Genomic DNA, 138,396 nt, shown 5'->3' on the forward strand with positions numbered 1-138,396 from the left:
GTTACTTTTACCTTTTAAAGGAATGTGTGCATCCAGTTTGCTGCTGGGCATGGCTCCTGTGTTGGGTTAAGCCCTGAATACACCCCAGGAATTGCTTGGGGGGAGCTGTGGCCAAGTTTGTGTCTAGGGCTGTCCTACCAAGATGAGCGTGCAGACAGCTGGGCACCAGTGCCTGGACACTGCATTCACACAGATGGGGCCTTTGTGTCCCTCTTTGGGACCAGGCATGCTGCCACCATGCAAGAATCTTCTCTGGCAGCTCAGGGTCAAGGATTTGCCTTTGTGGAAATTCAAGTGGGAAAGTTTCTCACTTTCATTTCTCCATGGCTTTTATCTTCATAAATGAAAACACTCAGACATAGAGGAAATAAATAGAGAAGTGGAGGTAGTGGGAGGAAGGGCAGCAGGGTTTAAAAAGAAACAACAAAACATTGATAACAGGGTTGTAGTACCAGTTTAAAGTGAGGTTCCAGCTGAGGAATGCTCTGCACAGGCAGAACAATGTGTGTCCCTTGGGGATGGAAGGGCTTTGAAGGGGCTCAGCATGGACAAAGGGGGGTCTTTTCAGCCCAGATCCAACGAAGTGACCAAGCCATTCACAGGCAACCTCCTTCAAGTCAGCTCCAATCCCCCGAGGAAAATTTTTCTGTGCCTCTTCAGTGTAGACATGGTGCCATCCCCTGCCTAAGCAACTTCAGGGACCTTTTTTAATCATACCCTGTGTGGTGAGGGAGAGAACAAAAACCACTGTTACAGTGTAGTACAGGATTCCTGAAGGGCAGAGGAGTCCAGGCAGGCTGGTCATTCCTCAGGGAGGAAATCCTAGAAGTGCAGGAGCATGCTGTCCCCATGTGACACAAGATGAGCTGGTGGAGGAGAGGACTTGGCCTGGCTGAAAAGATAGCTTTGGCTGGAACTCAGGATAAATAAATGAGTTTACCAGCTTTGGAAGAAGGGGCAGGCAACTCAGGAGGACTACAAGGATGTTGTGGGATTATGCAGGGAGAAAATTAAAAGAGCCAAAGCCCAACTAGAAATTAATCTGGCTACTGCCGTAATGTACAATACAGAATGTTTCTATAAAGTTATTCACAACAAAAAGAGGGCTAAGGAGAATCTCTGTCTTTTACTGGATGCAAGGGACACATAGTGACAAAGGCTGAGGTACTTAATGCCTTATTTACCTCAATATTTAAGTCTTTTAAGACGAGTTGTTCTCCAGACAGCTAGGCCCGTGAGCTGGAAAACAGAGATGAGGACAAAATGAAGTCCCCCAAATCCAAGGGGAAATGGTCAGTGACCTGCTACACCACTTGGACAAACAGGAGCCTATGGGGGTGGATGGGGTCACTACCCCTGGAGGTATTTAAAAGATGTGTAGATGTGGTGCTTGGAGACAATGGTTTAGTGTGGGCTTGGCAGTGCTGGGATAAAGGTTGGGCTTGAGGACCTTAAGGGTTTTTTCCAACCTAAATGATTCTATGATTCTAATTTTAGAGAACAAGCTCAGTTTTTTTAGATAACAGATAAAGCTGCAGCCCCTTTTACCAGCCTGGACGCTACTGTGTAGGTAAAAATCTGTTTATATGATTTAAACCACTCAGGCATTTGCCACTCTTGACAAATCTTCCTGATATCCCCATAGCAATCTGCTCTAGCTGGAAAGGTTGCACTTTTCCCTGACTGTTCCAAGCCTGTGCTGTTCCATAAGAGTGCTTTTGGCTTGCATCCCCAACATAAACGTGTTCTCTATGATACTCAATTTTTGATTTTGCACGGTCACAGCAGACAAATGCCAGTAAATTGAGTTGCCAGATAGGAAAAAAAGCCAAGCAGGTTGGACCTCTAGAGGCTTCCAGCATTAGGCATGGGAAGAGATGCTACAAGGCTCTGTTCTGAGCTGTATTTTCTGCAGTGCGGTGGATGGCAGCTGCTGCCTTCACCTGCTCGGTGCCTGAGGGTGCACTGTGGCCAGCTGCGGTGCCTCCAGCGCTTTCGGGGATGCGATGCCGCTGTGGAAATGCAGCGGAGGTGCCCGGGATGCTGCGGGCAGCAGGGCAGGGCTGTCGGAGCTGCTGAGCTGAGGTTCCCACCCAGAGAGTGCCAGCAGCGCTCAGCCAAAGCTGGGATGGGCAGTGATGGATGACTCCGTGCTCACCCTGGGCTGGACCTCCGGAGCCAGCAGGGTGGGATGGGCGTCAGTTAAAAAAGAATAAAGTCGGGTTGGGAAAAATGACAGAGAAAACAGTGGCTAGACAAAGCCCGTGGGTTTTTGCAGGTTTTGGGGCACCTCAATATTTCCCCAGGCAGGAAACAGGACCTGCAGCAGCGCCCGCAGCCGGGCTGCCTCCCGCCCCTCCTGAGCCCCAGCCCCGCTACAGCTCCGTGGTTATCCCGGCAGCGCCACGGCGTGCAGAGCCATCTACTGACAGAGGGATGCAGCACAAGGAGCCAATTTTATTTTTTTTTCCTCTCCTGTAGGTTTTTTTCAACTTTGTCCACGCAGTTGAAGGGCTTTTTTGGCAATACAGCCCATCGGCAGTACAGACGGTGTGGTCTGGCTCCTACACACAACTCAGCACAGGAATTACTCTGCCAGCCTGATACCTGCTCTTCTCTATAAGAAATGTTCCAACATTGCCCCATCTTTAGCTATGGATCTGTCGTGCAAGACAAAGAAGGAAGAAATGAAATATTCTTTGAAGTATCCTTGGAAGCCAGGAGACAAACCCTTCCCTACTCAAGCAGGAGCTCTGCCTGGAATCACAGCACTGTGAAATAATAAATAATGTGGACACAGGCCTGGAAGTTGCTCGAGGACGCAGCAGCATCTGGAGCAAGAGGGACAGGCTGAGCAAAGCTGTGCTGAGGCCACAGGGCTGCAGTCCCTGAGTTACCAATGAGGCAGGGGCACATCTGCTCTAACAAAGTTTCTTTCCATGCCTTTTCTCGGGGCAGTTTTTTATCTGCTGTAAATGTACACAGGCCCCAGCACTTTCATTTTGCATCAGCTGATACGGATCGCTTCCTTCTCTCCAAGAGCAGCACAAACAAACCTCTTCTGCCTGACCTGGGTCTGCAAAACAGATTGTGTATTTATTCCACCACTATAACCACTTCTTTATTTGTGTGCAAACAGCAGGCTTCAGAAGGAGCATGATTCTCCCTTGCAAAGTGCTCTGTGCCTTTAGGGTAGAAACTCACCTTTCCTTTAAAGCTATAAACAGATTCTGTGATTCTTGGGTTTGCAGGGTGGCTGCTTCACAGAAAGCAGAGATTACAGCAGGCTAGATAGAGCTGCTTTCATAGCAAAATGTGGACATTAGGATGGAGTTTGAGAGGATCATAGAATGTTCTGGGTTGGAGGGAATCTTTAAAAATCATTTGACTCCAACCTCCCCGCCATGAAGTTTTTCCTTAGATCTGGTTGCTCAAGCTGACCTTAGGGTGACTGTTGCTCTCATGACTGCTGTAGTTGGTGCTCATCTTGTTCCAGGTGAACACCTATGGGTGGCTCATCTCCCCTCTGCTCCCACCCTGGCTCGCACTGTTGGTTCCAGCTGTTTGTGATACCAATCCACTGCCACTATCTCCATCTGAGAGCCTCTTTTGCAGCAGGAGCTGGGCTTGCTTTTGCAGTTTGGAGGACCCCTGGCGACTCAGTTTGTGATACTTTGGCAGTGGTGAAATGAAATCAGAAATGAAGATGAAAAAAAAAATAACCAGGCTCAAAAAGTCATAATAGCCATTCCCCTAGGAAAAACAGGGGGGGAAGAAGAAAGCTTTTAAAAGGAAGGTGAGAGAGCAGAGTCTTTGTGCTATTTTTGGCTTGCCCAGAGTGGTACAGGGTGGAAGGCTGCTGCTGGCTAATTAGAATATGCAGAAAAGGTGAAACTGGATCATGCTACTCCTGACACAAAGACTCTCCCCATGGCGCAGAGCACATGTCTGGCCTCTTTTCCCTGAGCCTGGCTTTCATGCTGGCATATCTACACTTTTGTGGACAGGGACTGATGTGCATTGAACAAATATTTCAGTTCTGTGTCTGCACAGAATACTGATAGGAATGGGCAGGTTCTATGTATTGCATAAATAATAAACGCCTTGATTCTCTCCAAAAAAACAACTATGTGTGAAATAGCATGTTACATACTGCAAAAAAGCCTAAACTTTACCCATTATATTGAAATGCACCCTCCTTGTGTGTGTCATCAGTGCATTTTAAGACCAAAGTGTGAAAAATGCCCTTTATGTATTTGTTATTTACTTATAACATTTTATTTCTTTGATTTTAAGGATTTTTTTATGACCCCATAGCAAGCCTGGGCTGAAACATGGTATTTCTGGAGTATTTTCATTAAGGCAGCTGTCACTGAAGTGCTTTATTTGCCTCATTGATGTGACGTATCTGTCTTTTGCACCACATTCCCTCTAAGGTTTTATTGTCTTATTTGGTGTTACATTAAAGAATATTTGCAAGTCAGAGACATCGTTCAGTGCCATCTAACAACAGTGTGGCAGTGCTGCTCTCACTGCTGCCAGTGTGAGACACCCAAAGGGACACGGTGCTGCAGGGGGGCAGGTGCCCTTCTTTGCTGGATGATGAGAACAGTCCTTCATTCCCTTCTGGGAAGGTCTGTATGGCTTCAGAGAAGGTGGAGCTGGTAACAAATTAGGATCGCAAAAGTAATGGAGCAAATCAGACAGCAGATCATAGAATCATTTAGGTTGGAAAAGACTCTTGAGATCTAATCCAACCACTGACCTAACACACCAAGCCCACTAATGAATCATGTCCCTGAGTGCCATGTTCTACACATCCTCTAAATACCTCCAGGAATGGTGGCTCCACTACTTCCCTGCTCTGAGCTGGGCCAGTCATCTTCATCTACTTTGCACCACCTTGGTCTGAATTGTCAATACAGACTTGTTTTCTGTTTTCACTTGACATCTTTCCCAGAACTGCTGCATGCCAAATACATCAGGTGACAAACACTTGGCAGGGCCACCTGCTTCCCTCCAGCCCTGCTGAGACCTCCCTGCATTCCCAGGAAAACATCTCAGGAAAACATCTCTGAAATATCCCCAGGGAGCATTGGAGGCTGGGTCACCACAGGCTGCAGTGGCATTTGCAGCCTCCTGTCACTGCTTTGTCCCTGACAGAATGCAGTGGAGAGCACCAAGATCACATGAAGGTGGCATTGCTCAGTGTGGGAAGTACAGGACATCTCTACAAACAACCTCCCACACATTTGTTTGCAGCCAGCCCTGCTCAGTTTTCCTCTTAGATCCATCTGGTTAGGGAGCTCTCCGTTTTCCTGCTGAATTTCACTCAGTTTGCCTTGATTAGGCTGCAGCACTTCAAGACAACAATCAACAATATCAGATTCCTTTTGGCCTGACTCACTGCCCCACACAAATCAGCTGGTGATTTGTGGCTGGTGATGGTCTCCACAGAGCTGTGTGTGAGGGTCTTGGCCAAATTGGACAGCTCTGCATGGTAGGAAAACTCAGGTTTGCAGGGCCAGCTTGAGGCAGGTGGGTTTTGATAACACACAGATACATCCTGAGTGTAAAATCATCACATTGCTTAGGTTGGAAAAGATCTTTAAAACCATTAAGCCCAACCTTTAATCCAGAGGTTGAGGGATGAACCTGCTGCCTGTGGCTCCAGCAGGAGCACCATGGGGTGGTGAAGGTGGTCTCTCCTCATCTCTGGGGATATCTTGCATGAGCAGAGCGTTTGTGGGAGGCCACAGTGCCCACCCAACCAAAAGGGCTGTGGGACTGGCAGTGTGCAGATCTCAAGCAGAACTCAGCTGTGGGGATGCTCTCCTGCTGGGTTCACAGTATTGACAGGCTGAGGGAGGATGAAATAGGTAAAGGCTTTTTGTGGCTACCTCTCCATGCTCAGGAGCTACAGTGAATCTTAGTGTAATATATACCACTCCTTTGATCTTTCTAATAATTTTGTTTCAGGCAATTTCTCCATCTAAAATTCTTTTTGAATGAGTGCCATGACCAAGACACCAAGGAAAAATATGGAGGTTTTTTGCCAAATGCTCCCTTCCTCAGGGGACTTCTTGTGAGATCCTAAATTTGATGTGGTTTTGGATGGGTTTTTTTAAGTAATGTGACATTGTTTAAGGCAATGAACAAACTGAATTTTGTGGACCAGCCCCCCTGCTGGATGTGCAAAAATGGCCAAGTGCCCTCTTAAGTGGGGTTGTGATCACATTGAAAGAATTTTGGCATAAGGCTAACTCTGTGCCTCTAGTTTTGCTTGGAGAGCTTTCCCAATATTTACACCTAGGAAAGGATGCACAGAGATAAACACATCCCTCTAGAGAGCAATGCTGGAAGGCAAATTATTCATGCATTTACTTAACACAGGATCTTTCCTACATTACAGTAACTTTAATATTCTGTCCTGGGGTGACTTTACAAAAAAAAATTTACCCAAGAAATTTCCTACAAGAAATTTCCCATTAAGAACATCAGGTTCTGTAAAAACTCCATGGTTAATTAAGGGTTGTGCATGCCAGCATTAATTATACTTTGCTAGATTATAGTTAAAAGGGTTTAATTTCAAAAATTATGTAATTAGTGCAATTTAATCTTTGGCGTGACTTCATTAAATCATTATGAATAGTAAAAGTATTTTAAAATTAACAAATAATAATATTCTTAATGCTCTTTTGAGGTTCATTGGCCTCCAGTTTTACTTGACTTTGTTATACCAGAACATATATGTTAGAAAGAAGATTTCAAAAATCCATAAAAGAAGGGGCTGTATGGTGGGAATGGATCAAGCTTTGCCTGTGATTAACAGAACTCCAGGCTTGGAAAATGCTAAAATTTTTATGTTCTGGGTCAAGCTTTATTCTGAAAAGCACAGGGATTTATTTCTGCCAAGTGATGAAAAACTGGCAGTTAAAGGGTTAGCATGAACACCTCTAAGATGTTTCATGACAGAGCTGCCAAGCAGTTGGGAAATGACCCCGGGTTAGCAGTGAATCCTGCAAGCAGAGATGAGGAATCTCTTTTCTTGGCTCAGCCCACGCAGAGGTGCTACAGATCTAGGAACAGAGCAATTCACCCCCAAGAAGAGACAGACCATATGCAGAGACCCAGCACCACAAGTTATTAGCTGTTTTTAGCCGGTTTTTTTTTGGTTGGTTGGTTTTGTTTTGTTGTTGTTGTTGTTGGTTTTAGGGTTTTTTTGTTTGGCTGGGCTTTTTTTGTGAAACATTAGAATACTTTATCTTTTCCCATATTTATTTAGTAATGATGTATTCAAAAAGGAAAGGAAGTATCAGCTGGTGTTCTTCAGCTCAAACAATATATTTCTTTTAAAACTTCGCAAGCAATTCATATCTGATTGAAGCTGGGCAAAACACTTTTTTCCCCTAACTTCAGAACTGCCTTTCTATTATGCTTCTCATGAAGGAAAATGTTTGTTGTGAACAATAAAAGGAAAGTCCCACTTTCCTGTGAATAGCTGTAACATCAAACCTCAGGCTTTCATATAATGGGCTCCTATTCTCTCCCTGTACTGAAGGGCAGCCTAAGTGAAACATTCCCAAAAAGAGATGTGGAAAAAAATCCCCTAGAAACAATAAAAAAAATTTCCAAAAAACCAATCTCTCTGCTTTGCTATTTACCTGATTGTCTGGCAACAAATGCACAGATTATTCCAGAGCAAGACAGGATCCTTTTCCCTTACCAGAGCTTTCACAGGGAAAGTAGAGACCAAGAAGGTGGGAAAAAAAAGAAGTAGAATTTCTTTGTAAAAAGCAAGAGGACAAAGATGTGCAATATAGACGTGAAAGAGATGGATGACTAAAAGGGAAGATGCAGCCATTTTTACCATCATGTAAAGATTAATTAAGTCATGTTCTGAATGGGGGCACGGATGGGGACTCTCTCTGTGCCTCTTCAACTCACTGCCCCATTTTATCTCTTCCTGACAGGCAGGAAGAAAGGACTTTACTTGCATTGCTGAGCTGTGAGAGATCAGTTAATGATTGAAGAGGATTTTAAAGATGGGAAGTGTGCAGCAATACAACTGGTAAATACCAGGTGGCTCAAGCTTTGCCCTCAGCTCATGAAGGCAATCAAGCATCTGGACTCATATTTTCATTCATTTTGGAACATGTTTAGTTTGTGCTTTCAATCATGCTTGGAGAAATGTTGCAAAAAACTACTGTCAAAACTCTCAATTATGTTTAAATAAAATCATATTAAACAGTAGAAATAAGAAATATCCGAGAAAAACAGTATTATGGAAGCAGTTCAGAACTGTCAAAATACTGTTTCCTGGCTAGTGTGGGAAACATTCAGAAAATACTCAGAAAATATTTGAGTTTGGGTTTATCCAACCTTTGCTAGAGCAGCTGTTTAATCATACAGTTAGATTTCAGGTATTCCAAAGAATAAAATGTGCTTTCAGTGGTCAAGTTGTTCATCTCTTGCGTGTCTATTTATAAAAATGAAAAAATACCATTGCAAAAAAATCTGTGGTATTTTAGTTAAAATGTATTTGCTTAATGTTATCTGTCAGAGAAAAGCTAAGCTGCTGCTGCCCTGTGTGACAGAAGTCCTGAATCAAATAGTTTGGGCATGATGAATTCCTATGATTACTAGAACCATAGGGACAAATATGAAGAGCAGAATAAGATACAACCAGAAAATGGAATGAAAAATACCATGAGGACATTCTCCAAAGATATGAAAGATAAGTTAGTCCAACATATGATGGGAAAGGAGAAATAATAATAGGTGACAGGTTTAAGGCCTTTTTTCCTTCAGTAGTCACTTAAAAAAAGGAAGTTTATTTAAAATGGTTAAGTAGCTGTTGCAAGCAGGATGAGATGTTAGTGATCCTCCCTGAGAACAGCGTGGTGAGGACAGATGAGGTTCCAGGGCACTGGAGAAGAACAATCAGGGTGACTGTTTTCACAAATGAAGGAAGGGAGGTGTGTCAGAATTGTCACTAATCAACCTGATTGCATTTCCTGAAAAAAGAACAAAATAGTATTTGTAAGATGTAGGAAACGTCTCATTAAGAAAAGTCAAGGCAGGTTTGTAGACAATCAGTTGGTTCCACCAGTAAGATGCTGAAATATCCTTGCCAGTCTAGATAGCATTGACAAGGCTGCAGATGGAATACATGTCCTTGGTTTGGGGAAAACACTTCAGCAAAGATATAGCCAACTAATCCATTTCTAGAAACTTCTAGACATTTCTGGAAAAGAGAGCAGCTGGAAAAAATTTTAACAACGCTTATACACAAAAAGACTCCTGAAAAGAAGAAAAGAATTATTCTTGTACACTGTGAAGGGAGATAGAATAATCAAATTACAGAAATTACACTTGCACTGATGTTTTGAAGTCCCAAGTGACTGAGCTGTTCCAGCTTGCGTTTGCTGCAGTAAATTCTGTCCTCTCTTGCACTGCAAACCAATCCTGCTCCACAGTAAGTTATTTGTTTACACTAAATGCTCTCCTTTGTGGGAAGTTGGTCTGGCAAAAATCATTGTTGTATCTCAAACAGTGAGTCACTGAGCTTCCTCTGTAGCAGGACAAATGAAACACTTTTCACTATCAACCAAATAATTCCTGCGGATCATGAGTTCTGATTGTTGGATATCCTTGCAGACAATCATTATAAAATTTCCTTCCTCTGTACAGAGGCTCCTTCTGAATAATAGAGTGCAAGGGAACCAGGATAACCATATGGTGCTGCTCCTGGTCAAAGAATATCTTCCTATGACTTTTTCCTTTGAATCTATGCACAAGAGCTTGGAAGATGGCAGAAACAGAGGCAGTAGCCTGGAAATCTGAAGATCTTTGCTTCCTTTCCACAGAAGGTTCCTGAGACAGACCTGCAAGGCAAATGGTACAACAGACAGTTCAGAAGAAGAATTCACAAAGCCCAAATTCTCTGTGGGCTGAATGGGGAAGTTTCCAGACCACCAGCAAGATGCTTCCAAGGCTAGGAGCTTTCTTTGCTTTTTGTCAAATTTTGGCTTTACAGATCCACATAAAAAATCCAGCAGGCAATACCCTAAGGGGCTCCAGCCCCAAATAAACACCTCCCGAGACAGAAAAAGGGCTGCATGCCATGGATGTTTTGCTCATAGGGGCCTTCCCTTAACAGAGGTGGAGTCTTTGCTGAGACAATCCTGTTAATTAAAGTACAGTACAGTGGGGATTCAAAGTATTTCAGAAAAAACTGCAGCTGTAATATGAAGTCTTCCTCCTGGGCAAGAGATCTGAACAGTGGGGTTCCTGCAAAAGATAAGCATTGCTCCTGGCTGTGTATGGGGGATCACAACATTGGTGTGCATGTTACACAACTGGAGTGAACCAGGCCTGTGAGAGTTGCCCAGCTTCTAAATTCTAAGTAACCCTTGGCTAAAAATTAAGTCCAGAGAGGTTTAATCCAGACCAGTCTTTACTGTAAAACATGTGAGTAACCCTGGGATTCACAGGTACCACGTTCCCACTGAAAATGCTAGAAGCTCCAAAGCAGGCTGTGTGCTTCAAATGCCCTCAGTGCTAGTGAGGCTCTTGATTTTTTAAGCATCATAATTTTAACTGAGCTTGCTGTGGTATGGAGGCCCTGACAGTTAATTTTAGGTTGTGCCCCTGTGAACAGAATTGTGCCATTCTGATGCGGCATGTGTGCAGTGTAGATATGGGGCATTTTATTGCTGTGGCCTGCTGCCATATCACCTTATTATTATCTCTTGAGAAGGAAACAATGTAGATTTATGTTTTTCTTGAGCTCTTTATTTTGGTTGTTTTTTCCTGCATGGTTATTTTTAGTGCAAAATTGTTCCAAATTATGTCAAGGACAGGAGAAATTGAACTACAACCATGATCGAAAGTGCTGCTGTCTGTGAGGGATGTTTCTGTGAACAACAAAAGCCAGAGATATGTTCTATTGCACAACTCTAAAGAAATCTGTAAAAAGTGAAGTGCTGCCTCTGTTATCTCCAGACAGCCCCCATTCCAGCCCATCCTGGTAGGAAGAAGCTGGCTGTCAATTTTAGCATCTGCAGGATCACATTCTCTGATGTGAAACAGCCACTTTCAAGAAAAAACACATCTGTATAAGGACATGAGCTAGCTCGCACAGTCCCTCCCCTTCCATTGCTTTTGAAGAATACACAATATTCAAACCCTGAAACCACTTGCAGGTTTACATCCTCTGCTCAAGACATTTAACATCTCCCTGGGCTATTTGCTTTCGGAGACAGACCCATGGCGTTTCCCAGAAATTAATGAACAAATTCACAACCTCTTTTGCTGGCTTGGGAAACAGCAGCATGGATGCATGCTCCATGGATAAGGTTTTAATGTTGGGTTGTCAGAGGTACAGGTACCTGACAGCTCTTGAAGATTAATTATGGAGCACAGCTTTCTCTGTTCCTGTCTGCCTGCTCCGAAGAGACAACTGTGTTTCCTTCCCTTTAATGAATGTGTGCTGTAATAACAGCTTGCAAATATTTTACCTCTGGAAGCAATTACTGAGTTTGTTTTAAAAGCTGAGCTAACACTGAAGACATGTTTACTCTCCAAGTAGACACCCTGTATTTGAGCTATTACATTTGTTACTATTTTTAAACCAGTGTTGTGAATGCAAGTTGCTTCATCTGCTACAGCAAACACCCTAATTTGTTAATAAATTAGCAAAAGGGGAATCGAGGGAGAGGTTTCAAGAGCAAAACAATATGTTGGGAAATCACCTCAATTCCAATTTAAATTAGAAGTGTGTGATGCTGCCAGCCGTTGTGGAAGCCATAATGAGCTGTGTAATGCTTGAACCCCCTCTGCTCCCCTCCCTCTGAATACTTCTCCATTCAAGATCCTGTTCAAGACATTTTACACTTCCTGGGCTCTTTGCTTGGGTCCATTGCTTTCTGTCTCCTGTGGGAAAACAGTGGCAGCAGCCAGGGACAAGGCAGGGACAATGCTGGCCTCCACTGGCACTTTCTAAATCCTTTCTGTAGCACTGTAAACCTTAATCTCAAACAATCTGTACAGATTAGGGCCAATCTCCATTAGTCTGCTCTTGGGAGTAGCCTCAGACAGTTTGCCTTCTCAATTAATAATTGCCACTGGCTCTTATGTCAGGGATTACTGATTTAGTGGAGACCACCTTTGGAAGTGACCCCTGGCAGGCATCTGTGTCACAGACAGAGTCAAATTCAAGGGAAGTTGTTATTTTCTGAATTTGAGGGAGTTTAGGAAGGTGCAAGCTGGACAGATGAAGTTATTTCCATTTTTTTCTGTGTTATTTTTCCTTCCTTTCCTGGGGGGAATCTTGCTGTCAAAATTCTTCTCTAGCAATTAGGAAATGTAGGCAGAGTATCACACATCTTGTGTTCATGGCTCTGTGCATAAGAACAAATAACACACCTTTGAGAAGAAGGAGGAAGCATTATATCCACAATGGGTGACATTGGATTTTGGGAAGTTGTATCCCATTTCCCCTCAAAAATGGCATCAGAGGCATCAGAGTCACCTCCTGTCTACCACCACCATGGCACATCCAATGTCAGGTTGAATGGGGCTTTCAGCAATCTGATGTAGTTCAGGATGTCCCTGCTCATTGCAGAGGCCATGGACTTCAAAGCTCCCTTACAACCTAAACCCTTATAAGATTTTATAGTGCTCTTTCAATTCAGTACAGCCCTCTGCTCCCACCCTTCCTTTGCTCCTCCCCCTTGAACCTCCACTGATCCTTTTTGCTCCATTGCTTGTCTCTTTTTGACATTTTGATGAAGAGAGGAAAAAGGACAACAGGTGGAAAATAGGGGGCAGCTCTCCTCCTGTCCTTGAGAGCAGAAAGCCAGTGCAATACAGCCCTGGTTCTCTTTCCTTTCTACATGGGGGAATTTAGGATTCCATCACACAGTAAAAATACAAAACTGCCTCATTGTCCTAAAAAGCCATGTAAGAATCTGAAGTAATTTTTTTTTGCACAATCAAAGTTGATCAGAGGTCTTCCCACCAAATTCACAAGCAGCAGGACCAAGTCTGTACAATTAAAATGGGAGCTCCAACATCAAAGGCTGGCAAGGAAAGGGCACAGCATGAGCTCATGAGATTGTTTACTATGCAACTGTGCTCTCTACATTTTTAAACCTTTTGCTTGGTTTAAAAATGGTTGGTTTTTTCCTTTGAACTCCAGGCAACGTGCATGTTTAGGCCCACTAAAATAAATGATGTTTTCTAACAAACTACAATGCAGATTAGATCAATTCTTTAATCACATGTTTTCCTCTTGGACACTGCAATCAACCATTTTATGCTCAGTTGGATATAAAATTAACCCAGGTACTATAGCTTTATTTCAGAATGTTCTGTATTCTAAACTGTCTAATTTTGCTGGGAATATGCCCGGGTCTTCTCATCCATAAAGGTGAACATAGCCCAGATCCAAACAGAAGGTGCACAGCTACTTTACTGTAGTAAATACAGCTGTAATACTGTAGCTGAAAATACTGGGTGAGGTAGAACCACACAACATTTTGATGGATATTAAAGAGAGGCCACAATCACAGGCACTTTTTTTCCAGGGAAAATGAACAACATGAAGTATGCTGGTGAATTTGCATAAATAACTTCTGAAGAAAAAGCAGCTCAAGAAAATATTTTAAAGATCTAAAAATCCCAACAACAAGACCACCACTGACAATGTGAACCATTTGCAGTTACTGCTCCAGCTACTGTCTGCCAGTGACTGTCTCCTACAGGCAAGTGTTTTCCTTGAGCACATGGATAGTGTATGGTAACAGTCAGAGAGCTCTTCTTTCTGTAAGAAAAGGTCTGAAAAGTACTGGGAAGCTTGTGATATCGCAAGGTCCGTGTGATACTGAGAGACGGACCTTTATGTAATTTACAGGAAGTGCTTTTAGCAACTTTATGACTACAATTTCTATAAATATCTGTTGTAGAAAAAACATAAGGACAAAGGAAGCTTTCTCAGAAAAACAATAAACTGTCATAGGCTGATTGCACTTTGTAAAAACTATACTCAGAAGCTTTGGTTTATATTTTGAAGAAGTAACCTGCAGCCTTCCACTCCTTCTGGGCTAAACTCTGTTTTTCTAAAATCTGCCTGTTGCTGGATTCCTCTTCTTCCATTAAGTCCTTTTGATTCTCCTCCTGGGCTGGACTAGTGCTGTTTTCTTGTACTTCTTGGAATAAAGTTTGATCCTGGGCAGAATTGTGGCCTGTGTAATTTCCCACATGGGGGGGACTTTTGGGAGCAGGTTTTTTGGGGACAGGTGTTTTACAGTGCTTAATGCAGCTGCAGCCTTTTTCCAACACCCAAGTAAACCATAAAAGTGCTCACAGCTTTTCTATAATATTTCTGGAGGGCCCTGGATGGCAGCCATAAGGGCTGGCTTTGATTATCTGTGAAAGACTGTTGTGAAAATTGCTTTGAGCCCCAGCCCAGACACCTGAGAAAATTTCCTTTCCCATCACACTAATGAATCACCGTGTTAAATATGACACCAACTTGTTAAAGGTGGAGAAGATAAAAAAAAATAGCATGTAATGATCAGGAGCACTTCTCCCAAAGTTAAGCAATAAACAAAATAGAACTATTTGAAGTCTCCTTCTGTAATATCAGGGTTTGTGTCTCCAGTACTAACACCCCACAGGGCAGACTCTGAGCCCTGTCTCTCCTCCCAGGATAAAAAAAAGCTGATGACTCCATTCTGAACAACCTTTCAGCCAATGCAAGCTCCTTCTCTCTTCTGGCTCCTCTAGTAAGCAGCCCCTTTTTGACCATTATTCCTCTTCTTCAATCATCTCTACCCCAAGACCCAATTTCTCCCTAAGACCCTCCTTACTGTGATTCCTTCTCTCTCTTGTTTAATATGTACTTTCATGCCCTAAAGCTGCAAGCTGTGAAAGATCAGACCACTCACTCCAGGCCTGTTTTGGCTTGGTGAATTGGCTCAGGTTTTTCTTGTGTTATAGTAATTGTGTAATTTCCTCTCCTTTCTCATGTCTTTTTACTTTCTTTTTTTTTTTTTTGACAGAAATTCTCCAAGTATGAAGAACTTAAATGAAAATCCAACATCTTCCAGATGGCTTCCTCAAACACAAAAATTAATCAATTTCCCTAGGTGAAAGGCTTTGGTCTCCAAGGCTCAGCTCAGATCTATCTGATACAAAGCTCTTCTGTGAGGTAAGTTTCCTCTCCAACACTTGTGCTCATTTCCTGGAGAAGGCCTTTATTTCCCTGGTCTGTGTTTGCTGTGTGGGCTACAACTCCTTATCAGTCTTTTCCTCCCTCTGACCTCCTGTCTTTTCAGCTTCTCTGGTTTGCATCTGTGTCTGGAGCTCCTTTGCCTTCCCAGATCACGGATTTTCTATTCTCCTGCTCTGGTACTGCCCCACTGGTGCTGGGATCAAGCTGTGCTCCCACACGCAGAGGTTACTTTATGAAAACCAGGTGACTTATAAAATTAGACAGTCAAAATTATAGGCAGTTATAACACATTTGTGACTGTTACAACTTCTTTGGGGACTGACTTGAGAGGGTTTTTAAGGCAGCAGGTGAATAGCTGGTACTTCAAAGACAAGTATCATCCTGAAGCTCATTACAAAAATTATCAGCATTTCCTACAAATGGCAAGATACATAGAACAGACGTGTGGATTAGATACCAACTCTTTTGTAAACGGTTTTACAGAAAGAAATAAAAATGGATACACAATTTAAACAAAAATGAATAGTGGAGATGGAATTGAGGACAAGGAGCAAAATTGAATGGGCAAAGGGAGATTAAGCTGTTGAAAAAACCCCAAATACACATGAAAGGCAACACAGCAGAGCAATAGGAGACTGAGGACTGTGAAGGGCAGTGCTGTTGTACTGACAAAAATAAGTAAGTAGAAGGAACAAAAATCCCATTTTCTAAGAAAAGAAGTCACCGTGTAAAAATGACATAATGGCTCTTGTTTTTTTTCTCCCTCCCTCTCTGCAAATGCAGTCTAGGAGAATGTGGTTACTACATCACATGCGTCACATATTCTCATGGAAGTTACAATGCTGTTACCAGATACTGCCATGACACTCATCCCACTATGACTTTCTTCAAGGACCTCGTAGAGCAAAACTCCAGAGTGTAGTAAAATTAGGCATATTTTGTGTCTCTTTCTTGTCTTTGGTAGGGGTGAAATTCAACCCTGTGCATATTTTATGTGTCTCGTAATAACACCCACTCATTCACCGCAGAAGAGGCATTCTATTGTCCTCCTGTGACACTTGCTTGGGATTGCAGCTGGAAGATGTGTCACTGGGACTTCCCTTTGTTCCCTGGCTCTGAGCTAGACATTTGTGGCAGGTGCTAGATTGGCACCTCACAGAAACAGATACTCTAGGTCACAGCTTGCACAAGTGGAGACAGTTTAAGTGTCTGGCTTGTGTATGGCACTATCACTGCTGCTTGAGCACAGGGGGTAATCAGCAGCTGTCAAACAGCACTGTTCCAGCGCTCCTGGGCTGGGGTTGTATCTCAGTATTGTGGAACACCGCCAAAGCTGAGAGAAGATTTCAGCCTGTTTTTTTTTTTTAACCTTTTAGAGCAGGAGATAATTTAGTCATTACTGCAGGTCTGTGCCTCTACCTGCCCCTTTTCAAGGATTTCCTTCTGGCAATCTGAAGAATGTCCTTCCTGGGAAAAAGAAACAGAGGGAAAGTGGGACTGTGATAACCCATGAATAAACCCAGTCTGATGAAGAGCAGCTGAGGGAGCTTGGGGTGTTCAGCCTGGAAAGAGGGAGGCTCAGGGGGAATCTTCTCACTCTACATCTCCTGACAGGAGGTTTTACCAAGTGTGGGGTGCTTTGTCCTCTCAAGCAGAAAGTGATAGGAATAAAAGAAATGGCCTTAGGTTGCACTGGGGAGGTTTAGATTGGATATTATGAAAAAAACCCATTCTTCCCAAAAAGGTTGTCAAACATTGGACCAGGCTGCCCAGGGGAGGGGTTGTGTCACCATCCCTGGGGATATTTAAAAGATGAGTAAATGTGGCCCTTGCAGACATGGTTTATTGGTTCCGTGAACTTGGCAGTGCTGGGTGAAATGTTGGACTTGATGATCTCAGAGGTCTTTTCCAACCTAAACAATTCCATCCTTCCATGCTATGACTTCAGACTGCAGACTGGCCAGCTCACTGAGATCTTTTCCATGACTGCTGTCACCAGGACTCACATTTGGCACTGCTAAGCTTGCTCTGGCACCTGTGTGCTGTGTTGGAGTTGCTCCTGCGTGTTTGGACGTCAAAGGCAAAACAGGAATAGTGAAAGCCACACTGTACATGGTTTCAGCCCGTGAAGGTACACAGATGCCTGGGCCCTTTGTTTTCCATGGACTGGTAAGAACGTGACCCTTGTGCACAGGACTTCTACAAGATGAATAAAGAGCTGTATACATACAGCACACACACACACATACAAACATACATTCGATATGTGTGTATGTTAATACATGGACTTAGCCTTTTTCCTGCTACCAAAGCAAATAATTGAATAATAATCCATTAGACAGAAGGAACAAGCTTCATTCCTGAGAACCATTACTGTCACTTCTTTCCAAACTCCTCTATGAATGTTGTTGCAGAATATCATGGCAGTGCTCTGCCATAATATCTCTTTTCTATTTTCCCGTCTAAGCACATCCACCACCATTTTGTGTCTATTGATTCTGAGCAGTGCTGCTTGTAAGCTTTAGTCATGAGCTAAATCTAACTCTGCATTGTTGATTTTGTTTGCAAGCAAAACAGAAGTTTAGCAGAACCTAAAGGCAAAACTAACACAGAGATGCTGCAAAATGAATTTGTATGATGGCATTTGCTTTATCCAACTTTAGTCAAGTCTAAGGTGGTTGTGTGTTTTCCCTCCACAATCATCAGAAAGATGCTGGCACTTCTCATGGGTTTTTATCACTCAGGCACTTATTTGAGGATCTGAAGAACTATTTCCCATCAGTGCCTGCTTCTTCCTTTCCACAGATTGTCAAGTGAACCTGCATCAGCAGAGTAGCTGAAGCATCCACCTAAAAGCAGATGAAATGAGCCTCTCCTCACTGTTTATCTTAAAATCCAAAAGAATATTCCAGTCAATGACACTTGGAGTTTTTGCTCTTGAGAAGAAAAGGGATCACAGAGAAGTCACCTGGGATGTCAGAGAACTGTTTTAAAAGAATTAAACTCCCTAAATCTGTTCTTTATCAACAAGTCATGAGACAAACATAAACACTGAAAGAAAAACATGGAATGTTTAAACCATTTTTCTTTCCCCAGAAGCAAGTGGCTTTTAGAATATTCATCCCACTAATTGCTTTAATTACAAATTGGAACAAGAATAAGTTTTGGAATTCTAATTTCACATTACAGAGCTCTGATTCTATGGTGAAAAAACTGCTGAAACAGGAAATTTCCTTCCTTCAATAATGTGTTGCTCTCTGCCCTTATATCATACCAATTCTATCTTCTAGGAGCTCACTCTGAAAAAAATATGATCTTTTAGCAGACCACTGTGTTTAAACAAAACTATTGTTCTCCCTCTTGTTTGTGACAAAAGGTATTGAATGGAGACTGGGAGTTCCTGAATACAGCAGGAGTTCTGGAATAACTATTAACATGAATTTCTGAAAAAGAAGGAATTTGATGTGAAGGGCCAAAGCATACGGACAAATTAGATAGAAGAAGATATGCTGATTTTCCAGTCTGGGCTGGAAATAACACCGGTAGAGAAGTGAAAAAGAATAGGAAACATTGTGTCTGCAAACTGTTCTCTCAGTGGGTGTTTTTGGGAGAGTGTCAGCTAAAGGCTTCAACTTTTAGTAGGATAAGTATGTGTTACCCATGCCCAAATTTGTGGGTAATCAACTCACAAATCAGCTGATGAGTTAGTTCAATGTTGCTTCCTTAGAAAAAAACACTCAGGTTTGCAAATACCTTTGATGCCAAATACTTTTGGCAACTCAGGGGCATGCTGGAGCACATCCCCTTCTCTGTCACACATTCCCCTCTGCACTTCCTCATGGGCAAATGCAAGTCCAAAAATGCAACAAACTATTTTGTATTAATTTCTTTGTGGTGTTTTTATCTGCAAACAAAAAACTTACAGTTCTTTGCACATTTATCAGGAGAAGCTGCAATAATCTCAATTCCCCATCCCACTTAGAATGGGAATTCAGAAACATTTTACTTATCAGGCCATAAATCCAATCTTCTGTTTGTCTCTAACTTCATTGGCTCTGAAAGCAAAACAGGAGCTGCTTTTCCTCCTTCAGGCTGAGATATTGGTAACAGTTAAAGTGGGATTACAGAGTCAAAATTTACACTTGTAGCCAATGAATGAAACAGAAAATTCATATTCTGCTGTTTTTGTGGGAGAGAATACACTTGTGGTAAAATGAATAATCCTCAATACTCTAACTTCTTAGGAAGGAAAATATAAGGCAATCAGGTGATCCTGAAGTGCTCAGTCTGTTGTTTGGCTCAGTTTGCTGCCTCTCTAGAAAACCTGATGTGTATTCTTGGCATCAGGCATCAGTGCCCCAAGGGAAAGGATATACAAGCCTGCAGGAATGTAGATAAACATCTAAGTTCTTACTCTGCATACAACAACAAAAAACAATCAGTGAAAGCCTTCAAAGTGCTGCCAAGGGGCCCTTCTTCATAGTCCCAAGTACAATACTAAGAGGAGAGTTTACACTTCTCATTGAAAATATTTCATATTTAATAGATCCAATAATAATTCTGACTTTTTTTGACAACAGAAAAAAATAATCTATAGGATTTTATTTTTCTGGGGCCAAGCAGGGGGAATGGCCACGCATCTGTGTTCTTTCTAGCACTGGGCAATGTTTTCCTTGTAGTAATGCCTAATGGTTTTGTCAATTTAGTAGCTTGCTGGGAATAATTATACACTTCACAGAAGCATCTACTGAAGCATCTACTCTAGAAGCACACAGAGTTCAGCTGGTATAACTGTAGGTGAGGGTATGTAATTGTCAGGGGAAATAGTGTTTTATTATAGAATTTTCTAACAGTGGGTATTTGGTCAACTCTGGCAATTGCACAGATGTACAGAATGACTGCCCTTTGGAAATCCTATTTATAAACTCAAATGCGCCTGAACAGCACTCACAAAAAGGCTGCAAGTTTCAAGAAAATTAATGACAATCTGACATTGTTGGAGGATGAAGAGAGAAGAGGCTTTGTGCTGAGCTTAAGGCATGAAGTGTGTTTGCACTGCTTTGTCTTGGCCTCTCTGTGAGAGCCTGGGGTATTGATGGGAGCGCCCTGCTCATGGCATTGTCAGTTTAGGCAAATCAATGCAGAAAAATGTAAACTTACAGGTAACCTCACATCCCTTTCTCCTAAAGCTCTCAAGAGAAAACGGTGTCTTTGTGACCTGGAGCCTTCAGGGTGTGTATTTGCTATACTTCCATTAAAAAAACAATCCACAACAAAACCACAAAACCCACCCCATAAGACAATCACACCCAAAATAGTTCCCTGAGTGCAAGTAGTTTGTGCAGAGTTTCTGCACCTGATCCAGCCTTTTGGTGATAAACTGGTTTTATTTGGAATTTTAAAAATTCCAATCAGACATAGTTCAACTACAAGTCTACACTGCTCTAAAGACTAACAATTCCCTGCTTTAAATTTTCCTGCCAGATGTCAAAACTGAACTTACTGTGCATAACCATCAGATGAGCACTAGAACCAGCACAGGAGTGAGAGAGCCAGAAAGAGAAGTTCAGTGTCAATAAGTGACACATTCCAGTTGCTGTGTCAGTGCTTCAGCTGCTGTTGGCAACCACAGCACAACCTCCAGCACAAAGGGCCTGCACAGGTATCAGTGACTGTCCTTGAATAAAAAAGCACTTTCAGTTGATACCATCATCCTGCCAGTGGCACAGAAATGCAGGCACATATATAACATCTGTGTATTTACTGTGATACGAGTATTTACGTATCAAATGTTTTAATAAAACTCACTGACTTCTGAGCAAACTTTTTATCTTCTAATCACTTCAAGCTGGGCTACATTGCTGTTACTGATGGAGTGAGAGGAAAATTACATTTCTAATGCTGTATGTTTTGTGTGAAGTCATCTGTGCAGAAAAAAGGCTTTGTATCCTGCTCACAGAACATGTGTGAGAACTGTTACAACAACAACAAGCAGCTTCCCATCACTTTTATTTTGGAAAGACAAAATGGCTGAAGGCCACAGCTGTTGATTTATTCAGATGCCAAAGGAAACCATTAGCCCATTGGACCCTGAAGATGAGATTCCTTTGTGCTGAATGTTAATATAAGGAAATCCCAAACCGGGGCTGCCAAAGGCACATAATACAAATGCAAAATGCCAAATGTATCTAGAAAGGAAGGAGGTAGATGGTTGTTTATTAGAGAAGAGAAAAAAAAATCCAGTGAAAAGCACAGTTTGCTTTTTTTCTCCTTCTTCTTCTTAAGTACAGTGTGATTTACAAACTATGAGATGAAAACCCTCCTGTGTTCAAATCAAACAGAATATCTTTGAAACACACAGCTACACATATGGTTACACGTTAACGACTGCATGTCCATGTGAACTGTTTTTTATCAGCATAATGCAGATGGAGCTGCTCCACACACTCCCTGCCGTTTGCAGCTTTGTTTTAATTAGTTGTAATAGCCCAGTATAAATGAATTGGATCCTCAGAAGAGATATCAAAGAAAAAACATAATAGCTGTCATCAGGGTAGGCAACTCCTCTGTCAGCTTGCTGCTGTAATGGCCTCATGGCAGAAACATGATTAATCATTGCCTGTATTTAGCCTGAATTTCACAAACGTCTCCCTCTTCCCCAGCTCTTTTCTTTCAAGATTCAACAGCTACAAGTACTTTATTCCATACCTGTGCAGGAGTGACATTTCTAATACTTCATTCAGAACTTCAAAAATATTTTGTGCAGGACAAGCTGTCATCTACAGCAATGTTTAAATCAACATAGGGTCCTATTTGAAGGATGTATATTTATATGTCACAATGAGACCACAGAATTGAAACTTGTCCTGGCTCCCTGTCTTGTCCTCAGCCCAGTGAAATGGAGCTTCTGGCATGTGGCAAAGAAATGACATGAGGAAAAGGAACAGTACTCACTAGTCAAGGCTGAACTGATTATAGGAAAGAGAATGTGATTGACTGAGGAGGTTGATAATAGTGGAGAAAATAGACCAAGAGTGGTTGAAACAAAGGACAGAGGAATTTGTTTCCTCTGGCTGATGTTCCTCCACTTTTCCAACTAAGATTTTAACCAATAAGAAAAAAACATGTTTGTGGTGTTGTCACAACAGTTTCCAGTTAAAGACAAATCAAACCAGGATAAACTTCCAGCATCCCTCATTTTGGTTGGTTGCTAGCCAAATGAGTGAGAATGCAAAATATGGTTGATTTACAAAGTCATTTGCAGTTATTTGCAGACCACTTCTTATAGAGTTCTTACAGATCAGCATTGACCCACATGCCATGGCTTGAAAGATATGGCACTAGGACTTGATTCTCTCAACAGCCAGAAAAACGGCCCCACAAATTTCTTACTATCACTGGCTGTATTCTGGTGGTCCTTGCTGTGTCCAGCTGGTGACAGTTTTTCACCATCCTTTAGCAATCATCTGCAAGGCAGACAGACCAGTGCTCTTGGCCAGCTCGAGGGAGCTGTGCTGTACCCAAAGGGTCCAGCCTGTGACCCTGTGTAGCTGCAAAAATGTCCCTAATGGAGTGTCTGCAGAGGGTAGGAAGAACAGGAAAAACAAAGTTTGCTTTGCTTCTTTGACTAATGATAGAATCTGAGAATCATTAAAGTTGGTAAAGACCCCCAAGTTCAGTGAGTCCAACCTTTGACTGGAAACCACCACATCAAGTAACCCAAAGCACTGAGTTCCACATCCAGTCTTCCTTGAGGAGTTCCAGGGATGGTGACTCCACAACCTCCCTGGTGGCCCCTTCCAGTGCCTGACCACCCTTTCACTGATGAATTTCTTCCTGATGTCACTCTGAACATCCCCTGGCACAGCTTGAGGCCATTTCCTTTTGTTCTGTCCACCCCACACTTGGCTGTCCCCTCCTGTTAGGGAGCTGTAGGGAGCTAGAAGGTCCCTCCTGAGCCTCCTTTTCTCCAGGCTGAGCCAGGTTTTATATTTTCTCCCTTATTTTTTTAAATAAGAGTCCTACCTCCTTCTTTGGAATAAACAGATTCACTCTTCACTGATTATGCAGTGAAGGGAAAAGTACTGTGTGTGTTGAATGAATATTTTCCCAGTTTGTATGTTTTTAAATGAAATATATCTGCTGCTGCTTCAAACCAGCAGAGGGAGTTTGCTCATCCAAATAATTTTTAAACTTCTCAACACAATCCTATTTTTTCAGTGCTGTTGTTACCTGGCAAGAACTGCTGCTGAAAAGAAAAGGTGAAATTTTACCATCCAGACTGTTTAACTCCTTAGTCTTAGAGGCTGCTTGCTTCCAGTCAATTTCTACGGATGTCATTGTGCAGTAAGTTGCTGCAATGAAAAATTCATTAGAGAACTAAAAACATGAAAAATCAAGTCAGTTGGAATGTTTGGGTGCAAGCTATTTGGTTAAAGGGGAATGTACAATTATTGCAGTGCATGTGCCACTCAAAAGTGCATGAAACCACTGTGTGGTAACAGCTGACACACTTTTTTTTTAAAAAAAAAAGTCAGTTCCTTTATTTTTTGCACTCTAGAGAGAAGCTTTGCAAGTTCCTGGTTTAGGTTTCTTTATTTGGAAATACTGGAGTAGTTTTAAGATGACCACAGTGGCAAAAAAGGTCAAGTGAAATGTTCACTGTAGCAATACTAGGGAAAGGGTCTCATTATTACTAGGGATTTTGGGGGTGGTTTTTTTTGTGTGTTTTTTTTTTGGGGGGGTTGTTTTGGGTTTTTTTTTTTTGTGAGAGAAAAGAAATCAGCTCTAGTGATGACAAATTGTATCATTCCTATCTTGTGTTATAAACCTGCATAGCAGGAACTATACAATGATCTCTCTTGCAAAATAAAATTATAGCAGTTACTGATGTTAACAGTGGATATTATCTTGATCTGCAAGTATGTCACAACTCTTCCTCTCTCAAAAGCAAGGTAGAAATTCAGATATTTCATTATGCTCAATCATAAAACACTTAAAATGCTAATCTTTAATTTAAAAAAGTTTTCTTGAACAAATTTGTGAGACAATTGTGTTATTTCTGGGAACCTAATTGGATTCGAAAATACTCTGAAACAAATATGCACTTTTATAATTCCATAGAGCCAGAATATCAATTCTCTACACCTGGAACTGGAAGGAAAGTCGGAATAAAAAGCAAGAGCCAGTGTTCCCTGTATATCTGTCCGAATATGAGTAAAACTATTTCCAAAGGACTGCATAAATACCAATTATTGACTAATATTCAAGGGAAAATGGCTCATTACAATTTTCAGCTTTTACTGAAGTGGAAAATGAGGAAGGAACTCATTGTAGGTGATTTAGAAGGTAATTTTCAGTAAATAAGCATTTAGCACATGCCACCAGACATAGAGCATAGAGAAATGACGTAGTCACATGATTTAACAGTTGAGTGAAAATAGTCAATAGGCTGGCACAGATGTATTTTCTTTACATGTATTACAACTGCCAACCCATATGAGATTGCTAAATACAGGTCCCCATGCTGCTCTGAGTCACACATGAGCAGACTCCTGCACTTTTGTAAACCTCAGTGCCATGAAGTCTTGTCAGACTCAGCAAAGCGTGGGGCAGACGCAGCTGCCAGTTCCACACACCTCACAGGGTACAGCCCAGCTCTAGGCAGAAAACTGCTCGGGCTGCAGGGCATGGATTCAGCAGCACCGCCCACAGAGAACGAGACTGGGGCTCAGCAGCCCCCATAGGGGATCCCTCAGGAGCCATCCCATTTCTGCCTCACTGGACTGGAAAGAGGATGGAGGCTGAAGCACAGGACCAGCAGATGCTGATGCTTTATCCTCAGAGCAGATGGCTCAGAATAAAACTCAGGTTTTGTACTCAGGCTGCTAAGAAGCTTTGAGCCAGACCTGGCCAGAGTTATCAAGGCATGTTGAAATAAAACAGAATTTCACAAAGCCAGTATTTTACCTGTCCACAGCATAAGAACCAAGAACCAGGGCTTTGCTCCAGCCTGTTCTAGGCTGAAGGGAGGGGCAAAGGCAGCTTTATGTCAGTATAAGTGAATAAGAACTGGAATGAGATTTGGCCAGCTTCCAGAAAGAAGGGTGGATGGAGCTCCCTCAATGCTCTCTAAACATGTACACTATTGACATTTTATTTCTCACCTCTTGTTCATGCACACTTAGCTTTGTGGCAGAGGTTAAAAAAGTAAAAACTGCTACCTCAGATAAAAATTATAATTCTTCTTATCCTTTGTTGTTCTTTTTTAGCACGTAGCTCTCCAAAGGAAGTGGAAAAAAGTGATACATTAGACAGATGAGGATAATTCATTCTAATGGAAGTTATTTTCTGAATTTTATTGGAAGAGACTTCAAACTGTAATGCTGATGTTTCCTTTCTGTCACAAACCTCCTCTTCTTATTAAGTACTTTAAACCTGGGGGTGCAGGAGGGTTGTAGTTTTATAAAAAATAAATTCTCCTTTTAAAGGTAGCATCATGGGGCTATTTATCAGCAAAACACTGCACCTGCTTCAAGGAAATTCTGACTATGACTTCTGTATATTCTTAGTTCTGCAGCTGAAAAAAATGGAAGCACCTGCCTCAAAGTATGGTGAAGCAGATAAAATACCATAATAAAATGTGATATATAGTTGTTTATACTCTCAGACTTCATGTTGTGTCTTTAGTGCTCATGATCTGACTCATTTTCCCTTTCTGTGCCATGGGAAAGATGCTAGGCAAAAGCTAACTCCTGGAAATACTTGACATTCTTTTCAGGCTAATTTTGTCCTGAGCTTGGCTGAGATAGCTCATTTGGAACCACTCATAAAAGGATGTCTGCAGCCAAAAAGAGGGAATATTTTCACTTCAGAGAGCCCTGCTGTGTTACATTCCCTGATTTTCATCAAAACCAGACCATGTTTACTTGTCCTTTTGGCCTCATGGTCAGGGTTTTTTCTTTAAATTTCTTCAGTTCTAAGTAGTTGTTTCACTCATTCCTGAGTTTCCCACAAAAACCTAAACAGTGGCAGCCTGATATAGCTTGGAGCACTTTCCTATGTGCATCTGAAGTAAAAAAAAAAAAACCCACCCAACAAAAAAGACCTCTACCCCATATACTCTTCAAAAGCAGTGCACAAGCCCACAAATATGTGCGTGATGTCGCTGACATTGGCCAAGGGGATGGTTATGTTGGGAAAGTCCTCTCAGACCATCCAGTCCAACCTGTGACCAGAGAGCACCAGGTCAGCTAGACCCTGGCACTAAGTGCCACATCCACTGTTTGCTGAACATCCCTCCAGGGATGAGACTCCACTGTCTCTGAGCTGCCCATTCCAGTGGGCAATCAACCTTTCTGTGAAGTAACTTTTCTCCAGCCTGAGCCCCCTCAGCCTTTCCTCCTAAGTATTGTGCTCCAGACCCAGAGGAAGAAGAGGTCTTGCAGGAAGAAGCAGGGCAGGGATGTGGGGTAGCCCCAGCAATAAAGGCAGTGATGAGGGGGATGGTGCTGTTCATGAGTCCTTGAGGCCAAAAAGGTGAAAGGAATCCTGTGTGCATTAGGCAGAACATTGCCAGCATGTCAGAGAGATGATCCTGCACCTCGGCTCAGCCCTGTTGAGGCATATCTGGAATGCTGTGTCCTGGTCTGGGCTCTGTGAGAGACATGGAGCTCCTGAAGTTAGTCCAGTGGAGACTATGGAGATGATGAAGGGAGTGGAACATCTTTCTTACAAGGAAAGGCTGAGGGAGCTGAGGCCATTCAGCCTTGAGAGGGGCCTCATCCTGGTCTGTCCCTTCTACAGGGAGGGCTCAGAGCAGGGCCCAGGCTCTGCTCCCGGGGGTCAGCAATGGCACCAGAGGAATGGGCAGGAACTGATCCCAGCAAGTTCCACCAGAACATGAGGAAGGACTTCTTTCCTGTGCAGCGACCAAGCGCTGAACAGATTGCCCAGAGAGTGGGAGTCTCCCTCATTGGAGGTATTCCAGAACTGTCTGGACACAATCCCATGCCATGTGCTTTGGGTAATTCTGCTTGAGCAGGGAGGTGGAACCACTGTGGTCCCTTCTGACCTGTCCTGTTCTGTGATTGAGTGAAGGGGGTGATGAGGGGAGTGAGGAGGAGGCTGATGAAGGGGCTGTGAGGGGAGGTGAGTGGGTTATGAGAGAGCTGTGAGGAGGTCATAACAGAGGTGTGAGGAGGCTGACTGGGGAGTGATGAGGGAGCTGTGAGGGGGTCAAGACAGGGGATTTGATGAGGGTGGTGATGAGAGGAGCGCTGAGAGGCTGGCGAGGCGTCAGACGCGAGGTCTAACGAGGGGGACGATGAGGGCGTGCCAGGGTCGGGGGCGGGGCCTGCCCTGAGGGGCGGGTCTGGGGGCGGGTCGAGTTCCGCTCGCGGGGCGGAGCCGCGATGGTGACGTCACCCCCGCCTGGCAACGGCGTGGGGGCGGTGGCGGCGCGCGGCTCTCGCGGGACTTGGCGCCCCCCGCCGTGGGCGGGGCTGAGCCGCCGGTGCCGGAGCTCGGTTGAGGCGGCAGCAGGAGCGGCGGGACGGGACGGGCGAGCGGCTCCTCTGCCCCGGGCCGCCCGCGGCTCGGAGCCGCCCCTTCCACGCCCGTAGCGCTACGGATGGAGCCGCAGTGCCCGGCTTGAGCGTGTCGGCGGGACCAGGAGCCGCTCCGCCGAGCCTGGGCGGGCGGTCGCAGCATGGGTGAGCGCGGCGGGGCGGGCGGCGGGACCGGCCCCCTCTTCCCGCTTCTTCGGGGGCGCCTTCGCCGCCCTTTGTCTGAGGGGAGGGTGCGGACACGCGGGGCCCGGGGCAGCCCCCGAGATGCCCGGGGCGGGAGCGGTGCCGGTACCCGGGGCACGGTGGAGGAGCTGCCGGGCCGACGAGTGCGGCAGGTGCTCGGTGAGCGCTCCCTCCCGGGAGAGGCCGGAGCCGCCCCGTCCCGCCCGGCCGGTCCCGGGGGCTGCGGAGGGGCCCGGGCTGGGAGGAGGCGCGGGGGGGTTCCGTGGGTTTCGGTGGGGAGAGCGAGGTGTACAGCAATGCCTGGTGCTGCTTGGAGGGAGTGGCTTGGTGAAGCATAAAAGTTTTTATGGCTAAATCCAGCCCTTTCGCCTTTTTTTTTTCCCCACTCAGCGTCAATTTGAGCTGCGCCTTCGCCCGTTTCTCCACCAAGGCGGAAGCACTCACTGTATTTTAAAGAGAGTGAGTGTAGAACCCCTGGGAATGTTCCCGTGTTAAGGATGTGCCAGTTCAGGTTCACACTGGGAGCAGTCATTTGTGATGGGTCTGGTTTTTAGTGTAAGCGTCGGCGTAGGGAAGTATCAACGAGTGAACTTACACACCGCTCTTGAGAGCCGTCTTTGCTTATAGCAACTTCCCCTTTATAGAGATTTCGGACCTCACCGGGGTCCAGAACGATGCGCGGATCGGTTTGTTTGTCTCTCATACCTCCACCCTGCTCTGCTGTGCTGTTCAGGGCGCGGGTGGCAGCGGCTTCAGTGTCCTGTGTGTTAATGCTGCTGTGTGCAGACGTGCTCCATCAGAACAGGAGTAAAGCTTTTTCAGTGGAAGGGTACCTGGGTTTTGGATAGCTTTTCTGCCTCCCCGTTGTGAATGGAAATGAAGTGCACGGCGTGCAGATCAAACGTGCAGTTAGTGAAGTAAGATGCGCTCCTCCTGGCTGGTGTTCTGCTGATTATCAAGATCTGCTTTCAGTGTGTTCATCTCAGTGGAAGTTGTCTTAGGAGGTCAAAGCACACTTAAAATGAAATCTGAAAATAGAAAATGAAATTAGTGTTTTAGATTCTGGTAGAAGCCAAACATCTCACTTTTATATGCTTTTTGTGATTATTCAGAATAGGTAAGAAGACTTGCTCTTAATTTCTTTTCGGGCTGCATTGTTTTATTTGCAAGTGAGAAATGTCTGCCCAGGTCATTACAGTGGCCTGTGATGGTAGTTCCTAAAGCATAAAGGCTTAGTGTGCTAATTAAACACATTGAACATATTAAATTAAACATATTGAACTCAGGCTGTAATACTGAAATGTGAAATACCTCAGGATTGACGTATGGTAGGTTTGGGTTATTAAAATGCTTAGTATACTCAGTTAGTACAGTTAGGAACACTGTATAGGGACTGAGTCCAGTTCATGATTGTATGTGATTATTCTATGACATGGTTTTATGTATTTTTGTTCTTAAGTTTCCTTTTCGAAAGGAAATCCTCTTCTGATGAGCATAATGAGCATGTTATTACTGTTCTAGATATGACTTAACTGAGGGGGTGCACAGACTGTGAGTATTGCTGTTGTGTGGGTTATTTATTACCATAACAATTTGTGTGTATGTGCAGTTACAGAGCAGTTCCTGCCAGGATGGTGACCAAGCTCTAGAAAGGAGTGTATAATAATCCCAGAACCTTTTAAACAGATTTTCTCTGAAGGTGTTGTCCTTTATTCAGATTTCCGAGTATTTCTTTATTGTGGTCAAAAGGGGTGAGGAATGTACAATAAACATCTCTAAAAATAAGAGCGAAAAAAGAAGTAACTGTAGCTTGCTCTGCACTCACTGTAGTTGCCTCCCAATTTATCTTGAGAAGTCATTAGTTGATTATTTTATTACTGGTGTCATGGTAGAGCTGGCTGTTGATAAGAGATTGTCTGTTATGTCAGCTTGTGGAAGAGATTTTACTTGTAAGAGGTGGCTTAGAGGAGAGTGTTAAGGCATCTTTGATGAACTCAAGGATTTTTGAGATTTATGGAGAAGTAAGAACAGTCAGTATGACTCTGGAGGAACCAAAAGGAGAAGGGCAGAAGTACAGAATGCCTTGGAAACAAGTTCTTTCATGTTCTTCTGGTAGCTGGAAATTAATGTTTCAAGAGCACGTGTCGTTCAGATGTCTGAAGGATGGGGAGGGAGATGTGATCAGAGGTGACACACACAAGACCATATAAAGTTATTGGTAATGTCCAGTGACACCCTTGAGCCCTGTCATTATAATTCTGTTCCTTCTGCACTAGAGTAATCATGTATGTACGACTCTAGAAACAGCTTGGTAAACAGATTAAAGGGAAAAAATGTATTCAGATATTCTAGGTAGAAAAGACTTTATTTATTGAATTGTCTTTTGCTGTTTTGGGTTGATATTAACTTGGAGAGATTAGCTTCCAGCTAACTGTCATATGGCTTTATAACTAAGAAGGAACCATTCCAGCAGCAGCTGATAAATTGCCACAGTGGAAAACTGCAATCCACTGAACATCTGTCAGTATCTTCTTAGCTATATGCATCTCCCCATCTTTTTTATTTCCAAAAATTTATGCAGACTTTGATTTGTGGTTCCCATGGTTAGTATATCTGAATTTGCTACATGTTCTCTTCAGAAAAAATTATAATTTTGGGGTACTTTACGAAACCAGACATACTTCTTCATCGCCAACAGAATAAGTATATAACAGAGTAAGTTCCTTGAACATTAAACTTGAGTGAAGCCTTTGGCTAGTTTCATGTTGGCAACAGAAAACAATCTAGGAGGTTTTTGTAAGCAGACTTAATACTTTTGACATGTTGGTGTGGAGACAGTGGCAGTTTCAATATTCCTCAGTAGTATTCCAAGAACCTGTTAGAACATTACTTCAGGGTTTGTTCTTCAATTCAAAAAGAAACAAAAACCCCCTCACAGAACAATCCCCCAACCAAAAATCTACTCCATACACCCCCAAGCAAATGGGGTAGGATAGGTGAAGAGTCCTGCTGCTGCTGTTTTTACCAGGAAATATGTAAGGTGGGATGTGCAGTTGAGCTTCAGGCTTTATTGTAGAATAAAATGATTATCAGAAGTTCAGGTTGTTAAACCCTTCTGCACTCAGGTACTTGATGAGCCTGATGTTGACCAGATGTACCTGTGGTGGTCAGCAAAGTGATTTCGTACTACCATTTTCTTTTTGTAGACAAAACCATAAGGGAGGGTGATGTAAAACTGACTCTGGAAGATACATGCCTAAGCTACTGGGAAACCAAATTACAGTAACTGGGAAGAGTTGATGGATCCTGGCTTTAGGTGAAGACTGAGCAGAGATTGCTTCAAAAGGTGCTAGAGATTCTGTCAGCTCAGCTCTTGCCTTTTTTGTTTTTTGGGTTTTTTTCCCCCAAGAATGTAAGAACTGCTGTGCTGACAGTCCTGACTGTGGAGACAGGTAGGGAGGAAAAGGATATGGAAGGCAAGTTTGTAGTGGAAAGTTTTATTTTGTTTCTTTTTTTTTGTTTTTTTTCTTTTAATAAAAACCTCTAGTCTGGCAGTAAGTGATTTATGAACTTTCTCAGAGGTGTTTGTGGTTTCACCAGATCTTTTTTTATACATAGTTCAAGTCCGTGGTTGTCCATCTCTCAGGGGCTCAAAAAAGCCTTGTGGTTTTTGCCAACCACTCTCTGTGACAGTGGGAATCCCTGTTTAACATATATTGGAATGAGTGGGAGAAATACATCCTTTCAGCGTGAGTTTTTTTTACCCTGAAACTGCTCCTTGTTCTGCCAGACTTCTTTGTGTTTTTGAGAAACGGTGGGTGATTATTTGGTGGCTTCATACTGACAAGTCTCTCTACATGTACTTTAATCATGTGCCAGTCATTCCAGATGCTGGTCATCCTTACTGGATAGTTATTTTAGTATTGATCATGTTTTCATCTTGTTGAAAAGAGTTTTTCATGTTATTCAAGAGTTAACTTTGTGCAGGGGTGGAATTATAGTTACCGTCTTGATTTCTTTTGTTTTTCTAACAGTTCTTAAGAGCTTTAGTTTCAGCTAGGTAGGACCTTGCCCTCGAATTACCCTCACCTTCACGGGCTTTCTCCATTGTCTGCCTGTGCTTGCTTTTTTTCCCTTAGTGGGTTTTTGTTGCATAAACACAGGAAATGTGTGGTCGGGCACACTGCGCTGTCTGGGGCTAAGTGAGGTGGCTGCTCTGTCCTGCTCTGGCTGTCACAGCTCTGCTCTTCCCATTCATTTTGCTTCCTCGAGCTGCTGTCACATGTGACTGCTGGTCTGGTAGTTCCTTAACCTGGCTTGATAAAAGTGATTTGTTAGGAAAGAGCAGCAATGAAAAAGCTTAAAGTGACTCAAATCATCTTGACAGAAGTGGTGAGTCAATCAGGTGAAATTTGTTGCTAGTGGGTCTGGGTTGTAGCGATTTCTATCAGCTGTGATAGCTACCTGGGCACTTCAAATGTGTTCTGGGCCTTGGCAGGGGCTTAACCTTTTTCTTCTGCTCCTTTTAAAGTGGGTATTTGTTTGTCTTTTTTTTTAACTGGCATCCTGTAATTGGTAAGGTAGCTAAATTCCATTCTGCTTTCTCTTTCCATAATATTGTTTTTTGTTTCTGCTCTGAGTTGTGAATGTGCTAATGATCTAAAATGTTCCCAGCATTTGGTGGAGGTGGTGTTTGAGCCTTTGCTGTCCCTTACTTTGGATGTGGGGTGGTAGGAAACAGATTTCCCCAGTGCTGTGGTGGTGGGAGCACAACTCTGCTTGAGCATCACCCATGGCTGTCCTGGTGCACTGGTGACAGCAGGACTGAAGCACTAAAACTGCCTTTCCAGTTGCCTCTTTTCTGGTGTGAACTCTTTCTATGTTAATAAGTGTCCTTTCACCCTAAATTATTCCCTGTTTCCCAGCATAAACTTCAGACTTCATTTCACCAGCATGGCTATTTACTTTCTCTGACTAATGCCAGCAAGAGTTTTTGGGTGGGATTGTGTTTTACTTCACTACTTCCATGCAGAATTGACTTTCTTCATATACAATCAGAATTAAATACTTCTTTTTCAGAAATCTTGAACAAAAAAAAAAGATGCATTGTAGATATTTTTGAACAAAAATTTAAGTCTTGCCACTGCCAGAGTCCTAAATCAGGCTGAAGGAAAAATTGCAGTATGTGTGTGTCTGCCAAATGAGTTAAATCTTTCCACTTTGGGGTGATGTACACTGTAGAGAGTATAATATGAGGTAATTTAGAATATTAAGTTCACTTTTCTTAAAGGAATATTTATTGCCTATAATGTGCTCATGACCCTGAGATTGGCTCAGCTCATCAGAGCCTGGTGCTAAAAACAGCAAGGTTACGAGTTTAGTCCCTGTATGGGCCATTTATTTAAGAGTTGGACTCAATGATCCTTGTGGGTTCCTTCCAACTCAGAACTTTCTGTGAAATCTGTATTAGGCCAGGACTGCTTTCAGTGGAGTAAATTAGAATATAATATTTTGAATAATTTAAAAAATGAAGCATTTTCTTGTAATTTCAGCAGTTTGTGCAGTGCTGAGCTGTGGTGTTACAGATGAGAGCTGCAGTTGCTTTCCACTTAGTGCTGAAGAACTTTGTGATTGCAAATTGAGTTTAGATTTGACATTGTTGTTGAAGAAACTCAAAATGAATGTTATTGCTTTCTAGTTTTAACTAGATAAAGTGTTGCTTTAAATTATTTAAATGGCTTAAGACTGCACTGTTTCTTAACAGTAAATAAATCCCTGTGAACATGGTACATTTTGTCATTAGAGGCAAATGGTTTTGGAATTAAGCAGTGCTGCGCAATCTCATTATTTTTGCTTCTGCAGCAGCTGTGAATAGGTTTTTGTGGATGGCAGTTATTAATGATTTTTACTTTAATTTTAAATAAAGCAGTTTTGCTAGAGTTCCTGGAAACTTGCCTGACTTACTATTTAAAGAAGACTTTTAAGTCATCAGTTTCTGCGTCCTTGATAAAATTACTAAGTGGTTGGCCTTTGTCAAATGTTTTTGACTCTGGATATGTCGATCTTTTTAAGCTGGCACTGGAGTTAAGTCTGAGCCTTTGCTTACTCTGACCAATAAGCATTTTTCTCTTCCCTTGCTTGTATGAACCAAATGATCTGAAACTTCCCGGTCTTCCTGAATCAGCTTTCAGCCAGGCTGGCTGTCCAAAAACTGAGACTGAGCTGATGGCTGCAGGAGGAGGATGAGGATGCTACTGACACTGATATCAGCTGCAGCGCACTTACAGCAGTTGTCAGTTTGGACCCAACAGAAGTTTTTTGTCTTCCAGTTTTGGCTCTTCTGTTCAATTGTGGCTTTATTGGTAACATACCAGTGTACCTTCATTCTTCTTAGTGTGTTTTTATTTCCCCAAGTTTCTTCATTCTTCATTTTTATTTCCCCCTGTTTCTTCATTTTTCAGGAAAAATATAAAAGCAAACATTTTTGTCAGAATGTTTCAAGTTGTTTCTTGTCAATGCATCTTTGGCACTCAGGGAGAAGGGTCTCCCTCTTTGCTTGAAGAAATAAAACCACTAGTTTCGTGAAGTGGGGAAGAATCTCATCACTTAACTCTGAACTTGTACCTTGAGCTCTGAGCAGATTTGTTGTAAGGCTGCTTTGCGTATAATCTCCCTTGTCACACCGTGGGTGCAGTTCCAGGCTGTGCTTCAGAGATAACTCCCGGCTGCCGCTGGAGCTGTGCAGTGCCTGTGTCTGGCTCCAGTGGCTGTGAGCCTGCCGGGAGCTGACGAGCTGCCTGGTGGGGAGAAACTCCTGTGCCAGCTTTGCCATCATGTCAGCAAGCTGGATGGCCTCACTGGCTGCAGTCCTTACCTCCTGGGCAAGAGAGTGGATGGAACTGAATTTCAGGAGTCAAGGAATGTAGAGTGTTTTTCCTTTTCTGTTTTAACCTGCAGTTACTTTGCACTAGATCCATGCTGTAATTTCATAAGTTTCTTCAGTGTGTCTATATTAATTGTTCTCCCTAAGTATTCCTGATCAACCAAACTGGTTATTTCACAGCATTCTTTTTCTGAATCTTTAAAGGTTTTTTTTAATCCCTCCCAATCCATTTTAAGCCAGCCGAATGTTCCTTTTAAACTGTACCTCTAATTTGCAATTTTTTTATTGATTTAATAATACCTTTAAAGAGAAAATAGATTCTAAACAGCTAAAACCTGTTACTGAGGTGCCTTTTGTATTTCTGTAGGTGTTGGTTTTGGTTGTTCTCAATAATGTGTATGCCTAGAGAAGAGGACTGAGTGCAGTATATAAAAGTATGCATCTGTTCTTCCGTATCCTGATTTCTTGCAGTTGGGCTGGACGTGCAATGTTGCCATCACTTAAATGCTTTTATGTAGTTTGGCTTTTTTAGCACTATCATAAACCAGTAAATGCAAGATTAAGTAGAATAAGCCTGCCTAAAACTTGAGGTAAATCACATTGCTATTTGCACTCATTTTAACATCTAAATGTTTCTGTCAGGGAAGTTATTAATTGCTAGAACAAACTGCCAGGAGAATGCTAGATCCATCATTTCTTGGTATGGTCAGTCCCTGGATAATGCAGATATCAGTGTGTTCTTTAATCTCCCCTTTTGGCAGGTTTAGTGATCATGTGTCCATACAATGATCTAGTCCAAGACACTGGCTAAGGCTGAGTCCAGCTGGAAGAGAACCAGCTGGCTGATTTGGCAGCAAACTAGACTGACACACCCTGGAGCAGCACAACTGTGAGACCAGCACAGGGGAAGAGGTGGTGAAATGAGAATGAGTAGAGAGAGACCATGCAGGGTCGCTGCTTTAGCCTTAGATTGGAGTCACTGTCAAACTCTGGTCTCTGTAAGTGACTAAAGCAGTCGTTCCTGAAAAGCAGAGCCTGTCTGTTTCCCTTTCCAAAGAGGTTAAGTGAAGAATATTCTTTTGTTAAGAGATTTTGGTACAGGACTTGACAAAATTAGCAGGATTTACAAGCTGCATGAGTGTCTGCAGGGTGGGCCATGGGCTGTTTGAAACCTCAGTGTCCCGAACAACACATCTTGCTGTGTTCAGCTGAGTTGGTGCTGTTCAGAAGCCAGGTGGAATGAGATGCTGTGCTGCAAGTGGGGCAGTGGAAGTGCTGAGGTGAGCAAGGCTTTTGAAGCCATGAAGATAAAAGCAAATATGTTAATCCCATGCTCTCCTGGGTATGGTAGATAAAGCGGCAGCAGATTTTCTTGAGAAGTGCAAACGACAGAATGTAGCCTTTTAATTAAGGATAAATTATCATGAACTGTGCTGTTTTGCTCTTGAAAATCAAATACAGGGCTTCCTTTGCCTGACCTGCAGGTTACTGAAAATACATCTCATCCTTCAGCACAGGGAAGGAGAGTGTCTGTGAAGGGGAAGATTATACTAAAACCACTACATTGACACATTCACATTATCAGAAGTCTAAGTATAACAGGGTCTGCTTTTACAGCCTACCAGTATCTGAATAAGGATGTGGGGTCAGGAAGTAGGGGAATTGGAAATGATGTTAGTTGACACCCTTTTCAGGTTGAGGAGATCTTGAAGGCATTTTTTAAATCATTGTGTGCTATAGGGATGTATATATAAAAATTAACAGTGTGGGGTTGTCAAGTAAAAGCACAATTAAGAGTATATAAAATTGCTTCCTCTTGTTTTCATGTGCTCATCACCTTAATGGATGCTTATTTTGTGGGAAGAGTTTGCTGTTTCAGTCTTAGCACTTCATCCTTACTGAGAGAGAACTATAAGGTAGATGTATGGATTGTAATGTAAATAGCTTCTAATACGTAGGTTGTAGGAGAAAACCTGCCCTGGTAGATAACCAGTAACAGAAAGCCTCAGGCTGGATAAACAGCAGATGAAATAAAGCTGTTTATGAAACAGGAGACGTGGTGTCAGTACAATAAGGCACAGCCTGCCATCTCCATGCAGCAAGGAGACTGGACTGATTTCCCATCAACACAGAGCTGCTGGATTCTGCTGTTCACTGCTGTATCCTGGTTTTTCAGTTCTGAGCAGTGACTGAAGTGGTAAATCCTGACCTTGGTGTTTGAAAAAGCTGAGGTTGTATTGCTGACTCTTCTCTCTTGATTTAACTTTTTTTTTTATTTGTGTATGTAGCTGGGTTCCCAGGATTATGCCTGTACTTGTGAATATGTGGGAACAACCAAGAGTATTTCCTTTGTGTTTCTGAAATCCAAACTACTCCTTCAAGTGACTGTGTTGATAACAGTGGAGGTGAGTGTTGGCTTTCTGTGAACTTGCCTCAGGTGCTTTGTCTCCTGATGGCAGCAACTGCTATCCCTTGCTTTTCTGCTATCCCAGACTGCTTTTCATGAACTCCTGTAAGGCCTCTGATCCCTTCTCAAATTCTTCAAATACCGATGGTGGTGTTACTATCAATTAACTCTGTGAGACCCAGCACATGCTGTAGTTGCTTCCAAGCTGGATATTTGGTGATCAGCTAGCCATCAAGTTAGAAGGGTAAGTGTTAGGGCCGTCCTGAAGTCTTTTCCTTGGAAGGACTGAGATTTGAGTGCTTCAGTGCTGACTCTACAAAAAACCCTAAAAATAAAAAATATACAGCTCTTACTTTTGGAGATGCTGCTCTTCTGGCATGTTTCAGCCAAATGGGTGTACAGGGGAAGAACTATTGGGAGTGAAGCAGGAGGATGGGCAGGTAGGGATGCTCACATAACACTGATTTCTTCAAATGCTCAAGATTATGACCAAGTACTTAAAAAAGCTCCCCAGTGAATGGGGTGGGGGATGATTGGTGTGCTGAAGTAGTAATGAACTACCTTACTGTCTGCCAGGGAGCATGGGCAGGACAGTAGCCAGCAGGTCCTGGGAAGTGGTTGTTCCTACTGCCTGGCACTCACAGGCAGGCTCTAAAATACTGTGTCCAGTTTTGCTCCTCCCTCCCCTCAAATGCAGAGGGAATGCCACTGAACTGGAGAGCTGAGGGTGGTTGGGAGGCTGATGCATATGGTGTGCAAGAAGTAGGTGTAGCCTGGAGAGAACAACCTACTCTCCTTGGAGGCACAGTGAAAAATTATGAACCAATGCCTGCAAGTTAGGACAGAGGTAATTCCCACTGAATATAATGTGGAAAAATTATTATGAGAATTCAGTATCAGAAAAGACACTTGAGGTGGTTGTTTTATCTCCATCCTTTCAAGGCTTCTAAAATTTAGCTGGACAAAGCCTTGAGCAACCTCATTTGACTTTGGGATTAACCTTGCTCTGACCAGTTTGGAATAAGTAAACTCCAGAGGTCATTTCAAACCCTATTTTCCTGTGATTGGAAGCATTGCAAACCATGCAGATTGAAATAATGATCTTAATAAGAATTACTTAAATCCTTCTAAATACATATGGAAATAGATATTTGAAGGACTTACTGTCTGAACTTTTAGAACATCGTTGACCTAATGAAACAATTTTGCCTCCTTTAAAACTGTCTGATTGAGATTGTAGGATGCCCTTGAGCATTTGCTGTTTTGACTGGCTTTTGTGAAATCCATTTCATAGAGATTTCTTTCTGTGCTTTTTCATCAGATGTTCAGTTTATTGTCTTGACTAAAATGTCCACAATAAAAAGTAAATGAACTTTATGTCACAATTAGTGTGCCCTGACAGCATGGAGTCAGATACAAACACTTGTTCCTGTTGTAATACTAAGCATATTTTGTGGTTTTTGCAAAATTCCAATCTGGGACCATTCAGACTCTTGCATCATGTCTGTTTTTACAGATGAAGGGAACACTTTGTGCATGCTCCAAATAATGCTTTTAAGTTCCTGTAAATTCATTTCAAAGCCAGATTCTTGCCATGTTTGCACAAGTACTAATTGTCATTCAGAATTAGAGATGTTCCAAATTGTAGGCTGTCTGTCAAAGCGTTTCTGCATTTCTATAGAGCGTAAAAGGAGTTTTCATTTAAACCCAAAAGGCTTTCAGAGATTTTCTTGTTTTCATAACTCTTGAATTCATAACCTGGGGCTATGATCATGATGTCCTTTTTGGCTAGGAGACTCCTGGAAAAAAAAATCTGCAGGAGAAGGTGAAGCTTTTATAGTAGTGTGGAATCCTGACAGAAGAAAGGAAACTTCAAATACAATTTTTTATTTTTCAGGGGAATGACTTTGTAAAAAGAGTTCTCAGATAAGCAACAGCTTCAAACTTATTTTTGTGAGCTAATTATCTAGTGAAGGCTTTAAGGGAACACACATAAATACGGTGTTGACCTTAAGATACTTTCCCTGCTTATTTGGTCCTTTGGATTTGAACAAAATATAGATGAGGTACGATTCTTTTGTTCTTCAGTGCTTTTTGGCATGGCTTTGTTTTAGCAGAACTTGTAATTTGGTGTTTCGTGACTCACCTTGAATGTTTTGCCAAATAGATGTTATAAAATTAACTTAAGGGAAGGAACAGAGGAAGAGGCATAAATCTATATATGGAACAATGTCTGAGTCATGGCTTCAGAAAATGTGGTGTGGTTTTTTTTAAATACGTTCCCCTGTGCCCTTAAAGATACCTGGTTTTCTCTTCAATGTGAATTGGTAGCATTTTTTCACTTCCGCTCGTGGAGACATTTGCTGCCTTTCCTGCAGGTGTCACCTCTCATTTCTGGGCTGGTTTCTTGCTCTGGCTGAAGGAAATAACATGCAGCACAAACCATCACTTTCTGCTTCATGTCACTTCCCAGGCAAAATGTTTTGACCTCCTCTATCCTTATAAAGTATTAAATACCTGGAGGTAGTTGAGGTTTTATTCTAATACTTCCCATTTCATGTCTTGTGCTGTAAAGGGAAGAGCCCAGCAATGCTGCTCATAGAAGTGGGGGTTAAATTAAATCCACAGTTGTAACATTTATTAAATTTATGACTGAGTTTAAGACAAGTAAACATTTCTGATAATGTTGGAGGAGATATGATGGGGTACTTCTAGAGTTGATAAATCTGGAGTGAGGTATCCCTAAAACAGTTTTCTTCCCATGTGGTTGTCAGTGGTGACTTATCTACAGCACACAGTTGTAAAACTATGAGGGTATGTGTGAAGACAATTTGCTTTAGGTAAGTGAAAATTGACAAACATTCAATTTCCAGTCGTGTTTTATCTTATACAGTGTTAAGCACTATAATGCACTCCAGAAGATTACAGGAGCCTGGAGTGGGAAAATGAGGCATATGTGGTTTGTGTCTTTCAGAGCAGGCTGCTGGGCAGAGTTTCTGCTATACTGTTTAGTTTCCTTCCCAAAGTCTCTTGCTAATTGCACCCGAGCCGGCACAAGAAACTGATGTTTGAGGTGGTTGCTGTTAGAATGCAATGAGTTTCTCATTAGTTGAAATAATTTGGGAAGAAAAGCCTGCATTTTAAACAGTTTTCAACTGTTCATTTTCCTGATTATTTCAGGCATTCTTACTGGGCTGTAAAATTCAACACAAACTTTTTATTAAAAATGCATGGTGAGTCATATCTTGGAGAATGCACCATTGCCTTACCCAATCTAAAAATGCCAGGCGGATCCAGGGCGGCTTCCAGATGGACGAGTTCTGTGCTGACAGACTCAAGTCTCCTGGCTTTAGACTGTCTCAAGGGTAGACTGCTATTTTTGTTTTTATTTTCCTTTTTCTTAGGCAAGCTATGGATGTAGAGGAATTGTTTCTTTAAGCAGAAAGCTAGAACTGGGTAATGCAGCACAGACCAAGTTACAAAATAAGTAAGGAAAAATAGCAGATACTGCAGGGTGGATAGAAAGAAAAGGAAAAGAAACTTTGAATAAAGTTGCCGTGTCACAGACTTGAGACACTGGCAGAGACTGCTCAGAGAAGCTGCAGATGTTTCATCTCTGGAAGTGTTCAAGGCCAGGCTGGATGGGGCTTGCAGCAACCAGGTCTGGTGGCAGGTGTCCCTGCCCATGGATGTTCTTTAAAGGTCATCCAAGCTATCCTGTGATTCAGGCACAAACGTATTTTATGATGTTTTTTGTTATAAAACATACAAATAAATTAACAAATCCCTGCCATTAGCATGTTCTTTTTCAGAGACATCCTGTAACTTTCACAGATTTCTTATAATCCATGAGATCTCTCATATACCTCACTGAAGTTTCTTACTTACACTTTTGATTTTACCTTTACAGCTGACAGGAAATTCTGCAAAAGTTGGCCAAACTGAAATTAATTTCAGCCACTAAACGCTTCTCCCAAAAATACCTTCTCACTGCAATGCCACTGACATCCAAATCACAAACTCTCAGACAGTACAATCCCCAGCCAGCTCCAGGTGCTGTCTCACCACCCTCAACAGCAGGATTTCCTTCCTGAAGTCTAGTCTGAATTTCTCCTCTGTCAGTTTAAAACCAGTGCCTCTAGTCCTGTCAGTACAGACCTTGGGAAAAAGTATATACTGAAAGGATGCAATAAGGTAGTTATCACTAGAAAGGAGAAAATGTGGTGAGACCAAATAGGAAAATAGCAGAAGTGCCTTTGTGCCAGCTTGTTCCTTCCTCTCTTGCAATGGTAGTTTTTTTTCCCTTTAGCTCAAAGGACTTGACGTGGGAAGCTGACAGTAGCTGGGCTGTTGATGCTCAAGTGTGGGGAAGCAAAGACTCACATGAGATAGGAGATACTAAGTTTCAAAGTTGCTTTGTTGCCATTTTTTGGTTTGCTTGTTGTTGCTGGTTTTCTCTGTGGTGTGTGTTTATTCTGACTTAATTATTTTTTTTCCTAAAAGCTATCTTTATAGCAGTTTAAAATATACTCAGTGTAAGCATTAGAGAGTACTTACTAAGTTTTTAACAGGTCTTGTAAACCATCACATATCCAGCCGTTCTGGCTGGTCAGCCCATGTGCTGAGGAAGCAGAAAGGGGTTTGTTGGGAATTTAGCCTGAGTGCAGCAGTGTCTGACTGCCCTCGCTCATCTAATGCTGTTTTGAACTGCTGAGCCTTCTGAGATGGGGTGCGTTGAAGAGAGAGTGAAGGCTCATACTCACTTCAACATGAAGTTACTTTAAACAGAGCAAATCCTGTTGTATCCAAACTGAGTCCCCACAGGGTGACAGCACGGTGTTTGTGGTGCTTCCAGAGACTGGGTGGACATAGCTGAGCTGGTATTATGTAGAATCAGCTTGGGTCCAACACTGTGTGTTTGTATGTATTGGAGGCATCCTGCTTGAAAGGATTGTTTGTTTGCCCAGCAACCTGAACTAATAAATTGTACAGATTCAGGTTCTCTGTCTTTTAAATAATCCATGACTGGAATAATTAGCTTACAGCTATTTGGGAATTGTGTATGCTTAAAAGAAAATGTACATAAAACAGCATGAAAATATTTCTATTCTATTGGCATTGTGTTGTATTATTATAAACTAATGAAAGAATTCTCATGGCTCTGGGCATTTTGCTTAAAATAAGACCATAAGTCAATATTTGAATAAATGAGGTCAGCATTGTCTTAAACTGCAGAGAACCTCCTCTGCCACATCCCTTCCTTGTGGCAGCAGAGTTTGCTTGGCTGGCACATGGGATCAAAGCTTCAGGAGCAGGAGGAGGTGTGACTGCTTTGGTATAAAGCTGTTTATCTGGACTGGAGCTGGCACAACTGGTGTGGCTCCCTGGGGAGGAGGCACAGGTAGAAATGGCTCTGCCATGTGTCACTGCCATGTGTCACTGCCACTCCAGGGGCTGTACAGGAGACACCCGACCTCCTGAGCTCCTGTGAAGGTAAAACATCTCATTGGTGATGCTCAATGCTTGCAGTAGCCCTTGTGATGCAAGTGTTTGTAAGTCCTGCACGTGGAATGTGAGTGTGATGGCTCTGCATGGCTCAGCTCAGTGAAATGTCTGCTCTTCTGTGTGGTGTGGCTCAAAACTGGTGACTGTACAGTTAAATATGTGTGGACTCCCTGGTCTCCATTAGCTAATTACACTTGTTCAGTTTCTTAATAGCATGGAACTGCATCCTTACCATCAGAGCTGACAGGAATCCAGTGGCCTTTTATCAATGATGTGTTATGTTAGGATGTGATTTCATGGCAGATATTGGCTTTGAGCAAAGCAGCAAGTGGTGAGGGGCAAGTTGAGTGGATCTGTAGGGGGAAATTGCTCACGTGAGGGACCATATTCAGATTTCAAGTTTTGGACATTTTTATATCATTGTAGTTTTAGTCTTGTCCCATGAACACAAGGCCTGTTAAAGATTAATGTGCATTAAGTGTGTTCCTGGGTTTAGTTTCAGTGACAATTCCAGATTACTTTGTGAGATTGTTCCACACTGAACTGAGCCACCACAAATGAGGGCGGTTTGGAGCTTCACTGAGCAGGGTGCTCCTGATCTGGGATGTAACAGGGATGTAGAGGTTGATCTAAAGTGGGTTTGAAGCAGTCCTATGTCTGACCCTGCAGTGAGACGTCTTAAGGAGATAAACTTGCAGAAAGTTGTCACTACAAGCTTTCTCTTGAACTATTTTCTTTATCTGATTCCCCAGTATTATACATAACTACTAATTTAAGCAGAGAGCAGGGGAAGGGACCACTGAATACACACAGAAGAAAGCAGGGGATCACAACATCCTTGGGTTAAGCTGTCTTGGAAGTACAGCTCTGTGGGTTTCCCCACTCTCTGTTGGTGATGTAGCTTTATTGGGCACCATGAGAAGGGAAGTAGGAAATACTGAATGTTTGCATCTGTTCAAGGTTCAGTCCCTCAGGTGTTTCTCAGTTGGATGGTTATTGGGGTGTGAAGGGAAGGACTTTTGCACAAGACTAGTGCTCAGAGTGGTTTCCCTGATAGTGGGAAATGTGAGGCACTCCCCTCCTCAGATTGAGGGAGAGCAAATCTACATCTGTACCCCAAAGGAATACCTGGATCTTGGGGGAACCGGTCATTCTGGTCATTTGTAATCAGGAGTGTGAAGCAGATGCAGAGCCTGGAGGAAACCTGGCTGCAGAGCAGCGGGTGCTCTTGGCCAGGAGGGATTTGTCTTTGGTTCCCAAACCCTGGTGCTCACCTTGTGCATGTGTCTTTACAGGAGAGCTTTGTAGACAAAACTCACAGTTTTGAGATCAGGAGCTAGAATTTTAAAGGTAATGGGAAGTCTGTCAGGCCTGTCTATTTAAGCATCTGGGTTGTCATCAGTGACTCAGGTCAGGGTGACAGGAAATTATATGGTATTGAAGTGGAAAGAAAATATTCTTGTAACCACGTCTTATGTTTGACACTTACGGAAGTGTTTTCATTGTTCAGCATTTAAACACCTGAGCTACTTTTTCAGTGTTAAGGTCTGTCTTCGGTGGCTGAACATATACTATTATATTGGTATTAAACCAGCTGGAATTCCTGTAGCTCATAAATGGTAGAAGCATTTTTGTGGGAAAGCAGTTGGAAAGATCATTCTCCTTAAATTCAGCACCTAATTTTGAAAGAGTTGTGAAGAAGAGTGTGGTAGTGAAAAGGGTAAGATTGTGTCCTCTGTGGTCTTTTGTCTTTAGTCTAAATTTGGTCTACTATAAAAGAAAATATCTTTGTAACTCTATTCATACATAATAACAAAATTGTTAGGCTTTGTTTTATAAGAGACAAAACTTGGCAGGTTTTACGTGATAAATGTACAAGTGGAAATAACAGTACTAATGAAGTTTTTAGCAACTGTGTCTTTTGATAAATTGGAAAAGCAGAACTGTTTCTAACATAACTGCAGTTCTGCTGGCAAGGTACTTCTGGAGGTCACATGACTTTCCAGGGTTGTTGTTCCAATAAATGACTTTGAACTGGCCTGAAACCTGCCTGAAGAGACCTTCATGGAGCACCACAGCAATTCTTGCTGCTTCACATTGGACTCTGTCCCTCCAGGCCTGCAGCAGGTTTCAGCAAGGCTTCCCAGTATATACAAGGATTTCAGTCATCTGATTAATCCCTCTCCCCTCTTTTTAAAAAAATGTATAAGCTATTAAAGTGTGTTTTTAATGGAATTTATTTTAAATCTGGTTTATCTTTTTTTTGTCTACTACAGAAAAGTCACTGGGTTCTGACAACATTGTAATACCCTAAACAAAGTACCAAGAATGTAAAATTGTGCTCTTTGCTGGATGAGTGCCTATTTCTATTGAAGACACAGGCATGCTAGAATTTTGATATATTTTCCACTCTTCCTTGATTTGTGTTTTGATTTCTATTTTAGGGCTACCAGAGGGACTTAGTTACCTCTTATAGGCAACTTCAGAAAGTGTCTGAGTAGCTGAAGGCGTCCTTTGTTTAAAATCAGAGAAGATGGGTATAATGTGGCCATGCTTTTTGGGAGACTGGGCCTCTGCCTTGGCACTGGGATGTGGCTGGCAGAAGAGCTCGTTGTGTAAGATTTGGACAAGTGGGGAGTCCAACTGTGCCAGCAGTGGCTGAATGCCTGGTGCAGGCAGTGTTGCTGTCTTGGCTGACAGTGGGAGCTGTTTTGTCAGAGGTGTTGGGTAGGACACTTTGTGCTGTGGGGAATAATGTAGTCTGTAGCTGCTGCTGACTGGGGTGACTGACTTTGATGGGTTTGGTGTGTTTTATCACAGAATCAGCCAGGTTGGAAAAGACCTCTGAGATCATGGAATCCAACCTATGACCAAACACCATCCAGACCGCTAAGTGCCACATTCAGTCTTCCCTTAAACATCTCCCTGGGCTGGCCGTTCCAATATATGAGCATTCTTTTCACCCTTTTATGAAGAATTTCTTCCTAATGTCCAACCTAATTGTTTCACTCTTGTTTTGTTAGTGAGGTTATTATCTTATTAAAAAGCACGAGCTGAGCAGACCCCTCCCACAGAGCCATCTTCCTCCAAATATATCCAGTCAATTTTTTTTGTAGCTCTGTTGATTTTAATCACTCAGTTGCCCCTGAAAATAGGTCAGAACCTTCAAAAAACACCATCTGGAAGGTTTCCTGAGTATGTCAGAAAGCTGTCATCGGATGACTGTGTTTATATATGTTTAAGTGGCATTTGTTTGTTTTCATTTTGTCCCACTGCCTCTTGTGTTTTCATTGGGCACTGCTTGGTCTTTTCCACACCCTGATCGATGAGATATCCTTGAGCCTTTTCCCAGTTCTTTCAGCCTTTCCTTGTATGCAGATACTGTGAAAACTCAGGAGAAAGTTGTCTCCCTCTCTCAGGTGAACTTTAGTGTTTCTGGATGTGCTAGAAAAGCACAGTAAACCTCACAGTGTTCCTGCTTAAGCCTAAGACTATTTTTCATTTGAGACTTGATCGTTATGGACTTTAAGCTCCAGATAATTGATTTGAGTGAGGTTTCAAAAGGAGAAAGCAGTGTAAAAAGCAGAGGGCAGATAAGATAGGGGGGTTTGATAGCTTGTGTTGCTGAGGGGTTCTGCACCTTCTACCAGTTGGGAATTTTTAAAAACAGTTTTGACCAGCTTATACTGCTGGAATCCACCTTACTGCTGACTGATTGCAACGTATCTGTTCTTGAGTAAAACTTTTAGAAGTGAGAACCTGAAGCATTCAGAACTAGTACAAGCATTAATTATAATCAGTGAACAAATGTAATTTCTAGTTAGTGTTATTATTGGGAGTTGTGATTCCTTAAAAACATTTTCTGTCATTGCTGGACTCTGTTTTTACTTGGGTAAATATAATACTCTAGTATTTTTCAGAGATTTATTTAATCGGGATTGTTTCAGCAGTACAGAGGTTTCTTGCCCATCACCCAGGTGATTCAACTAGTGCTACCTGCTGGTATTGAAAAGCAAAACTTGTAAGTGTTCTTGAGGACCATATGGAAGCAAGACATGGGATGTGTAGCTCCTTGCTGATCCTCTGCCATCATATGAAAAAAATCTATGGGATGAAACTATTTTAACATTCCCCATGGTCCCTTCCACTTCCACAGACAAGGCAACAGTATTCATACCTGTTTTCTCTATGTATCCATGAGAGCAAGGGTGGTTTTGGGTATCACTCACAAATACAGGAGGAAATTCAGCGCCTCAGTTTCAAGTGTAAGAAGCTGATGATTGTTTACTGCTGTTTGTCTTTGGAACATAAAGACATATGGATGATGACTGGGAGGTTTTTCAGGTTCTCTATTTGTTGTTGGCCTGACCAAGTGTTTTGTAGTCTGGAAAGGTGACCAAATGAATGTTCTGTGCATTTCAAACACAGATACAGGAACGTTCTTCCAAGGGAATAAATAAACTTTCAATAGAATTGGTTCATGTTGACACAGTGTGGGTGTGATTATGTACTGCTGCTGTGGAAAAAGGACCAGGTGTTTGGCTGTTCAAGTTGCTGCTGTGAGCATTTGCCATGACTGACACTCTGTTGTGATCCATTTCCCATGTTTAGCTTTGTAAAGCTGTTCTATGGGATATGCTGTCTGCTAGTGTGCTTCAAAACAGTGTATCATGAGAGAAATATGTGACATGGATATTTCTTACATTTTTCTACATTTATAGGTTTCCAGAATGGCTGAGTTGCGTTGGTTGGAAGGTGATGTTTTCATTTGCAGACTCTTAGGTGATGAATGGCTATTGTCTTTACGATTTGTGACTGTCAGAATTTCCTGTGTGTTTGGCAATATTTTGTCAGCCACTCAAGAGACAATTGTGTGCAGAAGCAAGACAGAACTACTCTGCTTGCTGCAGGCAGTAATGGGGGAATATGATGCTTTGAAACAAGCATAAAGAGTACATTTGGCAAAGATAAATATCTACAGTACAGAAAGATGTGCTAGAAGTTCCAGGTGCATATCATAGGCAGATAACTCTGGTGATGACTTCTGTTCATAAGGAAGAAAATTACTGTTTTTCATTAAAGGAAGAAAGTTTAAAAATTAAGTCTTCAAAAGTCTTCAAATTAACTCTGGCAAAATTAAATCTTCATGTTGATATCTACTGGTTCCTTTGTTAAAGGGTGCATTCAGAAAATAGTTTGCCTGACATATCATTCAAGCATCTCTTGCATTCATGACACCATCATATAGTTTGGTGTTTTACTAAGGGTTTTCTGGCTGCCCATAGGCAGCAGAGGGATAAAGGCTTAATTGCAATCACTGCAGCTGCACTTGTAATTAAAACTGCCCACAGATCAGAATTACACATTGGTTTAATGCAGCCTTAAGTTCAATAACAAGGAAATAATGCTTCTTCCTATTTGATTCCTTCATTTTTTAATTAATTGTTGGGTATTATTATGCACTGATAAAATAGATTAACCTGGGAAAAAAAACTTCCACAACCTTTCAGAATTTCTGTGTTTTAACCTTGTGCTCTTGTGCATTGTGATCTGCAGAGGAGAGGGAGGTTTCATTGAGGGCAGTGTTTTAACATTTGGCAGTGCCTGGATATTTGACTGAATTTGAGTGAGAGGGAAGATTATTTGATTGCTGCAGGTTTGTGGAAATTTCAGGCATGAACAGAATTTCTTGATGAACAAATGGGTCTTTACTGCCAAACAAGCCTCAAGCTGCCAGTGAGCAACTCTCATGGATCTTGTGCAACAGATGGACAAGTGTGTGAATACATTGCTGTGCTCCTCTGAGTAAACTTAGTTGTATCAAAAATAAAGCTCACTTGCTTATTCTACTTCACACAAACCAAATGACTCTGAAGGAGGGTCCTTTTTTACATATTTGCAATTTAGGTTGTATGATATTGGCAATCATACACCTTCTGGCTGTATTGAATTTCTTGGATCAAACCTGCAAAACTTCTGCATGCACAGCAATTAGTTTTTTGCAAACATAGTAGCAGGCTCAAGTATGAGGATTAACAAAGCATTGCAAGTATGTACCATACACACAGCATCTGATTCTTGGCCCCAAATGGGCACTGAGTCAGAAGCACTTGCCCTGTGGGCAGTGATTCATAATTGGTAAATCTTCAGCTGGAACTTGGTGGGGAAAAAAAAACATTGCCAGCAATTCCTTCACCAGTCATCAACAAAAACCTACCCACCACCACAAAAATATGACCTGGTGTCCTCTTCCTAAATTTACTTTATTCTAATAGGTGACTATCCAATTGTTTCTCCCTCTCAAAAATACGTGGGAATGTCACAGTTCACAAATGAGCATTGCTGTGAAGGGAGATGCTTGTTGTTAGCGTTCATTGTTAGGTTTTCCTTTTGAACATGCATGGTTTTCAAGTTGCATTTCCCAGTCTGGGTTGTATTCATTGTGCGTGTTTTTTTTTCTTTTTAGTGGACTACATTGTGGAATATGACTATGATGCAGTGCACGATGATGAGTTAACAATCCGAGTTGGGGAAATCATCAGGAATGTGAAAAAACTGGAGGAAGAAGGATGGCTGGAAGGGGAGTTAAATGGCAGAAGGGGCATGTTCCCTGACAATTTTGTGAAGGTGAGTTTTCTGCATTGCCTTGATTTTACTGTGATGGTGTGGCTGGGTCACTGTTACTGAAATAGCTGGAATACACAGAAGTTGTATTTGTAACAGGATGTTTTTGTTTTTTTTTTTTTGTAATGGGAAGACATTCAAGGTGCTAACATTTTTTTAATATGCTTTTGAAGATTTTTTAAAATTAACTTCTGCTGTCTGTTCTTACTTTAGCATTTATTTTGGCCTGTATCCTTGCATTATGTGTTCTGTGTCACTCTGACTTCAACCAAGTCGTCTGTAGCCATGGTTACCTGCTTTATTGTGATGAACTGATTAAAAAAACAAGAATATAAAAAACCCCTAAACCTACCCTTGCAGAAGACATCCAGCCGTGAGAGAGTTGGCAAAGTGGGGTCACAGCTCCTCTGTAATGAAAAACTGCATCCTCAGGCTGTGCTGATGTGGATTCTTCAGCCTGGATCGAGCTGCTTTATTTGAAGGGGCAGTTCTGTTTTACCTTGGACTCTGCTGCTGGCACTGCCTTTTTTGTGACTCTACAAACTCCTTGGTGTAACACTTCCATATAGTCCAAGTGAATGTAGGTATTCCTGCCCCTTTTGAAGTGAAATTAATTCCTTGCAAACCAGAATTTTCCATTGTATCTTACTATGATACTTTCATGTTGCAAAAACCCAAGGGGATATTGGTCCAGTGCTATAAACACTTCTTTACACTTACTTTAAATTTGACAATTTTTCTGAAAAATTGAAAAAGTAAAATTATTATTTTCTGATTTACTGTGAGGGGTTTTAAGATTTTCCTTTTAAAACTGATGGGAACAATCCAGTTGTTCTCAGAGAGGGTCTCCTACCACTGGAAAGTTTGTACAAATGCTTTTCACTTGTCTAACATTTTCAAGTTGTTGGTAGTTTAGTTCAAAGTAATTTTTGGGTTTTGAGTCCTGTATAAATAGTAATTTGACCTCAAGTGGTGTTTGATGGTCACTGTGCTGATGTTCTTAATTAGCTCTCAAGTGCTGTGTCGGGAGAAAGCATCAGCCTTGGCTCTTTGCTGCTCTGTGTGTCAGCAACTTGTCCTGGGTCAGATGTGACATGTTTCTGTGTTAATTACCATGCTTGTTGTGTCTTTTCTTGCCCTTCTGCAGCTGTGGCTTTTATAAACTTTGTTTAAAATTATTTTCATCCTGACATCTCAGCTGCAGGTATTTTTAACTTTCCAGCTGTTCATATGTCCATGGCGTGGTCGGATGTCCTGAATTACAGAGGACAGTCAGTGTTCCAGAAGGTGTAGGGGTTTGGAGAAGCAGAAGGGAAGTTGTGTAGAAGAAAATGATCACTTTTGTTTCATGACAACAGGGGTAACTTGCCTTCTTGGTGCTGGAGCTGAGTGCAGTTATGAGGCTGATCTTGGGAACTTTTCTTCAAGATGATATGTTTAGGCTGGAAGGCTGTTGTGCAGTGGTGAGATCATGGGAAAGCATTAATTGTTAGGAAGCTGACAGTTGTGTGTTTGCTTCATGGTCAATTTAATTACAGTTTCTTTGTAAAAGTTAATTTACAGGTAAGGATAGTTTGAGAGAATATTTCTGGGAAAGCTGTTGCAGAAAAGTGTTTTGGTGGTGCGTTGTTGTTGTTGTTTGTTTGTTGTGCCTCCTCTCAAACCATGCTCATTTGCTGCTGTGGTGGGTTGTTGGATCATGCTGCAGGATCTATGGAATATTTCTGTGACCAGACTGCTGCAAGTACCAAGCTTCAGCAGCTAAACTCAAATGCCCCTTCTTGGCCTGGCGTGCTGTTAACACCTGCAAGGCGTGGGTGGCCTGCTGGAGGGGGTGGAAATGAGCTCAAGCAGGGCTGGACTTTGGCCCTATGGATGAGGAAAGTCCCTGGAGAGATGGATTTATTGGTTTGCTGCTGAGAGCAGCCACCACCATTGGGAGTGGTAAGAACTGTGAGGATGCTGACAAGAAATGAGTATTGCTGACTTCTCATGACCCACATGAAAGGGAAGGAGCACAAAAGTCTGAAAGAGGACAGAAATGTGACCAGAGAGCACAAATTTCTGTGAGCAGTACTAAGGGTTGCACTAAGTTTTACATATTTGGTTGCAAAATTCTCGGGCTCTACTTAAATATTCATCACTTCCTGAAAGGATCATCTTACTCTCCTGTTATGAGTGTTATTTCATGCATTAAATGAGGATCTGGCCTGAATGCATTATGTGGTAAAATTTGTGGCTTATTGGTGACATATATATACACACTGGTTTGTTAAAAATTGAACTGTGGCCAGGATATAGCCTCTCCATGGATGGTTAATTTTAATTTGTGCTGATCTGGAAAATATTAAAATTTGAAGCTGAAAGTGCATGTGTTACCCACCAGATTTGCCTTCCTGTGTAAAATTAAAAACATAATAAATATGACAGATTAAACTGGGTAAAGACAAACATGTTTTCTTTTTCAAATGTTAGATGTTATTAGACAAGATAAATTATTTTTTTTTTAAGAAATAAAAGCCTTTGATTTTCATCAACTGGAAGAGAATTGGGAAGAAGGTTCTAATTCAAGCTAGTTTGTTTCTGCTAATTTTGTTAGTTTATCTCTTCTTCATCCTGTGTGAGGGCAGGAAAAGAGCTTGTTGCCTTGGTGCCAGCTGCAAACTGTCCTTGGCTGCTGGGCAGTGCAAGGCTGCTTCTTGCCTGTTAGAAGGACAAGCGAAATGTGGACAGGAGGATTATTGCTGCATGCTGCCTGAATATGTTGGATGCCCCAGATTCAGACTGTATCCTCACTGCTAAAGCAGATCAGTCCCCTTCTGTTCCCTCCTTATGGGCTCTGCCCATACATAGGATTTACTGCCATTTTATGCCACTTCTCATGCTTTGACAAATGCATCTTTTCTGTCTGAAGTATGACTAAGTGCTGTCAGCTTCATCTTGGGTTGTTAAAGCAGGAAATAGATTTTTGATTATGTCTTCCTTTTATTTCTCAAGTCTTCTAAATATGCAAAATAATTTTAAATTGTGATGGTAGGCTTGTTTCACGCAGTTGGGTCTTTGCTGTCAGAAGTGCAGCAGAGGAAGCTGAGACTGTATTTTTAATTGGGTTAATTTGTTGTACAGTGTGGGTGTGCTAAGCACTATGTGACTTTGAAGCACTCCTGTGGAGAAGGGAATTGATGGAAGCTTCTTGTGGATACTGATGTAATGTTGATGCTTGGTACCTTATGACATCATCTGGTAACTTTTTGGTTGGGTTTTTATGGCTTCTACCCAAGCATTTTCCATATTGATGGGGAGATCCTGGAGAATGACCAGAGCTTGGTTATGTCTGGTTCCTGGTGCCAGCTGGGACCAGAATGTTTTCTGTGAGCCCATCATTTGCTTGGGTTAATGAGCAGTCTGAGATGGTCTATCCCAAAAGGTGCAGGTGTTGGTGCTGACTTGTATCATTTTACTTTAAAAGAAAGAGAACTGGTAGTCTCAATTGAAGGGAACCCCATAAAGCTTCTGAAACCTCCTCAGATACCACTGTGCAGTGCCACTGAGTGGGGTGGGGAGTGGGAGGTGTTGTAAAAGTTGGCTGTGAACTCTGTGTGTGGGATGTCCAAAGCAGTCCTAAAACCAGGAGATGGTGGTAAATGTACAGTTAAATACAAGCAGGTTAAAAAAAAGTGCAAGCAAAAAATTACACTGCCTACTTGTGAAGCTCATTTCCTTGAATTCACTTTTCAGTGCTGCAGCTTCTTAAAGATGTTCTGCCTGTATTGCAGAGCTGGGTTTTGGAGTGCACGCATTTCCAGTGTTATTAACAAAACCTAGTCTGAAATTCCTGGTTAAACTGTGTGCATATCCTCTTTGAGTGGGGTTGAAATAGAGTTCTTGTTTCTGACATTGTTATTGCCATTTATCTGCTTCTTCCTGTATGGGCAATTTAAAATAAACAACTTCATAAATTCCTGAAAGGATTTAGCAATGGAACCTTGCAGACTTTTATTGTTTTCTTTGAGAGCAGCTTTTCCTTTCTAAAATCCATCATGGTGAAAAATGTGCACACATTCGTTTGTTTCCAATGTGATTTAGAGAACTGTAGTAATGCTGCTAGATTAAATGTGTGAGGTTTTTTGAGATATTAATGTGTGTGGAATGTGGAAGACTTTGATTTTGGGTTGGGTTTTACCTCTGTTTGCTTTTAGACTTTATATAGACTTTACTTTCAGTTCTCTGAAAGTAAAGATTAAGAGTCCAGGCCTCCTCTCCTTCAGGAAATTCCCCAGACCTCCCTCTTTTCTCTGGCCCAATGAGTCTTAACTCCTTTTTTGCATTTACTTTGACAAGATGGACTAAGATTCGTTTTTGTTGATTTATTTGAGTAATTCTGTTCACTCTCCAGACACCTGTTGTGTTGATAACTGAAAGTGATGATTTCGTATTCATCCTTCTGCTTATTTTCTTAAGGTTTTTGTCTCTACGTAGCTGAGAAGTTTTTTTTAAGAACTGAAGTTCCTTGTTTTATTTCATTTATTGCTATCTTAGTTTTGTAAATAGTTGTATTGTGAGTAATAGGCTTTACATGGTAGTAAAACCAGTTTGATCATAAGCTCACGGCAGTAACTCGGGTGAGGGAGGAGCAGTGCATAGATTAATCAGTAGCTCTCATCGGTTAAGGCAGAGAAGTTTGCCAGCGGGCTCTGGGGACGTTCTGGTGAGTGAGCTGGGCACTGCTCTGAGCGAGTTTGGGCCATGCAGCCCCTCAGCCTTGGAGCTGGTGCAGGAACAGCCTCCTGCCTGCACAGGTGTGAGCAGCTGCTGCTGCTCTAGCACCGAGCCTGGATCCTCTCCAGGTTAACACGTGAACTTTGCTCGCTGTGACATTTTTCTTCCTCCCCCTAAATAAAAAAAATCTGCAACACTGGGCGTGTTCGAGCAAATATGTCCTTGGAAGTGGTAAGCTTGTTTTATTTTCCATATGTTTTTAACATCAAATGTTGTAAACAGACTTTGTGTTTCAGGGTAGTGAATGGAGACAGCATGAATTTAAAAATTATGCTTGCAATTTGATTTTGAGAGTTTATGTAGTATATGGTGTAAATTCTTGGTCTTAGGATTGTTTGTGTAATAAAATTACTTGGGGTTGGTTTAGCTCATGTCCCCTTCTGTAGTATAGGGAGATGCTTGGAGATTGCAGACAACTACTTTGCTTGCAGAAAGAGTTCCTTTCTAAAAGGATGATTTGTTTTTAGTTGATTCTTTATATTCAACTTCCTGGGCTGTGTGTTTGCGGAAACAAAACACAGCCAAAGCCTCTTTTCTTCCCTTTTCATCACCCCTAGATGAACAATTTAGAGTAGCACAGCTGACCTACCTTCTTAAGCCTGTGTTTGCTGCCTCTGTCCTGTATTATCACTGTTGGGATGCTGTTAAACACAAGTGTGCTCTGAGCCAGTGAGAGTTTTGGCTGAAAGCTCCTTCAAGCATAGCATCTTCCTTAATTCCTTTTTAAAAATTGACCTCACCCAGAACTTGAAACAGGACTCATGGAGTTGGGAGGGATCGCAGACAAGACAGACTCTTCTAGGTTAGTTCTAATCTGGGCATGATTAAAAAGTGTAGTAACATCAGTTAAAAAAGCAGATGAATAAATAAACTTTTTAAGCAATGGGTATAGGTTAAGCCATATTTAGTTTGAAATAAATAGGATGTATTTAAGGTCTAAAATAAAATACCTGTTTCCAAAATGTTGGCATCTGCTCCTTAAAGTATTCTGTCCAAAATCTTTGCATCCAAGTAGGGCTTGGAGAAAGCAAGATATACAGCAATTTATCAATCCTCTTGGTCAAATTACAATTTCAGTTTATACAGCCTTTTTCTTTGCTTTATTATTGTTTTGAAGAAACTGTCACCACTAGCAATGGGTTGTGCAGGGATGTGACAGAGTGCTCAGAGCAGCACTGCTTCCCAGGCAGAGTAGGCAGACCTGCTGGTAAGAAGGTGATGTTTGCTTCAGAGCTGGCAGTTCTTGTTTCTCAGAAACAAAGATTACATGCAAGATTGAAAGCCATATTAAGTAATTTCAGTTTCAGTGCTGAGTATATGAGAGAAATGCTGGGCTCTTTGTCTTCAGGCAAGGAGTGAAGCTGAGCACTCAGGCTGGTGCTTTAACACCTGTTGCCAGTACTATGATGTCAACCCATTGTTCCTGCTGATTTTTCTTCAGGCTTTTGGGAGAAATAGGGCCACCGGAGGAGAGTGTTATTTCAGGGGGTACCTTGTGGATTTGCCTGAGCAAATCCTGCACCTGCTAATCCTATCCATTGGCACATGCCTGGGATTTGTGAGAATGGTGATAATGATTCCTGTACTTGTAGAGTGAGAGACAAGTCTCTGCTATCCAGCTGTTTTGGCCGGAATAAACAAGAAAACAATTTTTTTCCAACTGGAATGTTGATAATTGGCTTGGGTGAGCCTTGCTTAGGATGTGGAAACTATTGTTTCTAAAAACAACAGTAAAGAAAATTAAATCAGCTGAAAACATTGACAGCTATAACAAGTGGTACAGATATGTCAGCATTTTCACTGTCTTTCAGAGCTCACCATAATTTATTCCTACTCCTGTGATTTTCCGATTGAATCACTGGATTGACTGCCTGGGTTCAGACCAGTTGGGTCCCAACCCTGTGAAGTCCCTTTGTGATGTGACTGTCTCTGTCATGAAGAGGGGAAGTCTGGAGGTGTGTTTGATTTAGCACTGTAGAGCTGCTGTTGCTGACACAGCTCTGCCCACACGGCCATTTGTGGGCACCTGTGTGTCAGGTTGTCTTTTCAGCTGTCACCACATCCACACAGGAATTTCCTTTGTTGGTGTTGGTTGGGGATGTGTGAATTATTTCATATTCCAAGGCAATATAAGTGTCTTGTTTAGTAAGAAAGAGCATGCAAGTGAGTTGACTATTTGAAATATTTATCTTGATGGACTGTTAGATCTGAAGTGTCACAAATGCTTTCCTCAAAAGTGAGCTATTTAACTGCAGGAAATTTGTTGAAATGATGTGCCTCTTTCCTTGTCCAAGATGACGTATGCTTTAAGATGTTGAAAAAATCACCTGAGAAAAAGATTTCACTTTGCATTCACAAACTATTGTTTTATTGTAAGAATAAAAATCTGTGGTGTTGTGAAGTCTTCAGGAACACAGAATAGGGAAAACACTGGTGATTCTTGTAATATTTAGTATCTTTTCAAATATGGAATATTTATATGTTGATACTGTGTCAAGAGCATGAGAGAAATGGAAAAAGCTTCTAAGTTTTGGCTCAGTGGCAGCACTGATATGGAACTTTAGGGAACTTAAGGTGCTGTTCTGAATTACAGCAAGATAAAGTGTAATTAATGTGATTAATGACCTGTGTGAATACTGCTTAATATGCTAATCATTCCCTCTGATTTGAGTTATCCAAGTTTGTTGCTTGTACGTGTGCCTCTTGCTTTCCTAAATGCCACATCAGTTTGTGATGATGCTCTGTGGTAACGGCACACTCCTGGATACTCCAAGGCTGCTCTGATTGAGCATGATGGTTTGTGTGGAAGGAGCAGCAGGTTTATACATGTCCTTATTCATGTAATCACGTGAAGCAGTCTGCTCCTTTGTCCATCCTTATTTAGTTGTTACACTTCGTTCATGTGTAATTTTATAGCTTTCTCTCCAAGCACGGGAGCAAAGCAACCATTCCCTGCCTAGAGGCTGCAAACAGGGTGTGCTTCATCAGGAGGTGTTTGCAACCATCACTGAGTAAACTGCACAAAGTATTTCTCAGGCAGCAGAGACTGAGTGGGCTTGTCCAGGAACATGACTTTTAAGTTTAGACTTTCCCTGTGTACAGAAGTCTAAAATACAGCTATAAATATGCACTCTGGAATTAGTATATGTAATAAGACCAAAGAGGTCAGTTACTGTTTGCTGTAATGTTTGTTACATCCCAAGAGGCTCTGACTGCACATTCCAGCCATGTAATTGTAGTCCTTTGCCATATGTCTCATAAATCAATGTGTGTGTACACCCAACACAATTAATGTTAAATCGGTTGTTTTGCTTTATATGAGGGGGAATGAAGTAATTTAAGTGTGAACTTGAAGCTTAAACCTGCAGAAGGGTAGCTCATCTCTGTCCCGTCATCTCTTAATATTTGCATCAATTGGGGATTTTTTGTTTGGCCACTCGTCATTTTGGAGGGGGAAGTTAGGTGTTCTCTACTGTAGTGCTTTTAAATGTATGTGTTCTTTGAACACTGGCTTTATTCAATATTATGAGCTGATCTGAAAGCTTATTGTGGTAAATATTTTCTAGGTTTAACAAGCTTTTTTGATGCTCTTCACTTTGCAAAAATATATTTTGGTGTATGTATGTGAAATCATTAGCTCTGGACTTGTTGTAATAAGCTTTTGAATTCTTGGAAACTGATGGTGATAAGCATGTTACATAGATGCTTTCAAAACAGGAGCAGAGAGATGCATTTTCAGTTAAAACTGTTAGTTTATGTATCAATCTCTGGTAATGCCTAATCTTTAAACCTTTTCTAATATCCACTGAGACTCCAGATTTGTATTTTTAGCCCTTATTTGGCAATCTCTTAAGCATTTAACTTTGCGCCCTGGGCAAGACTTGTGGAGGGATGTGGATGTGTCAGTGTTTTAACTTGTGGCCACGAGTGAAATGCTGAAGGTTTTATAGGGAATGCAAAGAGATGGTGCCTTGGAAAAAGGATGCAGAAAAGAAGAAAACTGGGTGCAACAGAGTGGAGTCAGAAAGACAGGATGATGGTGAGAAGGAACTAGGGATGTTCTGAGTTGAACATCAGAGTGAACCTGTAGTGGATCCCACACTGGATCCCACATTTCTCTGGACCAGCAGGAGAGGCAATTAACTGGGAGAAGGGAAAGAAATGTCTTCCAGCCTTCCCGTGTGGGGAAGCAGATAAAACACATGGGCTGTGGGAGCTGGAGCTCTGTCTTGCCTTCTGTCACGTGTGATTCTTGCTTTCATTGATCTGAAGCACTATTTTGTGGCTGGTGGTTGACAGGACATTAACTGTTATTCTATAAAACAATTACAAGAAATATAATTAAATTTTCATATATATGTATTAGCAAATATAATAGAGAAGAAATGCAATCAGCATTTTAAAATGGTTTTATCTGGCTATGAACATGACAACACCATAAAATATTCTTAAGGTATTCTTTTCAGAAGTATTTTAAAATGAACTCTTTTCTTAATTAAATGATTGGGAAACATTGATGTAAAGATCTGTGCATCCTCTAGTTACTGCTGTTAATTTAGGATTCCTTGCTCTGCTGTTGGTAGACCTGGTGAGCTGACTGCTGAGCTGTGCTGCATCTGGGCTTTCAGGTTTTGTTTGAGGTCTCTTTTGTATTTTGCCAATATTAACAAGACTTCACGTCAGATTCTGTTTTGACACTTGCTTGGTGCAAAGTTTATACATATACAAATCTCCATGAAAAATTGAATTATTTGTATATATAAAAACTATATGCATGTATTTTTCTAATCTGTATCAAAATCTGAAACTTTGAGCCTACTTCTACATTACCTCTATAGAATGTTCCTTATGTAGAAAGTTCAGTTTTTTCTCTGGTCTTGACCTTCAAGTACCACAATTATTTGATTACTCAGGTTTTAGTCTGTAAATCTGCAGCAGTTCAGTTAATTTTTTATGCTTCCTGGAGATCCCACTTACTCCACATGTTGCATGTTGTGAGAAAGAAGTGATGGCTTGCCTGATTGATGATTGTTTTCCTCCCACACAAGGAGACAGTATGATTAAAAGATCTATATTTATCATAGATTATAACACATGTAAAAATATTGGTAATTTGTTAAGCTGTGTTATGTGATGTGGGTGTGGTTTAATAGGAAGCAACAACTCAGACTGTGAAGAGACAAAGGCAGAGAGTGATGCTGCTGCCTCTGTTGGTTAAGCATGATGGAGGGTCACCACTTAAACCCAGCAATTCACTGTTAAACATTCCCTACTTCAACCATAAATTAAGCCCCCAAAAATCAGCCCATGACACCTGTTACACTCTCCAGGAGGAAGTTGTCTTGCAAAAAAAAAAGGTTATCAATCTTGTCTATTGTTCAGATGGTAGCTGCTTTCATCTTTAGGTGATTTGTTTTTATTTTCAAGAATAATGTTTAGTTCTCTGGAGGTCAGGGGCAGCCTCTCACCTCTCCCAGCCAAACTCCTCTCCTGGGAGGTGGAACCTGCTCTGATCCCCTGAATGCTCCAGGGAAGGAGCTCAGCAGCTTCTCAGCTATTTTGGTCCATGGATTTTCTTATGTTTCCCTTTAGCTCAGGTAAAGTAATGAGACAGGTAGGAATAGCTGCACATTACTCATCTTTCTTTTGTTGCCTTTATTAAATATTTTGCCTGTGGGCACCAACATTGAGGTTGAGAAATCATGTTTTCTACTCAAGGAAGAGACACAGGCAAAATGAAAGGATGTGGGATATCTAAGGTTTAAGTGACTGGAGCTTTGAAGGCTGCCCTGTGCCTGTCTGTCTGTTGCCGTTACTAAAACTGGAAATGTGGTGCCTAAATAATTAGTTATGTGAAGATTTTTGTGCTCCAGGAACTGAGGTTTCATTGCTCTTGAACAGGTTACAGATGACAATCTCTCCCCTGTAGGCAGCTTACAGATTTTGATATATATTTATGTACAGTCACATTTCTATGTGGTTTTTTTCAGGAATGGGATTTTGCAGGCTGTGAACTTGTATAAACAGAACTATTGCTTGCTTCCAATTCCTCCCTCTCCCCTAAAATGACAAGTTCAAATCTGACTTACTTATTTTCTGCTCAGTAAAATGTGAGTCATGGGCTTAATTTGTCAGTCCATGGGTTCTTCATTGCTGTTCTGATGGAGAAGAAAAGAGATGAGATAATTGTATGTGTAGGCTCAGACATATCTTTGTGTATTCTTTATCTCAGCCCCTTTAGAGATTGAGACCATTATCTGCTGCTTGAGATCTTGCTTTAAAATGTACTCAGCCACTAAGAGTAATGCACATTATTTTTGCACAAAGTGATGTTACGGTGGAATTAATAAAAGAAGTCTGAAGATGATTGTTCCTTGTATAATGGCATATATAGGAGGAGATGGCAGCTGATGCCTTAATATTGATGCTTGAAGAATCTAGCTAAGGATTTAGATTTGCTGGATAATGAACTTCTCTGTGCCCTGTAATTCAGGAATAGACTTTGTATTTTTAACTCTTGGCCTTTCAGATGCTCTGACCTGCTTTCTGCATCTCCACTGCCTGCCTGATTTGAGAGCTCTTTGCTTCTGGCGAGGGAAGTGGGGAGGATCCAGCTGTCCCCGCTGGAGCTGTGGTGGGCGGGCAGTGCTGGAGGGGAGGCTGCTCCTGCTCGCCTCGGAAGTAGGTCAGGAGTGCCCGCTTGTTTTAACAGCATCGTGAGGCTGTGCATGCATTTACATGTGTTGCATTTCTGTCTGCATATAAAGAATAGTTCTTGCATCACATATTGCTGCACTTAGAGGATTTTGAGATTTTTATTTGTAAACATACACGTTTCCTTGAGGGATTATTAAACCGTGACAGATGCAATTAAAGCAAAAACCACTTTTTTTTGTTTGGCTAGTTAAATTTATATACTTGTTTTTTGCCTATCAGGCTGCAGTAAGTGTTGTGAAATACATATTTAGTGGAGATTATGAAAACTTCAAACCTTTATTTCTACTGCTATGGTTCACAACAGAGCAAGTGGGTGGTTGCTTCCCAGTGGAGTGTGTTTCACGCCAAGAGGCAGTCTGTATTGACCTTGTACTGCCAAGTCATAAATGCATAAAATCTGCGCTGCTCATGGAAACACTGACAAGCCTTGAACTGCAATTGGACTGGCAGGATAAAAATATTAAAATTTCCAGCTGCAGTTAATGTCATATTTCCATTTTGGTTTTGCTGGCATTGGCCTCACCTCGGAACAAGATGAAGGGTCCTGGAGCTTTTTGTTGGTATTGTCACAACACAGACTCTCTCTGATAATTTGTGTAAACAAGGCTGACTTAAAACCCACCAAAAACAAAGAAAGAAAACGGCCTTGTGAAACCCATGGACAGGAGTCTTGGGCATGTTCCGGTTGAGTATTGTGGTACCTCAGAGGTAGGACCTGTTGGCAGTGTCATTTTCCAACACTGAAGTTCAAGCAAGCTGTTTGGAAGAGATGTAAGAATTGCAAACTCATATTAATGTTATTAATAGGGCATGAATTAATGTTTGCATCAATAACTGTCAGTTTTGAGAGATCCTTGTGTAGAAATTACTTCCTTTGTGAAAGGAGTCATAAGGATCCAGGATGAAGATGCTGGCAGGAGTGATGGGTGTGTATGTCGGAAGATCCTGATGCGTGCTTTTGAAAATGAATTTCAGAGCACTTCCGTGCTGTTAGAAGACTGATGTGAACTACAGAGTTGTGGTGTAGTGGACCACATGCAGGTGTGGAGACCTGGGACTCCTGAATTTGTTTCAGTTTGGTTTAATTTTAGTATGGCTTATTATGCCCCAAGGAAGGATAATTAATGTTGCAGTTCTTCTCTAACAACGAGAACAAAAAAATATTCTTGCTTTACAAGAATGTTACGAAGGGTATTGGGTTAAATATGAAAAAAACAGTTCCTGGCCCATTTAGTCATTGCTTACTGACACCTTCTATAGTCCTTTGTCAAAACTAGATTTATGCCTGGCTGCTGTGGCAGAACTCTCTTATGTGGTTGTTTCTTCTCTCCTTGCGGCAAACAGCTCCATGTGATGCTCCAGTGCTGTTTTCTGATACACAAATTAAAACGTCACAGTCGACTCTGACTGGTACCTGGCTGGTACCTGGCTGGTACCAGTCCCATACCCACGTCTGCTCCTTGTAAATCTGACAGATTTGCAGTCTCTGCTCCTGTTTTTATCACAGTCAGCTTGAACTTCTCCTTACATCCTCTTTGCTTTGTGTGTCCTGGATTAGGCTGATTTCTCTTAATTGTGTATTGAAGTGTTCCCAGCTTTCCTATCTTGGCTGTGGTAGGAAGGTACAGAGAGTACCTGGTGCTGCCGGGCTCTCCCACTGTCTGATTGTTCTTTTTGATGTCTGCTGAGGAAAGCCTTCATCAGTAAATCTTCAGCCTTTGAATCAGGCAACAAGATTTTCTGTGTGTAATGACTATACACAGAATTATTTTAGATCCTCTTTTTTTTTATGTAATTGCACTGTACTTCCTGCTAAAATTTGCCATTGTCTTGTGTTAGACCCACCATACTTTCTACCTGTCACTACTTCAGGTGGACACTCAAGTCTGGCAAGAAAGTTGCTCAAGCATTCCTCTTTTTGGTTTTGGGTCTTTGGTCTTTTGTAGAGGGCACTGCTTTTGTCTGAAATAATTTCCTTTTATTTGTAACCTATCCATTATTTTCCTGCCTTTGATGCTGGACTTAAAAATATATTGTCTGTTTAATTCAAATTACTGATTAAGGTGGTGCTTATCTCACAATATTTTCTAGCATTTGGAAGCGGTGTGTGTGTTGGTTTTTGTTCTTTTTTCATCTAGTAAATAAATTTTTTAAAAAAGTCGTGGTTTGACCAAACTGCCTGTGTGGAGCTTGCCCACTTCCTTTTTGCATCTATGTGCTTTTTACAAAGCAATTGAAGCAACTGCTTCTGAAGTCTTTTGCGAAGTGCTGACCTTGGGAAGGACCCTCGAGCTGAGTCCTCACTGGAAAGTGTTAAAATTGAGAAACCTGGGGAAGTACTAGTTCCTGGTGCAGCTTGGAGATTTCAGAGCCTGTATAAATTGCATAGCAAAAAAAAAAAAAAATTAAAATCCAGGGGCAGGCAGAAGCACTCTAGGCAGATTTTCATGTACCAGTATGTTTTTAAGATGAGCAGAATGGCCTTGTCAGCAAGGCAGCTAGAAAGGCATTTTGGAGGTGACAAACTTTTCAGCTGTAGCCAAATTTAATTGCTTATGGTTTTATCAGACTTCTAAGTAATGGGCCAAAAAACAGCTGTAGGCCGGAAGAATGACAAAATCTTTGAAATGTGAAATGTCTACTCAAATGGGAGGTAGGATACTGTGCTATTCAAGAGGAGTTGGTTTTTAGTTTGTTTTGGGGTTTTTTGAACTTGGAAGATGGCATGGATCTCAGCAGAGCTAAGATCTCCAGGGCAGAAGTCACTGTGGAGGAAGGAGAGTAACAGCAGGAACTACTCTCGACTGTTTTCTAAAAAGCCTTTTTTATGTAATGTAGATGAGTGGGAGGAAAAATCCTGCTGTCTGTAGTCTTGCTCTGTTCTTTTGAGAAATTGAAAGATGCTTTGGTCTGTTTAACTTGAGGTTCACAGTACGTTTGAAAGCATCAGTGGATGTTCAGACCTGCTGAGTTTTCCAGCTGGACAGCTACAAGTAAGAAAGCTGGGCTGTAATAGTCCAAAAAGCACCAGACAGACAGGTCCTGGGGAATATGTTTCTCATATTTTTGGCATTTTATCAGTGTATGGGCAATTTATGGTCTTGAAGCTCATGTTCAAGAGTTCACATGACAAGAGTAAGTATATATATATGCCTTGCCAATTCTGTTTTCAAGTATTAAATATTTTATTGCAGCTACAGCTGCAATAACTCCGGGAGTTGTTAACCAGCGGCTACTGATGGTGGATACAGGAATTGTTGTGAAGTGGATCACAAAAAGCTGCAAGTACTTATGGGTGTTTGCATCCCCAGGAGAGCTGTGGAGCAGACAGGACCATGGGTTAGGAAGGGGATTCAACAGCTCCAGCTGCAGGCACAGGAGGGAGAGGAGGTGATCCATCTCCCTGATGGAACCCTTATGGATGCTCTGGGAACATGGGAGGATCTGAGCTGTGGGAGGTCTAAAGAGCATGTGGGATTTTGGCTGCTGGAAGCTGTGTTCTGCAATAGATGGGCCATTGATCCGACTTAATGGGTTTGTTCTTGTGCAAAGTGATGATTTCCTTCTTTCAGAGTATCTGTTCTCCAGTGGATTCCCATTAAATGAGCTGATGCAGTAGAGTGACTTGCTGCTTGGCCTTTTTGTCAAGAACTGGTGCTTTCATGTTTATAGGCTTTTCAGTCTTTTCATACAGCTTTATGTGTGAAAATATTTTAGTACCCTACCCTATGGTCTGTCATTCAAGTAATATTTATATTCTTAAAAATGTTTTCAAATATGAGGTGTTTCATAAAAGTTGTAATATGAGACTTCTGGATTCAAAGCTCCTTTTTGAGATTTAGAGTAGATGGTTAAAATGCTGCCCCTTTTTATGATTTTTCTTGGTGCATTACCTGTTTACTAACACAATTGTATGGAAAGGTCAAATTTATTACAGTCTTGGGTATGTTTAGTTGTAGGATGAAGGCCATGATTTTTGAATATAATATGTCATTATACCTCAAACGGTAAGTACCTGAAATGTGTCAGTCTAAGGTGCACCTGTTTAAAACCACTGACCTCTTGGGTGATTTGAGTGGCCTCTGAGTCTTTTGAATCTCTTGTTTCAGGAAGTTAAGAAGGATGTAGAGCCCAAGGATGATGCTGTGCCACTCAGGAGGGAGAAATCTGGCAATGTAGCCAGTCTTGTGCAGCGAATGAGCAGCTATGGGCTTCCAGCAGGAGGATTTCAGCCTCATCCCCCGTCCAAAGGCTTCAAGAAGAGTACGTGGTCTTTCCAATTCCTTCAGTTGTGCATGCTGCTGACGTGCATTTTAAAAATAAACATGAATTATTTAATGCATGACTTAGTTTTAAGGTTATGTGGAAAACTAGTAACATAGGAGGAAAAACTGATTCAAAGACAAATTTTGCTCCTGTATGTATGGGCAGAAAGCTTAAATGTAGCTTTTAACACCAGTAATAGGGATGAATTTTCCTGTGACCAGGATTTAGACTCCTTCCAGGTGTTAGAGAGCTCTGTAACTTCATGTGAACTCTGTTTGGATTATCAGGTATGTGAATGGAGAGCTGCAAGCCTGTTCATGATAATAAAAAATTTTCCTGTGGTCATTTTAAAAGAAAAGTTGAAACATGAAAACATCAAGTTTTGCTACAAATTCAGGGCTTTGACAAGGAAGGGCTGTATAGTTCAGATTCTTCCTGATAGGCTTGCTTCTGGTATGAAACAAGGTGCAGTTTGTGGTATTAACAAAAAATAGTAGTTTTCCTTTTGTTCTAAGAAACAGGATGGCAGGAGTGTAGCACTGGTGCTTCTGTATCTGTGATTTTTTTGTTATAATGCCAGTTTTTATATCAAGGTGACTGAAACCTAGAGCAGAAAACTTACCATTCCCTGCATCCAGCAATTGGGCTTGTGATTTGTATTTGGTCACACCAATCTCTTGTAAGATACTCCTTTAAATTACTGTGGCTTCCTCTGTCTTAAAAGGTTTTGAAGGCATTTATGATTTAAGCTTGCTTTTTAATAAAGTTCAGAACTTACTGGTTCTGGCATGTTTATGCTTTGTGGTTTTGCTTATATTCCACTAGTTGTTGTTTGAAACCCTGGAACAGGACCACCACCACCTTTACAAATTTTTTGAGACTTTGTTCCAGGAAACTAAGGGTTTAAAATCACTTTTTAGTGACTCTGATCTGTGTTTGCATGTTGGCAAAAGCGTGTAGGTGCCTGTTGGGTGTTTACACAGCAGACTTTGGAAAAAATATAACCTGAAAGATTAATGCTGGCCCTAGATAAATACAGCCAGACTCTTATGGGTCCTTCCACCTGGAGATACTGTAGGATTCTGTGAACGTGATCTCATACCAGTTCAGCTGTCAGCTATTGTTCTGGTCACCTTAACCCTGGAATGTTCCCATATTTTCCATGTCACATCCTCATGCTGGTGGCTGTGGCCAGGGTAGAAGGTACAGCTTGGTTTCTTTGCAGGGCTCTGGCTACTCTCATCCTTCTGGAGAAAATGGTGTTCAAGCGCTTCCCTTTAGGCACACAGCTGTTTACCTGCTGCAGTGACAGTCTGTGCCTTTACCTTTCACTTGCTGTTCTTTTTTTCCTGGAAGACTGTTTGAACAGCTCCTGCAGATCCTGTTTGCTATGTGCCTGGGCAATCACTTGCTTTCTAGAGCTAAGTTGTCTGTGTGTTTCTGGCTTTTCACTTGCTGAAATGAGGTTTACAATGTTAAAAACAGAGTTAAGTTTCTTTCATGGAGCTCTCCCTGAATTCAGGTATTTTTGTGTCAGGTGGGTGGTAAGCTGCAGGCAGAATTCCTATCAGTTAGATGTCTGCCTGTGTTTAGCAGAAAGAAAATACAGAAGTTGTGCTGTGTAACAGCAACAAAGAGCTAAATTTGGTTTACCCTATACAAAACAAACAAAACCTGAAGCCAGACAAGTTGTTTTGGGAAGGCACAGAATTGCCTGCAGGCTGCCAGCCCAGCAGTCCTGCAGCAGCACGTGAAGCTGGAGTTCTGTTCTCTGAGAGGACAGGTTCCTTTCCTGGGTTATTCTAGGGATTTTCAAAAATGGGAGGCAGTACTTCCTAAATTGTGTCGCTGGAAACAGACCTCAGAGGAGAGGGAGGTTTCTGGATGTGAAATGCATCCATGGGTTCCCTCCCACTCCCATTTAGATATAATTGCAGTATGAAAAGGAACACTGTGATCAGATTTATGCCAAATGGCAGTGACTTTTAAATTTGCCTTTTTTTGGTATCAGTTAATCTCCTACCAAACAGAAGCCTTGAAAGCACTGCAGGAGGCAGTAAAGGCTATTGAACCATTTATTGCAATTACTCTGAACTGAACAATCCCTCTGGGCTCATGCATGAGTTCCAGTGGAGGTAAAAGCAGGGTATATTATGTGGGCAATTATGTGTTACTAGAAATAACTCATAAAGCTTCATACTTCTGGTTTATTTGTTTCTTGCATAGATCATATACCAGCATGTAGAAAATTCTTGATTTGGTGAGGCCTCTCTCAGAAATTTTAGATGCTTGATGCCTGGCCTGTTTTGTACTGAGAATGCTGGGTGTGGTTTTCTGAATGCCTTGCTCTGGACTTTGAACAGTGCTGTTAAAAGACAAGGATCAATCTTGGAGGCAGTGTCTGTGTTTTGAAATGTTTTTACACAGCTAATCTTAATTGCTGAAGCTTGAGTGTGGAAGGAGTTCAAAGTCTAAGAGAGAGAGCATGGAAATCACACAGCTCCTGTAAGCTTAGGCTTTACCACCTCAAGCTTTTGATTGATATTTTCATTTAAACTGTGGCAGATTGTTTTTGAGGAGGATAGGGAGCATGCATGGGTCATAGCTCAAGATGATAATTGTTTTCAAAAGCATGCTGGCTGCTCTGTTGTGGGAAAGGTCTGAAGGCATGGCCTCTTGTTTGAAGGAGAAGTGCATAAACTGTCTGGGTTCAGCAGGAGTAGCGCTTCAGGATATGTGCAGAGTAATTAGGCAGTGTGGGTTCACACCACTGTGGCTGCAGGGCTTGAGTTCTCAGAAGCCACTTCAGTGCTCTCCCCTCTCAGGATGTCATTTTGCCTTTTTAATGTCGGCAGTGCTTTAATAGTATGGGGCAAACAGCTAAAAACTGCACTTGATTTTAATCTTGCCTTTGTCGAGGACTGCTAATTGACAGTTTGAATTACTAGATGCCATTACTAGATGCCACTGAGAAAAGGTAGGGGTTTTTTTAATTCACAGATAAAAATGAGTTCAGATTTTTAAATATGAGCCCAGCAAATGTTGGCATTACCTCAGAGCTGTGGTTAGCAAGGTTCTTGTTAGAGGCCAGAAGGTCTGTGAGCTCTCCAGTCTGGTGCATAACAAAAGTTGTTCCTGCTTTCAGGATTACTTAAGGACTGGAAGCTCAAACTTGCACATTTTCTTCCAAGTAGATACTAACTGGCAGTGATTGCCATTCCTGCAAATTTTGGTTGGGAAATAGCTTGAGAAATCACTGTAGTGGGGATTTACCTGACTTGCTTGTGTCAACATGCTTTTTATAGCAGGTTGGTAATTGGTATAGTGTTCGTTTATCAGAACCATGGCTCCCTAGCCTAAGGTGACCCGAGCAAACCACAAAATCAGGATCAAAAGCTACATAGCTATTTGGAATGGTTTCTGGGTCTTCAGGAGCAGGGTGTAGGAAAGGATGGCTCTCCTTTATGAGTGTTCTTACTTCTGGTGTTTCCCTTGGATCAGGGTCCAAGAAGCGGCAGTGCAAAGTGCTCTTCGACTACATCCCACAGAATGAGGATGAGCTGGAGCTCAAGCTGGGGGATGTGATTGACATCATTGATGAGGTAAGCTGTTCTACAGAGCTGGCTATTCATATGCTGAGAGTCAAACCACTTTTTTGGCTGATTATTTGTATTGCAAGCATGTCGGGGAAAATAGCATGGGAAGTAGTGTTTTTGCAGCTAAAATTAATAATTCTGGAGTTTTTTCTCTCAGGATCTAATACTAAAACTATGAATGCTAGATGTTTAGAGAAATATTTTATCATCACAGTAATAAATTGTGATCTATTACACAGATTCATTTTTTGAAAGGGTTTTACAGTTCTTTGGCCCTGTCTGTGTGATCCTTGGTTTTAGGCAGACATACTCCAAATTGGTACAGGTGAAAAATGTTATTTGACTTGATTTGTCATTTTCAAGTTCTCTTGTAAACCCATTGAATTGGAGTGGTGGTTTCTTATCTTTTCTTACCCATGTGCTTCCTTGGTGTCTGTTCCATGCAGTAGCAGTGGTGAGAAGCTTGTATGTGTCAGAGGAGTGTCTCTTTCAAATGTGAAATCTGTCAGGGAAGCTGTGGGAAAGATCAGAGTGATTGTGGAAGGAACATTTTTAGAACTCAGTGGGAAACTTATGCACAGCAGGCTCTGACCTTCCCTGGTGCCATCTCTTCCTCCCTGAGGCTCTGAGGAGGGAGAGTGAAGCTTTCTTTCTAGCCATGTGTTGTTGGTGGTGCTTTTTAAGTAGCTTTATGAGACTGTGTTTTTCATGTGCATGACCCTCTTTGGAAGAGAGTGCTAACCTGGCAGTTGCCAGGAAGGGCTCTTCCATTTTCTCAGCAAGGAAAAAACTATGTCCTTAGATGCATTTGCACTAATACTTCCAGAATTTAATATCTGAGAGTAAACAGAGCAGGTGACTTGCAAAACCTGCTCTCTAAACTCACAGTTTCATAAATGCCTTTGTGTGTGGGTGTTTTTTGAGGAGTGTTCCTGGGTAACCTCAGCAGTTTAATTTGTGGATGGTGCCTGCACTGGCAGCTGTGGCTGGATGGTCCAGTGTAAGCATTCATGAGAGAGCACATGCAGTGAACTATTGTGGAAGCAACTCTTTGCTTGCATGTGTTGGCATCTGGAATTATTTTCAGAGGGGTATGTGGTGTCATGTACCAGAGATGGCCAAGTAGCCAAACAGAATAAAAAAATCGGCGTTTCCTCATCTGGTTTCTTAAGGAAGTGTGGATTATATTTTATTATTTAGATTTTTTTCTGTTAGTTGCCATGCTAATTCCTTTTTTAATGATTTGAAAATATGTTTTTGTAGTACCCAGTCTTTGCTACTTGTTTGACAAATTTTTAGGGAAATGCTCCCTGATAGAAAAATAATGCAGCTTAGTATGGTCACAGAACCGTTTGTACACTCTTTTCATGGTGATGTAGAAAAGACCTGACAGGTGTAGACTATGTCTGTCTGCTTCATGAAACTGTACTGATGGGACCAGAAATGTAAAGAATGGTAGAAAATACTGTCCATGGGTTGTGCAATATGCTGGGATAAATTGTCTTAGTAATTTGTCCTCCCTACTGTGAGATAGTTTGCTTCTTTATGTTTATATGTAAAAGGTGTTGTTTCTGTGCATGCAGATGACTTTTAACTTTTACTTCAAGGAAAAATTGTTTGGTCACCTCTTTCTGTGGAGAGAATAAGGTAAAATCAGCTCTGTGAGGGGGATTGGCTCTATCAGTTACTTGAGAATAATTAAATATTTAGCCCTTGAGTGCTTTTTGTAAATTGAGTTGATATACATGACACCACTGATCATGAAATCAAAGGTGAAAGCAAATGGGTTCAGAAATTAAATGGTTGATATTGAAGAGAGCAGAAGTAACTTTTTGGGAAGAAAATTGTGCAATGTGCTGGCTGAATCCACAGCGCTTTTTGTTTCTAGAAAGTCACATGGGTTTTACACATGAAGAACATGCACAGAGTGCACATGGTGACTGTCATTGCTCTAAAACCTTTGTTTCTCCTTTATATCTTTCCCTCTGTCCTGTCAGGAGCAGCACTAAATAGCAGATTTATTTTTGTAGTATTATAGCTTTACTATTTGCATGCTGGTTTTTTTCAAGCAAAATAAAATGTCATATAACATCATTAGGGAAATTTTTAGAAAAAAAAAAAGAAAAACACAACAGATTGGTAAAGCTGCTTATTTCAGCCTTCTTCCCCATTTTTTCTTTGCAAGTCTGCGTTTTTTGTACAAATAAGTTGATGGGATTCATGCTGAAAAAAAAGTTCTGGTGTGTGTACCAGAGCTGTATCTCCCTCTTGTGGAAATTGGATCATATGATAATATTTTGGAATGGAGGAGAAGGGTTAAGAAATTGTCATCTGTGTTGCTGCTGCTAACAGATGTGCAGATGTTCTCCATCAAAACATGGAGAGCTTCTTTAGCCTGTGTCATAATGTTGATGAAAGAAACCTTTTCTGGCAATGCAGTTTGTGTCTAGTCAGGGGTTTATATAAAGGCAGTATGGTGAGGAGGCTGAGTGAGTGTGCCCAGGAAATTTTGGGTTTGTTCCTGTGTGCCTCTGAGTTGGCATCACTTTGCTTTGCTGTAAAGTGCTTTGCTGACCACATCTCTTGGCAGAAGAATAAATGGATGCTCAGGTCACTTTCTGTATTGTAACCATTAAAAGTCCCTTTCTCATGGCTCCTGAGTGAGTGGCGTGGGTGAGTCAAGGCATTTATATTTTAATTTTCTGTTATGTGTTCCATCAAACCTGAGGTGCCAGAGCCTGGGCAGCACTTGTCAGAAATCTGTGCTTAAGATTTTTTCAGAGGCCCAGTCTCTGAGTTTGAACCATCCACAACAAAGCTGTATTTTCGCACCAGGATGCCTTTAAAAACAACAGTGCTCTTTTCATTGCCTGTGTCTGCAGCTGCCAGGTTCTCCTTGGGCTCTGCTTGCCTGGAGGTGGACTGGCATTTAAAAACTGTGCCTGTGTGTCAGGCATAGTGACCTAAAAAGCCAGGCTATAAAAAGATAATGCAACCAGCTGCTGCTTGGTTGGCTTTTTTCTTTTCCTCTTGCTTTCCTTTCTTAAAAACAGCTTTCCAGCCTCAAAACAGGGCAACCTAAGTAAAAGATTCTGAAAATTTATCTCCATTATAGTTTTTAACTAGTGCTTATTAGGTAAATAAACTGAATTCATTTATGACATTTTAAAAACTGTTCATAAATCCAAAGGGCACAATTTTTAGTCCTTTGGTATCATTTTACCCCATCACCTCTTCCTGCCCTGCTTTTACTTGTTCTGCTTTAGACCATGTGTGGTATTCCTGATAAACTTTCCAATATGTTGCTAGACTTAGGAGTGTGGTGTAACTCCACAAAATCCTTGTGGACTTGGTGAGGTTGGGGCAGGTCCCTGCCCCTGTGGTGTATGTAGGGCCAGGCTGTGTTGTTCAGCCTTCTTCTAGATGGAGTGGAGAGCTTAATTTTCTATTTCTCTGATGTCCTTAAGGACCTTTCTGTGTTCTACCCTACATAATCTGTAGAAATTTAATCTTTCAAACTCATCTTTTGGTCAAAGTTGTGTGAAGCTGCCCTGTGGATATGAGGCCAGTTGGAGCAGGATTGGTGGAAACTGGACAAGACAGAGGAAAAGACAGCAAGAGCACATAAAAATTTCCATGGACACACAGACTCAAAGTTTCATCTGCATTTCATTAACAGTTTAATACTTCTTTGTTATGTTAAATGTGCAATGCCTCTTAGTCTGTTTTGAGAAAGTTGATGAACATTTTTCTGCTTTTCGGGATTAACTGGAATGGGCCTAATCTCCTGTTAGGATGATTGCTGTAGTGATACTAGTAACATTAAATTGTTTTCTTCCTCTTCTTTTTGTCTAATACTTCTACATGTTTGGTAGGTTTCTGTATAAAGAAATCGTGATAATTTGAACTTTCCCCAAAGCTGGTTGTGGAGTTTGTATGGAATTGAAAGGAATTTCCTTTTGCTCCATTGGTAATGTGCAAAATATTTCTATACAGGTAGAAGAGGGATGGTGGAGTGGAATGCTAAATGGCAAGGCAGGGATGTTTCCTTCAAACTTTGTGAAAGAATTGGAATCAATGGATGATGGCGAAACACAGGATGCTCTGGATGACACAGGTAGTGTTCTGTTTGTTGCAAACTTTTAGCAAAGTAATTTTTGATTTCTGGTATAATATGGGGTATTATGGTTAAAGTACAACAAAGTTGTAAAGAATTCAATCTTCCTAAGAATGATGTTCCCATTTCTTTCCAGAAAGTGTTAATGCTGAATATGAGGATACAGGTCTGCTCCCATTTTCACTCATAATAAAATGGCAGTCAAAGTCTTAATCTTGCAAATCTGTGGTATACACTTTATCACTAGAAATTTTATCATATTCAAAGTTGATATTTTTTTTACTTGGATATAAAATTAATCTTTTGTTTAATAGCTTTTTTCAGTCTTATTCTCACAGACATGAGCTCTCTAAAACAGAAAATTCAAGTGTTTAACCAAGTCATTTGGGAATCAAAACAGTGTGGAGAGCCTCAACTTATTTTAAGTCCAAGGAAGGAGATCCCTGTTGAGTTTGTGAGGTCCCCAGGATGAGGTGAGAGATGAGGAATCTGACTCCATGTTCTCAGAAGGCCGATTTATTATTTTACGGTATTATATTATATTAAAGAATGCTATACTAAAACTATACCAAAGAAAGAGAAAGGATACAGACAGAAGGCTTAACAAGAATGATAATGAAAAACTCGTGACTGACTCCTCAGAGTCCAGCACAGCTGATGGTGATTGGTCATTAAGTAAAAACAATTCACAGGAAACCAATCAAACATGCACCTGTTGGTAAACAATGTCCAGACCATATTCCAAACACAGGAACAGCAGTCAGATAATTATTGTTTTCATTCTTTTATGAGGCTTCTCAGCTTGCCAGAAGAAGAAATCCTGGTGAAGGGATTTTTCAGTAAATATGACCGTGACAGATCCCACTTCTTAGGCCTTAGATTATGTTTTCATCTAACAGTAAGATGTTTTTAAGGCAGGATTTACATTTGGCTGTCTTTTTCTGGCCATGACTGTATAGCTGGGGCAGAAGCAGATGCTCTGTGGCTGAACAGATCAGGTCTGTGCTTTACAGGCAATTACTCTGTTCCCTTGAAAATGCACTTTAGAAACATTTAAATCTGTGAAGATCAATTTGAAGGGGACTTGTGATATGGTATTGCTGAAACAGGAATGTTTTTTGGGAACATCATAGCAGGTGTTAATTGATTTTTAAAAGACAGTGGTCTAACATTCGAGAAAAACAGGTTGTTTTTGTTTACCTTGTGGTAATGCGCACCCTCATTTACATGGTGTCCAGTACTGATTGCTTCAAACAAGGTCTTGCTCAGATATAGGGAAGAGCCTGGCTTGGATTTTTTTTTGGAAATTGTGGAAATCACAGTAGTAGTAAAATAAAAGTTTGACTTGAGCAGTCCCAGATAGCTCAGTGGCTGTTTCCTTGGAGGTCAAGTCCTCTCAGTTTAGTGGGGTCTGGTGCAGTGAATTTACAAATGGGTATATGTTGATCTTATTTCCTGAATTCTGAGATCAGTGACACTGCACAGTAATTTGAAGTAATTGTATTTCCTGTCAGTACCTAACAAGTTGGTGTGTTCAGCCCCTCATCCCCCAGGGTTGTATTTAATGCTCAGTACTTTCACAGTCAGGGTCTGGAGTACCTTTTGCTTCCCTCCTCACTCTTGGGAAACAGTAACTTCCTTTCACTTACTTGTGGTCATTCAAAGGTGCAGCCTGGACTTTGCCCACCAAAGGGATGTTTAGCTGTCCTATGAGATATGAGGGGGATATAACTAAATAAAGAGCATCTGAGTAGACGAAAGGTGAGCGACTGAAGTCAAGAGAGCTTAGCTTCACGGTACCATCAAAATATCTTAAATTAATGATAGGAGGAAGAGGCTTTAATCTTTATTGCTGTTCACAGGCCTGCATGGGCTGAAAAGAACTTGACCCAAAGAGTAAAAGACATGGAGGCCATTTTGACTTTGGTTTATAAAAGCTGTCTGCTTTCACATGGCTGTCTCCTGGAATTCTGCATGCAAAAGTTGCTTGACTGTGTATACTAATTTGTGGACTTTAACAGATCTAACCATAATTTAAAAACTTCTTAAAAAAAGTTGCAAAACTCTTAGCAACAAAATTAAGTTATTCTCTGAAATACATTTCTGGGGGGTGGATAAATGCTGTCCCTTAAAAGGGAAAGATTAAAAGAATTGTAAATAGTTGAATTATCCAGCAGTGATTAATTTCCAACAACTGTATCTGGTTTGAATGCTTGGAGCATTTTGAGCAGTAGGAAAATGTCTCTCTGGTTCCTTGAGAGGCATCACTCTGCCACTGAAATACACTGTTTTCCTGTGACAGTTGAAACATGTTTGGATTCATTATGGACCTTTATTGATTATTGCTTTCTGTGGTTGTAGCTGTTCAAATGAGAAGCTTTTAAATGTTGGACTAAAATGCCATTTTCAGAGAGTGCATAAGCAGTGTTTCATAAAACTAATGGAAAACACTGATGTTAACAGGCTGTGGAGCCTGAGTGATAATTGAAATAGCAAGAATATTAGTGAGCTGTTGACTTAGTTGCCAGAGTAATCAGGACAAAACTGGTGTGATTTAAGTTGGTCTTACATTAAATATGAAATGAGAACAAATGTGAGGTATTACAGGTACAGCGGTGTTCCTTGAAAAGCTCTTTATCAGGAGCAGTGCACAAAGCTGTGCTGCTTCCGCTTTTTTCCCAGAAGAGCAAATAAATAATTTCAGCTTTTAAAATAGTTTTCCCTTTCTTATTTTATTTTCAGAGCCTGTTTTCAATAGTCCTACCTCACCTGTGACCTCTCCAGGAAATGGGAGTGAACCTGCTTTGGGACCAGCACAGCCAAAGAAAATCCGAGGTGTTGGGTTTGGAGATATCTTTAAGGAAGGCTCAGTGAAACTTAAAACAAGATTATCCAGTAATGAATCAGAAGATAAAAAGCAAGATAAGGTTTGTAGTGGTACATGTTGTTCTTTTGAGATTTCCTGTAACAATAATTTAGGAGATGTGGAATCTGACCATTACCCTCTCATAGGGCGCTTGCCTATAAAACAAAACAAATCTCCTTGAATATGTTTCACAGTAAGTTGTATTTAACATTGATTCCAAAAGGTCTATTCAAATGTCTTGGTATTTAAATCATTAGAGACTAAAAACCAAGCTGATACATAAATTCTCTTTTCAGAGCCATGTGGTGAAAGACACAGTGGCATCTCAATCACATCTGCAGTGTGAGGTCCCTCTGGTTCACCTTGTAACAGACTTTATGTATAGTCTAGGAGAAGATTAACTTATATTGGTAGACTTAAATTTGTTTTTTAAAACGAGGAATGTTTTGGCATTTCTTTTTGTTTTGGCTTATTTGGGTTTTTTTCTCAAGTTTTGGTAGATGTTGAGACTGCTCTTCTAGGTGTCAGCTGCCATTACCTTCAGTGAGTGCTGCCAAGCTTCATAAATTACTGGTTGTGTAAGCCTATAAGCCTTACACAGAAATGCAGTTCTAGGATTTTGCATTTTCTTTTCCCCATTTTTTATGATTGAGTGGGAAAAGGAGCCCTTTTATTCTTTGTTTGAATTTTATTTTGATCTGAACTCAAGAGTGCTCTTACTCCTTGGAAGCACAGCAACAATGCTCAGTCCTTTAACTTGAGCTTTTTTTATATCAAGAGCTTATATATGAATTTTCAGCTTTTGGTAAATTAAAGGCAGCTGAGATAGTCCAGTTTTGACTTAGGTGATAAAGAAAGCTTTTAAAACCTTTGTCTATTTCAATTTTTGTTTGTGGGTTATGGTCATTAATGCTGTTGTGGTGAGTGATTTGTTTTCCTCTGCCATGGTAATAATTCTATTGATGTAGGGCAGAAAGTGAGGTGAGTCCCTGGGAGGAGGGAGGATTAGAGACTGTGTTTTTCTTTAGTAGCGATGCTCAGAGCAATGGCATGGTGTGTGTAGTGCTTGTTTCTGGTCTGGTCAGAGCATCAGATGATTTGGAAAAGTTGCAAGTGTGTTGCCTTCTGTTTAAAGCTCAGGGAATGTTGCTTCCTAAAGAAGGTGTTGTTTAGAAAAGGTCTGTGGCAGACCTTACTGCAACCTTTCAATACATAGATGGATATATATAGATGGAGGGAGACTTTTTACTGAGGTCTGTAATGAAAGGACAAGGGGCAATGGTTTGAATTAAAAGAGGGGAGACTTAGGAAGAAAAGAGAGGAGATGAGGAAGATGCTCTTCATGGTGAGGGAGGTGGGGTGCTGGAACAGGTTGTCCACACAAGTTATGGTTAACCACATCTTTGGGATTGTTCAAGGCCAGACTGGATGGGGCTTTGAGCAGCCTGGTTCTGTGGGCGGTGTCCGTGCTCATGGTAGGGAGTTGGAGTTGGATGGTCACTGAAGGTCCCTTCCAGCTCAAACTTCTCCATGATTCTGTGAAGTCACATGAATTCTCCTCATTCCTTCCCTTTGTCCCTTGATGTGGCAGGCTGTGATCACTACTGTGATGTTCATGTGAATGCTGTTCGAGTAGGTTTTCAGGTCCTAGCTTCCAGTTTGCTTTCTTGTCATGAGATTGATCATTCAAAAAGATGCCTCCCTACTGTCTGCCTTGTCACTTGGGAATATCAAGAGCCTTTCCAAACTTGTGCAGTTAATAGGAAGTCTGCTCAGACCTTTTGAATTGTTCTATTTGACTGTATATATGCAGTGACATATGCTGTGCAGTTTTGGTTGGCCTGTCTGGAACTGTCTGGTAGATCATTTCTCATCAAGAGAGGAAATGAAGTGAGAAAACAGTTTTGCATAGCTTAATGTCAGAGAAATAAACAATTTAGTTTAGCACTTAATATTCCACTTGTTGCCAAAGTCATCCCAAAGGTGGACAGACTTACAGAACAGCATGGAGAGCCCAAGGGAGATAATTCTCATGAAGCTCTTGTAAAAATAGATGGCTTCCTTGGGTTTGTGCTTAACTTGCTTTGGCGTTAGCTGATGAAATGCTTGGAGAGCACTGTCAGTCTTTTAAGACAGTAAGAAAAATAAAAGAAAGCTGTGTAGAGGAGAGGTCTATTTTCCCTTGGAAAATTCAAGCTGTTCAGCACAGGAAGGCTGAGCATTGATGGATCTGAAGGGCCCAAGAGTGTATATACTGCTGCAGGAGATCCTTCCAGCTCTCCCAACATCCCACATGGGCTCAGGCTATTTATACCCTGTCGGCCTAAACTTCCTCTCTTATTCCTAATTGCATCTTACATTGGAAGGGGGAAATGCAGAGAACTATTTCCATGTTGGAGGTGTTTGATCTCAGAGGAGGGTTATTTTAGTGCTTCCTTCATATACCATTCTGGAGAGAGTTAAATTGCATAGGTACTGCAGGAACATCCCAAATGACCTTGCCTTCTTCTATGGTATGTCAGAGGCACCAAACATCAGCTTACAGGCATTGTCTGGCTCTAAGGAGAGTAAATCCAGTTTCTCTGACAGTAGAAGATCTGCAAAGTTGAACTGTAGATGAAAATGAGCAGAGTAACTAAAGGCAGTGGGATTTTTCATATCAGTAATGCTGTTAAGGCTGCTCAGGTGAGTACTGACTGTAAGGTCATATTCTGTGTAGCTCTGGGTGTGAAGAGGTGGATGCAGCTGAAGCTGTCAGAATCTGCCTGGCAGCTCAGTAAGTTTGTGAGGGGAAAAATTAAATATTCTGTAATTTATTTTAGTTAGATATTAAACTCTGAAACTTGTGGCAATGCCTCTTTGTTTTTTCACGTAGGAGAAATCTCTAGTGACACTTGAACTGTTCTGTACAAACTGCTGCGAATGAAGGGAAGCTGGGACAGGGTTTTCATGTTCTCTTTCATTTGTCTGAGTAGTTCAAAACTGCTTGTCTGAAGTGCTGTATGGCTGCTGAGTATCCCTGCCTTATTCCACTGCAGAGTAAGCATGGCCAGAGAGTTACTGTGAGCAGAGCTGTTAAATAACTGCTTCTGTATGTACTGGAGGAGGCAATATTCAGGCTAATGGGAGTTAACACCTGGAACTGCTGAAGTACAATTGCTAAAGTATGTTTGGCCATATCCTGAGATCAGCTTCCAGTTTGAAAGCTGTGCTCTTTTACCAGTAGACAAACTCTAATTGCCGTGTCTGTAATGAAGTAAATACAATAAGCTAAGTACTTAGTGGGAAAACTCATTAAATCTCTTGGAGATGGTAATTTTCATCATCTCAGCTAATGAAAAATCCAGTATCTTCCGTAGCCTGATAGCAAAACTCGAAAGAATTTTTGTTAACAAAGTTCTTTTTCCTTAATATAGCCATTACCTAACCATCCTCCTGGAACAAAGTTAATTCATTTTCCCAGTACAACAAAAACTGAAAACACACCTGAAGTAATAAAACCAGAAGCTGAAAGTAAACCAAAAGGTAAGGCTGATGGATATTTACATCTGTTATGTGGTAGTCCTTTCTTATGAACTATTTAGTTATCAATTTGTTTTTTTGGTGTTAAAATCTAAAATGTCTGCATGTACTGAAGTTTTGTGTAATATTCTGTACCCTTGAGGAGTTATGCAAGTGCAAAATAGTCTAAACTAATTTTTGCTTACATTTCTTTAGAAAAAAAACCCCACATTTGTAGGGTTATCTCCCAGAACAAAATAAGGCTGGGATAGGAACTTTTATTGCAACAGTCATTTTGCATTAATTTTCTGTTGACATGTTGTTTACTTTCTGCCTGGTTTGATTCTGATGGGATGCTGGAGACCTATTTCCATGGAACAGTCTCCCAGCACAATTTCTGTCCCCAGGTTACACAAGTTCCTTTGTAGGCTCAGGATTTTCTGTGGAGGTGGCAGCATGCATCTGAAAGTTGGTGCTTAGGTTATGTTGAGGTCTCTTCCCTTCATAATCCTGTTCCATTGTGATTCTGTTTATGCTGTTTTTTTTTTTTTTTTTTTCTTTTTTATCTCTTAAGAATTTATGACTTCATTTAGCTGCCAAATTGCACAGTTTTATCAAGAGAGATATTTTTAAGTCAACCCAAAACATCTTGTGGGAGTGCCAATCCCTATGAAAAATTAACTTTGATTATGTGATGTGTAGACTGCTCATTTCCCCGGTTCCAGAGCAGACATTTTGTCAACTTCTGTATTGTAATTTTAAGTATATTTTTGTTTTATGTGGAGGTACCTTATTTTGGTGTGTTGTTTTCTATGGAATGCATAATTTGCAGAAATAAGAAAACTGCAACATCTTGCTTTTAAACCATTCCAGTGCTATTGCTCTAAGAACCAGCAAGACAATGTGCAGCCCTGAGCATTGTGAAATTTGACTTGTCTAAAAATATGCATAAAAATTAACTCAACTCTGCCTAGAAAAAAATCCCAACATTCAATGCTGGACACCCAAAGCATTCAGTATTTAGCTCCTTTAATAGTTTCAGGTGCATCTCATGCTAAAAGCATGGAAGTTGATCTAATCTGTAGCCATGGTGAGTCTCTTTCCCAGAGAAGCAAATATATCAGAGAGGAACTTAAATATGACAGTAATAGAAGCTGTAGGAGAACATCAGTAGGTAATACCTATAGACACCAGATGAGAACATCTTTAGGAAGACTGATTGTTTTTCTTCCTTATAAATATATTTAAATATAGACCATAATGTAGTTGATGTGTCTCATCCTCAGTTTTGAGAGATCAGGTTTTAAAATAAACTGTGTTCATCTCTTAGCAGATAAACGCAGATCTCTGAAATGTTTAGGCTAGGTTGGCTTATTTTGCAGTGAGACTCTTCTGGTTTTGGAAGTTTGTTTTGGCCTCCGGTGCAAGTATATAAAAATATTTTCTTTAAAAAGTAAAATAATCACAATTTGATCCCTCTTTCCCCCAGTTATGTTAGGATACAAAATCTATATATATTATCTCTTTAAGCGTGGCATACTTTGGCATTTTAACATAGTGGTTATTACTCCTTTTTCTTTGTGAATACAATTTGTGCATTTTTAAACTAAAGATGTGTATCTTGATTAAACAAAACACAACAACAGCAAAAAGGTTTGACTGCAACTGATTTATTCTCTTGCCACCCAGCAAAAGCTATCATTAAGAATTGCAGATGATTCTGTGACTTCATGGTGTGCTGCTTTGACTGGAGGGTGAAGCAGCTGCTCATTGTGCTGTCAGTGCCAAACACCTGATAGGTTATGGCAGCAGCTGAAGAGTCCTTTCTGTTTGCTTCCTCTTTCTTAGTGTGTCAGATACAGAAATGCAACCTTGTTAGCTGCTAAATTGTTAAAATGTGCTGGGGTTAAAAAGTCTATGTTTATGTATTTTGGCCTTTCTCATGGTTGTTTTTGTGCCAGTGTGGGAAAGGAAAACAAATCCTCTTGCCTTTTCAATTTTTACCACAATTTAAAATGGATTAGTTTTGAACTATTCCAAATGGAAAGAAAAGAATTATTCTTTCTGCTTTTGCAGAAGAGGCTGTGGCCGAGAGTTGATGGCTCAGATGAGCTCTGGTTTCAGGTGCTTAGCCAAGGAATGCCTTTGCTTTAGTTACTTGGTTTCACTGCGCAATTTCTGAAGTCTGCTGCCTGAAATTTCTGTAGCTCTACATGTTAATAAAGGATGTCACTTGAAAATAGCTGCCTGTATTTAATTAGGACTGCAAATTTGAAATTTAGATCAATTTTGAGAAAATACATAAAAACTCTAATAAGCTTGAAATCATTTTTGTGTAAAGTAGCTCAGAATTGAATATATAAATGCTATTGGGGGGGTAGATGTGCTGTTACAATTTTAACTGTTACACTTTTAATGCCTCTTTTCTCCCTCTGAAATCAGAGTGCTTGAATTAAGTTGTGAAAAAAAAGGCTTTGGGGCTTATACTTCTACCTTCTCAAAGATCTATTTCCTTTGCTCAATAACTATATAATCTTATTTTTCCTTTCACTGAATATTCATAAATCAGTCTCAGGTGGCTGGTCTAGAAGGAAAGTGTGATTATAGTGTGAATTTCTCAGCTCTCAGCCAGCATAAGTGAGCTATTATAAGGAATGTTGCTACCCACGGTATCCAGATTAATTGTGCGCCTCTGTTCCAGCCAAGGAATATTGCAGGACAATATTTTCCTATGATGGCTCAAATGATGAACTTAGCTTTAAAGAAGGCGAGATCATTCAAATAATCAGTAAGGTAAGAAAGTTGGGTCTGCTCTGGCCCTGTGTGTGGCTTTGGTGAATTTTGTACAGGGAGGTTGTGTATGAATTGAGAAGCAGGAGGGTCTGCTGGAGCAGATATTCCTGTAGACTGATTTCTCTCATGTGAGAGTCAACTCTTTGCTTCTGCAGTTGATGGAGATACAGATGACTTCAAAGATTGTTCCAGAGTGGGAGTTATCTTGGGGTCCTCAAATGCCAGTGGGATCAGTGTACACTCAGTACCAAATGCCTTTTCAGTGAGGAAATGGGAAAAGCTTTCAAACAGCCCCTTTACCTTCAGAAACAGTTCTTGTTCCCTGGGGATTCAGAATAACCTGACAGAAATTAGTGATACTTTCTGTCTGTAAGAGAAATGTGATTATTTAGTTGAATGTTCTCATTTGTGTTGAATTCTGAAAGCACCTTTTTGATTGATCATTTTGATGTGCAGAGATGGTTCTAAACAAAAAATAAACCTACCCATAATTAATTTTCCTGCACTATTCTGCAGTCTTTTGTTAGTTTATATGCTTGCCTATATTAAGAAATAATGACTTCCCTAAAAAAGTGGAAAGTTTAATCTTCAACGTTTGCTCAATTGCTGAAGAAGACTTAACACATTTTTCTTTATTAAAATTTTAATTCTATGGAATTAAGTGATTACTATTATGAGCATCATTGATCATAAATACAGTGGAAATGAGTAGTTGTGGAAGCCCTTTTGTAAACACAGCAACCCTTGCCCCATCTCTACTCAATCTTTTGCCTCTCTGTCTTTTTAAACCAATTTGTCCCAAGCACACACTGGTTCGAAGTGGAGCTAAGAAGAGTTGTCCAGACTGAGTGACATCCCTGCCCATGGCAGGAGGTTTGAACTGGGTGATCCTTCAGGTCCCTTCAACCCAAACCATTGTAGGTTTCTGTGATTTTTTTGGATCTGAGGCATAGGGGAAAGCTGTTATTTATGCTGGTAAAGTATAACATCATACTTTCTGTTATGGACAGAGGCCTTCATCCAGTAACATCATGTAATGGAGTTCTCTGCCACTGAATTAATTATCCAGTACTGTATTTTCTCATAGTGTGGTTATTTTTTCTCTCAGGGGGTATATTCTTCTGCTTCTTCATCCTTTTCAAACCAGTGGAGCTGATCCATCACATCAGAATCACTTTTGTTTAGTAGAATTGTGCATCATGCCAATAACATTTGGAGTATTTACTGAATAACTTGCTGGTCAAGGAAGCTGAGAAGATCAAATGTTGTGTGTTAGGTCTTAACTGGGTTTATGTACTTTCCTTCCCTTTGCAGATCTTATCCTTACACCCTTATCTTATATGATGTAATATAATTTCATCCTGCATTTTAGAAAACAAACAAAAACTGACCAAACCTGATCTGATCTGTAGCTATTTCCCCTTGTTAAGTTGGCCAGTTTCAGACAAACAATTACTTTGTTGTGAGTAAAAGGGAAGAAGGTGTTGTGTAACTGTATCTGTTCTGGGGAAGAGGTAAATACTGGTTGAAATGACCTGTTGTTTGTTTTAGGACACTGGAGAGCCGGGCTGGTGGAGAGGAGAGCTCAATGGTAAAGAAGGAGTCTTCCCAGATAACTTTGCTGTTCAAATACAAGAGTCAGATAAAGACTTCCCTGTAAGTTCTTACACCTATTGTTTAATATCACAAAAAACTATTAATGAAAATGCAGAGAATAAAAGAGGTCACAGCACATTATGCTGCTTAAAATATTACAATTGTGGCAGTTTTAACTTTATCTTGACCTAGTTGTATAAAAGAAGAAAGATGAAAAGATTAATCTTTGTGTTTAACTTGTCCATAAATACTAAAGTGAGGCATGTTTTTTGAGATAAACTCTAATTAATGAGGATGATCAGGTCATTTAGAAAAGGATGTAGTTCTGAAAGCATGGTGTTACATGTTACTGATTACTAAATTAAACCCTTACTGTTTAGGAAGGAGATAAGCTGTTGGTTTTTTCCATCTCAAGTCCTTAAGTAACTGTAATTACAAAATGCTGAGTGACCCTTCTGGGTGTGATTGGGATTTTTCCATGTCAAAACTTGCAGTAGGCTGCAGTATGTGAAGGATATTTTTTGGGTAGGATTTAGAAATATTTTTTCACCATCTTGTGTACTAACCTGTAGAAATTTATGTTTTCATGTGGTTCTCAATGATCTTATAATTTTGGTCCTCATTTTACAATGGAGTTTTTTTGTTGAGATTAGCGTGATGTTTTGGTTCTGTCACATTTGTGTAGCAAAGATGGTTGTTTTAATTCCCAAATGTACATCAGCCCCAGGTGGAATGGATTCAGCTCCAGATCAGGAGTTATTAATTTATCATTTATCCTGAATTGCCTCACATACACAGAAACCTACCTACCCCCAGTCAGAATTTTCTTTACAGATGGATTCTCAGCTGTGCAAGGGTGGCATAAACACCATAAAATACAAGAAGAGAGGGTAGGTGGGGTTGCTATTTCACAATACAGAGTTGTTTCCTACAGAGAGGGCGGGAAAACCATTCTTTTACCCTAAACAGCATTTCCCTGCTTTGATCCTTTATTCTGCTTTGTGTGCAGTGTCTCAGCACAGAGATTCACCTTGCACTGAGCAGCTTTCAGGTTCAAGGCATTGGATGGCTGGTGGTGATAATCAGCTATTTGATACTGACTTCATGAAAACACAGAGCAGAACTGTATAATGGCAAGTTGATGCTGAACTCTGTTTAATTGTTTTTGGTACAGACAGCAATGCTGCACAGCTGGATAATGTAGTTACTTTCTTGGGAAGAAAGAAAATAGAATCTTGTTACTTAGGTACACTCGCTTTTGTGTCCTCTGAAACCAGAGAAAGAAATTGAATATGGGTTCTCCTGCTTGCTTAATTACATTTTACATGTTAGAATAAAGTCTTGTTGCAATAAAGAGAGCTTATTCAATAGCTGTAGGGGCACAGAAGTGAAATCCATCCATAGCAAATGTTTGAAAAATTCCCAGTACAGGGTGTTTTTGGAGGGGGTGTGTTACACAGGGTCTGTATGGTTTCAGCAGTGCCTGTGTGAAGAACAAGTGGTTTTGTAGGCTTTTGTATCATTTTATCAGGGAATCTTGTCCTTAGTACAACCAGAAAGGCCCCTCTTCTAAAGCAATTTAATGAATCACATTCCAAGGATGAGTGGTTGGGATCTCTCCTGGGAGGTGCCAGTTTCCTTTCAGCAGGACAGAGATTCAGCTTCCAGGTGTATCAGAAAGTGATGAATAACTGTTTCAAAATAGTAATTTCAATGTACAAACTGTTGCATTGTGATATTTTGGATATTTTGTACATTTTTGATGGCTGGGATAGTTTGTCCATCTCTCCCACTTAAATCTAATGGTAAGGGAACTCAAATCAGTGTTTTTGATGTAACTGCAGTCTTTGAGACAAATGCTGCCAGCATCTATTAGTTTTTTCTTACACTTGTAATTTAAAAGTCAATTAATGGAAGCCATTCCTCTGATACTCAATTCAGAAATCTGTTTTTAGTGGAAGTGAACATTTTTGGTTCAAAAAATTACCTGGTTACTCTTTTAAACTGGCATTGTACTAAGATTGAGTTTTACATATTGAAATCAAAATGAGTGTGATCAGAGTAATTCTTTGGACTACAGAAGATGAAATTACTGGATTTAGGATTTTTTCCCCTCTGTTTATGCACATTGCTGAAGCACTGATTTAATTTCAACAGACCTGAATTTTGTTCCTGAATTTTTATAACTGGTTGTCTGGGAGATATCAGAGGAATTGTTCCAGGTCTTTGTGTTTCCTGTCTGAATTGACTGCCTCCTTTGTGAAATACTTTGAAATCAGCTGGTAAACAAGCTCCACGTTACAGTATGCAAAACAAAACACAAATGAGGCTGTCTTGGATACAGAGAATATCTGCTTGCTTGCTTGTTTGACTTTGGTTTTTCCCCTTCATTTTGCAGAAGCCAAAGAAACCTCCACCTCCAGTTAAAAGTCCAGGTATGTACTACATGTCTGATAGTTTGAGAAAATACTAAATTGCAGAAGCAGTGTATGACTTCAAAAGAAAATTTAGAAGTAGTTTTTTATTTCTTAGTAATGCAGCCATAGTCACATCTTGAGCTAACTTTTCATACTTTATATATTTTGCTATTGCTGTATATTTTTAAAATTATGCTGGAGCCTACTTTGGAAACATTTTAACAATGGCTTACCATTTTCTGGGCTCAAGTGAGTGTTTATAAACGGTGTTACAGTCCTTGCAAAAGAGAAGACACAACTTGGCATTAGTCTTATTTTTAGTTAGTGACCAAGATAATTAAAGCTCTTTGAAAAATGTCTGTGGTTTGCATTTGCATTCAGCTTCAAGACCTGAATTGCCAGCTGGAGAGAAGAAATTCCTTTCTTTGAGGCCAGAAGAAAAAGGTAAGGACAGTTTTCTTCATAGTGACTTGGCTGCTCTGGCAATAGGGTCTCTGTTCAGGAGCCATCATACAAACTCCCTTGATAACCATCTACTGAAGTTGCCATGTCTGGATGTTACAAAAATGTCTTTGGAGCAGTTAGAGTAACTGCTAAACTCTATTAAAATCTTTATTTCTTGTTATTACATGACATTCTGAAGATTGGTTATTGTATTGCCCAGTAACATAGTTACTATTAAATTTCTGAAGGTGTAGTTCTGTGACTGTAGTGGCTGCAGTTTTGAGCAGCAGTAGTAAGTTATTAGAAAGGCAAAGGTCAACTGCTGCAAAAATCAGTCTAGTCAAAAGTATTTTGAAAGAGCTAGACAGGACAGATACAAGACTCCTTAGATAGATGCTACAGTCTCAGAAATGGAGATTTCTTATCCTGTTAATTCTTGATATATTCCATATTTTCAAGTTCCACTGAATTTGGAGACATTTACTACTTTATTCTTAAAATTTAAAGGATGCCTTTTTCCAGAGGCAAAGCTACTGTTGTCACCCAAACAGATTCTAAAAGGCTTCTTTCCATGTTTGAAAAAACTTGCCAAGTGAAAATGTTTGATTGTGTTTAAAAGTGAGAAGCTTAACAAATGTGTTGGTTGGGCCTTGCAGAAGAAATCCTGCAGCTTAACCAAATTACAAAACCACTCTGTCCTGTGAATGGAGAACTGTGACTGACCAGCATTTCTACCAGTGTGGCTCCTGATGGGTTTCTTGGCTTCCTTGGGCAGTGTTTATAACCCCCATTTTAACAAGGCACCCTCTCAGGTATTGAATATGAAAAACACTTGTTGAAGTCAGTTCTGTTTGTTCTGTGTGTGAGCAAACAGTAATTTTTCTGTTGGAGCAGTGTCTTCAGGTGTGAATTAAGATCAACTGTATGATTCCAGTGGCGTTGATCACCTGGCTATTTTTAAATTCTTCTAAACTGAAACCAGTTTAATTTTAAACTGGTTCTGTTTGGACTATAGTGTTAATATAGTTAAGCTCAAGTGTTCGTGGAGGAAAGTAGGAAAAAATACTGAGTGGCACCATCCAAAAAGCATAGGAATATGAAAGCTTTTACAAAATTACATAAGGTAAAGAACTCTTCTTTACTCAGCTACAGGAGATGAAGGAGGAAAAATTTGTTAAGGATTCAATTGCAGATCAGGTCACAAGTATTACTTTTTTGGATAGCACTAGTGTTTTACTGGAAGATATGCCCATTTATTAGTGCATTTGTATTTGTGGAAAAATAGCTCTGTTAATATTAGTAATTGAACCCATTAAGTATGAAATTGTTCTGTAACTAGTTCTCAGAAAAAAAAATAATTGAGCAGGTCTAATCAGAAGCTATCAAACCATGTCATTTTTTATGCCTGTTGGGAGACTAATCTGTCTTTAATTGCAATCAAAAATTTATCAAAAATGAAGAGTAGAGTTTCTGTGAGTATTTCTGTATTTATAGTGAAAGACACTTAGTGGTGTCATGTAGAAATTTTTTCCCAGTGTAAATGTCTTCAGATTTGTATCTTTTATTTCCATTACTAAACTGTTCATTTTTAGCCAACAAACTTTTCCATTGAGGAGCAAAATCCAAAAAAGACATGTAATTTTGTCCAGCAGAAATGCCCAGTTTCTGTGTTCATGGTGAACCTTGGCCTTTGGTATTAACTTATTCCACTTAGCTATAGGCATTTTTTATGCCTATGCCACTCAGAATCTGAGTGGGAGTATTAGAAGGGAGAACTGGCACATGAGAGTTCAGGAATAGTGTTTGATGACAGCATTTTTTTCTGCCCTGTTTATGAACTCTCTTAAAAGCAAATTCTCAACTTGTGCTCAGCACAGCTTCAATAAAGCCGATAGATCTGCAGTTAGTGCTGGCTGGTGTTGGGTGTTTAAACTGGCAGTGTTGTGTGTTGGGTGGGGAGGCAGGAGTGGCTGCTGCTGCTGATGTGCTGCTTTCACAGGGCAGGCAGCCCCACCGTGTGGCAAATCCTTCCACTGCTTCAGCATCCTGTGCTCTTAGCTCCATGCTGAGACACTGCAGGGAGATGGCAGCCAGTTTGTTTTTGCTTATTTCTCTCTCCTGTCCCTCCTTTGGGACATTTCTCCTGTCCCAAAGCAGGAAGACAGTTCTGCCCCTGAGCAATGCATTTGGCAGAAGTGTCTCTAGGATCTGTTTGCTTCCCAATACTCCTGTGAAAGAACATTGGCTTCTTCCTGTTTTGGGGTTGGAGGGATGCTCAGTGGCTGCAGGACTTGTCCAAAGGAAATCAGTCCTAGACCTGGCAGTTCAGGCACTTTGCTGGCATGGAGCTGAAGCAAATACCCAGCCCTGCTCCCAGGTCCATAGCATATATAAACAATTCACACTAGATCAATACTTGGTTAAAAGCAAATTGCAGAAGGGGAGGATGGGGAGAATCAAAGCTGAAGGTCACTTTCTCCATCCCAGTTTACTGATTTACTGCCCTATAATGGCAGTAACTGTAAAGAACTGTAACCCTTTGCTGTAACCTAACAATTATTTTTTAGAATATTCACTACTTTGTATATACTGAACTGTGGCATGGTTTTACAGGGAAGAGTAGGTTTGCTCTGGCTATCCAGCAGGATAGAGTTAGGACACATGGGTTCAAACCTATTCAACTATTGCTTATAAAGCAGCATGAATTTTTCTGTGTCCTGTATGTTGTATGCCAGCTCCTCTGGGCAGGATTCAGTTAGGTCATGTAGTCATTAAACAAATAATTTTTTTTTTTAGTATTAGTCATACCTAATTTCCATCTCTTTGTAGAAAGGCAGACTTTAGATAAAATAAATTCACCTATTCAGATAAAAATTCATTTCTCTCCTCCCGTTCTTCCATAGATAAATTATGCTGTTTGTGTGTGTAAAATGCCTAGTTACAACAAAATAAAAACCCCTACCTCTTTAAAAGAAAATCAAATGAATTTGTAGAAAATACAAAGCAGTACATAGATTTTTGGTTCTTAGCTGTCGTTTGCAGTGCAATAATGTGAATCCATAATTTATTACTACTGTTTCATGTCAGTAGGAAGATTTATCTTACTGTAAGATAAATCTTTTTGAGCTCAGGTAAGTAGTTTGTGTGTTTTGATAAGGTGTCATTGAAGACACTTGCATATGTATTTTTTATTTTGATCTTCAGAGAAGGCATTTCTGACAGCAGGTGCTTTCTAATTGATTAGCAGTGTAAGAATTCTAGACAACATGAGTTTTTAAAATGTGACTTCCTTTGTCAGATGAAAAAGGAGCTTTGGATCAGAAGCCTTTGAAGCCACAAGCTCCTCAAGTACCACCCAAGAAGCCCATTCCTCCAAGCAAGACCAACAGCCTACTGAGAGCAGGGCTTTTGCACCCAAAACGTCCAGACAAACCTGGTTTGCCATCATCTGCATCCAAGTCAGTATGACTGAAACTGCTGGCACCAAGTATATTCAGTTTGATTTGTTGTTTGATCTTCCCTCATGGATGAGTTGGGAAGAAATGTGTGCTTTAAGAGTGAAAAGGATGCAAGGATAAGTTTTGCCTTATACTTACCATTGTCTTACTTCTCCAAATCTTTATCGATGTGAATTTAGGCCTTTGAAATAATTTGAGACATTGAATCCATCTCAGAGTCAGCATTAGAGCATAATTGACCATGACACCGATGAAATTGCTGATCTGATGGCTGCTGTAGTTACAGTAACGGGGTGGAGTAAAAGAATGTGGGCATGGCCCTTGAGAATTATTATTGTGTTGAAAAAAACCCTGAAAATTTGAGCTGCCTCAGTGTTAAAGGCTTGAGCACTTTGTATAGGGTAAGATAGATGGAAGGGAAGAATTGAGCACAGGTACCTGTGCTAAAGGTACTCACTGTGGCTCCTGTCTACTCCTGGGGAAGGAAGCACTTATTACAGAACCACATTCAGATTCTCTACTCTTGAGCCTTCTCACTTGAGTTACTGGATAAATAGGTACAAATACTTCTTTTAGATGGACTTAATTTATTTTTCCTCATGAGTCTGAGACTTTCACTAAAGCTAATTTTGCATCCATACAGTCTCCCACACATAGAATTTTCCTTTCTGTCTCCACTGCAGCAGTTGCTAGGCCTTTACCCAGAAGTGTAAACCAACAGCTGACTGGTAACTGTCCCTTTGGGATGTTGGCTTGAAAGAACCATGATAAAGTGAGGTTGTGTTACATTGGCCTTGTGCAAATAAAGCTGCTACATCAAAGAGCTTGCACCTTAAATAACTTTTCAGTATAGAATTGTGTTATATTCACTTGGTATTTTGGAGGCTTTCTCAAGTAAAGATTTTTTTTTTAAAACCACAAGTCAGATTCTTTTGCAGCTTAGAAAATAATTATTGTTCTAAAGGGCTGCACATGTGCAGTTAAATAAGGGTCTGTAGTAAGCTGTGGGCCTTTAATAATTGAAACCTTTAAGTCTTGGAGATATTTAAATGTCTGAAAATTTTTAGCATTGTTTTAGGAAGATCAGGCTGCTGTCTCTTTTTCTACTGCAATAAAAATTACAGGCTTTGGGAGGTGAATTAATGAAAGGGGCACAGTTTATATATGGCATGTACAGGCCAACCAGATAATCAGGCCTGGTCAGCATGGGTTTGTGATGGTAAGAAATGTAAAGGAAAATGTTTCCTATTATTTTTTATTTATTTTGGTGGGGGTTGCACTACTTTGGATTTTTTTCATTGTTGTTCTTGGCGTTTTTGTTGTCTGTGAATTGATATGAGCGGATATGGAAGGAATGCATAGTAGAACAAAAGCTACAAGGTGGCTTTTTCATATCCAGCAAGAAATACCTTGTTCTTGTCAGCCCTTTTTCCTGTATAGGAAGATTTCTTTCATGTCAAGGGGTCAATTTCTGAATTATTTCAAGAGGTATTAGTGAAAATATTATTCAGCTCACCTGTTGTTTAAAGTGTAATATTTTGAACTGAAATGCCAAAGTGTGTCCTAAAAGTTCTGGATTATTTTCACATGGGTTTTGTGCACATCTGGCAACTCTGCAAGAGATGGAACAGAAAAATTGGTTTTCATAGGAGTAGGATTGATCTACAGAAGCCTTGATTTTAAAACAAGGCTTTAGAAAGAGATAAAATCTACCATAATTTTTCAGTTTGCTTCTAATTCTTGGTATTCTTCTCTTTTAATCTATTTCATCTCTTGACTAGGCAGGTTTTGTTTTTTTTTTTTTTTCTTACCACAGAACTAATGGAGAAGTTGTTACTCTTCGACCGAAATCTGAAGTTGAGCCAGTAGCAAAACCAAAGTTAGACTCTGAACCATTGCCACTCAGACCAAAATCAGTAGAGGTAGATTCACTTGTGGTAAAGAGCTCTAAAGAATCAGGTAAGAAAAGAAATATTCTTTTGGACCTTTCTGTTTGGATTGCTGTGTTTTACAGGGTTGGAATAAGCTTTTTGAGTGATTTACTCAAAATGCCACTGAGTACATTTATGCCTGTGTATTTTTTTAGAAGTGCTGGAGGCAGCTGAAGGTAAGAGTCAGAAGGGGATGAGCAGATGTCAGCAGGGTATTTGCAGGTAGCTGCTGAGCTCTGGGTTGGAACAGTGGGTAGGAAGGGAGACAGAGATAATGGTTTGTCCTTCTAATTTGAAAGCTTGCTTTTTTTGCTGCCACTTTCATCTTGAGTTTTTATGAAGTTGTTTTCTTAATGGCTGGTTCAGTTTGTTCTGCTTTTGCAATTCAGATAACTGCTTTTCTAGCTAACTTCAGAATTCTTGGTAATGCCATTACCTTTGGCCTTCTGTGATTTAGATCAGAGCTATTCTAGATTTTGACTTTATCATACCTTAAATTGGGACCTTAAAAAAGCATGGAGCATTGGACATTTGAATACATGCTTATGGCTTTGCTTAAAACACCTTGAGCCAAACCTGGCATCTCCTTAATTCTAAATATATTCAGTAAAACCCTTGGTAGTGGTTAAAGCACCCAAATTTAATGATCAGAACCTCTGAACTACTGTATTGATACCATTAGCCTTAGACTGACAGTGCAACTGATACCAGACCTCTGTGTGTCACTTAGGCAGAGATCAGCTGCTGTGGGCATATTTTTCTAAACTCTTAAATTATTTATATTTTATTATTAACCACTTCAGAAAAAGCTGTAGTGAATTATACTTGCAGTGTTCATCTTGCATATCTCAAATGCAACTTTTTGTCTCAGAAAAGATTTCAGTAATAATAAATTTTAAAATAGTATAAATATGTTTATTTTTAAGGCAAATTGCAATATTCTAGTTGTAGAATAGTTTGTCCAAAGTATAATAAATTCATCTGGAAGACAAAAATAATGCATTGAAAGAACTGAAGCAGTTAAGGAATGGAAAAGAATACTCCTGACTTTTTTTTCATTGAGCATGTTAAAATATGCTTTTTAAGTGTAAATGCTTTATATGAGGAAAGGTTAATTCATGTATGTCTCTAATACGGAAGTTATGCTACTCAGGTTAGATAGTAGAAAAAAATTCTTTAATATGAGGGTGGTAAGGCCCTGGCACAGGTTGCTCAGAGAAGTTGTGGCTGCCCCATCCCTGGAAGAGTCCAAGGTCAGGTTGGATAGAGCTTGGAGCAGCCTGGAATAGTGGAAGGTGAAGATCTTGAAGTTCCCTTCCAACCCAAGCCATTCTATGATTATCAGCTTTCTAATTAGTATAATAAATTCTATGATTATCTCTAGGGTTGTGTTTGATGTGTTACTGTATAGCATAGTATCATTTGAACTCAGGAAAAACACCCTATGAAAACAGCTGGAATATCTTTTTTTCCTTTACATTCAGTTACCTTGAAATCTTTAATAACCAGAGTGGCAACATAGTACCTGTGTTGTCCACTGTTCATGTATATACTGCAACTCAGAATATTCTGCGATAGAAAAAGAATAATTTTACACAGATTGATTAAAAAAAAAAATAAATTTTTTCCTAATGTAATTTCTCCAGAAGCCTGTAAAAACTTAAAGATTTTAATACCTAGGCAGGGCACAGGGGTACACAATGTTCAGTTCAGTTGTGTTTGGTGCACAGCAAGCAGAGGAGGTTCAGGCAGTTCATGTGGGGCTGCAGCACTGAGAAGGGTCAAGGAGCTGCAGTTGAAGGAAAGTTTCAGAAATCCTCTGTTTGGTCAAACTGACATTGCTTAAAACAATCTGCATAAATCAGTCCTACTGCTCTTGTGAAAAGGGACTGATCCAAACTCCTGCCAGTAAAATGTAATGAATCTCATGCTCTAATTCTCTATATACTGTGCTGCTAAAGACATAATACCCTGTGCAGCCAAGTCTATATTAAAAAAAAAAAAAAAAAAAAAGATGTTGGGTCCTTATATAACTTCCAAGACTGTTTAACCTTACAATAACTAGAATAGGTATTAAAAAAAGTGAGGGAAAATGGATGGCTGGGGCTGGCAACTGCTTTACCAGAGTCTTTATTTTTTATTTCTTCCCCCCCGCCTTCAGATTATGATCATGGGGTAGATGAACTGATGAATTTTTAGGAACTTTTTTTTTTTTTAAATATGGGTCCTGGTTTTTTGCAACATAGTTTGACCATGAAGTGAAGTTTAGATTGAGCCACTTTCAGTTCAGTGTAAGAAGGTGTAAATATTCTGTTATGAAAAAACCAACCCACCCCATGCCAAAATTGTCACCAACTGTCAGATAAGGACAAATAATCAGAACCATTTAGAAACATGGATCACATTGAAATAACTCCTCTTGAAGTTTTAATTGAAAAATTGCATAAATGTTTCTCTGTTTGATTAGAATCAAGTACTGTAAAAGACTAAAGCTATAATGCTGGCATGCTGAACATGTAAAGCAATTCTGTTTCTTCTACAAATGTTTCTTTTTCCTGCTTTGTAAAATAATTTTTTTGTTCAGAATCTTTTTCTAGACATTCCTCTCCTTGACTTTTCTTTCCAGATTTTGTTTCCTATCCTGTTTGCCATGTTTCCCTTCTTACGTGTCAGGAAATTACCCTACCCTTCTCCATTTTGGTAAGATAACAATCTCTAAGGAAATCCAAATGCTTTATTCCATACACATCCTCTTCCTAACATCGTGAACGTGGTTTTCAGTTGCAATTATTGGTACTAAAATTTTGGGGTTTCTATTAAAAAATGCACTTTTTTTTTGTTTATTTGAATGCCTGTTTTTCTTAGCTGTTAAAGAAGTTACTTTAAGTAGGCTTTTCCTTTAGGAACTGGTGGGGACTAAAAGTAAGAAAAAATTTATAGTTGAGCTGTTGATACGCCAAACTTTGTGTTTGTTTGTAGTGAAATGTGTTCAGGACCTTTAGCATGTCTGGCGTATGTAGGTTGAATGGCTTTATCATTCTGTACACACAAAGAACACAGTCATGAAGCTTCTGGGCACTTAAATATTTTATAGCTTATAGCTGTGCCCTGAATTTTTGGGGGGGAAATCTCAGCAAGATGAGTAATATGAGAAAGGATGGCATCTTTTTACTCCACAGATTAATGTGAGTTCTTCTAAAATATTGGATGCATTTCACTTGTATAATGGGTATTAAACCCCAGCCACATGAGATGGTGGAACCATGATTTCTTCAGCCACCCTTCAGCTTTGCTTCTTTTTATGAAGGCTTTTTAAGACAAGCTGCTATGAATACACTTGAAACATTCACAAATCTTAACAAAACCTCTCATTATTTGTGCCTGTTAAAGCTCCTAACAGCTCTGTGGCGGATCCATGGTAAGCTTGTAGAAGAGATATTTCTAATAGTCCTTGCTATGTAACTTTAGGCTTAGTTAATCTTCTTAGAAAGGTGCTCTTGCTCAGCCAGAAACTCCTTTTTTTGACCTAGATTATCACCAGATGTGTGGTATTGCTCTTTTGGCACTATGATGGGATTTCCTTTAACAATTGTTGACAGGCTGTCTGTAAGAATCCTATTTGATAAATCATTTTATTGATTGACATGGGTGTAGACTGTGAACTTTCAATGGATTTCATCAGTATCTCTATTGGTTTACTGCTTTATTGGTTAAATTTTCTCTAAAATAATTTAAAATGCTGTTTAAAAAGAAAAACAATCAAATAAACCCTCTAAGCCCGCAGTAAAACCAATCAACCTACCACCACCACCACCAAAAAGCCCAAACCCCAATATCCACCAACCTGTGTTTTAATTTCTTCCTTATACCAAAGCAATAAATTGAAGAAGTAAAAACAAAAATTCAAGTAGAGTCAGAATTCCCTCTGACTGGAATCTGCTGGCAAAATCTTAATGTTGAACAATTCTCTCAGGTGTAACAAATTCCTTTAGAAGATGGTAGAAATACGGAAAAAGTCCTTGGCTTTTGTATCATCCCACTATCTACTATCTATATTTAAATAGTACACTGTTCAGGACTCTAGCAGTCTTCAAGCCTTGTCAAATATTGTGATTTTTTATTTAACTTTACAATTTTCTTAATATATTTTTAATATTTTTATTATGCCTGATGTTTACTGTTCGTGGAGACAGGACTGGCATTACAATCATAATAGCAACTAAATTTATAATTCTTACTTAAATTTCTTGCAAAATGATTTGTCATTTCTGTGGAATGATGAAAGAAGGATCATTTAAAATCAGAAATTCGTGAGATGAGGGGGAAAAGGCATAAAAGTTTTTCTTCTTACCTTTTTAATGATACTTAACTAACATAAATCCTAATTTGCCCTTTGGCAGCCTGGTCTAGTGGAAGGTGTCCCTGCCCATGGCAGGGGCTCAGATGGGGTGATCTTAAGTTCCATTCCAGCCCAAACCCCTCTGTGATTCTGACAGCTTTGTGCTCTGGGATTACTGAGAATTGAGTAAAGACCATGCAGTGACCCCATGGTCACAGTTGCTTGCAGTGTATTAAAGGAAATATTTTATTGGCACAGACTGGAACAGAAATCCCTTTTCATTTATTTCTCCCTCTTCCTCTTTTCCGTCAGCCGCTTGCCATTCATCACTCTTCTGTTTCTTCTTTCTTTTTTTTTTCTCCCCTGCTTGTTTAACTGCAGGTGTGATTGCATGTTTACAAAAGACTGTCTTGACATTCTCTTGAATAGAAGTAAAAAGCAGCAAAACTGATTGGTAACAATGCTATTTAGGAATGGGTGATGAAGTAGGTCTGGTCAGGGCTGTCCGAAGGAGTTGAATGTTCTAAGGCCTTCAAGGATATTAATGCAGAGAACAGATTAAAATCAATTAAAACATTCAGTGGAAAACTTAGTACCTACTTAGTACATACAGGTATAAAATAGCTTTGACAATGTGTGAGTAAAACTTGGGTTAATCAGATGATTTTAAGACATCTAGACACTGAAGGGGTATGAACGGTCTGGCTCAGTGTACCCAAGGCTTTTTTCTTATCTGATCTTTAATGGGAATGCAGGAAAAGAGATATCATAGGCTCTATTTGCTAAATCATAATGTCAAGTAAGAATCAGAGGTCATGAAAAAAAATTAAACCCAAAATCTTGAATGTTTTTTATGGTGCCTGTAGTAAATACTGTGTGGCATTTTAGTTACAGTCTATAGAATAAGTGATGAATTTGGGCTGTAAATGATATATAATAACTGTAATCTTATGTCAATGCTTAAATAAAAACCACCACTCAATCTCACTAAACATCTGTTGCCAGGTAAGTATATTTATTTTTATGGAGAAAAGGCCAAGTCCTGTTGTTACTTAGGTGAAACACTTACGTTACTAAGACTAGTTGTGGTCAGTTCTTCCTGTTATCAACTTTTTTCCTGAAGTTACCTGTTCCCAGAGGATGTGAAGCATTTCTGCTGATCTGAGAGTTTTCCTAGAGGTGTGAGCATGAAGAGCCTAATGAGCAAAGGGATCTGTGTGATTGAATAAAGTACAAGATTGGAGTTTTGAAGTGTTTTATTAAAGTCTTTATGAAGTTGTGTATTATCTTTAGATACTGAATATGAAAAAAACTACCCTGCACAGACATAGGTGCAGTTAATGTCTTGTTAGCTTTCACCAATGTGTGGAGTACACTAGTATGTAATTTACCATTTTGTTTTTATTTTTGTCTTAGTCACTAAACTTGCATTTTCATGCTTTTCATGCAAGTTCAGTGACAAGAAAATACACTCTCAAGCAGCTGAATATGGCAGTTCTTAGAAAAAGTAATAAGCATATTCTCTGCAGATCCTGCCACATTGCTAGAGCATTTCTTCTGTTCACACAAATTAACTTGAATTTAAGTCCTAGTTGAATTAACTCTTATTTTTTTTCAAGGGGGAAAATACAGTTTCCCAGATATGTCAAAGTCATGCAGTTGTTTCAGATACCTCATGTGTTGTATATGCTGAAAATCTTCAAAACACCAAGAATTCTGATAATTCTTTTTTTATGTCTCAAGTTAAAAAAAAGTGATAAAAAGAACTGAGCAAAACTTTCTGGTCTTGATGGTGGTCTCTGTTTTCCTCTTTTTGTAGATCTGTTAAGCTTTGATGATGTCATAGCTACCTCAGATAATCTGTCACACCCGACTGCGAACCGGCCCAAGATGCCTGGTAGGAGGCTGCCTTCCCGTTTCAATAGCAGTAGTCCTGTGAGTATTTTGGGGGTGTTCTCCTGGTAGGGAACTAAAAACTGGCTTCCCAGGAAACAGGACTACACTGGGGAACAGTCTTTTGAGCCATTTACCTGAAGGACAAAATGCTGCAGGGGTTCAGTTCCTGTAGGTTTTGTGTGCAGGGAGATCCATTCCCAGCAGGGAAGTGAATGTAAGAGAAACAACTGAAACTGTGTTGCAGCTGAAGGAGTGTTTCTGTTCCATGGGTTTTGCTGCAGGAAATGCTCAGCTCTTCTGGCCTCACTGATGGTGCAATAGGTGTTGTACATACACACACCTCTGAAACTGTCTGTAGTGACTTTGACAATTGGCCAGTATAAATTTGTAATTTAATGCTGCTGTAACAGGGGGATTGTGATCTTAGTGCTGATGTGAGGTTGGCAGATAATGAGAAGCAGGTGGTGCAGAGTTCTTGAAATCAGTTTTTCTCACTGGATGTTGCATAGTTATGCCGGTTACCATCTACAGTTACTGCCCATTTGTGTTTTGTGGAAACACCTACAGGCTCCCAAAAGTGTCATAGACTTAAGTATTGCAAATATGCTTGAAAATCCTGCCCAAGATTCCTGTGTTTGATTTAAGTTCAGCTCAATGTGGGGAAGGAAAGTTCTGACTGTCAGGGACAGAAAAGTTTGATAGTGTAGCAATTTAACTTTTGTTACTTGGTTTTCCCCTTTACTATTGCATTTTTAGAAATGCATGAAATTCTTTTTTTTTCAAATTTACTTTTAATTTTTGTTGTTTTTAAATCTGAAAACTTTTTCATTCCTTTTGAATGGTTTACCAGGCAAGTCCAAATGTGGGTCCAGAAAAAATTTTGAAGGTGCAGAAAGAAGAGGAAAGTGCCAAACCAAAGCCAGTTGAAACAAAGAAGGTATGATGCTACCAAGGAGCCAGAGGAGTACCAGGCAGCTTGTTGTTCTGTTCATCCTGTTTGCATTTCCAGTACAGGTTCATGAAACCATCTGAATGCCAGTGCTTGTAGTTGAGTACAAGTGAGCTCAGTCATAGTACAAAATTTAGTACTGAAGTTCATTTATACTTACAAGGTGCATGGGTTCTGATGAGAACTGCTGTATCAGGTGGTATTTCCCAAATAAGTTCCATATCTGCTCAGCCTTCAATCTCTTGACAGACAGAATAACAGCAGCTCAGCAGATCGCACAAAAGTTTTTTAATGATCCAGTGGAATCCATTAAATCACTTTTTTTTTTAAGAGGACTGAAGTGTAAGTACTTTTTTTTTAGTGACTACAGGGCTCTCAGGTAAATCCTTAATTAAGAGCTGTATAAAGTAACTATCTCATATACTCCAGTAATCCATTCAAACTGGACTTTTTTTTTTACCTTTTAGGTAGAAAATTAAAGGAACTTATGCACATTTAGCTCCCATCCTGGTACAACCTGTGTGCTGTAAGCATTCAGTTCATAAAGATTTCACTTCTTACCTTTCTGCCAATTTATTTTTTAGCCATCTGCATTCAGCCCACTGATTCCACCTTCATCTCAGAGACCAAGCTCGGTCATACTCGACTTTTTACCTGGAGACCTCCAACTGAAAGGAGAAACATATGAGGAAAAAATTTCTGTGGAAGAACTCAGGACTCAGATTAATGATTTAATGGGTTTAGTAGACGCCCTGAAGAAAGAGCATGGGTAAATGTTTCCTTTGTCAATCTGCAAGGGGTTATATAGACATCTTATAAATGTCATTAATGCCAAACTTTAAATTAAGAAAGGTATCCTATGCTAATAACATATTAATACATAAATTCAGGTATTTTCTATTTAAATTAATCTTACTAAATGTCCTGAATACGTACAAATTTGATGTCAGAGTAGTTTTGGAATTTGTACTCCTGCATCCATTACTTTGCACTCCTGCATCCATTACATGTTTTTGAAAGTATTTCTTAAACAGTTTGTGCTTTCTTTGTAAGGAAAAGTACTTAATTTTTTTGTGGTAATGACATAAGTACATGGTGCAGACCTTGTGTAACACTGCGCACAAGTACTTGCAGTATTGACATGACTTGTATTCTAAGTAATTTATTCTCTGTGTAGAAGTGGCTGTGTTATTTTAGGTTATTTTAGCTTGAATTCAACTTTAAATATTAAATTAACAGCACAAACATTTAAGTAGCTTCCTTAAAATTGGGATTAAAAAATTAGGGAGAGGTGAAAAGCAGTAGATAAGAAGTGTTGAGTGATGGTGGAAACTTGTGGTCCAACAAATGTGAGTAACAATCCACTGGTGGGCATGTGCCTTGTTTTGTGAATCCCACTTGTAAAATTTAAACAAGACCTCTGCATCCTGTCCTCAGTAATGTGAAGTTTCTTTTCCCCCCTTCTCACTTCTGTTCCCATCTTAACTACTTTTAGGAGAGAACTGGAAAAACTAAAGAAGGATTTGGAAGAAGAGAAGCTGTTGCGAAGCAATCTGGAGGTAATGTTACCACTTTGGGAGGGCATGGGGAGTTCAGGGTGTGTAGGCTTTGTTCTGGGATTTGATGTCACAGGAAAGTCTTAACAAACCTGTTCAGTCTCTTTTTGTGTTGCTGTTTTATTTTGCGATTGAATGAATGCCTCATGAGGCATTTGGATGCATAGAGAAGATCCAAGTTCAGCTTTCTTTTTCTGGAATATTATTTGTAACAATCAGTGTGGGGGTTGGGGTGGCAGTTCAGTTTAATGCTGTTGGGTTCTGCTCTTTTCTAGAAATATGTCCAACTGGACAAGTTCCAGGAGACACAGTTAATACTTTGCATTTATAAGATTGAAAGACCTATTTAATTTAAGTAATCAAAAGAAAAACAAAAGTAAACTTCTCTGAATTTTTTATGAATTGTTTAAATATTAAGTATGGATGATTTGCCAAAAGAACAGAATGCATCTGAAAAAATTCCTGATGAATGAATGCCACTCCTCAATTTAGTGATGAAGAGCGCTACCTGCAGTGCAGTATGATGCCATTAGGTAGTTAATAGGATGAGCTCATTGTAGGACATTATTTCAGTCTGGTACAAAAGGGCATGTTATTTGTGAAATAGTATGTCTTGCTGGCTACAAAGCTACTTGAAACACATGAGAGAAACTTTTGGTGAGTCTCTCTTTAATGTGACTCTAAAGCAATCAAGGTGCCTTAAATATGCAGTAGAGATGAAGAGGATGTAACTCCAGGTGTCCTCTAAGTCCATGTCAAGAAATACAAATTAATCCAGGCAGTGTTCTGCATAAAAGGCTGTTCTAGGAAGCTACTCTTAGGTGATGGTGCAGCATTACATGGGGACCTGTCAGGTGATTGCATAACTCAGCTTTGACTTCTTTTTTCAGAGAGAGTTCATCCAGATAAATGGATTTATCAATAAGATTTTTTTTTTTAAATTTTAAAAAGATTATACCGGAACTGTAGTGAAATTTTTAATTCTTTTAAATTCCTGTTCTTTTAGCTATATGGTGGTACAAAGTCAACTTTAAATACTGTACTGTCAAGTGCTTCTATGGTGTAATACTTAAGTGTCTTTGAAATGTAAAGGTTATAACTTTGGTGGAAGCTCTGAAGATTTTATAGCTACTTTAATAATGACTTGCTTTTCAAAATGTTTGTTTTTTCAGCTTGAAATAGAAAAATTGAAGAAAGCAGTGATGTCTACATGAGACAGCTATGGACTCAATGTTTTTAACTCGCCAGGAATTCAAAGCTGAACACAAGGAGAACTGACTCTTATTTCATTATAATGGATGCTCTGGTGTTCTACAGTCTTAAAGAAAAAATATAATAAAAAAGGAATATAGTCTTATATTCAGAGAGATAAGAAAACAAAAAAGAATAATGGTGTAATTTTTTTGCCAATATAAAAGAGGCCTTATTTCTTACTGTGCTGGAATTGCAGACCTTATTTTTTTGGTTTGCTTGAAAATACTACTGAATCTGTATAGAAAGGAGAGGGAATTCTTAATAGATTTTTATTGAATACCTGTAGCTTAATTTTTAAAGAGATCTATACTACAAATAGGGTGATCTGTCTTTGCAACTAATCTGTAAAATAGTCTGTTGGAAGGGATGGAATGACTGTATTGTAATTGTAGTCACTACTTTTCCCCTACATGCAAAAGGGAATATATAATATTTGTATAATTTTGGCAGTCTTACCCAGGGTTATGCTGTTGTGCCTGTCTGCAGTGAGAATACTCAACTTATGAACAGCATAGTATGAATAATGAGATAGGAATTTGTTAGTGCAATGAAGCAGGTGAAACTCCTATGCATTGTAGAAAGATTGAATGATCTAATTTCAGTAGTTCAGCAGAACGGTTTGTCACTTGCACTATTGGATTAAAAAGGGATTTAAGACTTAATTGTGGAATCATGACAAAATTAACTGTTAAACCACAAAATGCTAGGAATACAGAAACAAAGCGAGGGTCCAGTTTCAACTCAACCTGTTGTGCCTAAAATATTACAGTGTAGAGCATGAAAGAGTAAATCTTAAGTCACAGCATCTATACTTCTGTGTTTCTGAAGTCATCAGTCTTTCTAGTGGTTCAAGTATGCATCTTGATTTGTTTTTACAATCGTCAGGTTTTGTTTGTAATAGATCTCCAAATAAATCCCTTTGGAACTTTGATACTCTCAAAAGCTCTCAATATTTATATATTTATGCCATAAACTTTCTCAGTATATTGCGTACCTCTAAACTTAGTAACATCTTTGTATTTTAATAAGTGATTGGAACAATTGCTTTGACATCATTGTGCTGGTGTCCAAGATGGTGTCTTTACTTTATGGAAAAGAAGTTGAGATCTTGTGGATTACCATTATCTTTAACCCCTGGGCTCAAAACTTGCACCAGAACAATACACAAACAATATGCAAAGTGATGGGAGGCAATGGTATTTATTGCTGTGTTTGTGTGATTAAAGAATTTAAAAACATACAGCTTTAGCAAGCCAGTCAAATTCATTAGTTCTGTTAATCAGCTCATCTCCTTTAGGTCTGCTATAACTTAAAAATCAAAAACATACCTCATAGTTTGGCAACTTCACCAATAAAAGAAAGTAATTCAGCTTCTCTTCATGGGAGTAGTCATAAATAAAGTAATTATTCAGTGTATCACTTCATGAAGTGACATGGAAGTATTACTTCTTGAGAGTAATCCCACACCATGGGATTCTTCTACAGTTTGTGTCATCAAATACAAATGTCGAAAAGTTAACTGGGGAATGTTTGTCCACTACTGATTCAAATAGTTCATGAAATCTCATTGAAATCTGATCAATACACTATGCAGATATGGAGTAATATTTGCTAGTCCAATTGGTAGTAAGCTGATTTGCTCTTAATGCTTTTAACCTTGTATTGCCCAAGTGCATCACAAATGAATTGAGGAATCATGTACTGTCATCAGACACTAAACTCTTGCCTGGAATTCATGCCTGTAGAGCAGGTGATGAAAAACAAGAATTGAGCCTAATGGAGGACCTAGTTTTGTTATACAAGCTCTTCACTGTGATTGGAGCATGAAACAAATTTTGGAAGGGGTTGCTCTGCAGAAATTGTGCCTGTGCGTGAGCTTGCAGAGGATGAACAGAACAAGACAATCAGCTAAAGCCACAAATGAGAGGTGTTTGTTATTTAATGGCCTTTGTTTGCTATAGCAATAAATGACCCAAGTGCAATGACTTGATTTAATAAACCCTCCTTTAAAAGTCGCTGCTATGAGTATTTGTAGCCATAAGGAAGTTGCCCTGATGTGTGTCTGTCTTGTCTTCAGCTAGTGTTACATACTGGAGTGGAGGGGGAGAGGGTAATGGTTTTGAGACATTCCACAGTACAAGTTCCTAAGAGAGCAGTGTGCTTCACTGACTTGTCTACCAGTGCTGTAAAATGATGCATGCTCTCCAAACTCAGCAAATAAAATGAGTATAAAAACCTCTTCAGGCATCTGCTCAGTTCTGTCCAGGATTGTTTTGTATGCCCTTAAATTCTTTTCAAGGAGGAGTGTGGGGGGTGGAAGCAAAGTATTTATAATAGACCCCTTTAAAGTTTTCAGATTTCCATTATCTCACTGGCATGCTCTGGCTCCTGACTATCAGGGTGGTTTAGGATCCTCACAGTTGGAAAGCTCTGTTTTCCTTTTCAAATGTAACTGGGAATTTTTAACTTTTCAGGATCTCTTCATTCCCCCCATTTTTTCCTCCTGGCCCACATTGAACTGACCTTACTGTGCATCTTCAGAGGCTTTATTTAAGATCCCTATTGCAAGTCAGTAACATGGATAAATGCATGTTTGAATCCCTTAAGTATATAGTGAAGAACTGAAAACTGAGGGTATGGCATGTTTAATAGGGATATGGAAGAGGGAAAAGGCACATAAAGAATGAAACAGCAGAAGGGCATTTTAAACTGCCAGGTTTTCATTTAATTTTAAGATTCTCTAAAAATCTTCTGGTAGTACAGAAGGTATAGTTTAAAAAAGCAAAATTACAGGTGTACTTACTTAATTTTTTTCCATAAAGATGATTTTTTTTTCATTAATATTCATGGAAGTGAATTTCTGATGGAAACCTGGGATTAGTGCAAGGTTTGAATTGTATAGCAAAGTATCTGTTGAACTTTTAAATAAATACCTTGTATTCATTAAGATAGCACAAGTCTGTTTTTACCTCTTTCCAAAGGAAATGGTAAACCCAGGTTCACACAGCTGCCTTTTGGCTGCTCTAAAAGTTACCTGAGATGTTTCTGATCTCTGAGAAAGAAGGTGATGAGCACAGCTGGTTGCAGATCTTGGGTAATTGGATTTTGCAAGAGCTGAGAAGACAAACCCCTCCCTGCATGTGCCTGAGGAATGCAAACAACCCCAACCCGCTTGTAAAGCATCAGACTGATGCTGCTCGGGTCAGGGTTTGGAGTGCCTCTTTGCTGGGAATCGTGGTTTCAATCTCTTTCCAAGCCCCCTGGGAGCCCAGATTGACACAGCTTCCTTCTGGGAGAAGTGTGTGGGTGTCTGAGGGCTGCAGGATGCTGGACTTTGTGTCCTTCACAGAACTCTTGATGTTGAGGAGGTGTTGAGAATCAAGGGCCATTCAGTTTTGCCTTCACAGTAAAGGTTCAGGGAGTGTGTAGAAGCACAGCTCCAAGACACAGGCAAGAAGCCTTCTGAAACCTGTCCATACCTTGACATGATTTGGTTTTTAGCCTTTCTTACTTTATTTTTCTAATTGATCTCTGTCTGTATTATATCAAGTACAAGTAATTTCACCTTCCCAGGTGGGTTCTGTTGGCTGTGCTTGATTGTGCCTGGCTAAATTCCTACTTGATCCTGATGTGAGGCTGGCTGTATCAAAGCAGAACAGTAAATAATACCTGTCTTTAGGTTAAAACTGGAGACATGCTGTGACTGAGGACTGGCTGGAGTTGTGACAGCAGACAAAATGACAGGAAACCCCATAAGCTCCTGAAAGGAGCAGGAACGTAGGAACAAAAATTAGTGACCAGAACTCTTCCAAGTCAGCCCTGTGTGAAGGAGTGTTAGGAATTGCTCTTCTGTAGTGATAAACTACTTGCTGTACATTTCTGGCTATTGGAAATCTGGCTCTTGGAGCCGAGGTGGTATTTAGAGAGCCAGCAGTGACCATGGCACAAGGTTCAGCAGATAACTGTCACCCTTTATGATGGGATAGCCCAGAAAAAAAGGTTATTATTTGCCCATTGAGCTTTTTAGCTTCACAAGGTGCTGTCAGTAGTGTGCTCTTGCATTTACGAAGGATAATGCATTAACTTGACCCGATTTTGATCATTAATGTTTTGAAGTCTAAGAGATTGTTGTTCAGAGAAGCTGTGGATGCCCCAACCCTGGAAGCATTCAAGAACAGATTGGAGGGGACTTAAAGCACCCTGTGACAGTGGAAGGTGTCCCTGCCCATAGCAGGGGGCTGGAACTGAATGGCTTTTATGGTTTCTTCCAACCCAAACCATTCCATGATTCTATGAAATACAGGAGAGCAGAAGCTGCTGCCTGCAGGCGGAGGAAGGGCACCAACCCCACAGGTGTGACTCATCCCTGTGGACTCCTGGCAGAGGTGGCAATCTGGCAGATTTGTGGGTGTGTTTGTAAGGTGTTTTGTCATTTTGCAGTGCAATACCTTCATCTGCAGGTTCCTCAGCCTTATTCCAGTCAGGCAAGAAAAGCAGCAGCTGCTGCCCAGCATTATTTCTTCATGGGAAAACTCCAAATGCGTTGGGGCACCCAGGCAGGGCTGAGTGAGACTGAGACTGGGGCAGGATGGCAGCAGATGAGTGGTTAGAGAGTCACATCTGAGACCTTGGGGATCTCTGGCTGGGTTAACTTTGCTCACAGTATTCCCCAGACTTCTGAAAACGGTGAGTACTTCCACAGAACATCATTATTGCAGAGCTCCTGGAGAACTACCAGTGGTCTGTGAAATTGGTTCATTCATAATCTAAAATGCATTTAATTGCTAAGGCTGTCTTTACTTTACTTCTTTCCTTAGTTTTATGTTGTCTTTACATCTGTGATATTAGATATTTTAATTAACCTCTGGTGGTTTTTTTCTTGTAGTTTTGTAATTGGTCTCTAATCAGTTATTACTTTTAAGAAAATTTGAAGTTTTCTTATGGCTACATATAAAGATTACTCTCCTCTTAGAGCTTGTTTTGCTTAGAGCTACATTTTCCAACTATGATTCCTTTAAAAATACAACTGACACTGAAGAATTAAGAGCTTTACTTTTTATCCTTGGATGACCATGTGAACACTAAAGCCTCCTGCTGCAGCCTTAACTTGCTTGGTAGCAATGGCAGGTTATCATGTTATGGTGGTTTATTGAGTTTTAATCAAGCCACGTGGCCATTCAAGCCCTAAAACCAATAGATTAGGTTCTGTAATAATGAGTTTAATACTTGTGATAAGTGTTGAAGTTGCAAGTTTGTAGTGTTCGGGAAAATATATTTCTCTAGCAAATGATTGCAAGGTCAGTACAAATCTTAATTTTGTAAAAAGTGTGCTTATATTTTTTTTTTGTGCAGGACACTTTTCCCTGTAAACTTAGCTGTAGTTTGTTTTCTGGAGCAGTGGACAGGGGAGAGAGGTGACTGCAGGTGATGAAGGACTCTTTGGACAGAGACTTTGGGTCCAGCATTGTGGGGGGGTTTAACTCCCGTAGTTGTCATTGCTTGGACAGATCCCTCTGTTTGCCGTGTCCATGTGGGGCCAGACTGCAGTGCAGTGCATCCTGTCAGTAGTTAAAATCTGCATTAATATGCTTGGGGTAGAGGAAAGGAAGATGGTTCTATAGAGTTTTACAAGATACTTCAATTTTACACCAACAAGGGTCAGAGTAAGGAATTTGAACATAAGGCTGTGGACATTAACCAACAGGGATTTTTTTTTTTTTTTTTTTCTGTTTTAACAGACTCTTTGCTCTCTTGTAACCACTGCCCATCCAGTCTGTCCTTGCTCTTTTCCTTCTGTGGAGGGCTTTGGAATGAACTGGAGAAGGAGGATTGCTGGTGACAATCTCCTGAGCTGGGTGTGGAAGTGTCCCCTTACTAGAAAGTCCTTTTCACATGAGAGGGTATTGACACCTCAGCTGCTCATGTACCTGTGTCCTGGTACGTGGTTGGAGCAGAAACCTCTGGAATAGAGGAGTATCATGCTTACAGCTTCTTACAAAGGCAGGGATTATTGGCAGTAGATAGTTTATGATAAGAGACAAATCATCCTCTCTCTGTTTATGCTTTCATGTGGCCCAGTGCCACTATACCCATGTTTTTCCCTGAAGTAACAGTGACTTGCTGCTGTCTTGCTTGTTTTGCCCTGAGTTTCTCCAGCTGCACAGTGGTTGCCTTGGCAGGCTGCTGCAGTGCTGGGACTGGGTGGTTTCCAAGATGAGTCAAACAATGCAGCCGAGCAAGCTCCGTGTTCCCCTGCTGGCAGGGGCCGGTGTCTCGGTGAGCCCGACATTCTTGGAGAAGTCCCAGATTTCTGCCTCGCTCAGAGGTAACAGCCCTAGGTGGGGTTCCACCCGTGATTAAATACAAAATGAATGTGAATTAATTAGTGGTGAGGCACGATGAGCTCAAGGATTCCGAGCTGTGACATGGAATTGGCAATGAGCATTTAATGACTGCAGAGATCAGAAAGGAATTCGTTGCAGCCTTTCACCCCAAACCTGTAGGTGTTTCCCAGCCACCTCCCCTTCTTTGGCAATATTGATCCCAATATTCTGCTTTGTTTCTCCTGATCCATGTTATTTCCTTAGAAAAGCTTGTGGCTCCTAGCTTTTAACCCAGAAAATGCTTTTCATATTAGCAGCTGAATTCAGAGGCTGGTATGAGATTCTCCTTAAGAGCTACCTAAGAAATTCAATGCATTAGTTGAACTCTTTTATGGTAATTTCATGATTAGGTAATAAACCCTACAAATCTGAAATCATAACATGGTGGACAAACATCACAGATGAAAGGGCCAGTCAGCTGTGTGCCTGGGCCTTTGATGCTGTCAGATGGGAGAGCCTGGAGCCTCTGGATGGGAAAACACATCTCTGCTCTCCCAGTGCAGGACCCCTTCTGCTTCTGATCAGCATCATCTGTGCTGATCAGTATGTGTCAGGGGGAAAATTGAGGGGCTCCTCTCAGGGCATGGTAATTTGATGAGGTTTTTCCTGTTGCCTTCTCTTGAGGTCAGGCTGTCATCCTGTTTTGTCACTGTGCATTTGCTTCTTGCTTTAATGGTTTAGCTCACTAACTTTTATGCATTTTAATTTTTTTTTTTTTTAATTAAATTAATCTATTTATACTTGTGATGATAGAAGATCAGTGTCTCAATTCTTCTGAACCCACAGCAGCTGTTGTTTTTGCCTTGGACATGTCTAGCATCTAATAATGAGATTTGATGTATCATGTTGTTTTTCCTTCATTCCCTTTGCTGGATTATTTTTCTCTAACAAATATACCTGTAACAAGTTGCATCCCAGGATGTTTATCTTTTATTAAGGACTGTAGGAAACTTCATGGAGGGAATAGAGGTCTGAATCCTTCTGCAAAGGAAATAACTCTTCACTCTACTCCTTGTTAATCATATTTTGATTTCTGGACCTTGAGTGCCCACATTTCCTACTCACATGGCAGGAACTGCCCAAGGAGAGCAGAGCATTGAACCCAGTGGAGATGAGACTGTCTTAAATCACTTCAAAAGGGACCCACAGACTGAGCTGCTTTAATAAGCTCTCCAGCTTGCACTTTACAGCATTTAATAGATTTTTTTTTTTAAAGAAAGGGTTCAAAAGGAACTGAATTATGAATGCCTGAAAATCACCTTGCAAGTCCAGTAAGGACAATCTCTGGCATAGGTTTAGCTGCTTTTTTACTAGTAAGTAATCAGACTGTGTTCAAAAAGTGGAAACAGAGATGTCTAAATTTCTTTAAAATCTTTCTTCCAGGAGGAAATCAGCAAATGAGTGGTGATGGATGTGAGGGTGATCTACTGCCTGCTCTTTTGGGCTGCACAGTTCTTCCTGGCTGTGCCACACACCACTCCCAGGGTAAGTTTTTACTAGATCAGGCTGCTCAAATCCCCATCAAGTGACCTTGGACCATCCCCCTTCCAGGGATGAGGCAGCCACAGCCTGTCGAGGCAGCCACAGCCTGTCAGGACAGCCTGTTCCAGTGTCTCACCACCCTCATCATAAACAACTTCCTCATCTGAGATCTGTGCATGAGCTCAGAGTGTCACTTCAGTAGCAGGGTCCAACTGAAGGCTTCATGTATAGAGACAGACTTTAAGTAGAGAATTTTCAGTTGGTCTGTATGAGCAAAGGGCCACAAGCTCTGCTCTCTGGACCTCAAAAGGACTATTTTCCTCTTGAAACCCTTTCGGGTTTGTACCAAGGAGTCATCTTTTACTTATTTATGTGAACATTCACTCTATGTTCCACTTGTTATTTTTCAGGTTCTCAGTAACGAATCAAAGACTGGTTATGAGCAAGGTACAGTGCCCTGGGTAATGCTTTGTGAGATGTTATCAGTTATCAATACTTCACACCCCTGATGCATCACAGACCATGGTATGCTGTCTTTCACCTTGTAACAGTGTCTGCTTGGTTTATTTTCCAGATGCCTGTATAAATCTCATTCCCTGCCAAGATAATGGAGCAATTTGTATTCAGCCTTGCTCTCCCTCCTTCCATGGGGAGACAAGCTTTGTCTGTGAGGACAGAAAGTGGCAGATGCTGTCAGATGCCTGTGCAAGCCTGGATGTTCAGTCCCTTTTTCAGGTGAGGATGCTGTTGTGCACCTTGCCCTATGCTTGTAACTTCTTGGGAAGACACACCCTCCTTCCATGCACTTTCAGTCTTGAGCAAAGGGAGATGGGATCCTGAAACACAGAATATTTTGCTAACAGGCTCTGACTTCATGGAATCACAGAACTGTTTAGATTGGAAAAGACCTCTAAGATCATTGAGTGAAGCCATTAGCCCCGCAGCACCCTTTCACTGCTGAACCACATCCTCAAGTGCCACCTCCACACCTTTTTTGAGCATGTCTAGGAATTGTGATTCCACCACTCTTCTGGGCAGCCTGTTCCAATGCCTGACCACCCTTTCAGAAATTTTTCGTAATATCTAAACCTCTCTTGATGTGACTGGAGACCATGCCCTCTTGTCCTATCACATGTTACCTGTGAGAAGAGCCTGACCCCCACCTCACTATTACCTCATTTTAGATAGTTGTAAAGAGTGATATGGTCCCCCCTTGAGCCTCTGTTTTTCCAGGCTGAACATTCCCAGATCCCTCAGCCACTCCTCATCAGACTTTGCTCTAGTTCTTTTACAATCTCAAATCAGGCGAAAGGAAATAAATTTGGGGGATTCTTTTGTGGAAACATAATTCAGAAATGAAGTTGCCTTGTTCACTTGGCTGGTGTTCCTCACGTGGATCTAAACCAAGATAAGAACACAGTAGGAGGAAACTGAGGAAAAGACAACACCAAGTGTGTAATAATCAGATGATTTATGACAAATTCTCCTCTGCTGCAAGATCCTTAATCAAGTCACTTCAAGAATAAAACGCTGCATTTAGTTCTTGCCTCTTCCTTCATGTGTGTAGTAAAACCATGATATTCTTCTCAGGCGAGCTTTGATCCTGGGTTTCAGTCCATCTGGCGCCTTCTCTGCACACCCAGCACTGCATCTCTTGCCTAGTTGTAGCTGTGGCTTCATTTTCATTCTTTTCATTAATTTTTTCAAATCTATTTCCTCCCTCCAGAGGATATCCCAAAGTGAACTCCCATGCTCTGAAGGACATCTTCCTTTCATAGGAGGAGGAAAGCTAGGGCCTGGGAAGCCTGGAGATGGAGCAAAACATTTTGGTGCTGGGAATCATAGCTGCCAAGCTGATTTTTCATGCATCATCCCAGATATCCTGTCTTCACCAGCCATCCCAGGAAATATTGCTGATATAGTGGAATTGCTAAAGAAGATTTCCCTGCTACTATCAGAGAATGTCACTAGAGGAAAAATGCAGGTATTTACTTTTATTGGCTTTGGGAAGTGCTTCTGAGCTTTAGGGAGCATCCACAAGTATTTTGTCCTTATTGCCACTGTCCAATGAAGTGGAGTGATCGCACATGGAGATCATGTGGAAAGTGTTTCCAGAGTGGGATATTTTGTTAGCAGGGAAGCTTTTGACTTATTCATGTGTGATGAAAATAGACTGTGGAATTAAATTGCTTTAAAAGCAAAGGTTTTCAGGAACTTCTGTTATAGGCATGGGCTAACAGTACAAGGAAGAATTACTTTCTAAAGTATGACACTGTAGGGAAGGCAGCCTTGTAAAACAACAGCTGAGATCTTTCCCTGATGAACTCAGAAATCAGAGAGCAGGGGAAGAAATACAGAGAGGGTGGTAAAAATCAGACCTGCACTGTGGGTCAACATCTGGAATAGAACTAGGGTGTCCTTTTTGCTTTATATTTAATTCTCTAATCACCTTTTGATGGAGAATATGAAGAGGATAGGACAATTCTAGTAATGAGATGTTTGGGTTTGACTGGGATGGGTCATGGGAATATATTCATTGTCAAAAGGATTATTCCTTTTATAGAAATCACTCATGAATTAAATGAGCCTTTTTGGAGGCACTGCCAGGAGAATAATATTTGGTTTCTTCTAATATAAAACAAATTCTATTTTGCTTTTTTGTTTCAGAGCTACAGCAGGATAGCAAACCATATTCTGAACAGCTCTATCATTTCCAACTGGGCTTTTGTGAAGGACAGAAATGCTGGTTCAATATTACTGGACTCGGTGAATTTATTTGCTGGGAAACTTCTTCTAAGAAATGGGTCAGAAAGTATCCAGGAGCCCTTCATCGCTACCAAAGGCTACAGCATACACAGAAACACTTCAGGAAAGAGCTTTGACTTTTCCATGGAGTTTAACAGCACAGGCAATATTACTGGGCATGTGGTGATTCCAGAGGAAGAGCTGCTGAGGTTGCCCAGGGCTTCCAAAGCCATCAGCGTTGCATTTCCAACGCTTGGAGCCATCCTGGAGACCAACCAGCCGGACCCAGCTGTCGTGAACGGGATGGTGCTGTCGGTGTCGCTGCCCGAGGAGCTCCAGAACATTTTGCTCACCTTTGAGAAGCTGAGCAAGCTGGAGCAGGTGGGGGCTCAGTGTGTGGGGTGGCACTCAGCCGAGCGGCGCTGGGACCCGCGGGCGTGCCAGGTGCGTGCACACAACGTCAGCGCCGTGGTTTGCATCTGCGCCCACCGGCGCCGCACCTACGGAGCCTTCTCCATCCTGATGGCCCCGGCTGTGCCACGGAGCTCCCTGCTGGACTACATCACACGGGTGGGCCTGGGGCTGTCCATTCTCAGCCTGGTCCTCTGCCTCGTCGTCGAGGCTGTTGTCTGGCAGCACGTCACCAAAACTGAAATCACCTACATGCGCCACTTCTGCTTGGTCAACATTGCTGCCTCGCTTCTCGTCGCTGATGTCCTGTTCATCCTAGCAGCCATTGTGCACAATGCAGCCCTAAACTACCAGCTGTGTGTAGCAGCCACTTTTTTCCTTCACTTTTTCTATCTTGCCCTGTTTTTTTGGATGTTTACCCTGGGTCTCTTAATTCTCTATGGATTATTATTAATTTTTTTTAAGATGACAAGATCTGTATTCTTTGCTGCAGCATGCTCTATTGGATATGGATGTCCCTTGGTCATATCTGTCCTCACTGTTGCTATTACTGAACCAAAAAATGGGTATTTAAGGAGTGGAGCTTGCTGGCTCAATTGGTATGAGACAAAAGCCCTTTTGGCTTTTGTTGTACCTGCCCTGAGCATCATAGTGATGAATCTCATTGTGGTGGCCGTGGTTGTGGTGAAAACTGGGAGATCCTCCCTTGGAGAGGGCTGCAAGTCACAAGATTTGAGCAGCATGATCCGAGTCAGCAAAAACGTTGCCCTTCTGACACCTCTGCTGGGCCTCACCTGGGGCTTTGGGTTAGCCACAGTCATTGACAGCCGCTCTCTGGCCTTCCACATCGTGTTTGCGCTGCTGAACGCCTTCCAGGTGAGCTCTGGGACACTGGGAGCAATGTGGGTGCTCAGACCTTGAGCCTGGCATAAAGGTATCAGATCAAAGAGGGGCTGGCAGCAGGTGTGTGTGAAAAGTAGGGTCTCAGCTCTCCCTTCCACCCAGTGCTTTCCCATGGCACACGCACGAGGCATCCTGGGCTGGCGTTTTAGGTGCAGATGGGTCATGGGACAAACTGGTCTGGTTGGAAGTGGGATGAAGAAATATTCCCATGATTAATTTATGTTAGATGTAAAATACACAGTTAATGTCCATAACTGCAAAGATGTCTGATCCTTATCAATTAACAATTATACAGAAAATTCTCCCTTCTAGTGAAGATGACACTGGCCCAGGTTTTCCAGAGAAGCTGTGGATGCCCCATCCCTGGGAATGTTCAAGACCAGGCTGGATGGGGCTCTGAGCAACCTGGTGTAGTGGAAGGTGTCCCTGCCCATGGCAGGGGGTTGGAACTAGATGTCCTTTAAGGTCAATTCCAACCCAACCATTCCATTCCATAGATGATTCCATGGTTTTGATTTACTCATCAGCATAAACACCCCATGTTACCTGATGCACTGCTGCACACCCAGTCTGCCTTAGCTCTTCAGGCAGGAGATCAGGCTGCACTCAGTGGGCTGAGAAAGTCCTGGTTTGTTACCCATCAGTCCAGTTCACAGTCAGGATAAACACAGGTTATATCCATTCTTGCTGTTCCCAGAGAGCCCTGTGTGGATAAACCCATTTTATGCTTTGCTGTTAGCTGAATCACAGGTGATGAGATCTCTCCTTAATGAAAAGACACCTAGAAACACTTAAGAAATATCATGTGGTTATGCTGGTTTTGTTAACTGGTTTTGCAATTTCTTAGGGATTCTTCATCCTGTTGTTTGGGACACTTCTGGACAGAAAGGTACTTATTTGGATTGTATGAACATTTTCTACACCTTGAGAAACTGGTCCCTTTAATATTATTTATTTAAATCTGCAGACAAGAGAAGCCTTAAGGATCAACTGCTTTTCATCAAGGCGGAAGTGGGGTCTAGAAAAGGTAAAGGTTATTTGTTTTCCTGTTAATGGCTAATTTACCAATTTACAAACCTTATTTGTATGTTGGAAGAATGGAACCATCCACTACATCTTACACCATGTAACATTTTTCAAATGTAAATTCTTGCTGCAGGACATACAGGTATCTCAAAAGTCTGCTCAGAATATTAAACTTCTAAAATATCAGAAGTGGCAATTAATAGATTTTTGTGATTCTTGCATAACCTACTGCTGTGGTTACAATGTTAAAAGTGATATTTTTAACCAATCTCTTCACCTGCAGATGTCAAAGCCCTTTTGGCAGAAAATCCCAGTAACTTTTTTTCCTCAGATTTACTTTAAGGTCGCTGAATAAGGAAGGAATGGGATTAGGAATCAGAAATCCCAATATAATGACCTGTTTGCTGCCTTCACAAAAATATGGATCTCTATGCCAGCAGGGCTGCTTTAGGATGTCAGAGGATTGTTCTGCTTTAATCTGAGGGATGGGAACCACTCGGAGCCCAGCCAGTGTCTTTGGTGACAATTGATGTGCACTCCTGAGAGCTTGAGGTTCTTGCAGATATCAGAACAATTCATTAAAGCAACTCAACCTTAAAGAAACAAACTGTGTTTTAGCAGCTTCCTACAAAACTTTGGCAGAACTGAAGTTTTGACATCACTGAGATGATGTTTCCTACCTCTACAGGAAAACTTTTTTCTATTTTCCTTAGATTTCTTTTGGAACCAAGGCTTAGTGGTTTCACACAGTGTCTCAAGAATTACCCGCAGTGTTTTTGCTGTCTGCCAAAAAAACCTGTGTCAGTCCAGTTTGGACATGGGAAAAATAATTTATTTGCTTTTTTTCCAGTCTATTACTCAGTTATGATCCTTGTACTGAAAGCTACAGAGGGTCTTCCAGTGAGTCTGTGTTCAAATGTACATGGCTTATGAGGGGAAAATAGAGGGGTTAAGGCAACTATTCCTCCTCTCTGAAATGGGTCATTTGGGGCAGGAGAGACTGTGCAACTTTGAGATTACAATTCTTTTATAGATCCAGGAAGATCCAATAAAGATATTTCACATCTTGTCAGGCGTTAGGTCAGGGTTGAAAGCTTGAAAGTTAAAATTCTGTCAAGAATATAATAGTCTGGAAACAACAGATGGAAATGTCACTAATCCCATGACTCAGCAACATTTGATAAAAATATTGAGTGATCTCACTGGGCAAAACTTGATGTGGAAACTATGGCTGTGTGTGCCTGGGAATTGGGGTCGATGTTGTCACTCACCTGGGTGGAAGAAACCACGTGTAGGTGTTTATTGTGGCATAACAGAGGGGAAAGGTGTGAGTCATCCACTTTTGTAAACTTGGGTGTAAACAGGGAGTTTGACTCATTAGAGCTGGAGAAGTTTGTCACACCTGAGATGATTGTTTAAAAAAAAAAGTCTTGTTTCAGAGAGCTTCAGAATCATGGGGTTGTTTAGGTTGGAAAAGACCTCTGAGGTCGAGTCCAACTGTGAACCCAGCACTGCCAAACCACTTAAACCATGTCCCCAAGGGTCACATCTATGTGCCTTTTAAATACCTCCAGGGACTTCATGGTGACTCCATCACTGCCCTGGGCAGCCTGTTCCAATGGTTGACAACTCTTTTGGTGCAGGACTTGTTCATAATATCCAATCTAAATCCCCCTGGCACAAGTTGAGGCCATTTCCTTTTGTCCTGTTGCTTGTTACATGAGAAAAAAGCCCAACCCCACCTGGCTGTCCCCTCCTGTCAGGGAGCTGTGCAGAGCCAGAAGGTCCGCCCTGAGCCTCCTTTTCTCCAGGCTGAGCCCCTTTCCCAGCTCCCTCAGCTGCTCCTCCTCAGACCTGTGCTCCAGAGCCTTCCCCAGCTCCATTCCCTTCCCTGGACACGCTCCAGCCCCTCAATGTCCTTCCTGAACTGAGGGGCCCAAAGTGGGACAGTGCATCTGGGGGTTCAGTGGTCACTGTAAAACACTGGAAGGGTGATGCAGACTGCCTTCAGGTCTCTGAGTTTCTTCAGACCTGCAGGAGCCTTTCCTGTGGTCACATTTTAAGGTGACCATCTTGTGCTGTTTCTCAAGGATGCTGAGGCACCTCCTATTTGAAACGGACCTTCCACCTCCAGAGATGATACTTGTAATCTGACCTGATTGTTTTCCCTCCTAGTCCTAGCAGTGGGCTGTTGTCTTCAGTGGATTTGAGCAGCCAGAAGAAAAGGAGCACTTCTTGCAGAGAGATGCTGGTTTGAGGGGAGCTGAAGAGCCTGACCAGCTCAGAGCATGGACAGCCCTGTCTGGGAGCAGAACCACAGGAAGCATCATGAAAACCGGAGGAGAAAAGGCCCTGAACCTGCTGTCAGGAGAAGGAAACCATCAGTGTTGCTGCAGCCCTTGGAGGAAACAGGCTGAAACACAAAGCTTGTTTCTCACCTTCGTGAAAACTGCTGTGAGGAGAGTTTGTCCTTGTTTGCCATTTCAGTGCTTCTTTTCTTTTCTTTTCTTTTCTTTTCTTTTCTTTTCTTTTCTTTTCTTTTCTTTTCTTTTCTTTTCTTTTCTTTTCTTTTCTTTTCTTTTCTTTTCTTTTCTTTTCTTTTCTTTTCTTTTCTTTTCTTTTCTTTTCTTTTCTTTTCGGCAGTGCAATAAGGAGCTGTACAGTATGTGGAGCTGTTCTAAAATTATTTAATTTTTCATGTGATGTACAAATGTTGAGCATTATCTAGCTGATTTTGGTTGTCTTTTGGGCAAAGCTGATTCTATTTGTTGCTACTGTATTCATCATTTCCATTTGTCCTCCCAGACTGATGGACAACTCTGTTTCTGCATTGCAGAAATATTGTTCTCTCCCTCCCAATATTTGTTGTCTCCATCTCAGTACCTGTACTTGTGTGTCAGAGGAATTGTACAAAGCCCTTTTCTGATCTGTCAGGACAGAATTTTCATTCTTTTTCCTGTCCTGCAAGACAATGACAGAGATGAACAAGAGAGAGGACTGCAAAGAATCAGTTTCCCCCTTTAGATATGGGTAAGCAAGCAGAGCTGAATCAAATGATGGAGATCTCCTGTGCAATGTCCTAACAAAGGAGATTATTTCTGCGTGTGAGATGGGGTGTCTGGACAGAAAATCTGTCCTTGTTCTGAGAAACCCTTTCCAATGAGGGCCTTGATAGAAGCATTGTTGACTCCTGTCAGGATAAATTGATGGTTTCAAATGAAAATAAAGTTGAAATTTTGTCATTGTTTCTAACAAGTGGTACTTATCCTTCTCTACCAAAAATGTAGATAAATGCCCTGTAGTATTACCCCAAGTCAGAAATCACTTAAACCCATGTGACTTCACTTACATTTGAAATATAGAAGATTTAAGCAAAATAACACAGTTCAATGTCATCCACAAGCCTCTATTGAAGAGGAAAATGCCCTGGCATGGAAAACTCACGGTGAGATGTTCTGGTGGGAGAAGCTGAGAAGGGTCTGGAGGGCAGAGCTCTGCCTGGGCCATGGGGCATTTCTTATCCTCACAACTCTGCTGCTTCCTCTCCTGTCTTCTTTCCTCATAGACTGATCTTGTCACAGGAGTCCATCCCTGCTCCTTTCACACAGCCCATCTGTACACTGGAGAGCTTTATTCAAATAGAAGTAAAATTGGGTCTGTCTGTCTGCTGCTGTAACAAATTTTAAAGACTATTACCCCAAGGTCTACTTCTTGGTGTCATTTTATTAATGAAATTATTGGATTTTTTTTCTAGCACCTGAACATTTAAGCAAACTTAGCACAGCCCGGCACCTGCCCTCCTCTCACATGTGTGCATGTTAAACCAGTCTGTTAAATAGTGGAATTTACAGATGGTCTTGGGTAAGGCTTCCTTTATTATACAGACCCCTTCCAGAATCCAGGAAATTCAGCAGGAGCCTGCCCCAGCAAAAGCACGAAGAAAGGACTCTGTTTCATCTGCTGTTTATCAAAGGGTGTTTGAAGCATGGTGCTTATTTTCAGCACCTGGCACATATCAGTATTTTCCCCTGTGTTTTATGGTCATTTAGGTATTTAAAAATAACAGGGGTGGGGGAACTTTACAGAGAAGCAGTTCACGGTCCAGGATGAGGAGGAGTACCGAACCTCTATTTTTAATTTTTTAAACTGTGCAGGAGCATTTAATGAATAAATATATTTGAGGGGTGAAAACTGTAGCTGTCCTTTGTGGGCTGTAAACTGGTCTTTTTCTGAATGCCATGGGCTGACAGCCCAGCTTTAATTGCAGCTGAGGAGAGGGAACCACCAGAACTGAAATTCTGCCAGTTTCACAAGTTACCTGTGTAGCAGCAGCTTAATAAGGTCAGTGTTATGTGGGACAGTTGGACTCCTTGATGCGCAGGAGCTTGGTTGGAGCTGTTCCACCCTGGCTGCCAAAGTGGTGAGCCCTGACACCCCCAGTGCCCTCCCTGCCTGGGTGTCCCAGTTCACTGCACATCCCATTTCCCTCCATGGCTCACAGCACTGGCTGTGTGGTCACACAAACAGGGTCTGCAGGGCCACATCCTTCCAAAGTTAAGTCTCATTTCAGGGGGAAAGCACATTTTGGGACATGCAACACTATTTCACCTCCTGCCCCACTGGGAGGAGGCTCCTAAAATCCGTGGTGGACGTGCTCCCAGGTAAGGGCTCCTTGGTAGCACTGCCTCCTTCTCTGGCTCATTTCAGTGGTTTTGTTTAGGCCAACAACATGATGGGAATGTATTTTTGGCGCAGAAATCTGTGAATGCCAGGGTCAAAATGCTAAATTCACCAGTATTCCCCTTCCCTGCCCCCCAGGTCAGATGTCCCATTTGCAAGCAGGGCAATGCTGATTATGTAGTTTACACTTTCTAACATATTCTGTATTATGAAGCAAATTATTTTTGTTTTCATTCTCTCAAGGGGGGCACAATCAATATCACATTGATACTGGCTCCAGCTGAACCTGTATCTTATCTGTATGTGTAACCTGTAGCTTATCTATCTGTATCAGCTGAACTTGATAGAAGTTCCAGTTGAACTTGAGGAAGAACTTTGCTGTGCAGTGAGTGAGCAAAGTTCTTCCTCAAATTCAGAGAGCATGTGGAGTCTCCCTCACTGGAGATATTCTACAACCATCTGGACACAATCCTGTGCAATGTCCTGTGGGATGATACTTGAGCAGGAATTTTGGATCAGATGACTCCAATGTGGTTCCATCCATCTTGACCTATTCTGTGAATCTGTAAAATGCCATTGGAGTTCTTCAGAATTTTAACTTCCCTGTTAGATTTTAATGTAATGCAATCTTTCTGTAGTTTTTCTCTTAACACTGTGGTTGGAGATGTTTTTCTTCAGTAACTTCCACCTGGACACAGCAGAGAAACCCTTCCAATGGTGTAAAGCTTGTGAACATGTTTACATGCCGTGTGAGTTTCAGATCAGATGAGGCTGGACATTGGGTGTTCCTTCAGGCCCCTCAGTTCCCCCTCAGTTCCCAAAACCCAGCCTGGCTCCAGTGACACCCTGGGGCTGCCTCAGGCTTTGGGAAAAGGTGCATGTCCCTTCTGATCTGACAAAAATAGTTCATCTGTCACTAATTACTGCAGCCATGTGCTAAGGCCGTTCTTTTTCACAACTGGAAAACATAATCTGAGGTCTATTTATTTACTTAACTGCAGCCAGTCAGTCGAATGGCACTTTTATTTGCTCAGCAGTGCTAAACTTTAAAAGCCTTGTGCTCTCTTGCTTACTTAAGCATCAATCTTTAATTATAGCTGTTGAACCCCCATGAAAGATGTATGTGTACCCTTTGGGTAGTTTTGTTTCTGGTTGAGACCAGTAATAAATCATCTCTTCAGGCTGTTTGAGGATTAAGTGTTGAACAATGGATTGATTAGCAAGACCATTCCAAGCCTTGGGCAGTGCAAGTTGAGTTTTATCATGTAATTCCTATTCATGCTGCAGCACCTCTGGGCAGGGAACAGGCAGACTGTTGCAATTACTGGGCTGTTGGAAGATGGAGCTATATTTAGCTTCAATTTGGCTTTAAATATTCTTGTTTAAGAAGAGTAAGTTAATAAAGGAGTGAGTGTTTTGAGAAGCAGTGTGTTTTCCTTACCCTGGTGCTGCTAAACAAGCTTTCAATAAACACCAATTCCTGGGCTCTGTGCAGTGGTGTGAAGGCAGATCCCCAGCCTGTGAAATGGTCCCTGGTGACCTCAACACTTGATCCCTGTCCCAGGCTGCCCTTCCCACTGCAGTATTGATATCAGCAGCTAAATGGGAATTTCTGGGGTTACAGTGGCCATCTCCAGGCAGAGCTCTCTGGAAAAGGAAGCTGGGGCATTTCTTTCAGTATACCTGCATCCATGCCAACCCTTTTAATACTCCCTGCTGCCCATTAGTATTATCTTTGGCCCACATCCTTGCTCTCAGAGTGTTCATCTTCCAGAAATGCCCCACTGATGTCAACATTACATCCTGGCTTTTTGTATTACAAAGGAGCAGAACTGGGCTTGGGGTACCCCTGGACGGTTTAAATCCTGTCAGATCCCTCACCCTGCTCTGTGCCTTTCTGCTGTTTCCACAGTAAATTATCCATTTTTTCCTGGGTAATGACAGTTACTCACTCAATCCTTGTTTCTGTCGTGCTGCAGCTGAAAATCCCCCACATTGCTGAGATGGTTGGGTTGGGAGCCCTGGGACAGCCTGGATTCCTCCTGCATTATTATAAAATGTTATCTTAATCCCTGCTCATTGCAGAGAGCCTGGGGGATTCATCTGTGCAGCTGGAGAGGTGCAGCAGAAATCCCCTGGTTATCTGCTGTGCCTCAAGCGCAGAGCAGGGATGGGGCACTAGAACAGGGGATTTTAAATTCTTTATCAATAAGCTGTAGAGCTCCTGGAGTGTAATGTGTGCCAGGCTCTGTCAAAAGATCTATTGAAGACAAGACTTGAAGGCTGACTTTGAAGTGTGCTGATTAGCACTAAAATTTCCTTTAAAATGAACTGCCAAGCTCTAAGTAGCTTGAAAATGTCTGCTTTGGGGAAAAGGCTCACTGATACTTTTTTAAGCCTTTTTATTCTAAACCAGAAGTAACTGCTGAGATTAACCAGAGGCTTCTCTTCTCTCATGTGATCAAACCACCTTTCAAGTTTCTTTTGATAGATTGACATGTCTTTTCCCTTTCAGAAGAGGAGTAGTATTGAATTTGTATTGATTTCCATTTTTGGTAGCAGACAGAACAATTAATTTAGTACACAAATGCACCCATCAGGTTACAAGCTGTATTAAAATAATAGGAATTTCGGTCTTCTTCCTGTAATGAATGTGTGTGAAAAGCTGCAAGGAAAAAGGAGCTCTCCCAGGTGATCTGGAGTGCTGCAGTTGTTTGGCAGCAGCAGAAGGCAGCCCCTGTGCAGGATGCTTCACTGTGGGGTGTTTATGAGGACTAAATATGCAAAATGTGATGCTTCTCATGAATATGTGCTTCCTTTTTTCTAAAGGAATGCTTCCTGTATTGCTGGTTAAAATCTTAAATTAGAATGACAGAATGGTTTGGATTGGAAAGGACCTTAAAGATCATTTAATTCCAACCCCCTGCAATAGGCAGGGACACCTTCCACTATCCCAGGTTGCTCCAAGCCCCATCCAACCTGGCCTAGAGCACTTCCAGGGATGGGGCAGCCACAGCTTCTCTGGACAACCACTTCCTGTGTCTCAGCACACTCACAATAAATAATTTCTTCCTAATAGCCAATCTGATTTTCCCCTCTTTCAGTTTGTACCCATTACTCCTTGTCCTGCCACTGCAGTTCCTGAAAAAGAGGTCTCCACACAACCTTCTCTTCTTGCAGAATTATGGTTAGTTAATAATTTTGTGTCATTATGGTTGTGTTGCTTCTGGTGAAAGGTGACTGAAAGACTCCAATTCTGAGTTTTGAGGAAGCTTTTGCCTCTGAAATATCCTGGGGAGGGTCAGTCTGTCTCAGGTTGCACATCTCTGTAGCAGCTTTTGGACGAAGTTCATGATTTTGTTTTCTCTAACAACATGTTTCTCGGTGTATTAACTTGATTTTTGTTTTTATTTTTTTAGTAAGGATTTGTAAAGGTAGAAAGGGGTAGATCTGTTCTTTGGCTTTGTCACCAGACTTAAAGGTAGGTATGCACATGTATCAAAATACACTGCACAGCCTTTGTGCAGTAAAAAATACTTCTCTTCATGCAGTTTCAATGGAGGCTGTGCCTGGAATAATTTATTTTTGCTAATGTCTTTATATGGGTTTGGATATGTAGGGCCATTTAAAATAAATCACTGAACCAATTAAGCAAAATACCTTTGATAGGATTAAAATTTCCCAATTTGTGGCCAGCAGCAAAGATGTGGTATCTGTTAGAGCTTGTATGGCTGGGGCCCCAGAGCAATGCAATTGTTTGTTGCCTGCACTCATCTAGAGAAGATGAGGAAAACCAAATTAATTTTTTTCTTGTGTGTCTTCAAAGATAAAGGCAGTAGCTTCTCAGAGAGGCTGAAGTAAAGGCAAAAAGTTTTTCCCTAAAGGCAGACTGAAGGATTTTAGAGATGGAAATTACGTGGACAACATGGAAATATGAAAACAATATGGAATAGAATAAAATAAAGTCATTTTGCTTACAAAAAAGTCATAATTTTTGGTTAAAAAATGGAATGTTTTAGAGATTTGCTCTTTTATTATCAGCAAAAAAGGAATTTTCTGGGAGGAGCAGAAGGATCCTTCGTCCCCTTCAAAATGGTCCACCAAAAGAATTGGAAGCAATCACATGATGAAGAGTCAGTGAAAACAAATTTTTTGCATCTTTTGACAGCGTTGAATTTGAGATGAAAATCTGGTTTTGAGTCCTTGTTCAATATTTCCTGGCTGTAGTGTGGACCCAACACTGGCTGTTCTTACCCTTTTGTTTGCTGCTTTCTGTCAGGAACTCTGTGTGTTCCTGACAGAAAGCAGATGTGCTGTGTCTTCATGTTCTCCTCAGTTCTCAGCTTGTTTACTCAATGTGCTCAGTGCAGAGCTGAAAACCATCCCTGGAACACATTTTGTTTTTCTCAGTGTGAGCTGAGCACCTTTGGAAATAGGTGGCCTGACTCTCAGTCACATGGAAAACACTGTGAGTTCTTCAGCCTTGTGTAGCCCCATGTGAAGCCAGGGAGGAGCCCAGGACAGGCTGAACATCCCCAGGCAGGCTGAGTGGTCAGGGAGCAGCACCCAGGTAAAACTTTGGGCTCCTTGCGTGACCTGGATAAAAGCATTTTTTAAAAGTCAAAGTCATCTTGCTCAGCACATTCACACTTTCTTTCTCCTGACAAGACAGACTCTGAAGGTGCAAATCTAATGGAATCTGTCATTTTAATGTCATAGATTTTCACCCTCTCATCAGTGTGAGCACAGGCCTGTGGGGAATTTGCAGTGTGAGCTCTGAGCTCTCCATCCTGTGAAGAACCTCATTTATTAACCAGAGCCATCTGCACAAAGCAAATCTAAAAGGCAGTGGTTTTTAAAGCACAAAATTACATATTTGAAGGAATAACACGCACAAACTTGTTCTCTTTATTGACCTAATCCAAAACAAAAAACCAGGTTTTTCACCCCCCTGAGACTCTGGCATAATCTTAAATAATTATTTCAGATATTAACAATTTTGAAGATTAATTAGAGATCTACATAGCCTCAGATCTTACAGAGGTTCTTACAGAAGTCTGTAAGAAAAATACAGGGAGTGTGTAAAACAGTTCTCCATCTCCCTGAGCCCAACTCCTCACAGGGGCAGTGTAGCAGAAAGCATGCATGAAATTGTTAAATACAGCCCATTTTCACTAATTTATAATCACTTCCTGTCTCTCTGTGTGCAGGGAAATAATCCATGCTCACTGCTAAGCACCTCATACACTACCCAAATACATCAGGAGTAATGCCAGCATGCACCAGCCCTTTCTATGATTCCATGATGCTGTTGATAGGAAAAGTGTTCTAAATTCAGCCATGTTTTACTGGGAACTATCAGAAACTTCAGATATCTGCATTTGGCTTTGTATTTTCTGTAAGTATTGATCTAACTATTTAGAGCAAAGGTGATGATGCAAAGACCTTTAGTCACTCAGGCAAAAAATTCACCCAGCTGTCAACCTGCACCTTGCTATCCTCTCCCTGGGACTCTCAAACAGGTTATTGCCTTTTCCCACAGGGAAATTTTGAGGAAATGGAGCAATTTGCAAGTGGAGGCATTTGCAGCTGAATGCTTTCCTCAGCTTCTGTCCCTCCCTCAGCTCTGAGACAGACTGCGCAGCATTCCATAAGAAAAGTGAAATTGCCCTGGAAAAAAATCCATGTCTGTCTTTTCCTCCTTGAAGGATGAGGCAGGAAATGCTCCAGAGCATCACTGCAAGTGTGGGCATTGTGAGGATCTGCTGGGGCCATGGGTGGGGGCAGGGAGGAGGAAGGGAAAGGAACTCCTGGATCATCTGCACAAGAAACTACATGGCCAGTATATGTGGATTTGTTAATTTTTGGTGTGTTATCCAGGATGGGTCATCTTTATGCATCTATCTGTACCTTTCTGCATCTTTCTGTATCCTTTTTAAAATTTCTAAAAATGACAGAACAGCAAGTGGATAAAACTGGAATTCTATTCTTAATTTCATTGCACCTATATTTTACAGAAAAAAAGTTGGGGTTCTTTCAAATTAATGAACATTTGGTTAAGCACTTTAGGGGAACAGTGAGCCAGCATTCTCCCTGTAAAATCTTTCATTTCCAGATTTGCTTGCTACCAGAATTTGGCTCATGCACAATTTTACCACAGACTGTAAATACAATACAAATAACAGTTCTGTTTCCTGTGTTATGGGCAAGCATGAGCAGATGTTTTACAAGGCCAGTTCATCCTGTCTCACTCCATTTTTTTCCCCAACCCCTGTGTTTGTTCCAGGCTCTTTCCACATGGACTAACTGATACCAGTTTGGTACCTGTCTGACTGGAGGTTTAACTGAAATTTAGCCAGTGTGTCTAATCTAAAAAAATGCCCAAGACACACATTAGAATTAATTCACAACCCTCCCCCTTCCTCCATGCCTGTGACTCATTTGTCTCTTTTTCTTCATAATAAAATACAATTCTGCTGATTTGCCTCTGTGACTAAATGTACTCTCACAAAACCTCTTTTCTCAATCAGTTCTCTAGATTTTTCTGTGCTATTTGGGATTTTCTAAAATAGTTTGTCATTGGAGCTGCCTGTTGCATTCTAAGATGTAATCACAGCTAGAAAAAGGCTGAAAGAATTCCTTAGGCAAAGTAATGGAAACATCTTTTTGTCTTGGCAAGTTAATGCACAATTTCATCTTTGCATGTACAATGGCTACAGCAGCTGAACATTTTATGCTGTTGGTACTTGCTTTCATTAGAAATGTGAGGTGATGTGACTTTTCCTATTATTATCTGATTTCTCTTTAGGGAAAAATGTCACTGTGACCAGATTAAATTAATGTTCTTGAGGCAATTTCTGGCTGTGAACTTTTCTCAGAAAAAAATCACTCATGTGTGCTGATCATCTTGAACTTTAGCATGAATTAGGCATGCACTAATTCTGCTGGCAAATTGTTAATTAAGAAAAACCCTAAATTATGTCTTGCAAAGCTGTTAAAAGCCAATCATAAAGGTATAGGCAAATATCTCTTTCTTTTAGGGTTCCCTACAATGACTTCTGAACAGTAATCTTAGAAATAGTTTAGTTATTTCAGGATTCCAAAAATCTCAAGAAGATTGAATGGATAGTCGAATAGATACAGAAGATCACTAGTTAACTAATTTTAAAATTGACTTGGGGAGTAAGGAGAAAACATTGCTGTGAAATATCTGGGACCCTTTCATCAAATTCTGTGGGAGCAAGAAAGAAAAACTTACCTGTAGATTTCTGCTTAGGAGTAGTCATTACAGGTTTACAATCTGAAGTAAGAAACAAGGATTATAATACCATAAAGTGTTCAGAAAAAAATAATAGTGCACAATCTCAACCTCATGTAGTTGGCAGACTGTAGATTTCAGCCAGAAAACCTTTCCAAGTTTGAACAGACCCTGATTTTACTGGGAGTTTAGAGGATTGTAGTGCAGTAATGAATCAAAATAAAATTGTAAGACATCTCTCAACTGTGCACACAAAGGCAGGTCGTGGTGGGCATGTTTCTAGGGATGCTGTCTTGGTTTCAAAAGACAGGTGTCTGCTAAGGAAGGCAGGAGCTTCCCTTGAAATAGGAAATGTAAACCCCCTCCCTCTGAATTATTATAATTTTGAAATTAAGGGGCTCTCAGGCAAAAATATAGGAGTAGGAATAACAGTTTTTTATTAAGGAAACAAATAAAAATAATATAAAAATGCAGTAATACAAAACAACACTGACAGAGTCAGAATACAACCTGACACCCTGTGGGTCAGGGTGGTGGCAGCAGTTCCATTAAATGGTGGCTGCAGCCCTCCTGGAGTGACAGGGGTGGTTCTGTTGGAGCAGGGATCCTGGAGAAGGGTGGAGTTTTCCTTTGAGGGTGCAGTGGTGGTGTAGATGAGCCTGGTCTTCCTTGGGGAATCCAGAGGGAAAAGACTGCTGTGGTGTTCCCAGGGTCAGAGTATATCCAGGTAGGAATGCTTGGCTCCTCCCCCTGGGTGGAGCATCTCCCAATGGGATGATGGAATTTTTCAGTCATGCAGTGACACTCATTGACAGAAGATATCTCCCTGAGGGAGGATTGGTTTGTGGAAGAGATAAAGAAAACTGCCCCACCTGGTTTTAACAGGTGGCCCAATTAACAGATGAAAACTGCCCCACTTCTAACAGATGGCAATAGAATACACACCCCCAGCCGCATCTTGCATTTCCAACCTAAGACAGAAGCCCTGGAGGCTGTGGCTCTCAGGGCTGGTGTGGAGCTCCCAGGCAGAGTTAAACACATTATCCTTGTAGAAATGGTTTAATGGCTGATCTGTGTTAGACTGTGACAAAGCAAAGGTAAATCTGTTTTCTTCTCATGGCATAGACGCACAAGAGACCTCATCAAAACAAAGATCAGAATTTAGTGAAGTATCTATAAATATTCATTGTTTTTTTGAATGACTGTCTCCTATATAATGGTTTGAATTCCCTTAAAGTTCTTGGGAATGAAGGAAAAGCACTGAATGCTTCACTCACACCTGTATTTTTTCCCTAGTTTCCAAAGTAGCCCTGGACTTCACTTTTGTCACAATTAATCAGAAAAAAAATTGCTGGATAGAAGTAGAAAACTTTTGTTTTGTTTGTAAGTAGAAAACTTATTGCTAAAAGAAATTGCCAGTGTGCTGTTTCAGTTTGATCTGTGCTTCCTGGTTTTGGTCAGGTTGAAATAATGAATTAAATCATGGCTGCTTTATTTTTCTCTGCAGAAATTAATTAAACTCTTTCCTAGAGAAAAGCTCAGGGACCTTGGAAGTATGCAATACACCAGCTCCTACAAGAACATGTGTGTGCAAATGTGCAGCTTATATATAATTTATATGGATGCCCTTGGATAATCTAAGCATGTTCAGCAGTGGCTGGTTAGTGTGTAATTCCCTATCATGCTATGCCTGAGTCTTTTTTGGAACATCATTTACCAGTCCTGAAGGGATTTCTCTCAAAGTTTGAAAAATTCCAGCTTTCATTCCAGTAATTATCTTTTATCCTTCCTTCTGAGCCTTCCAGGGGACATTATTTTCAAACGTTGTGTTTGCACTTCTAATGTAGTTATTTATTAAATAATTTTCTGCTTCTTGGATAGACTTATTCTCAAGTTCCAGTCTGTGTTATAAGGTCCAGTCTCTGGCTTGGAGCTCTCAGTATCCCAGCAGAGATCCTAACACTGGTGTGTCACCTTTTAGAGGGAGAGACTGCAAACAGCAAGGGATTTAAAATAAACAAATAGATCCCTCCTGAATATTTGGAATGGCTGAGGTGAAGGCTTATCCACCACCATGGGTTTGCATGTTTTCAAATCTCTTATTCCTTTAGGAAGAAAATGTTTTTAGAGGGTAACACTTCAGGCTGCACATTTTTGACTGGGACTTTACTCTGTTGCCATGTGGGACATTAGGCTCTTGTAATATGAAGGCTCTAAAATTAATCCTCTGAGTGCAGAGGGCTCTTACACAGCATTTTCTCCATGGGGCTGATGGTATGATTTATACTGCAATAAAAACATCATGAAAGAATGGTTTAGAAAAAAAATTGAGTCTGTTCTCATTGACCTGTCCAAGACTGAGCCAGGTTCATCTGCTTACCATGGCCATGAGTTCCATCTTCACCTCTCTGTGCTGGGGTCACTCAGTGCTCCACCTCTCCTTTGGTCTCTGTTTCTCAGTGAATATAATCTGTTAGGACTGTTTTAAGTAATTTCACTGCTTCATTTGGTTTTTCTCACCTTTTAATTCTTACTCTACTAATTTTATCATCTCCCAATTAATCTACTTCGGTCTCAGAATATCAACTGTCTTGTTAAAAATATACTGTCATAGTAAATGATTTAAACACATGCCAAATTTACTTGCATTAAACATACACTTAATATTTTAGATATATAATTAGAAAATAAATTCTCTGCTTCTTTGTGTGTTGAAATAATGAAAACCCCACCTTGAGCCATAGTTTGATTTATAGAAAAGCTTTTTGGATTTAATGTTAGCTCACAATTTGAGGACAAAAACAGCATTAGCTTTGCAACACTTGTTGTAATGTGAACAAGAATTAGTCTTTAAGAGGTGATTAGTTTGCTTATGGAGAAAAAGTACAAATAATATAATGCCTGTTTCAAGAATTAGGCAACTTTTTTTGTTGTTATCAGGACATATTTTGTATAGAAGCAGAGGTACTTTTGTTTCCTCTCATATTAATGATTAAAAAGCCCTTAAAACCCAATTTGTCCTTATTCAGAACACTTAGAGTGCCTTTTTTTTTTTCAAATACTGCTAAGGTTCTTGGTCCTGCTTCCCCTACTAAGAAGTGAAGAAGTAGCTTTTTTATTAGAAATGCATTGAGAGAATCATAGAATCATTAAAATTGGAAAAGGCTTTTAAGATTATCAAGGCCAACCATCAACCCACCACAATGACTAGTCAAAAAAGGAGATTTTATTTGCAAGGAGACTTGCTTTTACTACCTTTAGCACCTGTGTAATATTGCTATGGGATGACACAAAAATGCCTCTCAGGATAATTGGAGGACATTATTTTAATTGCTATCTTAACAAAGAACTTTAAAGAATTCAATCTCTTATTGAGTTTAATATTTAAAAGGACAAAGTGCTCATAAACCCCATAGACCGGGAAATTAAAATGTCAATATTTTCTCAGAAACTGGGGTACTTCTGCATTTGTAGTTCCATATAGTCACATCTAACTGTCACAGAGACAAAAAACCATCCTCAATCCAAAGGCAAATATTGCTTTTGACTGATTTAAGCCGCCAGGAATACACCAGATTTGCACCTGTCCCTGATGCCCATCAGGAGAAGACTAAACCAGCACAGCCAGGGTGAGTTGGCAGCAGGAGCATTATCAGGGTCACAGCAGCTCCTTGCCACTGGTGCCAGCCAGGATTTCCATTCTATGAACAAACTCTGGTCTCCAAAATGATGTAGTTACATCCAAGCCCTCTTTTGGCAACATTTCCTGGCCCAGAGTTGGGATTTCTTGGTTGGGTGCTGGTTTCTTTTGGCCAACTGTGTGGTGAAAAGTTCGCCTTAAGTGCAGGTGACAGATTGAGTGCCAGGGAAGGATTTCCCAGCAGGGATGTGGCCAATGAAATCTGAGTCACCCTGAAGTCTGAAATAAGTGGAAATGGGGTGAGGTAGATAATGTGCAAGGACAAGGGAGGTGCTTAGGAAATAATGTGAGGAACTGCTCTTAGTTTTTTCCTAGGCTCAGTTTATCTTGACATGAAAGACTCTTCCCATCATGGTCTCCACACAACCCTCGTTCCACTGATGTCAAAAAACTGGATGGTCTCTTATGTTTTATCACAGAAATCTTTCAAAAATACAGAGAAAATGAATCACTCAAGTATGGGATATAAATACAAATAAAATATATAAAAATATTGAAAATATAAAGAAATAAAATATATAAAAATTATATAAAATATACAAAATATAAACCCTGGGTGTAGTGTCTCACACCTATTACAACCATATTCAAGTGGAAAAATAGGAACATTTCCTTTGTACTATTTTCCAGAAAAAATAATTATTTTTAAGGCAATAATCTTCTGCTGTGATTATATATCTATAAAATGTATAATTTTTTTTTACTAACTACACTAAAACTAATTTAGTTTTTAATTAATCCACTAGAAATGGATCAATGATGAAAGCTCCACAAGCTGATATTTCACATCTCCAAGCACATCTCCAATGCCTTCTAGGTGACCTGAGAAACTTACAATTTTTCTTTGTGGCATTGAAGGAAATTCTGTTTAGGACTGGGTTTTTTTGGTGGAAAAGTTCTTAATTTGATGGTAGAACCTTCTTACCACTGTACTGCCTGCAGAGACTTGCCTGCCCCCACACCTGCTCTTACCCAGCTGGGACAATCCGTGTTGGCAATGAGCTGTGGGCATAACTCAGAACAGGCACAACAGTCTCCAAAACACCTCACAGCTCCTTGGTTTCCCTTCCAAGTAAATAAACTCCAGCCTGGTCCAAGTATTAAAATGTGTAACATGCATAGGGAAGCAGCAGCGCCTTGGAAGGGAGCAGGGTGAGAGGGGAAAAGGCAAATGATAGACTGGGCTGAGATGTGGAATTGCACAGGGAGCTGAAAAGAGATGTCCCTACCCTGAAACTCTAAACGGGATTTTGGGGATCGTTGCATCATAGAAGATGCAGTTTAAATGAATGAGGACGTATTTTCAGAAATTCTCCTTTCTTCTTTTACTCCTCTCCTCTCCTCTCCTCTCCTCTCCTCTCCTCTCCTCTCCTCTCCTCTCCTCTCCTCTCCTCTCCTCTCCCTCTCCTCTCCTCTCTCTCTCCTCTCCCTCCTCCTCTCCTCTCCTCTCCTCTCCTCTCCTCTCCCTCTCCTCTCTTCTTCTCTCCTCTCCTCTCCTCTCCTCTCCTCTCCTCTCCTCCTCTCCTCTCCTCTCCTCTCCTCTCCTCTCCTCTCCTCTCCTCTCCTCTCCTCTCCTCTCCTCTGTTTTGTCCAAAGTGTACCCAGAGTAAAGAATGACTCGAAAATACAATTTACACATGTAGTTGCCATTGGACATCTCAGCTGGTGGCCTCAGCTGAGTCATCCTTGTGTTAAACTGCCTGATGTGGCTGCTGCAGTTTTTGATCTCTGCTCCTTGTTGGAGGTCATGCAGGCAACAATCAAATCTTCTCGTTGTGGTGAATAAACCAGAGACTCCAGGGGAGACTCATGTGACATCCTGGGAATCAGGTATTACCAAATTTGGCTTTTAAATGAACACGTATAATAAAGCATGAATCAACAGAGGTGGATAAAAAAAATAATTCCATCTGTTTCTTTCACCTCTTTCTCCCAGGAGAAAGGAGCTGAAAAAAGCCCAGAGCCATAGGAAAAGGTACAACATTACTTCAAGGATATGGAGTCCATAAAAAAAATCCAACTTTTCATGGAATCACAGAATCATTTAGGTTGGAAAAGACTGGGTTGGAAGGTGAATATCATCAGGTCCAACCATTAACCCAGAACTGCAACCGACCACTAAACCAAGCCCCTCAATGCCACATCTACATGTCTCTTAAATACCTCCAGGAATGGTGATTCCATCACTTCCCTGGGAAACCTGTTCTGGTGCTTGACAGTTCTTTTGGCAAAGAAATCTTTCAGATCACATTCATTAAAACAAAACAAAACAAAACAAAACCCTATTAATTTCATGCCTTCTGCCAAGTTCTGCAAACAGTTTGTATTTTTTTGGGATGTGATACCAAGACAATCTCAATTCTCTCTGCTGCTGACTCAAAAGGGTGTAGTCAGACCAGGCTGCCAGTATGCCCAGGAACTGAATAAACAGGAGCTGAAATGAGAATCACAAAGTTAAAATCATTATTATCTCTAAAGGATTGTGTTGGAGCAGGGGTGACTCCACAAGTGGAGTCTTATTCTCCCAATTAGGAGAAATTGTTTGGATGGAATCTTACCACTTATCACAACTTGCTAAGCCAACTGGCATAAGTTGGATTAGTTTAAGAAAACTTACACAAATAGCAGGGAGGTTTGCAGCTGAAAGAATGGCAGGTACAACCTAAGCACATCTCTTCAGGTAAAGATGGACAAGGGAAGGGATTTGCTATCAAAGAAGGGATTTGCTGCTCCAAAAAGTGAATTTGGCGGTTCCCCTTGGGTTGCCTATGGTTCTGCATCTCCTTTATCTATGTTTTTGCTGTTTTTTCAAAGCATTAAAAGACATAAAATTAGAGATTTCCACTAGTTTCTGTTTTTGAGGGAATCAACAAGTTCAAAAGTTATTGGAGAAACTATGGACAGTGTAATTGTGTGGTCCTCATTCCCCTAAGAAACTGAGAAGCAAGTAAACGGCTTAACTTTCATTCAGTTTTCAGAATTAATATGTATTTTCAGAGATGAAGAAATTAAAAATTAATTTTAGAAAGTATCTAACATCAGAAATTTTAATTTCAATTTTTTAACCAAACTACATTTTCCCATTTCTCTTTAACTAATTTCCTCTTCTGAATGATTCTATGATAAAAGTGTTTCTGGGGTTTTTTTGTTTTTGGGTTTTTTTTTTGGTTGGTTTTTCTTTTTCCCTCATGCCTAAAGATAAAAAGCTGACAGATATTTAAACTTTGATGTTTCACATTTCACCAACTCCCATTAGGTGGGATGGATTTTAGCTTGCACATAAATTATCTTTATATGGCATAGGATGACCTCTAGAATTCTGCTCACCTGCACTTCACTGGCTGTTTCTTTGCTCTGTGCCATCCCTGTCCCTCCTCTTGGGAGGCTGGGGACCAGTGGCTGAAAGCAGAGCATCCCAAGGTGTCCTCTCTGCTGGAGAAAGGCCTTTTTTGAAGTGAGATGTACCCAGATGGCCTGAGAGAACTGTCAGCAGGTGGCCTAGTTTGAAGTTGTCTTTGGCAAGTTCTGCACACCCAGAGGACAGAATTAGTGGCTTGATTGATCACACAGATTTTATATGCCTTAGTAAGAGAAATGCATTCCTCCATGCAGGCTTGCTGAAGGAGAGATTGCCAACGTTTGCAATGGAGGCTGGTGCAAGGTGTTTTGGAAGGATGTGTGAGGAAAAGTTAAGAGTTAGGATTAATTTTAGACCTAGTTCTCCAGTTCTAGAAAACTTGGCATTTTTATAGGGCAATTCACTTGACTACTCTTCATTCTTAGTGAGATGAAATGGCCTCTGTGATTACATATTTAAGAAGGAAGGAAAAAAGCCTCCCTGTTGGGGTGAGAATGTGTGAGAGGAGCAGCTCTGCAGACACCAAGGTCAGCTCAGAAGGAGAGGCAGGAGCTGCTCCAGGAGCTGGAGCTGAGGTTCCCCTGCAGCCCCTGGTGAGGCCCATGGGGATGCAGCTGTGCCCCTGCAGGCCATGGGGGTCCCTGGGGAGCAGAGATCCGCCTGCAGCCAGGGAGGAGCCCACAACAGAGCAGGGGATATCCAAAGGAGGCTGTGGCCCTGCAGGGAGCCTGTGCTGGAGCAGGGTCCTGGCAGGACATGGAGCCCCATGGAGAGAGGAGACCAGGCTGGAGGAGCATTTCTGGCAGGATTTGTGAACCTGCAGGGGGCCCCACTGGACCAGCCCGTTCCTAAGGGACTGCAACCTGTGTGAGGGATCCACACCAGAGCAGAACTCCAGCTTGTGGGAAGGACTCACACTGGAGCAGTTCATCCCGGGATCTGGATCTGTCTCCTGGGAGAGGAAGCCCACACAGGAGCAGGGAAAGAGCATGAGGAGTCCTCCCTTGGAGGAGGAAGGAGTGGCAGAAACAGCATGTGATGAACTGACCACAGCCCCTGTCCCTGTGACCCTCCTGAGGGCAGGAGGGCCAGAAAAGCCAGGGTGAAGCTGAGCCCTGGAAAAAGGGAGGGGCTGGGGAAAAGGGTTTTGAGATTTTATTTTGGTTATTACCCTACACATTTGCTGAGCAAGCTGTCTCCCTTCCAGAGGCTGGGCACTGTGGAGAAGGTCTCAAGGGTGAGGGCAGTAGAGCTCCTCCAGTGTCATGCCAACAGGGGAGACCTGGGCATGACCATCACTGCTCTGCTTGGCAAATCCTGCCCCAGCAGGGATATTTAAAATATCTTTCAGAATGGAGTGAGTAGACCCAGCAGAGTCCAAGGCTCAGTTAACACGTTCTGGCAGACAGATGAGCCCCCAGGGGAGGATGGCACCCACCTCACCCAGCTCTTCTGTGCCTCAGGCTTTGCGCTGGCGTGGTGTTAATTGACTGTGTCACATGCTGCTGTTTATGACAGGGGGGTTTGTACAGCCTGGCCCTCTAATGAGCCCTGGCATCTATTTCTCATTGAGACAATAACAGGAATAGGAATAGTTTAATTGGACGTGTCCAGATGGATGAAGCCTTGCACTCAAATCCTTCCTTCCAGTTCTTATAGCTGAGGATGAAATCATGTAAGCAGAGCAGGGAGTTAATTTTTATCTCAGCTGACCAGTGTGACATTAAGCATCAAGCCACAATTATTTTTTTTTTAATAACCATGTGAGTAAATGCACTGAGCATTTCAGACACCCTGCCTTTGGCACATGACCACATTTGCCCTGCCCTGGTGTTCTTTGTGCTGCACCAGGATTTCCCCACAGTGCTGGGCAGTGAGCATGGAGCTTGGCTGTGCGTCATGGGGGTGTTGAAAAGACACCTTGCAGGGCTGTGGTGTATCAGTAATGGAAATGCTGCCATTCTAAATTATTCCTTATTTCCTGTTGCATTAAATCAATATTTTTTTTTTTTTTTAAAGCTGCTTTAAAAATAGAAAGAATAATTGAATGAATGAACTGGTAGGCTGAAGGATATTTTTCTTTGTACCTTTCTTTTTTCTTGTATATTTTTTTTTCCTAAAAAATCAATAAAGTATTCAGTTTTCTGTCCTTGCAAGCATGTTCAATATTACTTTTTATTTCTCTGTTTCTCATGGTACATGCCACTTATGTTCATTCAAGCTCGGGGAGACCAGCAGTTTCTTAGATTTCTTCAATCAGTGAAACATTTTCCAAAGTGTGGGGTTTTTCCCCCTGAGATTCCTGAAAAAATTGTTCAACAACTTGAATCCTTGAGTCTCACCTCTTCACTAAGCCTGAACTAGCTCATAAGACAGTTCACAATGTTCAACTACATCCTCAGCCTGGCCTGGCACAATCAAAATCTTCTAAAATTCCTCAGTTTTGTGGTTTGCCTGGGGATATTTTTGTACTATTTTTGTTAGTGAACTTCTTTTCCAGCCATCTATGAACCCTTGCTGTGCCAAGATTTTCACTCACATGTGGTTTTTTGCTGGGATTTTGCCATATGTAGTAAGACTGAATCTTACCAAATATGAGCAAGTCCAAGATTTAAAGTTACTGGACAAGGACTATGATTAAAAAAATAACCCTCTCACCACTTTTCTTATTTTGCTGTTAAGATTTTAGCACCCTGACTACTTTGCTGCTTGAGCAACGAAAGCAAGTCAGGACCAGTCAGTAAGACCAGTTAGGATGGGAGCTAAGATGAGGACAACATCATTGATCTGTTACTAACAATGACAGTGTCACCACCTGCAATAAACTGGGGAATAAACCCAATTTCCTTCCATTGCCATCTGTCATGAGTTGCTAGCCAAGATTTCTGCAAACTCTTTCCTAGAGATAATGTCCATGATGGACATGCCCCAGAAGGATTTTGATATATACTTCATATTTACTGGTTTTTGACTCCGTAGCAACTATCAAAGTTCTCTTTAAAGCAACTATTGTTTGGAGAAGAACCATGTTCCTGCTCTCTCCTGGTGTGAAGGGCTCTGGATGGTGCTCTAAATTACACTCATCTTTTCCTTCTTTTTCATCTGTGCCTTTTCCAAGTCCTGCCCATCCTGAATTATGCTGCTCTCTTTAGCTCTCACTAAATGCTGATGGTTTTTGCTCTGCTCCATGCTGATGTGAAGGACTGGAGGTGAAAAGGACACCAGGTGTCCCCTGCCCTCAGGACATTCCCTACAAAGCAGGCAGCTACCTTGGGCTTTTCCCCAGGATTGTGGGCAGCAGCAGAAAAGGGGTGGTTTTGGGGGCTCAGAGCTCCACATCCCAAGAGCTTTCCTGGTGTCTGCAGCTGTTTTGGCAAACACTGACAGTTTGGAAGACTGAAGTTCTGACCTAGAGTGAATTTTCTCTTTGGAAAATCATGTGCTTTTCACCTTTCTCTGCCAGGGTTCTTCACCCCCTGAATAAAACATGGCATTAACAATGAGCGTGTTCTGCAGAGCAGCCTCCAACCAGCTGAACATAAAGCTCTGTGCTCCTTGATCCTGCAGTGAACTGGCCTCAAGTCACTTGCCACACAGGGTCTCTGATGGTGCATCCTGCATTTTGGGTCAGTTAGAAAGCCTTTCTGGAGTTTCATGATTCCTCTCTTTACATGCAGTGCTTTTGGGCTGAAGGACCTGAGTGTGCCAAGGAGGGGTGAACTGACTGGAGCCAGTCTGTACCCAAAAATTGGGCTACTCCCAGTTCTTTCATAAGGAAATAAGTAAACAAGTTACTTTTCTTTTTTATGTAACCATCAGAGAGTGGTATCCAGCTTTACTGTGAGACTCTGCCCTGGCTCAGAGGAATCTCAATATTTCTGGAAATCATTTGCTGCCTCTTATCTTCTTTCACCATTTAAGGAGAGAATCCTTTTTCTTATCTTTTACTGCTAGAACACAATCCTTCCACCTTTGGTAAGCATAGAAAGACACCCATGAAATCATTACAATATTTTTTAAAATGAAACCAAAAGATTGTCATCATCTCTATTTATCTTTAATACTAAAATGTCGAGTGAAGTCACTTATTAAAATCTTTCAGTGACTTCTGCAGGCTCTTAATTCCTAGCCCCTGCCAGAAAGGTGATAGGGGTAAGTGTTGAGTTACAAAGCATTTAAAAATGTTTGCTGCAATATTCTTTTTGTATTCAGGACTGGACTCAGTTTGCTGTGTTACCTAGGAAAGTGATTCTTGACCACAGCTGATGAAAGAGAACTGACTCTGAGATTCAGCTGTACAGGTTCAGAAATCTGCCTCAGTGAAGAAAATCGAGGATCAATCCCTCTATTTCATCTCTGCAAATTTCTTTTGCAGGCTTCAGATTTTATTTTGCTGCAGTGTAGAGTGAAAGAGCTCTACTTAATGTAAAAATTTTCAGAGTTTTTGAGGGGTAGTGATGATTACACACACATCTTTTTACCATCCAGCCCAGTCCTCTAAGTGCCTGGTGGTGCTGGTGAAGAAAAGTGAAATGCAATACTGAAAGAAGCTTTTATTACCTC

At 40.9% G+C, this 138,396-nt stretch overlaps 2 protein-coding genes across 2 annotated transcripts; both read left to right on the plus strand.

Annotated features, from left to right (window-relative positions):
* The first annotated feature begins 27,742 nt into the window (after positions 1 to 27,742).
* Positions 27,743 to 101,966, plus strand: CD2AP (CD2 associated protein). The gene is made up of 18 exons (XM_030945022.1): positions 27,743 to 27,954; positions 49,255 to 49,415; positions 65,018 to 65,171; positions 68,676 to 68,776; positions 72,767 to 72,887; positions 75,630 to 75,814; positions 79,170 to 79,278; positions 81,956 to 82,047; positions 83,599 to 83,703; positions 86,042 to 86,078; positions 86,442 to 86,504; positions 89,803 to 89,962; positions 91,779 to 91,921; positions 98,052 to 98,167; positions 98,979 to 99,065; positions 99,662 to 99,846; positions 100,573 to 100,636; positions 101,806 to 101,966. Exons 1-18 carry the CDS (start codon positions 27,951 to 27,953, stop codon positions 101,845 to 101,847), a joined length of 1,929 nt encoding a protein of 642 aa, XP_030800882.1. The 5' UTR covers positions 27,743 to 27,950; the 3' UTR covers positions 101,848 to 101,966.
* A 7,323-nt stretch (positions 101,967 to 109,289) lies between these two features.
* Positions 109,290 to 114,871, plus strand: LOC115902428 (adhesion G protein-coupled receptor F4-like). Its single transcript, XM_030945915.1, has 7 exons — positions 109,290 to 109,755; positions 110,163 to 110,199; positions 110,327 to 110,487; positions 111,479 to 111,736; positions 112,420 to 113,784; positions 114,659 to 114,700; positions 114,779 to 114,871. Exons 1-7 carry the CDS (start codon positions 109,678 to 109,680, stop codon positions 114,869 to 114,871), a joined length of 2,034 nt encoding a protein of 677 aa, XP_030801775.1. The 5' UTR covers positions 109,290 to 109,677.
* The last annotated feature ends 23,525 nt before the right edge of the window (positions 114,872 to 138,396 follow it).

This window comes from Camarhynchus parvulus, chromosome 3, assembly GCF_901933205.1.
Source record: "Camarhynchus parvulus chromosome 3, STF_HiC, whole genome shotgun sequence".
Classification (NCBI taxonomy): Eukaryota; Metazoa; Chordata; class Aves; order Passeriformes; family Thraupidae; genus Camarhynchus; species Camarhynchus parvulus.

Bases quoted from the DNA above. Each gene is read 5' to 3' on its own strand.
- CD2AP (XM_030945022.1), top strand. The intron at 49,416-65,017 runs GTGAGTTTTCTG...CTCTTGTTTCAG, and splicing joins TCCCTGACAATTTTGTGAAG to GAAGTTAAGAAGGATGTAGA. The intron at 68,777-72,766 runs GTAAGCTGTTCT...ATTTCTATACAG, and splicing joins TGATTGACATCATTGATGAG to GTAGAAGAGGGATGGTGGAG.
- LOC115902428 (XM_030945915.1), top strand. From the start codon at position 109,678: ATGGATGTGAGGGTGATCTACTGCCTGCTCTTTTGGGCTGCACAGTTC. The intron at 109,756-110,162 runs GTAAGTTTTTAC...GTTATTTTTCAG, and splicing joins TGCCACACACCACTCCCAGG to GTTCTCAGTAACGAATCAAA. The intron at 110,488-111,478 runs GTGAGGATGCTG...TCCTCCCTCCAG, and splicing joins ATGTTCAGTCCCTTTTTCAG to AGGATATCCCAAAGTGAACT.